Source organism: Coturnix japonica, chromosome 4 (assembly GCF_054131305.1).
Source record: "Coturnix japonica strain WE chromosome 4, WE-NBRP24, whole genome shotgun sequence".
Classification (NCBI taxonomy): domain Eukaryota; kingdom Metazoa; phylum Chordata; class Aves; order Galliformes; family Phasianidae; genus Coturnix; species Coturnix japonica.
Window position 1 is genome coordinate 89,330,739 of NC_140666.1, and position 144,179 is coordinate 89,474,917.

General features: G+C 45.4%; 2 protein-coding genes and 1 long non-coding RNA gene across 11 annotated transcripts in view; all 3 read right to left on the reverse strand.

The window, feature by feature from the left end:
- Positions 1–13,935: 13,935 nt before the first annotated feature.
- On the reverse strand, positions 13,936–63,752 carry LOC107314125 (uncharacterized). The gene is made up of 3 exons (XR_001555303.3): positions 63,599–63,752; positions 15,429–15,497; positions 13,936–14,063 (listed from the first exon to the last, which is right to left on the reverse strand). It is a non-coding gene; the product is annotated as an uncharacterized LOC107314125 (long non-coding RNA).
- An 8,837-nt stretch (positions 63,753–72,589) lies between these two features.
- Positions 72,590–97,875, reverse strand: ADAM33 (ADAM metallopeptidase domain 33). 3 transcript variants are annotated; one of them, XM_015862996.3, is made up of 24 exons: positions 97,742–97,875; positions 94,467–94,549; positions 88,950–89,026; positions 86,553–86,628; positions 86,163–86,239; positions 85,754–85,940; positions 85,404–85,469; positions 85,222–85,293; positions 84,636–84,802; positions 84,456–84,540; positions 83,702–83,844; positions 82,533–82,710; positions 82,160–82,249; positions 81,607–81,802; positions 80,758–80,866; positions 80,069–80,273; positions 78,924–79,001; positions 77,881–77,989; positions 77,509–77,659; positions 76,793–76,883; positions 76,179–76,424; positions 75,654–75,817; positions 74,869–74,886; positions 72,590–73,792 (listed from the first exon to the last, which is right to left on the reverse strand). In XM_015862996.3, the coding sequence occupies exons 2-24, from the start codon at positions 94,542–94,544 to the stop codon at positions 73,741–73,743; spliced, it is 2,715 nt and encodes a 904-aa protein (XP_015718482.2). In that variant the 5' UTR covers positions 94,545–94,549; positions 97,742–97,875; the 3' UTR covers positions 72,590–73,740. The 3 variants fall into 3 exon arrangements, with proteins under 3 accessions (XP_015718482.2, XP_015718481.2, XP_085403691.1); XM_015862995.3 differs by lacking the exon at positions 97,742–97,875 and adding an exon at positions 96,483–97,008; XM_085547565.1 differs by lacking the exons at positions 74,869–74,886; positions 97,742–97,875 and adding an exon at positions 96,483–97,008.
- A 4,338-nt stretch (positions 97,876–102,213) lies between these two features.
- ALMS1 (ALMS1 centrosome and basal body associated protein) overlaps positions 102,214–144,179 on the reverse strand; it is a 43,432-nt gene continuing 1,466 nt past the window's right edge. The window contains exons 2-19 of one of the 7 annotated variants that reach the window (XR_014946084.1): positions 143,351–143,485; positions 142,450–142,645; positions 136,250–136,367; positions 133,360–135,469; positions 130,730–130,889; positions 127,926–129,467; positions 126,908–127,038; positions 120,669–122,462; positions 119,325–119,432; positions 118,083–118,253; positions 114,760–115,937; positions 111,428–111,527; positions 109,754–110,010; positions 108,841–109,079; positions 108,047–108,230; positions 107,785–107,848; positions 105,040–105,139; positions 102,214–102,703 (exon numbers count right to left, since the gene is read on the reverse strand). Coding sequence is in view for 6 of the 7 variants with exons in the window: in XM_015862987.3 (XP_015718473.2) it covers positions 102,659–102,703; positions 105,040–105,139; positions 107,785–107,848; positions 108,047–108,230; positions 108,841–109,079; positions 109,831–110,010; positions 111,428–111,527; positions 114,760–115,937; positions 118,083–118,253; positions 119,325–119,435; positions 120,725–122,462; positions 126,908–127,038; positions 127,926–129,467; positions 130,730–130,889; positions 133,360–135,469; positions 136,250–136,367; positions 142,450–142,645; positions 143,351–143,485 (8,502 nt within the window). In the remaining variant the exon portion in view is untranslated. Of the gene's footprint in view, positions 102,704–105,039; positions 105,140–107,784; positions 107,849–108,046; positions 108,231–108,840; positions 109,080–109,753; positions 110,011–111,427; positions 111,528–114,759; positions 115,938–118,082; positions 118,254–119,324; positions 119,436–120,668; positions 122,463–126,907; positions 127,039–127,925; positions 129,468–130,729; positions 130,890–133,359; positions 135,470–136,249; positions 136,368–142,449; positions 142,646–143,350; positions 143,486–144,179 lie in introns of those variants that run through there. The other 6 variants (XM_015862991.3, XM_085547563.1, XM_015862988.3 and 3 more) reach the window with 6 other exon arrangements.

Here is a 144,179-nt window from a genome sequence, read left to right on the forward strand (position 1 = left end):
TAGAGGTCTTTTCCAACCTTAATGACTATATGGGTCTTTGAATCTAGGATGAGCCTTAGCCTCCATTAGCTAACCAAGACTTTCCCAGCCACCACCTGATGGAGTGGGACAGACATAGGCATGCTGCTGACCTTCTCTCTTCCTCCTTCTCCCATGCTCACACAATGGTTTGAATGGACAATGTTATTAATACCTGATGAGTTATAAACCTGTCGTGCACTTCTGATTCATTTCCATACAGATGTACACAAACACCATTACCAACATCCCACTCACAGCTACTTTCACCAAAGCTGCCTCCTCAGTTTTCATAGGACAACACTGAGCTGTGACATCACCTGGGATCTGTTAGTGATATATGCTTGTTGATAGGTGTAAAGCCGCTTGAATCCAAGTGGGATGAAAGAGTTTATTACTTGGGCTTACTGAGCTTGCATTCAGCTCACACAGAGTTTCATTAGGAAGTGTTATTCCTCAGTCAGCTCATCTCCATGCACCCATAGTACAAGCCAGCTGAATGGACTGAGAGAGCTTAAAGCCTCATCTTTCACCCTGTCTAATGGCTGGTGAGGAGGGGAAGGGGAAACAACAGAACCAGAGGCAAATGTCACCCAAAAGGGGTGGGAGATGCCACCACAAGAAGGCAGATTTAGATTGGATATAAAGATTTTTATGATAAGGGTGGTGAGCACTAGCAAAGATTGCCCAGAAAAGTGGTGATGCCCCATCCCTGGAGACACTGAAGGTCACTGGATGGGGCTCAGAGCACCTGATGGAGCTGTGGATATCTATGTTCATTGCAGGGAGTGGGATCAGATGACCTTTAGAGGTCCCTTCCAACTCCAGATTCTATGGGTATATGAAAATATCCTCTGCCCTTTAATAAAGCATCATGTCGCTTGTGAAAACAAGTCACATCCCACAGGGCAATGCATTCACTTCCTAAGCACTTGCCATGAGGTATCTCAGGTTTAAAAAACCTCTCTGGTTTGATTATTTATATGTATGTTGGCTAATTCTGAGTTCTGTGCTTGTACACAAAAAGCCTCAAGGAAAAAGTGGGTATGGACAGGTATTTCAGCTGCTCTCTGTGTTTTTTGCAGCCAACATGCACAGGGAGGAAAAACACCTCGGTGGAAATGAGCTGACAGAGATCACACCTCCAATGCATGATGTGTCTTGGGATCTTCATGGCTTGTAGAAATGTGCTGTGAGCTGCAGCTGCTGCTTCAGATAAATCTAAGACAAAAGCAGGTAAAACAACGTGAAAAGAAGCTTAAAAATAAATAAGACTGGGGATTTTCCCATAAGATTTATTTATGTAGAACTCTATGGAGGCATTAACTGGATTCTTCAGGGAGCAGTCCTTTGGTCCACCAGCCTTGCTGAAGACATCTGGTCTTTTTCCCATGCTCAAGGGTTGGAGGCATCCTCAAGTCCTGGAGGTAAAGCAGCATCTGGGATGTGGTGTATGCCCACAAATGAAGAGCAATCCCCTGGGTGCCTCTGACATCAGTGGAGCTGCCACCTGAGCAGGACCAGCACCCTGCCCCAGCCTGACAAGTTAACAGAGCTTGGCCAATCTGCACAGACACTTCAGACTTTCAGGACTGTGCGTCGCTTTATCCAGGTCACTTGCTTTTTAGGCTTGGCAGAGGCAGCTTTTCCTCTGCCCGCAAGCACCAGCTGTATTTGCAGTCATCTCCGGGGAGGAAAGCAAGAAGTTTTAAATCTCCTTTTTGCTTTCAGGGTCAGCAAAGTAAAACAGGTTCTCAAAAGTGCCCAGGAATTGGAAAAGGGTAAGTAAACCTGCCTTTAAGGGAGACAGCAGTCTGCCCATTTTGGTTCCAAAAGAGAAATTTCTCTGCTTTTTAGGTGTTTTTGGACAGAGGGACAAAAGCTCCCAATGGCTGGGAATGTATCCTGAATGTGATAGGGTAAGACACATATTTTTTCCTAAGAAGATAATGAAATCATTGGCCCAGGATCCTTTACTCTCAGCAGTCACAAGCAAGGTATGAACTGTGTGATTCAGCCCCAAGGGCGGGTCTGATCCTCAGCGGAGTTTTCTTTGATTATTGTATGTTTCCTTGAAATTGTGGGTAGTTACACCCAGTGTTTTTTGAAAGCTACATTGCCCCTTTCCATTATACAACAATGTGCCTGTAGAAGCCTTCACCAGCTCTTCATCTGCTGTCAGTTTTTCAAGAATGAGTAAATCAGCACATCTATGTCTCATAGGAGGAGACTGTCAGCCTTTAAACCTCCCTCAACAGAAGCAAGGGAGCTGAGATTAAATGGCAGGAGAAGTAAAGATTTGTGGCCCTTGCAACATCTATGCTTTATGGTCCACTGAGACAGAGACTCTTCACCATCCCACCTTCTATTAAACTCTTCCATTGACTTCTGTCACATTTTGTCTGGGATTGGTTAAGAATAAACATTTAGATCTCCAACAGCATGCTGAATAACATCTTTTCAAGACCTTCAAGATCATCTGCTCCAACCACCTACTTGCCACCAGTATTTCCCCACTGAACTGTGTCCCTTAGTACATGTAAGGTAGAATAATACAAAGATGGTAATAGATTTTCAAAAGGTTATTTATATAGAAAAACTCACCAATATGGATACCTTCAGTCCACTGGGAAACACTGAGGCAATCTCCACCAGGCTGAAAGATCCTTAGATATGCACTGCATATTTGCATTGATTGACTTTGACCAATGGGCTTTGACCAACTGATTTTTGGCTCAAAATTTGTCTCATGGATGTTGTATCAATTGGCTCTTGTAGGCGATCTGAAAATAGTTTACAGATACATTTGTATGTTTCCTATCATCAATTGGACCATCTGGAGTGTTCTGTGAAAATTCTGTGATGAGATTTCTATTTTTATCGTAGTTTCACTGTTGTCAACAGGCTGGCTACCTGTAAGGGAGTGTTGGAGCAAGAGAATGGACAAAAAAATTCTCTATTTTCACTACATTTTTTCCAAGTTTGGGATTTTTCTAGATATATTTTCCCTTCTTTTTTGACAAATCTGCAGAAAATTTAAGGAAAATGGATTTTTCTGTTTTTTGGCTGAGAGTGGAATTGTAGGGCTGGAGCTGATAAGAACTGTAACTGATGGATTTTGCATGGAAAAGGGGAGAGATAAGAGAAACATCCTTCCAGTCCACCCACTGTATGAAGTGAGTAAGGCAGAGTTCCCATGCCTACGAAGCCCCACCACCATCCACAAAGGTCTCTTATTATTTCCTCATTATCTTAAGACAAATTCTAACATCTTTCTTGCATACAAGGCCTCAATAATTTTGCTTTGGTGATTTTGCCAGCATGCTGATTTTGTAGGATTTGATGGGAGCCCAATGGCACATCTCTGAAGTTCTTCAGGAAATTGCTTCAGGTGGCTGGGAGCTCCCCTTTGAGGGTTTCTATTCCTCCAAGGTCCATAAATACTGCTGAGGCAAGGAGTAATTTGTAGCAGTCACCCGTTATAAATGGAGTGGGCTGACATAGAAGATGTTGCATGAAGGCAACAGGAATTGGGCTGGGAAGACAGGGATATGATGAGTGCTTCCATAGATACATGAAAAACTGGTCAGGATAATTCATACCTGTCTCATTTCAGTAAAACATCTGTTTGCTCTGATCTCCAACATTCAGAGATTGAATTCCTGTTCTTACCCTAAAAGAATTTGCTCCAGACCTCCACTATGTCAACTATAAAGCCCCAGATTAGTGTTTTTCTAAACACTTTGCCAAGAATGTTTCATGCTTCTGTATTATCTGGCTCCCTTTCAGCCAGAAATGCCATGTGAATAGCTCTTCTGATGATGCTGTATGTTATAGGCTTTATTCCTTTTCTTGAATTCAGTAAGGAAGCAAGGAGGAAACGCAGATCAGGGAAGAAAATGAAAGCAACGGAGTATCTCCAAAGCTCAAAACAAATAAAGGAATGTTTGGGTTTGAGTTCTGGGCATCCATTCAGGATGGCTCTAATTTTGTTTAGGCTGGGTGGCCCATTTCTGTGTTTGTTAGGATCACTACGCTAATGAAGGCTTAAAGAGAAATGCCGCGAGAACAAATGCTGGGAAAGTCTTTTATGCATCTAATGACACTTAATTTCCATAGTAAATGCCTAATGTTTAACGAGTATTTTATTCTTTCCCAATTTACATATTTATAGTTAACTTTTGTAGCTGCTCGTGAGTAATTAGCCGTCTGTTTAAAGGGAGCCTGTGAACCATACAACCACACACTCATTCCGCTGATGATAACAACAGAAAAATATATTTGGACTCCACTTTTAGGAAAATATTTGATTTTAGGTAATAGAAAGAAAGTCAGCAAAGAAGACCAAGGCATTGCGTGATAAATAAAACACAAGGAGGAAAAAAAATGGGACAAGATTAAGGGAATTCTTGTTATTGCCTTGATGAAAACCATAGACCATAACTTTTCTACCTGCTCTTAATGGTTGGAGTGATCAATTAAGAATGAAAATTAAGAGTTTAAAACAGGTATAAATAAGGTGCTTGGCAGAAATATTTGCTGAAACGCTCTCTGAAAGTTACTGCTGATAAACAACATTCAGGGAAAGTCTATGGCTCAGGATGGAACCAAGTTTCTAGGCAGATAGTCATTTGTTGTGCTGGTTCATAGCATTGCTACCAAACACAATTGGGTGTTTAACCTTTATGTTGAGAGCATAAACTCGTTAAGGTCTTCCTTTTCTCAAGAACTGCCTATGGCTGAAGACTGTGGAAAAGTGCAAATACAATTTATGTATACATTAAGTCTAGACGTGCACATATTCCAGGCACCCATCATCCGGCATAAGACCAATGAACCAGGTGTCTCTTAACTCCCACTAATCATCACTGATATAATCTGATGACAGTAACAGAAATCAGCATACAAGGTTGTGCTCCCCAGCAGTCTGAGTCAGTGTTTGTTTGTGCTTTAAACCCATGACATGGGTTGGTGTCATTGCATCTCTCGTGAAATAAATTGGGAGATCAGAGAGATTGGATTGGACACAACCATTCTTAAGGTATTTTGTCCGTGTGTCAGAGGAGAAAGGGCAGGAAAGAGTGCACTAACAGTCAATAGATCCCATGAAATATATTTGCTTTTCTTCTGATTTTCCCCTTGGCTGTCCCGTACAACCACTGCCATTTCTGCTGTTAACCACAGGATCTCCTTATTAAAGTGCTTAAATTACTCTGGCTGTTGGAAATCATTTTGTGCTTCCCAACACTCCTGGCTACTTTTAGCATGACAGCTTTTGTGCACTAGATCTGCTGCAGAGCAGAATTAAGTTAGCAAGAGCTTTTGTGCTCATTCCAGAAGGCTTTGATATTTCCACACGTTGTCCATAGCAATGCTACACTTCCATGCTCCATGGTCCCATCCCAACTTTCCCATGAGCGGAGTACACAAGTGTTCTGTTGTGACCCATCATCTCAACCCTGATCCTTCTGGAGCTGTAGGGACACCACACTGAGGAGGTGGAGGGCAGGACCTCAAAGTGGTAATGATGGATGGGAGGGAAGAAAACCTCATGAAAGGTCTCCATTCTTCTATGGGTCCTTCTTCCAGATTGTAAAATGTCAGGCTCTCATCTCAACTGCTGGACATGGCAGCAAAATAAATCAAAATGCATTGTGCTGCAGTTTCAAACCCTCAGTTACCCCACCCTGGGGCAGTTTAGGCAGCGGTGAGGCTATTAACACTGGAGGTCCACAAAGTGTTGGCATCTCCACATTTCAGCTGCTGGAAATCACAGCAAAAATACGCTCCAGATTCATCTAGCATTTGACCTAAATTCATCTGGCAGGGAGAATCAGCAGGACTTTTTCCAGTGACCTGCAGAACATTTTGTCTACTTCTTTCTGGCTTATGCTCTAAATGACTGAATTTTCAAATAAGACACGTTGAGTCTGCTATCAGGTTGGCTGAAGCAGGAAGGCACAGATTTAAGAGCACTGAGGTAGATGTATAACAGCACAAGGGAGAAGGAAGGGTGGGTGGAAGCAAACAGAATTATCAGGACATCATCTGGTGACTTATTGTCACCACTCATCCTCCCTCTGTGTGGGCACTGACCGTATGAGGACATCACCAGAAGCTGTTTTGAAATGAAGGCCATTCAAGATAGATCCATCTTCACATTAAGGTGAGTCTCATAGGGTCACGGGGAAGATCAAACCTCTTTTCCCATGGAGCTCCATATTGTAGCACAGCTCTGAGGAAGAAAAGGAGCATTTGCTGTGAAGCAGAAGAGCTCTTGGGAGTGACATTATGTCACTCACATTTCTCAAACTTTTTAGTTTGTTGCATTCCAGGGTCTTTATTGGAGGCACGAAGTTGGTGACTTTATAAACATCTAAAAAAGGAGAAGTTGAGGAAAGTACAAATGAGTTTCACCTCGGATCTAATGACTATAATTTTCTCTCATAACTGTAATTTCTGTAATTAATGGCTGCATTCTTCTATTGTTGCAGTATTTGGAGATGACATGAAATGAGCAAGTGTTTTTGTTTCAGTGACAAAAGAAGAAGGTTAGCTGGTTGAATGCTGATAGGAAATGCTTTGTAGGAGGAATAAGCGAGAAAGGACTGATAACAACTATTTTACTGGAAGGGAACTGCAGCAAGAGTAGTGATCTGATAGAATGCTGAAAGTCTCTTTATCCTCCATGGAGCTTGGCAGATTCAGCACCTGGATGGACTCCTTGGGACAACTACATCCATCACAATTTTGGGCATATCATGGGACTAATTCAAAAGGTCTTTTTCAAATCTTAGCTCTTCCCAAATCTCACACCTGATCATTTAACCTCTCTCCTTGGACACCATCCCATCAGTTCAGAGAATCCCTTCAGCTTCCTTGGAAGGTCCCCCAGAAAGGCTTGTGTTCTCCCTGAGGTTTGCATCACAACTTGGCCTATGGGAATCCCAGCATAGATGGGTTTTTTGTTTGTTTGTTAATTTGTTTGTTTTTCTCAAAAGAAACCTCCACCATAGTTTGGTAACGATAGTAAAGCAATAATCATCTCCATCGTGTGTGTCAGCTTCCTGGATTCCTACCCTGTGATGCAGAAGTTACACATCCCACGGCAATCAATGCTTTCTGAATGAAGTTATCTCGAATCACTTTCTGGTATCTGGTTGTGACCAAACAAAGAGGAATCTTTAGGATGCAGATGGCCTGGTGGCTCTGCTGGCATGAAACCTGCCTTTCTTCCTCACTTGTAGAGATCCGTGGTTACAAAACCTTAACGAGCAATCAGACCTTGCTGCCACACTATTCAAGTGGCTGTTAAGGTGAATGGCTGTACTGAAAAGAGTTACCTTCAGCATTCAGCCAGCTGGAGACTCATTCGATGTTTCCAATCTAAATTAACTTGTCTCTAAAGACCATCTCTCCAGTTTGTTTCTGAGGCTGGAGGGCAGGGAGGTAATGAAGTTCAGACTTCACCTGTAACCTTCCCAGATCTGAAAAATAAAACAAGGAAATCTTACATACACGATCCCACCCTGAGGCCATCAGCTCAAGGAAATCCCTCTGGGAAAACAATGCGATTTTCTGCATTTAAAACTCCTCATCTCACTGGGGAAGGTTAAGTTTCACCTTATGACGGTGATTTTTTACCCCCCTTTTCTTTGCCAAGTGATTTCTCTTTGTACATCCGTGGAGGGACTCAATGATCTTTAAGGTCTTTTCCAACCTGAGTGATTCTATGATTCTATGATCACCCTCCACTCATGCTTTGCCAGTGAGGGAGGATGTTGTTGACAGCGTCTCCTTTCCATTCCCATTCTGGGATGAGGGACTCAACTCATTGCTTTTTGTGCCTTCCATAGATGCTGCTTAAAACAGAACGCAGTCTTATACACTGCCAAACCGCACCTGTCAGAAAGGTTACAGAAGCCTGTCCAGATAGATATGCCTTGTTTTTGGCTCGCTCTTCCCCATCTCTTACTGCCATATGTTTGTTAGTTGCAGAACTGGGAAAGAGAAACATTAAGAGAAACTCTTTAAGCAAAAGAGGATTTGTTTTCCCAGTGCTCAGAGATGGCACTTGGGCAGTGACTAAGAAATCACATGTAAAGGGTTTTCCCATCTAAAAAATGGGTCCGTGGGTATTAAAAATTTAAATCCCTAAATAATAGTAATAATAATGGAAATTAGTCGTGAATTTTGTTATCTTCTGAAGATGGAGCAGCATTAATTCAGGAAGAGGGTACTGGCTTGCACTAGGGGAAATGTGGAGTGAGATGAGGGCTGTAAATATTCACCACATAGTTGGTTTATCTGTCAGTCTTCTCCACATTAAACAAATTCCTCTCCATTTTCCAGGGATGATTTTTCCCCTTGGGTTGTTGTGCTTGCAAGTCCAAGCCAGAGAATCATAGACTCATAAAGGCTGGAAAAGATATCTGATATCCCCAAACCCAACCCCAAAAAACCCATCCTTCTATGTACACTGACCACATCCCTCAGTGCCACATCTCCATGATCCTGAAACACCTGCAGGGATGATGACCCCAACACCTCCCTGGGCAGCCTGTGCCATTGCATTACTACTCTTCGGGAGGAATATTCAACCTGAGGGTGAAGAATATACTGAGGTCAGTCAGGTACTGCTTCCATTTGGCTTTCTTCTCCCCATTTCTCTTCGATATGACCCCAAGACCATGGCTGTGGTGAAACCTTATCCCACAGATAGATAGAGGTTAAGAGGTCAAATCTCAAACCATTTCCATGGCCACAAGATGACCGCAACTACAGCTTCCCATTGCAGAGAGGGGAGAATTAAAGCATGTGTTAGCTCAAGCTTTAAAAACAATTCCGCCATGATCAAAATGTGCTAAAAAATAAGAAAGACAGGGAAAAAAAAAAAGCCTTTAATTATGGGTTTGGGTTGCATCAAACCTGAAATAAATCCTTCTGCGTACTTGTTTTGGCTTTTTCTAAAAATAAAGACTAACAGAGGTCGATTTTGAACCATCACTTCAGACCTTAAAAAAAAAATAGAAGTATTTTGTTCTGCAACTGGCAATCAAAAAGCATTTCATCCCATCCAAAAATGAATAATAACAGGAAAAAAATAGACAAACAACCTTCCAAATTCTTTGTTTTGTGCTTATGTTTTGCTGAGTCCACTCAGAATGAACAAGCATTTCTGGTCAAGCTGAATAGATGTGATCATTTTCCCAGGGAGATAAAATATTATGCCGAATGTATGCATTTATTTATTATGCGTTTTAGCTGTAAATACAAACGCTGTTTTATGCCCACAAAATGCACAAGCTAACATTTAAAAAAATGTTTATATTAACACTGGAAGCTGGGCGTACTGCCTAGCAGAGAAAATAATGTCAATTACCCACACAAATAGCTTTCCAAATCTCTCAGAGCCTGCTTTCTGCATGAGCAGTTAGATTCATAGAAATTAGAGATGGGAAAAGATCTTATTAACGTATCTCATCTACCTCACTGCTAGTAGAGGTTTGTCCCCCATTGTGCATCTTTTAGGTAGGTTTGCCCATTCTTGATTTAAAATGATGAGGCCTGTAGGGTAACTCTTTATATAGGTACATACATATATATATTATATATGTCTGTATCTTCATTAGCAAGCAGAAATGTTGAAATTCTGCAGAGAAAAAGTGAGGTGGTTGTCACCCATATTAACCTGTAGTCAACATAGAGTCATAGAATAGCTTAGGTTGGAGAAGACCTTAAGGATCATCCAGTTCCAACCTCCCTCTGTGGTCTGGTTGCCAGTCACCAGATCAGGTTGCCCAGGATCTCATCCACGTTGGCCTTGAGTGTCTCCAAGGATGGGAACATGCAAGAGCTGAAAGCAGATGCTCCCCTGTGTTGAGTTTGGAGAAGTAATAGGCCCTGGAGATGATGTTTCTATCACTGCTTGTTGGCCTAGCAGCACTGAATGGACAGATTGAAATAGAAGCTTGATCACACTCCTTCTCTTCAAGCCTTTGCTCCCTCTCCACTGCTCCAGTATTGATAAAACAGTTTCATAGTGGGAGCCCCTCCATGTATCCAGTGGATTGATTTCTGGTATCATTCCCTTGCTGATACTCAGTCTAGAGCAAGGCATCTTGGCTCAGTTTACTTACTCTCACTGCTGTGTCTGTTGCTGGACCATTGCTTTCCACCTTGGACTAACTGCCACATCAGCAGCCCACAAACATGATAGTGCAGGTTGCAACACCTGAGCCCAAAATAAAGTCCAAGATGATGGTGCAAAACCCAGGGGTGTCCTTGTCCAAGCCCAGCTCAATGGGTGCTCAAGCAGAGAAGAAGGAAAGCACAATAAAGCTTTGTTTACCTGCCAGCTCTCTCCAAGATCTCAACAATCAGCTTTTTAATTTGATAGCAGATACATGCCTGTGGCTCATGTCCAGCCAAAACCACTTTGACAGTGAATCTCTGACATACTCTTTCTAAAGGTCACCATAAGTGAGCCGGGCTCCTTCTATCAACTTATCGGTTCTTTTCTTAAACCAGCTTAAAGAGAAACTTTCCATGGTGAATTACATCCTAACAGTATGTTATTCTGTGATAAGCACAATCCATGGGGCCCGAAATACTCTCTGCTCCAGAAATCACTGATAACAGTGTGCCTTTTTCTTTCGTGAGGCACAAAGTTATCTGCTGTCATTGTAATGCACCTTCTCCTCCATCCAAACACTAAGCACATAGGCGACTGCTGGGGCAAACAACATTTCCTCTCCGTGATTTCTAGTTTTGGCCAAAAAAAAATCAGCTAATTCACTTCTGTTCTTAGGCATAAGACTGTATTCTTCGAATCCCTTTTTGTTAATTCAGTCCTGATGAAGGTGGGCTGTGATAGAACAAGGGAGAATGGTATTATACTGGAACAGGTTGCCCAAGGAAGCTGTGGATGCCCCATCCCTGCAGGCATTCAAGGCCAGGCTGGATGTGGCTCTGGGCAGCCTGGGCTGCTGGTTGGTGACCCTGCACACAGCAGGGGGTTGGAACCAGATGATCATTGTGGTCATTTTCAACCCAGGCCATTCTGTGATTCTATGATTCTATGCTCTCCTTTGGTTGCACATTCCCCACTCCATGTCCTCCAAGTTCAGCACTCACACTCATTGCTTAAGGGTCACCTCTGCTGTCCAGCCGAACAGGTGTTGGGTCCATTCAGCACTTAAGAGCTGTAATCTCATGTGGGAATTAAACCTTGCTGGAAGCTGCTCCTCCCAGCTCCTCATTTTTGTGGCTGAAGACGTTGCCAAATTTGAACAATTCAATCTGAAATTTTTGACACAGCGGGATCCGTACCAGGCTGTGTGGTCTTGGAAAGCTTTAACCAGAAAGCATATTAGAGAACATTTGTGCTGTTAAAAATAAAATGGTAACAGCAGTGATCCTTCCCGCACAGTGTGGGCAGGGTCCCAGCCTGCTCTTACTGGAAAGGAGGGAACTGGATCGCTCCAGTACGAAGGGTGTGAAAATGTTTTGAAAACTGGATCTGCTCCTCAAAACATGAACTTTTCTTACCTTTCTCTCCCACTTCTGTTCCCCGGGCATGTCAGTGCCAGCCACAAATGACAGAACAGATTTCTGAGCTATAGAAAAGCCCCATAAGCACATTGCTAAGATAAGCACGATGGTGTCTCTTCCACCATCATGCTGTCGTGTCGCTCTCCAAAGGGAAAAGCAACCATCGCAGCCTCTCTCCGCTGCTACATCTGGGTCCCCACCAGCACCCTCATAAGAAATGGAGGTTGATAATGACAACTTCTGACTTCATTTATGTAGATGGACCATGTGCACATGATGATAGTGGGAGCTATTAGTAATAGGTGAACGGCTGGGCTGGATGATCTTTTAGGTCTTATCCAACCTTGGTGATTCTGTGATTCTATGATTCTATGATGTCATGATGCCATTTTCCTTATTGCTAGAAGCACTCCAGGGTACAGCCATGACCACATCTCATGCTTCAGGCAACCAGTTCTTTCCTCTTCCTAGATATCACACTTCTCACACAAGAGGGGCTTTGTACCTTCAGGTATAAGGGCATCCTGAAGTGCTTGTCCACACAGGAAGCTGTTTCATCCTAGAGATATAAAAACTGACCTGTTGTTCCCAGTCCAACCTCCAGACAGCTGCAAGCTGGGTTGAGTGCTAGTTTGAAGCCCTTCAATTGCAGTGTATATATGGCTGAAAATCAAACTGGGTAAAAGAGGTGTGTTCTGCTCCAGGATGGATCTCAAAAGAAGCAGTGGTATACCTTACAGGGGTGTAAATGGAGTCTTTTGCCAGCCTGCAAAGCCTGAAGCAAGCCTCCACAGAAATGAGAAATTACATGGCTCCAGGGAAGCAGTAACTTGACAGATCCCTCACGACTTCAACTCAAGCTTCCTCCTTCCCTGTCTTTCACAGAATCATAGAATCACAGAAGCATTAAGGTTGGAAAAGACCTCTAAGATCACCAAGTCCAATCCCAACCCACCCCCACCATGCCCACTGACCCAACAACAGCACTGGATTTTTATGAATGCAACAAGGGCAGGATTCTTCCCCTCACTGATCTGGCTGGACATAACTCAATCTACATTCAGTCCATAACACACACAGGTTATTGGAGGTATCAGCTGTTTCTTTCCATATCACCTCTCTCGTTGCCCTTCACACTTCTGTGGACTGCTGCTCCTATGTGGTCCTACATTACTCAGCCATGCACAGCACTACACCAGAAGGTCATAGCTGACCTTCACTCAGGGACATAACAGCTCCTGTCAAGTGAGTCAACCTTTGTTAAAGCTTTTGTTACCAAAATATTGTACAAAAGTGACTGACAGAAAGCTGGAATGCTTCCACTTTTGCAGCATGCTTCATCTCCTGCAGTCAGGGAGCATCCCTGGGGCCAAAGAATGGCTCACTCCCTAGGAACATTAATTCCTTGCCTTTATTGTAGACACTGATCCACCAGAATTTAGACAGTCCACTGGGAGAGTGGTGTGGGATCACCAAGGAACAGAACCTGTCTAGATGAGACAACTGTGGTGTATCCTGCCCCTGTCCTACATGCTGGGCACCACCATTGCCCACTCAGCAAGGATAATGTGTTCCTTTCTCAACGACTTGGCCTTGGCTTCATCATGATCCAGCTCTTTTGGAAATAAAAGCCTGAACAGCTCCAGTAGCTCAGTGCCAGAAATGAATATGGCATATATAATCCTAGGACCTCTTCCAATCCCAGGACCTCTCCTATCCCTGGAGGCACTCAAGGTCAGGCTGGACAGGGATCTGAGCACCTGACTGAGCTCCTGTTCATTGCAGGGAGTTGTACCAGATGACCTTTAATTGTCCCTTCCAACTAAAAAGATTCTATGATTCCAGTCTCCTCTTGTCAGTTCTCTGCTAGGAAACCTTGGGAAATCATTCCTTTCCTCTCCTCCTCCCAGCACCTGGCCTGACACAGAAAAACCATGGATGGTTTTTAGGCTTTTCTGTAGATAAAAAATGTGTCTCAGGGCCCTCAGAAATGCAGATGGACTTAGAGTGATGCCGAGAAATTCACCATATATAGATTCAAAGATTTACTCAGTGATGGGGTGGATGTTGCAACCAGCTGCCCTTAATTCAAAGCTGGCATTTCCTTTACATGGTCACTTCTCTCCTGCTGAGTGTCCTGCGTACTCCATGTCTATTTGATGCTTTGGCAAGACTGGAAAAGCAAACACGTCCCTCTTGATGTCATTTTTCCCTAGTGCTTCACTTGTTTAACATTGTTTGTGTTCCTCTCCAATTAATTCTGATCCCTCAGTTGGCTTCCCTTTTTAATTGTCTTCTATCTTTCTGATAACTTATAGCCTTGCTATAGCGACAGTAATTGATCAAGGAACTCAGGGATAGGTGTGTTTTTGAATAATTCATTTTATTGCTGCTCTTCATTTCTTATTCTCCTTCTGTACTGCTTCCCTGATGTAAGCCAGGAGTGAATTTTCTCATTTCCAACACACAACTTGCAGCCAAGTTTCACAGACCTGAAAAGGAAGATAATTAATAATAATAACAACAAAAACAACCAGAAGTGGTTAAGGATGAAACAGTAGCAGTCTGAAAGCAGATAGGTGATCATTAATACTAGCTAGCACTGAGAGCTGGTGTTATCCCATGGGCTGAACTAGAAGGTTGGTTCAAATGAAGATGCTCCATTGGACTCTGGAAGAGTCTTTATTAAAGCCTTCAAATTTTAGTGGTTTTATCCTTGACCTGCATAGTTGAGTTCAGGTTGATCCCTGAAACAACCATAAGATCTGGCTGGAGAAATTTGGGCCACCAAACAAGTATCTGCTTCAAGGCACTGAATCAGAATCACAAATACAGGGTCTCAGTCTGCAGACTTGACATGAGGTTTCACATAGTGGAAAGGATCTACTGACCTCCAACAACCTCATCCTTCTCCAGTGCATCATTATCCATCAAAACACCTTCTGAGTGTCTGCACTGATCTGCAAACCAGGAGGCCAACCTCCAGCATGGTACCATCAACCCACAAATGGAGTGAGATCCAGAAGACTTCTCTCTTCTAAGTACAATGCAGAATAAACAAGTCCACAGCTCCCTCCACATGCAATGCCTATAAAAGCTTTTCTGCAGCTGTGTCTGAGCATTGCTGGCCTCCCTTCTCCCTGCTTCTCCCTGAGATTGCTACTAACAGGGTTAATACATGGGTGGAAAAGAGCCTGGAAACATTTCGGAGGATATCGTAGGTACCTCTGTCTTTTATGGCTTCTATTATTACGCCCATTATTCTGCTCAAATGTGGTTATTGGTTCATTAGTATTTAAATCAGCTGATAATACACAGAGAGATATTTCTTCTGACACAGCCTATACAGCTGGTCTCTGTAGTGTGGAAGTTATAATAGTGCCAGCTGATGCCATTTATGTCAAACAAGCTTTGATTTTCAGCCTGCAGTTGTGACAGAGCAGGGCCGTGCAATTTGGTAAGCTTAGCATTTTGCCTCCACAAAGGGAGGATTACGGAGCTTGCAGAGGGTGGCAAAAATGAGACACCCAGCAGTTTGCTTTCTTTATGGCCAACATATCCCCACGGTAGTGTCATGGTAAGGACACGAGGGACGTGTTTTAAGGTGCTTTGATGGCTGTGTAGTCCTGGCTGGAGACGGAATGGAGGCAGGAGAATGGGAGAAGCTTTGGCCCACATGGAAAGATGAGGCATGAGGCAACGTGGGGAGGGCAGAAAGTGGGGAGCAAGAGAAAGATGGGAGTTGGGGAAGGATCAAAGCCAGTGTTGATCTCCCTCCCCATACCCATACCCTGCACTTAGACTTCTGTTTGGGCTGTTTGTAAGGAGAAATCAAAATAGCACAATTACAGCCTTACATTGTCCTTGGAGATCCTGCTGGTGATTTTACTTCCTTTTGTGCAGATTTGGGATCTCTCAGGCTTTTGCTTTGGAAAAAGAAAATAATAATAATAATAATAATAATAATAATAATAATAATATAAATTTAAGCTTAGTGTTCTCTCTGCGGCAGGTATATACAGACCTGGCTGGCTTCTTATTTGAGAGCTGAATACATCTGTGTATATTGGAGGCATGTGAATGTACAGATTAGGTGTTTAGCTTTGCATAATTCCATCCCTCTACCTACAGTTTAATGACAGCAGCCTTGTGTGGAAGACTGGGGCTCTGGACCTTGTGTGGGGGGACATCTCTTGTTGAGTGCTTCAACTCCTGATCATATTCATGGTGCTATTAAAGGAGTTCAGTCTTGCTCTCTTGTCTTTTTCTGGGGGGTTTACCTGGTGTCACATTGGCATTTGACCGAGGAACTCCAAAAACCCTGAGTCTCAACAACCCAAAATGCTAGAAAACACCCCAGAATTATAAACTCCATTTTGTCCTGGGTATTGTAAAGCCCTGTAAGAGCACCAGCTCATTTGCGCCCTCTGAAGCTGGTGGGACTAATTGGACTCATTGGGGCTCATGGGGCAATCAGGAATTGCCTTCAGCAGCCTTGTGTCTGTTGTGAAGACCACTCAAGATGATGAATCGCTTGGACACAAGACCTCAGGCATGCACCTCACTTGGTTGAGAAGCACTGTGTGACAGTGCTAAACAGAGCCTTAATTTTACCCAACTACTACCCCAAATATCATCTCTCATATACCTCACTAAGAGTTGCAGCACCTCTTCCTACACTATGCACAGGGCTCAGCATGAAAACTCAACGCCACCTCTGTGCTAGAGGAAGGTATCCTTACTCCCCACTGTCATTCCCCATGAGGTGTGTGTTGGTGGAGGTGTGTGTGTATGATGTGCATGCAAACACTCTAGGGAAGGGGCCAGGATCCCACTTGTTGCAGCTGTGGAACTCCCCATCTGCTTCTCCAGCTAATACATCTGCTTTGGTATTTATGTCACATTCCAGCCATTAGCTGCAAGCACTCTAACAGACTCCCTGAAAGAAGCACACATGTTTCCAGATGCCTCCTCCTCCAGCTGGGGAAAAGAGATGTGTACGTAGAGGTAATAGAAGAAAACTATATTTTCTCCAGTGGTGTGGCTCCATGAGGGAAAGCAAAACAGAGCAACAGCAAAAAATTCAAGCAAGAAAACAAACAAACCCTCTAACTCTCAGTGCATTTCTCCATTTCAGAACGCAACACCTCATCCATGCTCATCTACGCTCCATCCCTGCAGGCATTCAAGACCAGGCTGGATGTGGCTCTGGGCAGCCTGGTCTGCTGGTTGGCGACCCTGTACATAGCAGAGGCTTGAAACCAGATGTGGTCCTTTTCAACCCAGGCCACACTATGATTCTATGATTCTATGGTCTATCCTGGGACAGCAAAGGGTAACAGTGCGAATGGGCTCTCTCCTCCCAGAAAATACAGACAAAACTATTACTAAGCAAAAGAAAAAGGCCAATTTTTGTTGCTGCCATCAGAGCCTGGAGGCATCGTGAAATTCTCGGCCTTGACAGCAGTGTGCTGTGCCACTGTGGTCACAGAGACGCGTGCATGTCCTTGTTTTATTCTTTCAGGGAAGGCACACGTCACAACTAATTACAGCTGTGCTGGAAGAGGCAGTCTCCAGTCACCGAGTGTGCTTCTGGAAAGCATTTCCATACCAGGAAGGATGATCATCCTGCTGCCTCTGCAGAGAGGCCAAGAATGGTGCCAAGAGCTGAAACCAGTAGAGTAGCCTATGGATTTGCTGTAGGGCCTTACACTGGGTATGTCTGAGCATCTACCACAGGACACTGTTGCTTCTGATGAACCTTCTCAGTAGTTCCTACATGCAGTGAGGGAATTTTTTTTGCACAGATTTCTATTTTCACAGTACCTGGTGCATTCAGGTTGGATATCGAGACCTGGGGAGGTTCAGGTTGGATATTAGGAAAAAGCTCTTCTCCAAGGGGGGGGTGGGACCTGGAACTGGCTTCCCAGGGATGTGGTCATGGCACCAGGCTGATGGAATTCCAGAAGCATTTGGACAACACTATCATACATATGGTCTGACTTTGAGGTATTCCTCCATTGAGCCAGGAGGTGGACCCAGTGATCCTTATGGGTCCGTTCCAACCTGGGTTATTCTATGATTCCAATGCCATTCTGCAGGTATTAGATCCCAAGCGATTTTATATCCTGCTAGGGAATACGAGGATCACATCCCTACAAACTGGATGGGCCAGTCCCAAAATTACCATGCTGGACTGAATTGGCACTCCCTTAGAGAGCATCTCCTGCTTCTCCTTGATGTGATTTCAGACCCACCACGCAGTCTTTCTGGGACTATACCCTCTCTGCTGAAACTTATCAGCTCTCTGTGACTTTCTCATCCTCCTCCCTGCCAGAGGAGATCAAACCAGGCATGGAGCTAACAGAAACACTGATCAACATAGGGAATGCTGATATAGAAATGCCTCACCAGCTCCCATCACCTACCCATCTTTAGAGCATCCTCCCTGCACTGAGGAGAGAATGCATCCCAACCCTGGAGCTACAGAAAGATGGTACCAGCCTTGCACATTCAGCAGCTGTTTTTCCTGAGGCTGGAAGGCAGCTATCAGTCAAAATTAACACTGCATGAATTCCTGCAGTAAGGGTTTTTCACTGATGAAAAGTAACAGGATGGGGAAGAAGAAGGGAAGCAGCGTAGATGGAGAGAACAGACTCGTGCAGGGGGCAAGGAGGAAAGGGGATTTTCACCTCTCAGTGGAAATCTGCAATTTTAATGTTCCATGGTGGCTCTGATGCTGCCCCCTCTTTGCTGGGGCATTGCAAGGGACACACTGTCAGAAGATGATTGTTTCTGTATGTAGGATGAAAGGTAATGGGGCTTAAGTTGCTACAGGGGAGGCTCAGGTTGGATATTAGGAAGCATTTCTTCTCTAAAAGAGTGGTCAGGCACTGGAATGGGGTGCTCAGGGAATGGTGGAGTCACTGTCCCTGGAGGTGTCTCAGAGCAGTGGAGATGTGGCACTGAGGGACGTGGTCAGTGGGCACAGGGGGATGGGTTGTGGTTTGACTTGGGAATCTTAGAGGTCCTTCCCAACATTAGTAATTCTATGCTTCATCAAGTGGCCCTAGAAAAAGCAAGCAGGGTCCTGTGGGGAGGTGGTGATGTGAGAAGAATTGGCCTGGTTTCACTCCAATCTCCTGCAAAAACGTTCCTCACCTCCTTGCCATCACCAAAACAAGGATGTAGTAAGCACACTTGTCTCACTAAGTGCCAAGTGATGGCTGCAGCCATGGTGCTCTGCAGGGACAGTTATCTCTGGTGCATTGGTCTGCCCCCAAAAACCAGAACAACAAAATTCCTCTGTGTTCCATTCTTCAGAGTAATGCCTGAATCTGAATCCTTTTCTATCTTTCTTTCTTTTTATCCTTTTTAATCTGGTGATTTTTTTTTTCCTCTCTGAACACAGTAGAACATGTTCCCCCCTTCACTTCACTGCAGGATCTCAGCCGAGCATTTCAAAGCTCTTTCCTCTCCCTGGACAGAGCCTTAGCAAACAATATCAATGATCTAAGTTTCTCTGCAAAATGAAAGGAGGAACACACTCCCTGGTGCTCTTGTGTACGGTCTGAACGCGATCCCTGCAGAGAGGAGTTTGCAAATGAAATGTGACAAGTATTTCTCACGATTGCATCTCTTCCCTAATCACTTTTGGCTGCGTGAGGTGCAGCCACCCTTCTCCTTCCTGTAATTCCTGTTAGGATAGATGTGATCCCACTGTCATAGCATCAAATGGGGGTTTGGCCTCTTCTCTCAGGTAACAGTGATAGGGAAAGAGGTTATGGCCACAAGTTGGTCAAGTTGGATATTAGGAAGAATTTCTTTTCTGAAACAGTGGTCAGGCATTGGCATTGCTGCCCAGGGAGTGGTGAGGTCACCAGTCCTTTCATCTCCTGAGCTTGGAGTAGGCTAGAAGTATCTGGAGGGCTGAGGTGAAGGTCTGTGAAAATCAGATTTTCCCTGGCAAAATCTGAGTGTGATGGTGCTCAGTTTGTTGGTCCCTGCACAGGAAACACCACCCAGAAAGGTAAGACATTGCTGGGGGTTGGCTTCCATCATCGCCATATATCCCATCTCTTCCCTTTTCCCATAGGGCTCTTGTGCATGCTGTGATAAGCACATGTCAAATTCAATAACAGCAATTTGGATGAGCAAAATATATGGCTCAGAGGATGCTTTCCCCTCTCACCATGAGACTGGATGTGTGAAGGGACTTTCCTTTTTCCATGTATGGAAGCACTTTGGGTCACATGAAGGGTTGAATCCACAGACGCAGATCATTGAGCACTCCCCAGAGGAGCCCCATAGATGAATCCTTCTCTCCCTGCAACATGAATGATATGAATATGATTCTATGATGAATATGATTCTGTGATTGCATGAAGCAGCACTGCATCATTCAGAATGAAAAGGAAACACACACACACACACAAAACAATTCAGCAACCAGTTTTCAAGCTGGAAATCCATGCATTTTCCTAAGAAAGGCACGCAGTCCTCTTAATTCTTTCTAATTCTATTTGCACTGGTTCCTATGCTGTGGGAAATAAGCTGTTCCATTTTAATTGAGAGAATTGCAACAATAGCTTGTTTAAATGCATTTGGGATCCACCCAGAGCAAAATCCAAAGAATAGAACCAAATTAAAGATACAGTATTACCACTGCCCATCCCTCCAAAAAATGGTTCCAGGATGCACCGTAAGATATTACTTTTTGCTCTCATAGGAAAGGCTTCATTTTGTTACGTCCGCACCTCATTTCACTTGTAGAGCAATTACTGCACCTTGCTAATTTTTTTCTTAGACGGGCAGCACTGGAAAATCAAAAATCAAAACATTCCCTCTGACAAAGTTATTAACATTGAAATGCCGCGATTCTGCTGCAGCAGATTAATTCTAAAAAGCAATCTGAAAAAAAAAATAGAAGAGAAAAAAAAAAAGAAAATCTTATAAGTGGCTTTTGACCAAATGACTGGAAAATGAGTTCATTGAGAGTTTCACTCAAGCCAAATCTGCATTTTGCAGCATAATAAACTATTTGACCAAACATCATTTCATGGATAGAGTGGCCTCTCTGCTACATATCAATAGGAAGGCTTGAAGAAAGAGCATGCCCAGCTGGGTGCATCGTTAATGGGTCAATTTGTGGCTCATTTTCTGTTATCATACTGTATGGCAGACAAGCTTCTCCATGTTAACTGGGAACCCTGCAGAGACAATGGTTTTCAGTGGGTTTTATTACCCCACGGACATGAACTTGCCTTTACCTCCCGTTGCTCCAGGAAATCTGAACGCACACTGCTTGTTTTTTTGTTCTTCTCAAAGTGTGTAGTGGAGCTTTTAAGGGCGGTCAGCTGCTTTATCCTCATCTGCAACCTCCCTCAGCCTCATACCCAGCCCTACCCATGACCGTGACCATGACCATGACCATGACCAACTATGACCATGACCATGACCAACTGTGACCATGTAGCAGCACCCAAGATCCTCTATGAGACTGTCTCCTTCCTGCAAAGAGAGGCTGAAACATTTATGGCCACAAAAAGTTTTCCAGTGAAAGTGAGCTCACTTAAGTCTTGATGGACCTGGGAACTGGGAGCTAATTTACTCAAAGAGTCAATGAACTCATTTGCCAACAAGCAGGAGCCTTCGATTGCCTCTGTTCCTACAGAAAGATAAAGTGGATAAAGCAGTAAGTATTTACTCTTTTCTGTCTATATACACAACATATTTCTGTTGTGCTTCTTTTAACAGGGCTCTGTTCTAATTGCATTTGTTACCAATGTGAAACTTTAAGCTCAGCACCATCCTTATATCAGCACCATGTTTGTGATGTGCTGCATTTCTGGTCTAGTTTCTTAAATAACCCCTTCCTTTGACATGATCTCAGCCAAGGACCAGACAACCCTCCCAAAATGCTTTCATCTGGTGTCCCTTCTGAAGTCTCCCCAGAGCCAAACATGTTCACAGCTCCGCAGGATCCATAGGATCCTGATGACGTTTCATTAATGGAGCTCATCTACCCACGGATCCAATTTTGTCTGCTCATCAGTGCTGTTGGCGTGTCATGTGAACAGCATATGCCACAGCAGATGGCAGAGACTCAATTCCAGTGAGCAGCACTGGAGTGAAATCGCTCATCTGCTCTCCCCTGCTTTGGATGGGCCAGGGGTGTTACTGGAAGAGAGGTTTGAGTAGAAAGGAGAAGTGAAGGAAAAATAGCTGAGCTCAGTATCTCCATTGCCTGAACCCTGGCAATTCAGGTCTTTTATATTCCCTTACTCAGACTTATTACTCTACCTGCCAAATTAAAGACTCCCTGACTTTGACTTCTGCTTTAGAGCTGACATTTACCCATGGAAGCTGTGGATGCCCCATTCCTGGGGGTGCTCAAGACCAGGTTGGATGGGGCCCTAGGCAGCCTGATCTGGTGCTTGATTGATTTAGTGGTTGGCAACCCTGCCCGCAGCAATGGGTCGAAGCTAAATGTTCTTTGAGGTCTCTTCCAACCCAACACTGTCTATAATCTGATCATTTCAAGAGACATCCCAGCTTCTCTCCCTCTCCTACTTGCTGGCCAGGCTCAGTACCTATGGTTGATGTGGAATTTACTGTTGCTTTACACTGAAGTCCTACCCCAAGCACTGAAGGGAGCATATAAACAAGAGGGGGTATGACTATTTACAAGGGTGAATAGTGATAGGACAAGGGGCAATGGTTTTGAACTGAGACAGGGAAGGTTTAGGTTGGATCTTAGAAGGAAGTTTTTCACCCAGAGGGTGGTGACACACTGGAACAGGTTGCCCAAGGAGGCTGTGGATGCCCCATCCCTGCAGGCATTCAAGGCCAGGCTGGATGTGGCTCTGGGCAGCCTGGGCTGCTGGTTGGTGACCCTGCACATAATAGGGAGACTGGAACCAGATGATCACTGTGGTCCTTTTCAACCCAGGGTTTTCTGCTTTCCCAAGTGGATGAACTCCATTTGGAATAGACTTCCTTAAGAGAACCCTTCCCATAAGAACTGTCCAACCATGTCTTTATTAACGGGCTTGGTCAAGTTCCTACCCAACCCTACCCATGTGCCCCACTGCCAACAGCCACACATAGTACAGCATAAATCAGAAATACAGCCCATTTTCCACCATGTCTGGTGTGTCTACCTGCCACATGATGCTGATAGAGACTAGCTTGTGTCCTGAAAGCACTGGTCATTTGGACCATCCTTATTTTGCTAATTAGTTGGGTCAGTTAACTTGGGAACCCTCCTGAGTTCCCAATTAAAGCCTTAATCTCAGAAACTTTGGCACTGAGCAGAGATAATCCTGATTTTTCCTTCATGAGATTTCCCTCTAATCCCACTTGGCCATTCTTGACCCACACAGCCCCAGAATCTGCACCATTTCCCACACCCTACTTGGTACCCCATACATCAGTTGACATGTCATCCCACTGCAACAGCAAAGCAAAACATATCCCTTGAGTAAGACCAGCAGATAAACTTTTCTCTCCTTCCTGGGATTTGTAGATTAGTTCATTAACATTCTAAGCCAGGCTGGTCAAAGATTTGGATGGTGATCAGACAATGGTTCAACGCATTCAATTTACAATGCAATTACATTTTAATAAGTTGTGACCCTTGAGGCAGGACCTACCACCTGTCAGCTGAGATCCAGCAGGTGACCTCATCTCAACCACTAATAGATGCTCTGCAGCTGAGGAGTCGGCAGTGTAATAAAATATAACCTCTTGTAGTCTTCCAAACAGACCCTTACTGTCTGACCTCAGCAAATAGTGGGAACCAGATGCCTCAATTTCCCTGCAGGTTTAATTGGGGCCTTATTTCTGGCCTTACAGTGGTGCTGTAGAGAATTGGGAAGTCCTTTGGTTCCCTTCCCACTGGCCCAGCAGGGAGGTAAGATACTTCCAAGGAAGGGGAAGGTAAGCAAAAGCCAAGTGTTACATACACACATCTCCCACCATATGGAGTTGGGCTTAGAGCGGCTTCCAAAGCATTTCACCCAACCCTGACTGTAAGTAAAAGACTGGCTGCAACCATTTAATAAGAAAAAGAATAAAGATCCATCCATGACAAATTCCAGAGAGGGTCAAATTCCTTTAAGAGCATGAAATGAGAGGTTTTATGATCATACTGCCTTATTATACCCGGCACCCTGTACTGTCATGTGCATCTTAAGAACCAATTTACTATGTCTCTCCCTATTTCTCCTGCAATATTAGGAGCAAAACATCTTCTAAATGTCCTTTCACAACCATAGCAGTTGTGGGGTTTTTTTCAGTAAACATTTGCTTAGTAGCACTTGGAGACCCTGTCCTTGCTGAAGGGCCAAAGGATCCAAGCATCCACTGAGGATACAAGTGGATTTTGGTGGTACTTTACAGGGAATAAGGACTGAATTGCTAGTTTTCTTTGTGATAGAAGAGGGCAGACAGTCTCCTGAGCCATGCTGGCTGCAGGCAAGTGTTGGACAATGATTTTGCTTTATTTTTCTCAAGGGACATCAGTAAAACCTCTGGTTTAAATGAAGAGAGCCAGCTGCTCCTAAAAGACAATCATAACCTGGACAGAAATCTCCCACATTATTTGTCCAAGAATATGATTTTGAGGGAGTATTTTGGGTGGGGTTTTATTGGTTTAGTTTGCTTAAGCATACACATTAAATTTTCTGCTCTTTGAGCCAGGGGAGTTAACACCACTTGGAGGAATAACAACGGGGCTCAATCTGCTCACTGTGCTTCTGGTCATATAATCATAGCATCATTAAGGTCATTAAGTCCAAACATCAACCCATCCCCACCATGCCCATTAACTGTGTTTCTTCTAAGTGTGCTGCTTTCCATTGCTGCTATGCATTATTCTTCCCTCAATGTCTTCAGCTCATAGAGCTGAGCTGATTAGACACTGGAATCTGCTGTCAGAGCATCCCTGCTCTAATCTCTGGCTGTGGATGTGCAGAGGGCTGTTCCAATGGGCTCCAGGGGATTAAGCAGTGGAATGTGACAACAAGGTTTTCCTTTTCCAAACTCTGGAGGAAATGATAGGTCACCTGAAGTCAAACTGTTGTCCCAGGGCACTTCAGAGCAGCAAATTCAGTTCATCTGTGGATAAGCCTCAAAGTCAATGCTTGGAGAAGGACAGCAGAAAAAGCAAGAGACAGCAAGAGCAGCACTGGAGCAGCACTTTTCCTTGATGTGGGGACAGATGCTGTGTAGTGGAAGTGCATTTTTCCTCTTGGAATCTCTTTCACCTGGACAGAGACCTTCAAACAGCCCACAGCCACCTGACTATTCAGATTCAATTCATTTCTCTTTTCTATTCCCTCCCTTTGGCTACATTTTCTTGTTTTATCCCTCTCATCCTTATAGTTGAGTCCCCTTTTTCTTTCTTTTCTGCCTTATTTTCCAATTCACACTTACAAAGCCTTCCTTAGCAGAAAGGAAAGGGAGAGGGAAGACAACCCCATGGATACCATCCCTGTTCTTGATTTTCAGCCCTTCAGAAAAGAAGCAGGGATGGGGGAGAGGGGAAAGAACACACCACATTGAAAGCCCTGGCAATACGTTCCTGCAGCTTTCCTAAATGCCAGGGGAGTGTTATCTGGCCTTGCACACCAGGAATGAGAACTTGTGCCTTGTGAAGTGTAATGAGAACAGCGCCTAATGGAAAAATCATTTTCTCGTGGCATTTAATTAAATATGTAAATTTATGAACGACCCTGAAATCATCAAATGAAAAGGCAGAGCCGCATGAATTTTGATTTGATTTCCTCCATGGGCTTTCCCCTCATTCTCCACTATTCCCTGTATCCTTAACCAAAGAGGTGGCGCATGGGGAGGCAGAGTGACAGCCAGGCTGTCCTTGGGGTGTCCCCAGCAGTGATGCACACACACGGTGTTTTAATTCCCTGCACTTCAGCTGCTGGTCTAAGTGGATGGCAGATGGGGCTGTGCCAGTTACATCCATCTCCCTTTTGCATGGAGCATGGAGATACAAGTGATTCTTGGCATTGGCCTGGAGCTGGGTGATGTGGCAACATGTTCCTGGAGATGTCACCCATCCATAAACTCACACTTTATGTGGAGGACTGGTACTGCCTTGTGCCATCCATCCATTCCATTTTCAGAACTGGTGTGATCAGAAAGGTGGTTTTGTCAGGCAACCCATTTGGCCTTGATGGTTGGACCTGATGCTCTTGGAGGTCTTTCCCAACCCTAATGACTTTATGATTCTGTGGCTTTTTGAATCGCAGCTGACCAGACAGAATTCGAAGTTGCTTCAACCTTCCCATTTCCAGCAGGGCTTTTGTGTCTGACACATGGACTCCAGGATGTGGGGTGAACAGGTCCTGCTGATCCCAGCAAAGACTTTTTCTCAGAGCAAAACCACAACGAGGCCATGACAATCCATGTTTGTTTCTCACCTGGTATTTGTCAAGCAGCTGCAATTAGAACAACAGGTAACAGTGTTAGGCTGCTTTAGCTTTGGGGTAGAATGGGTCTTGAGGTTCAAAATCCTTCTTGATTTGACACCAGTAGAGGAGACAGGATGTGAGCACAACTCATGCAGTAAGTGATGCACATCACTGCCCACTTATGGCTCTTTGTGGGAGATGTTTGCCAGCTCCCCAGGTACGCAGCCAACTGTCTGGCTTATTTATACATCTGCCTGAAGTGGGAAGAAGAAAATCTATCATTAGTGTATGGGAGATGCGGGACACATTCATCCTGCTGAGATACTGCACTGATACACTTGGAAAACAGCAAGTGGAAAGGATGTCCATCATTTCAGCCTGCCCCTATTGCTGGTTCTCCAAAGAGAACAGGGACAGCTCCAGCTGTGCAAATGAAATTCAATAGACTTAATAACATTTTAGTGCGTGCTCTTAGCATCGAGGGTTGGGTGTTTTTTTTTCCCCCTTCTCAGTTTCCTTTTGATGATTATAAATGGAGGGGATGTCGTTTACTTGTACAGCTGCAAGGCCAGGTCTTCAGAGATGGCAGGGAGGATGAGGGAGATGATTTTATCAAGAACTTGAAAGAAGGCATAAAACATATGCAGGTGTGCTGATTTCCCAGACAGGTCTAATGAGCTAACAATCCAATCTATCAGCCTGTCTCAGTGGTGATAAAAGTCTTCATGGCTCCTGGGATGAAACTGCACTGCCCATCATCCCATCCCCAACACTGAACTGATTGAGTTATTACTGGAGGAGAGAGAAACCTGGTTATGAGCATCTGCCCTGAAGCTGCCAGTGGGAAGTGTCCATCTGAGGCTGTTACTTTCGTGTGGTCTTCCATAGAATCACAGTCATAGAGTCATAGAGGTCATAGAGTCACAGAACAGATGGGTTGGAAGGGACACCATAGCCCAACCAGCCCCACCCCTGTCATGGGCTGAGCACCCTCCACCAGCTCAGGATGTCCAAGGCCCCATCCATGGCTTTGGGCACCTCCATGGTTGGGGCACCTGCAATTCTCTGGGTAAAGAATTTTTTCATAGAGTCATGGAACAGTTTGGATTGGAAATGACCTTTAAGATCATCTAATTCCAACCTTTTGCTATAGGCAGGGGTGTCTCTCTCTTAAACTGAGTGTCTCTGCAGTTGTATCTGGAACACTAAGCTAGAAAAATTTTCTCTACCCTTCAGAAAACACTGATCTCCAAGCAAACATTTTCCCCTACACTGGGCTCTCAGAAAGTACATCATACTCATAGTTACACTCCCCTCCTCCAAATAGAATGTCTTCCCTCGGTCAGGCCCTCCTGCTGTTACTGCACTGTTCACTTTCATTCCAGAGCTCTTACTGTTCTGCTTGTTTGGAGAATTGCTGGATGCTGCCATCAGAGAAAGATGACACCCCAGATATCCCATGAACTCAGTGGAGAAACACTTTGGAAATGCAAGCAGCCAGCACAGCCTGCAAGGACCTTTAATAACTTTGCAGCCAGATCTCTGAATATCTCTAAGTTCAGCCCATGGCTCAGTTCGCAATGTCAGGTTCTATTCCCCACCTTGTTGCTCTCACATTTGGAAGACCCTTAACAAAATGCTTGGGGGAGCTGGGCCCTTAGAGCATGGGATGTATAGAGGTGGAGTGACTCCAGGTTTACCCTTAGGGTCAGACTTGTACCTGTTCTCATCCCTGCCTCCCTGTGAGATTGGGTTTGGTGCTGCACAAATGGCTCCATATGTTGGATTGCATCCTTAGCAGAATGGCCAAATTTATTGGCCATTGGCTGATTCATTGGCCAAATACTTCGGTGACCTACATACCATTGCCTGCACACAAGAAGGCGTACAGACACCTCCCATTTCATTCTGCCTTATTCATTCTTTTCTTTCACTCTCCAAAATTCCATCCTTGTATTTTCCCTCAGTTGTTCTTTAGTTGTTAGAGAAGTGTGAAGTGTAAGAAAGAACTGCTTAATGAGTGATTCTATGTCCCTAAGAGATATTGAAAAGACAAAGTGTGGAGCAGAGCAGGAATTGACAGCCCCAGCAGATGCTGGTACTTTGGTACCTACAGCAGGATGCTAAAACCAAGAAGGAGGTCTAAGAGGCACCAACACACCTCAAGAAGAAACCTTTGGAAGAGCAGCCACTGGTAGCTTGGTCAGAGCTGTAGAGGTGCATAGCAGGCACAGGCTGGGAAGGATGGGAGATATGAATGAGGAAAGTACATATGCAATGAAGTCCACCTCCCCAGATCTCCTCTGACAGACCTTCATCCATCTTCCTTTGGCCTTCAGAAGGAGTCTGTGCAAGAATGATACAACTGGGCCAAATCTTTTCCTCTTTCTTCTTTCTTCCAGCCACGTTAGGGCTGGCTTGGAGCTCCAGGCATGATGTGCTGAACAGCTGAAATCTGGTCCTTTCTTCCTCCTGGAATGGTATTCTCCTGCCTATGTGAAGCTTAGCTTAATGGCTACCAAATGTCCTAAAGGCTCCTCTAAAGACTTTTGGGAGCCTAAACTCCATCAAAACATCAAGGAAATAGGATACTGAACATCACAAATACAGTTTCCTAATTGCAGAAGGTGTCTGCTGCCACTGTCAACCCCTCTGCTTCCAAACCCGTTTTTGAAGCCATCCAACAACATGGGTTTCCTTATTTTGTAGCATGAGAACCAGTGGGATGAAAGTAGGAAAAACATATGTAAGTTTTTCTCCCTCTCCAAAAAAAAAACTCTCTCCGCTTCCAGCAAAAAGAAGGTGGCAGAGGGTTTCTAATTCTGAAGCTGTCAGCTCATTTGTTATTGTAGCAGCTGGAGCAAGCCAAAGCGACGATGATCTGGAAATTGGTGTACCTGTGCCAGCAGTTTTTATCTGCTAATAATATTTGTAATTGGGTGACTTCTATTAAGAAGGAGGGGGGATAAATCTTGCCTGGAGATTTTAACTCGGTCAAGTACCGAGCCATTTCTTTCATGCTTCTTTAATAATCCAGGACCGGCATCACAGATTTTGCTGTGTCTTCCATGAGTGGAATTGTCTAATGAAATCAGTGTTTGTCTGTCACTTGGACACACAGGCACTGACTTGCTCTTGCAGTGGCTGTTGTTATTCTCGTTGGTGCTCAGGCAGGACAGAGTCATACAATCAAAGGAGAACAGAGGTTGGAAAAGAGATCTCAGATCCCCAAGTCCAACCCCAAACCATCCCACCATACCCACTGACCATGTCTTTCATTGCCACATCTCCATGGTCCAACACTTCAAGGGATAGTGACCCCACCACTTCCCTGGGCAGCTGTGCCAATGTTTGACCACTCTCCGGGAGAATTAATTTTTCCAAATATCCAACCATCCCAAAGGTCACCAAAGGGAAGCCCAACCTCATCCATTGGCAGCAAAATGATTTTGTGGCCTTCTGTACTAATCCAAGTTTCTGGAGATGCTCAGAGGGAAAAGTTTTCTCTCTCTTTTTGTCAGGTTTGCTTTTTGTGGTCTTCTCACAGCCTTGCAAGTGACCTGTGGCACAGCAAGGTGTGGTGCAGGTGTATGAGATAGAGGAATTCACCCCTCTGTCTTCTAACTCTGCCTTTCAACTGCCTGCACTGGGCAGGTGAGCTCAGCTCAAAGGCCACAGCATCTTCTCTGCACCAAACACCAATGACTGTGGGAGGCCCAGGTTGCCATGCCCTGAGTTGCACTGTGATGGGAACAGGTCCAGCACTGCCCGAGCTGGGTCAGGGAGGAATCAAAGGGAGCTGTGCTAGTGGGGAGGTTGGTAGATACAAAATCCTCTCTTTGAAGAGTATATTTAGGACTCCAAGGATACCTGGTGTGCTGTTTCCTTGGCAACACAGCATCCTCTGCCCCCAAAGCTGAGGACTCACCCCACACACCTTCCTGAGCACTACACACAAGATGGAAGGGTGACCTTGTTCTTGTCTGACTCATGACAACCAGAGAGGTGCATGCATTGCCCAGACCTCAAACAGCAAATCTTACTGAAAAAAGAGAACGGCCACAGTACAACATAGGGGGTGGCTGCAGATTTTAATGGAGGAAGGAGATGTGGAAATCCCACATCCAAAGGGAGTGGATTTTCACCCTTTCTCTCCACACATGGGGCATTCACCACAACACTGGGCAACCCATGCCATTGCTCAGGGCTCACCTCCATCCTGACTCAGGTCTACTGCAGGCTGGAAGAGCCAGGCCACTTTACTTGGGCAAGCCCAAAGTCTCAGTGACTACACTGTCTTATCAGGCTCAGAGCACAGCAGAGGACTCTTTGCAACATCCTGAATCTCTTTTTGTTAAAGCTTTTGGGGCTATGTACTTGTTCTCTTCTCCTTAATGTAATTCTTCTTTTGAGGGAGCTGAATAAGGCTAGCAAACAAAAGGATTTCTTCCCAGCAATGAAATCAAGCTGACAACTGTAGGATGCAGCCTAACCCAGATGATGAAGCATCTAAATGGATAAAGGGTTTTGTTCTCTATACATTCCAGCCTGAAACTCAACCGTGTCTCCATCACAGGCAGATGGATGCTGTCAGGCTGTGTGGGATGCTGCTGGGATAGACGGACCATCAGGACTGGAGGGGAGGGGGCAGTTTCTCTGCTGATCCCTACCACTGTAGTGTGTCAGATCAGAAGATCTCAGACCAGATGATCTCCTCTGAGCCTGCTCTTCTCCAGTCTGAACAGTCCCAGTTCCCTCAACCTCTTCCCATAGGACTTGTGCTTCAGACCCTTCCCAGCTTTGTTGCCCTTCTTGGACACGATACAGGGCTACCATGACCTTCCCATCCAACAGTTTGCTTAGGGGCTGCTGCAGAGCTAGACACAAGAGGCTGTGGGTGAGACTCACATGGGCTAATTAAACACCAGACTTCTTTATCATCGCTTGTCGTTGGCAATGACGGCAGCTGCCTGCAATGGCATGGACTGGGTCAGTCTTAATTAGACACAAGATGAATAGATAACCTCGAGGGCCTTGGTGGATCCAAACAAGGCAAATCTTCCCCATCAAACCAAAGGCTGCCAGCTGAGATGTGCGCAAACTGGGGAAGGCAGAAGTGACATCAGAGGAGCAGGGAGGGAAGAAGAATTGCTTGTAAGAATTACGTCTTACAAACTCACTCTCTAAAAATGCAGATTTTGCCTGGGTGAAGCATTGTACATAACTAGAATATTTTCCACCTGGCAAGAGTATGGTGTACAGCCATCACAGCTATTTTGGAACTGAAGTGTGCAGCCTCTTTACACACACAGGAGGCACATGGAACTCCTTTCTCTCATACTTCACTCAACTTTTCCTATCATGTAGCCTCAGCCATGAGAAGCAATGAATGGCCCCACCATCCTGGGTGTCATAGGGCCAAATGGGAGCTCTGGAATGCTACGTGCTGCATGTAGAGAAGATAACAGGCCAAATTTCATCCCACAGTGCTAGACATGGGGCTGGTACCCACAGCTGATCCATGCTGGCACGCTGGCTAGCTTCTCTGCCTCCCAAACAAGCCTCAAGGACACAAGGAAGAATGGCTCAGCCTGTTCCTTAAGGGTGTTTTGGCAGCTGCTTGTCCTCAGGGCACTAAGGGTCCCTTTCTCCTCACTGGATTGCAATGAGCTCTGACTTCTGGATTGACAGGAAAGAATCATCATTTCTCCTTCAGCCAGAACAGCCCGAAATATCTGTGATGACTTTGTATCGCCCCAGGCTCCCTTGGGAACAGCAGTGAAGTTATTCACCCTGCCATCAGTAAATCTGCTGGCCAGAAGAGATAACACCCTGCAAGCAGTGTCCTCCAGACGCCCAGGGAGGAGAGCAGGAGACAGGATGCTTGTTGTGCTGTTTGATAACCCTGCTGCTGTCCCCACTAGAGCTGCACCAGCCCTCATTCTCCCCGCTGTATTGCTGATGAGTGAAATACCCCAAATGCCATTTTGCACACTGACCTCAAGGCCCTTAATGAACTTTTAGATGTCAAAATCTATTCCCTGAGCCACATTCCACCCAGTCTCTTGCAGCTATGCTTATACTGGTTTCTTATACAGATGAGGCCATGGGAACATCTTTCAGCCTGTTCAGTCCTCTGTGTGTGTGCCCCTGACATGATTTTGGGTTGTTCCAACTGAAAATCTCCCAGTCAAGGCTCTGGTATGACAGAGAAAACATAGAATCATAGAATATCCTGAGTTGGAAGGGATTTGTAAGGATCATTGAGTCCAAGCACCACAGACATCCTTAGTGACATCTCCTTTTCCATATGGAAGCGATGATTTTGATCTCCTTTCTAAAGCCATTTGAGATCCCCAGAATAAGGGATGCTTTATAAGAACAAGACCTTACAACACTTCTGCCTGTCACAGTTGCAAAGCAAAAGTACAGAATTAATAAAGGATTATAGCAAAGCAACAAGCTGGGTGGTCTTAGGAGAACTCTTAGGTCAACGGGGAATGGTATTAAACTGAGTCAGGGGAGGTTTAGATTGGATCTTAGGAGGAAGTTCTTCACACAGAGTGTGGTGATGCACAGAAACAGGTTGCCCAAGGAGGCTGTGGATGCCCCATCCCTGCAGGCATTCAAGGCCAGGCTGGATGTGGCTCTGGGCAGCCTGGGCTGCTGGTTGGTGACCCTGCACATAGCAGGGGGTTGAAACCAGATGATCCTTGTGGTCCTCTTCAACCCAGGCCATTCTATGAGAACCAGAGATGTGCCCAAAGCACACCAATTACAGCCCATGTAGTATCCAGTCCTGGTCAATTGATGCATTCAATGGGGAAAAGTATGGTGTGCTTTAAGTCAGATCAGAAGCCCATCTGGCTCAGCTTATTGCCTCCCATGGCTCCAACATGAGATGCTGTTCAGCAAGATATGTGAACCAGACCCTATTGATTAAGTTTTTTTTTTTTCCCATACTCCTCCCACACACCCATTTGTTCTGTTGGGGATGCTGATGGAACTCCCCTGATTACTCCCTCTAGTTTCTGTTCATGCTGTCCATGAAATGATCTAATCGCTGATGGGCTTGTGTGTGCCATAGTCTTGGCACATACCTGGGAAGGAATGTAAGGAATGAGATGAGGCTGAGGTTCTACCCTTCACCCCTTTAAACAAAGCCAGCAGCTCACCAAACACTGTGCTCTCTTCGTTGTCCAAGAGGCAAAACTATTCCCTGCACAAGCATCTGCAGGCTCCTGCTAGCCAGGACCCAGTTGAGCTGTGACACAGCATTTGAACACAGTATGTTCCACTCAAATCAATAGCTATTTCTTTCTTTATGTGACCTCACACCCCAGCCAGGCTCAACTGCTGCTTATGTATGATATACACTGCTTTCCATTTCAAATCACAGCCTTTGTAAGACCCATGGGAGGAGGAAGATGTGAATGCGAGACGGAAAAGTAGGAAACTCTGCAAGTTATTGGCTTCTAATTAGGCCTTCTCCAACCAGAAGACAAAGAGGGGTGGCAATTCCCATGGGCACATCCCCAACCTCTGACACAAAGCTTGGCTTCAAACCAGGCATCTCTCCCATCCCTCTTAGTATGCCCCACCAACTCCGAGTGCTATAAAAGCATCAGGAGATGATGGAGAACAGCTCATAAACCCAGGAACTCCCATCTTTGTCACCATCATATTCTTGCCATGTTGTCATTATTAATGCTATGAGTGGAAGCAAAACAGTGAAATCCTTCTCCAAGCCTTACTACTACCAAGAAGGGAGCAGCAAATTTTTGCACAAGCAGTCAGGAGCTATGGAGGTCAGGTGGGAAGTGCTGTATGTAATCAGACCCAGGATCCTTACAGGTTGTCATCCAGCTCTGAGAACATTCAGCTAGATACAGCTGAAAAAGCTGAAAGAGCCTTTTTTCTCTTCATGGACATTGTGTAGGCAAAAAGGACCTTGGGAGCAAAGCCTTCTGGAAACCTTCCTCCATCCCAACACTCCTGTCTTTACCTTGTAGCACAGGCACCCACAGGGCAATAACAGAGTCTGCTTCTCTACTCTCAGCTCCCAGAGCCGGGGACCCAACTCAAAGCAATTGAGGTATTCAAGTATTTAAGAGATTTTCTGCAAAGATTTTCACTTCAATTGACCTTTAAAAGGCAATCCTGTTGCTTTCATAGTTAAAGCTGACCAGTGGGGGACATTGTTAACATTTATTTTTCTGTTTTTAACTTGTTCCCCATCTTTTTCTTTTTTCTTTTTTCCAAAATTGCCAATTTAAATCTAGCCCCACCTGCATCAATAAGAGAAAAAATGTAGTAACTCAGGTCTTACTTCCTCCATGCATGTGCTCTTGGTCCAGCTTCTCTTCATCCTCTTTGTCTTGTATAACCATGAACACAGACTCCCCAGCCACTGATCCCTTTTCATTGAATAGAATCACAGAATTGGATTACAGTGATCCTTCTATCCTTCATCTTGAGATGAAGCCTCAATGGGGATGAGGGAGGATGCACACCAGCAAAACCAAGGCAAACCATAGGCTTGCCTAGTCTGGTGGCCAACAGCAGATGCCAAAGGAGGAACAGGAAAACCAACCAGCACAAAGTGAAAGTTTCCACATTACTCTTTCTGCTCTTTCTGCAGCTGTGCTTTCATTGAGGCTCCTAGATCTGATGGCTTTTTTCATGACCTCCATGGAACACCCTGACATCCACAGCATCCTACAGAAGCCATTGCTTTAGCTACCTGCTGTACAGGGCCAAATAGGTTGCATGTTTAGAAGCTGCCACTTGTTACATCCTGGTTTTCATCCTGTAAAAGACACTGCAGTATTATCCATCTCTGAGTGTATCCTGATTTTATAGACCATCCTCAGCATGTATTTGTGTGAATAGTCGTGCCTAAAAATGGGAGGAAACCACACCTGTCTTATAGCCCTAAAATGCTCTAAAACAGTTGCTCACATCCCACTGCTTTGTTTGCATCATACCTCTTCTAATGAATTAAGGCTTAAAAAGACTAAAAGGGCAGAAGTATTGCCACCAAGTAAATTACCTTATCTTCCCCAGCTGAGAACAGGGTAAAATGGGCACAGAGAACAGGTGAGCTGTGGAAAATCACACAAAAGGTCCATCGATTTCTCTTCTTTCTTCCCCCTCCCTCTTTCCCACCTCTCAGCTGGTGCCAAAAAGCAGATATGAGCTGCTGGGACTTCTAAGAGGATGAGTCACCTTCTTTCAAGCCCCTTTGACTTGACTTAAAAAATAAAAGTCAATGAGAGAAAAGCCTCAGCAAAGTGAAAACTAAAGTCAGTGAAAGAAAAGCCAGCAGAAAGTGAAAGCTGGAAGATCCGCTCACGCGGTGCAGAGGGGGAATTATTCGAGGAAGATCTGTTAATGGGAGCAGGGAAGGGAGATAGGTTTCTATTTTGTGGAGATGGGGTTTGAAATGTGTTTCTGCTCTAACCCTTGGTCAGCCTGGTGGGGTGAGGCATCCCCATAGCACCCTCCAACCCTCTTGCAGCTGAAAGCACAGGGCATGAACCAGGACCATGTACAGCTAGACCCTTCCTGACCAGAATGTGGGTGCTTCATGTGTGAGCAGAGTCAGGGAGAAGGATGGATAACTGGTGTCAGGTATGCAATGGGAAGCAGCCAGCCCAAACAAGGCACCCTTGCAAGTCAGTGAGAGCCCCGTGGATGAATGCCATGTGCCTCTGCTGCAAAGGTAAGACAGAGTCGAGGTGGCCAACAAACATTTAAGTCCTTCCATATAACAAGACGTATATGTCCTATTACCAGTTCTTCATGACTCTCATCTTTCTTGACAGCTGCCTAAAGGAGAGTGCTAGACACCACAGATCCTTGCTAAAAATCACCCACCTTCTGCAGTATCACTGATCTTGGAATCTTACATCCCAAGCTGGAAGGGACCCACAAAGGACCATCGAGTCCAAACAACTGATGGTCAGATCATGGCTCCTCATCCGTCACCCTTGGTTTCCTCATTGCCAGGGTTTGGCCCTAAATCTTCCAGGATTTAGTATGACTTTTTTACAGCACTCTTCAAGTCTCTTCATGTATACAAATGCTTGTGTCGTGATACAAACTTGACAGAGCTGTAGATGACCCTGTTCATGACAAGGGATTTGGACTAGATGACCTTTAATAGTTCCTTCTAACTCAAACCATTCTATGATTCCATGAATTTCAGCTATAGGATGCTGTGCCATTTCCACCACCTCCTGAAAGCTGCACCTCATTTGAGTTTGCCAGCTGTTCCATAGGCAAACCTGATGTCTTCCCTCCTTAGGCTGGGTGCAGCACCAGGGTTTCTGTACCATGTCCTGCCTATACTCTGCTGTAGTTATAGAATAGTTTAAGGATATCCACTCTAAATGAGGATAGGCACAGACATGCCAGCATTTTTGGTTGTGGATTTGGGAGTCTCTAATCCTTCTCCAAGACAGAGCACTGGATTCCCCACATAGGTAAAAGAAGGGGGTGGAATGATCAGATGGCCTCAGGGTCTGATCCCATCTCCTCAGTTAGACATCTAAATAAAATACACTGAATCAGTGCCTTAATCATGGTCTTCCTAGCAGTGCTCATTATCACAGCATCAGAGTATGTCACAACCCATTAATTAACTAATCTTTGCATCCTTTGAGTGCATTATCCCTACTCACAAATGGAGAGTTGAGGTTCAAAAATGCTTAAAATCAGAAGTTTCCAGGAATGCTCGGTGCTCTGTTTCATGCCTGACATAGATCACTTCCCACTGCAGGAAGAGTGCTAAAGGGCTCACAATGGAAGTGATGCCGCATTCTACTCTTTGTGGCACTAATTATTATATTCCCCAGCTCACAGAATCATTAAGGTAGGAGAAGACCTTGAAGATAAGCCAACCCACCCCCACCATGCCCACTGACCACATCCCTCAGTGCCACATCGCCATGGTTCTGGAGCAGACCCAGGGATGGTGACTCCACCACTTCCCTGGGCAGCCTGTTCCAAGGCAACACTATTCTTTTGGAGAAGAAATGTTTCCTAATATCCTACTCAAACCTCTCCTGGTGCAGCTTAAGGCCATTACTTCCCATCTTATTTGTACCCTTTTGTATGCTTCTTTCTGACCCTTTTTCCATCCACCTCTTTATGCATTAAGGGCCTTAGAAATGCAGTGTCAGGTTCCTGGTTGGTCCAAGTCCATCCATGTTCGTGGATGTGACATGTGAGTGACATGCTCATTCCAGCTGAGGAATTCCTCTTTGTAAGATGGCTTAGCTTCAATCCCAACACCTCTCCTCATCCTGTATCTGCCAAAGCCACTGATAAGTCCTATAGAGAATCATTGCCGTTGGCTGGGAAATGAGACCCACAACTTCTGGGTAACAGCAAAGCTGCTCCAAGCTGCCCCACTCATACTCACTACAGACCTGAGCATCAATTCCTCAGGTGAGTTTACACCCCACGAAGGTGGTGTTATCCAATAGCAATCATCAGCTGTATAGCTTCAATTGACTATGAAATGGAGAAATTCCCAAATGGGAGTGCAATCTGCAAAGCACTTTTTGATGGATGTTTAATGTGAATATTGACTATCTGGGCTTTTCTGCCTAATAGGTGGAGTGGATTTATGTGAAGGCTCATTGTTCAGCTTTCAGTGTCATAAAGCAGCTCTGTTTTGATTACGGTGATTTATTCTGCTCCGCTGCGCTGGCTGTAACAGCTTAAAACTGATTCAATTGCCTATTACCTTTCCCCCCCCCCCTTCCACCTCCCCAAACAATACAGCTGCATTGGGGACTTCATAGATTTTTCAGAAAAGCACAAAAAATCCATCACAATCATTTTGCTGGCCTGTGAGATTTGGGGACTAATTCCCACCTCAGATCCAATACCTGTGATCAGACAAGTATCTCTTCTTTAAGCTCAGCACAGCCCACCTCAGTACAAATGTCACCAGCAATAGAGCCTTTATCTGCTGCACCTGTGGTCAATTATCCTCTTCATTAGGAAAGAAGTAACACCTTTTCCTACTCTGATTTATCCAGCTCAAACTTCCATACACTGACTCTCGTTATACCAAAGATCCTCTGTCACCAATTTCTGCTCTTCTTGCAGGTGTTCATGTTTTGACATAAAGCCATTCCCTAATCCTATCTCTTTTGAGCTAAGTACAGCCACATCCAAAGTAGATCCCCAATCCTTTAGGCAAGTCTTGGCTCTTTGGACCCTCTCCTGTTAACTCGTAATCCCAAATTGGACACACTTTTCCCAAAGCCTTTACAAATTCTACCAAAGCAGAGGTGGTATAACCTCCTTTTTTTTCACAATTCACCTTCCTAAGGGCTTAAGTGCTTTAAATCCTTGAAACATATATGGTTTCTTCAATTTTTTTAAGTCTATTGGAGTGTGGGTCATTGGGGAGCAGTGTATTGTTGATTCAAGAGCACCACTTGTTTACTTAACGAGCCCAACCACAATGTGGGATATCAGCCTAAGGTTCCTGAAAGCAGGATGCAAACCTACATTCAGCCTGCTTTTGCACATCATCACATACAGACGTGCTTCACAGGTAGATTCCCCTCTTTAATTCTCAGTCCAGAAACAAACAGAAGTAAATAGATATATAGAATCATATAATGGTTTGAGTTGGAAGGGACCCTTAAAGCCCACCTAATCCAACTCCCTGCAATGAGCATGGACACCCACAGCTCCATCAGTGCTCAGAGCCCTGTCCAACATGACCTTGGGTGTCTCCAGACATGGGGCACCCACCTCCTCTCTGGACAACCTGTGCAATGTCTGTCCTGCATCTTCCATTTCCCAAAGCCCCACTCGGTCAGGACCCATTACCTCATCTCTACTGTTGCAGATAAGGGAGCTGGGACCTTCAAAAGCAATCTTCCCAAAGATAGAGCTATATCTCTCCTTAAGTTGCTAGACCTGGGAAAGAGAGTTTCAAAACTTGGCTCTGCCTCAGGCTGCTGATGTGATTTTAAGCAAGTTACATCATGCCAGAGATTTCAAAGAGCTCAGCTCCTGTTAGAAAACTGAAAAAAAAAAGAGCCAGATTTGTTCCTGACCACAAGGCTGTTGGCAACTCCCACTGTGACATGAGGAGCCAGATCTTCAAAAGAGCTGGTTGAAATCCAGCCTGATTCACCCCAGGGCTTCTCTTTCTTCCTCCAAGAGGAGAATGCTGCCTCAGATCATGGAAGTGTTCTGAGGCCAGACTCACTAATATCCATGGGCAGCCTTTCAGCAGAGGAAGAAAGGGCAGATAAGATTATTTGGCTGGACAGATGGAGTGATTTTCCACTTCTCTTTCACAGTCCACATAGAGATGGCTAAAGAATTTTGCTCTGAGCAAGAAACACTCCTCACTGCTGCAGCATCTTCCCTTATGGAATCTTCAGGAGCTTGGCAAAACTGTGACAAGAGCTCTCTTGCTTGCAGTCCCAGTGTCCAGCCCATCATGGCTTCCCCATCCAGTGCATCTGTGCCTTAACAACCCTCAGTGCATCTCTTCAAGGAACATCTCCAGTCTCCTTTTCCTATCAGCCAGGTCCATTATGGTGAGACCTGCCAAATGGAGGACCATCTCTTGCTTGTTGCAGACCCACTGTGGGCTGCCATCTCCATTAAAAACCATCATTTCAGGTTGGATATTAAGAAAAAATTAGTCTCATTGGAACAGGCTGCTCAGGGAAGTGGTGGAGTCACCATCCCTGGAGGTTTTCCAGAGCCATTGAGATGTGACACTGAGGGACGTGGCTATGGGCATATTGGGGATGGGCTGGGGTTTGACTTGGGGATCTTAGAGTTCTTTTCCAACCTTAATGATTCTATGCTCCCCTGGCCATCAGAATAGCATCCTGCAGCATGTTGAAACTGTTCCTATCACAGAACAGGAAGGGAAGAGAACAGGGCCTGTCGCAAGAGACAAAAAATGATCTTGTAATGTTCCAATTAAACTAAGCTCAGGGTTGATGGAAAACAATCAGAAATCACTCCGTTTCAAGGATACACTTTTGGATTGCGATTTTGCCAGTGAAGAGCTGCTTTAATGAATTCTTAAACAATTTCTGAAGAGCTCAAGAAGTTGATATACGCCTTGTAAACATGGCTTTTTATACACAGAGCAAGTACAGATACTCACAGTTCAGACTGCCTGACAGTTTGCACTGCAAGAGCTTATTTACAGAAACGAACAACTCTGTAAAGCTGAAACCAGATAGTCTAACATTTTCTAGGCAGGATGCTTTACCTCGGATTGACCTCATCTACAGAAATTGTTTCACTGTTTCCAAGTGCAGGGTTGAGGGGCTATCTACTGGTTTGCCTGTATACATCAGTTTGTGATAAGGAATTATCTTGGCTGGTCTCTCTGCATTAGGGACTCATTGGAAAAAGCAGTGTGTGATCAGAAGCCTGAGTTTACAGGCTGTTAGGGTTGATGGTCAGGCTGATGATCTTAGTGGCCTTATCAGACTTTAATAACTCTGTGATACTGTAACTCTGTATATTTTATGCATGGTGTCGGTGGGAATCAGATCACACAGCCCACCTCACAGGTAGCATTTCCCAGCATCATATTTTACAGCTTTATGTTATTATGGATGGCCCTTTGCTGGAAGCATTCAAGACCAGGCTGGATGGGGCTGTGAACAACCTGGTCTGGTAGGAGATGTCCCTGCCCATGGCAGGGGGTTGGAACTGGATAATCTCAATGGTTCCTTCCAACCCAAACCATTCTATGATTCATTGGTGGAACAAGCTTTAGTGAAAGGCGGTCAGTGCCCTGTGCCTGCCAGTGCTCAAGAGGCATTTGGATAATGGCCTCAATAATATGCTTTAACTTTATGTTGGTTCCGAAGTGGTTGAGCAGTTGGACTCAGTGATCTCTGTAGGTCCCTTTCAACTGAACCATTTTAATTTGGGGTGGAGCAGTAGAAGGGGAAAGCAATGGGTATATCATAGAATCATTTGAGATAGAAGAGACCCTTAAAGGCCATTTGGTCGCATAAATAGGTACACCCACAGCTCCATCAGTTGCTCAGAGCCCCATCATGCTTGACCTTGGGTGTCTGCAGGAACAGGGCAGCCACCCCCTCTCCTGGCAACCTCTACAGCACGTGTAAGCCCTGATGCTGATGGCATCATGACCTACAGGCACTGCTCTGCTCCTGACCTCTTAACATTACCTTTAAATTCAAAACCTGAGAGCTTTGTCTCGGCAAGCCTAAAGCACCTCGCTACCCTTGGCTCCCTTGCAGCATGCTGCAGGTCATAATTCAGGATGCCAGGTCTCAACCACATGCTGGGTCTTTCACAGTGAGCCAATGCATCCATTGGCAACCTGAGACAAGGAGCCTACAGATAGCCGTGCTGGCACTGCTGCTTGTCCCTCCCTGTTGAAGCAGCCTGCCAGCAGCTGATGCCCACGAGGCATTTCTTCTCCCTGCAGTTGGCCACCTCCATTTGTTGTGTCAAATTGTCATCATGCTGTTTTGATGGTGTTTTGTTTTCCTCGCCTGCCAGGTCCTAAACACCAGCCTAGTTTTGGTTGTTCTGTGCTGCCTGCATTCAAAAGCTTGGATGTGAAAGCCTCTGTTTTGGCTGCTGTTTCTGCTTTTCTGTCCCCACTCCCTGCTTTTTGACTCATTCTATCTTCCTGCAGTTTTGCCCACCAGCAGAAATACCTATTCTGATGAACAGGGACATAAGATTTACTCAGGTCTACCAAACATCCCTCCCGAGCACTCGATATCTTTCCACGCATGGCATCAATACCATAAGGTGCAAAGTGGAGAAGCAGGAGAGATTTCTAAAGGAAACATAGAATCATTAAGGTTGGAAAAGACCTCTACGATCCCAAAGTCCGACCCCACCATGCCAACTAACCATGATTCCAAGTGCCAAATCTCCACGTTTCTTAAATGCCTTCAGGAAAAAACACTCTAATCCATCTATATGAGGGTTTCCAGCTTTCAGCAGCCCGACTCTCCCTACCATGGGCACCTCCCATGTGAAGGCTGAGAGCCAGAATAACTCCTCTCAATGGACAAGAGTCATGAAATAGGGCATTCATAATGGGAACAGAGAGAAAAACTGCTCCTGTCAGAAACAATCCAATTGCCCCTCCTGTCTTCAGCAGCCAGATGCCAAACTAAAGGTCAGCACCCAGAATGAAGCCGCCAGAGATGCTTCACCACAAGGAATCACTCAGCAGTGATAAAGTTCTCAGCGAAGGAAAGCAGAAGACAGGATTGTGCAAGTAGATGTGGGTCGAGCAATGGTGGCCCTGAGACAGGCAAGATGAGGCCACAGCTGTGTCTGGCTACTGGGGAAGGGAGATGGCAATAGTAAGGGAGATGCTCTCTATGCAAGCTCCAAATATCCCCATAAGCTACTGAAGCAATATTAGGAGAATCCTGCAGGGCAGTTAGAACTAGATAACCTTAAAGGTCCTTTTCTACCCAAGCCATTATATTACTCCAGCCCAAACCATTGTATGACATCACGCTAGCCCTATCCTGTAGGCATTTTCTAGGCATCAGTTTCTGGCCATCCAGTGGACAGTGATAGGCAAGCTGTTTGGTTCAACCTAGAACACTTGTTCTCATCAGAGCAGCCAGCACTGACCCCCTCTTGTGCCCAAAACCTCCAGCCAAGACACCTACAGAGGACTCATTGTTACAGGGCAGCTTTGTTGGCTTGGAGAGATAGCTGAGGATTTTGGATGCTATTCAGAAGAAAGCTCATTCCTGGTAACACACATTACAGCTAATTCAGTGCTGCCTTTTCCAGTGAAGCACTTATAAAAACAGCCATGACAAAAGACATCCCAACCCAGCCATTTCAAAACCCTGCTCTCTCATTGCTATTAAATGAATGCCTGAGAGGTCTACCTTGTGTAAAGGAAAGAGAACACGGAGACCAGATCCTCAGGTGGTGTAAGAGGGCATCCCTCCAAGGGAATCAAATGGCTCTCACTGATTTTCAGCCCATCCAAATGTCTCTGAAACTCTGCAGTGAAGATTGCATTGCTATTGATCAGATACCAGCTATCACCAACGCAGGGAGAGATTTGTGCTTCTTGGGATGCAATAGAACAGGCTCCCAGACCCCGCTGAGAGAAACGGCAATTTAATAAGAGTTAAAACACGCTGTCCACCGAAAGGAAATGGAATAATCGTGCCCACTGTTGAGAAGCAGGACATGATTCCTACGGAGGAGATGTTGCTTTGTCAGAAGGGGATTAGCAGTCTGAATCCCAGTGCTCAGCTTTGGAGGAAGAGCTCCTACCTGTCACAAATCTCCCTGTACTGGGTACTGAGTCACTTAAAATAACATTCAGGCAGCAGCATCCACACCAATTTGCCTGATAAAGCCTTGATCTGAATCTTAATAGGAGCCGACAATTGTTGTCATCACGAGTTAGCAGCTCTGAGCTGCAGACGAGGACCTGCTGAAAGGACTGAGCTGCACCTCCTGGAGGGCTCCTTAAAGTGTTGGAAATAGGGACGAAAAATCAAGGGTCCCCAATCATCTCTAAGCAGGTAGTGTGTGAAGCTTGCCTATGGGGATGTGACTGGGCAAAGTCAGGAGACCTTCCCAACCACTTCTTTCCAGGACTGGTTTGGCATGGAAATAGTATTAGAGAAGGCTGGTGGCTGAATGTGAAATCTCTGCACTGGGGTGGTGGATGCAGGTGCAGCCTTCCAGCTCCATCACTGCCCATGGAGACAAAAAGAAAACACAAGGCAATGGGTTCAGCTCCTGCTCTGTAAATGAGCATCTCTCAGCATAATGAGGTATAACACTGATCTGTTAGTGTGCTCCTATCACCTCTCTTTCCATCTCACACCTCTCATAACTCCAGGTATTTACTGCAGACGTCCATTTGTCTCAAATCACTCTCCAGGTTGCAGTTCATCTTATTGCAGATAGACATTGGAAAGTAGGTCATATTAACCCGAATGTGGACAAATGGATCCCACCCTAAGTGACAACTTCTGTCATGTGCAATTCGCTCCTTTCTGTCACAAACAGAGTAAGTTTGAGCATTCAGCACAGTGTTATTCTGTAGGATTTGTTTAATTTCTCTTTTTTTTCCTTTGGCTGTCACTGGTTGGGCATTGGCACAGGCTTCACAGGGAGGTGGTGGGCTCACCATCCCTGGAGGTGTTCCACATTCATGCAGATGGCACTTAGGGATATGGTTAGTGGGCATGACAGGATGAGTTGGGCTTAAGCTTGGGGATCTTAGAGGTCTTTTCCAACCTTAAGAATCCTGTGATTCTATAGATGCTAAAAACAAGGGGCCAACAAAGTGTCTTTTCTTATATCCACAGGTCATGGTATGTAGACCACAAAACTGTGCTACTTCTTGATGACAAAAGGTCACCTCAGGTCTCAAGGACCTTACAGAGTCTTATAAGATCCACAATTCATCCAGATAGCATTGCTCCATATGGCTGATAAGTGAGGATAATGTTGGTAAAATCACTTTGGATAAGATGGGACCCTCTGGAAATCACCATCCTATGGGCCTGGCAGTGTCTTATCCAAGACCTGGACCACTTTGGTCTTACCAGTCCTTGCCTAGAAGTCCTATACTGATTTATCCTATACTTACTTATCAAGTAGTGCACCAGGATATAAGGAAAAAGCTGTTTACAATAAGGATGGAGAAGCATTGGTGTAGATTGCTCTGAGAGGTGGTGGGTGCTATGGAGAGGGGCCATGCAACTTCCCCAAGTGACAGGCAACCGTATTGTAAAGCAGTCGTACTTCTGTGCTCTGCAGAATAGGCAAAACGAATGGTAAAGATGCAGCAGTATTCCCTTCACTACCTTTAAAAGCATTTGGTGGCAAATATTCCTACCCCATTTGGTCCTCTGTTGGAAGATTAACAGCTTAAGTTTGCACGTGTGCCCCCCTCTGCCTCTCAGCCCTCCTCCTTTTCAGGACAAACACACCAATACATGGTATTGCTGCTTCATTTCCAAGCATTTTCCTGCCTGTGAATGCCAAAAAGTGACCAGCAAAGATTTAATAGCATTTGTGGGCAGGTCTTACAACAAACACCTAAACTGTCTTCACACTGTGCTTCAAAAGGCTTTCGGGGGTGGCACAGTGGGCTTTGCAAAGGCTACTTAAAAGCTTAGTGCTTATTACAGTATTACTGCAGTGATGGGTAACACCCACCTTTGCATCACAGCCTGGTCAGAAAACTTTCCAGTTTTGTTTTCTTTGTTCTGTGAATTGCACCCTGGAATCACTGATACTGCACAGGACACAGGCAGTATTGATCTTCAGGCTTTCCTTCCCATCACTTCCCCCAGCACTACTTCAAGTGCTCCTCTAATTACAGAAATAAGCTATTACAGCATGCGTCCTCGCACTGCGCAAACGAGATGCAATAATACTTCAAATCCCTTCTTCCTAAACCAATATATATGAAGTGTGCACAAGCAGCTCTAAAATAAGGATGAACCAAGCAAGCCACATCTGACCCTACACCTCTCCTATATCACCATTCTATTTTAGCAAGATCCAAGCACATGCTTCTTATCAGTCTGCTCTTCCTTGAGGTGCTTGAGGTCTAACTTTCCTCCACAAGTAGAAGAGTTTTTGCATGTTAGTCTTCGAGGGGGAAGAAAAGAAAGAACATAATCGTGCTGCTCCAGGAACTGGGACTTTCACTTTGAAAAGTGGGTCTTATAAGACTCACTCCATGCTTACCCTTTAGTTCTTGCCTGGCCAAGTTGGATGCTCACACTCAGTGCTTCCTCCCAGTGGCCGTGTCACACTCACTTATTTGTATCTTTCTGTCATTTTTACTTACGCTTCTAAATCAAATTAGGGGTATTGTGTTGGCTTCGATTTAGTTTTCAACCTTTGAGAATTGCTTGGCTGCTCTCTGCCCATGTGTTTCAACCCATTTGGATGGACTAATCTAAATTATTGCACCATGAGGGACTCGGTCTATGGGCAGAGAAGACATATTTGTCTAAAAAGCACTGAAATTACACCAAAATTGGCACCTGAGAGAGGGCAGTGAAATCAGTGTGGGGGGTTATCGGTACTTAGAGTAATAAGGAGGTATCAGCCCATGTTTCCATACAAAAGGACATGGACAGGCAGAGCTGCCACATACCAAGTCAAGAGGGGAGAAATGAGTTAGGGGGCAGAGAGATACCAAGATCTGAAATGCAATGGGGTCTGGGAGGATGAATCTGGGGACAGAGCAGGGTTAGGGAAAGGCAATCTGTGGGGGCTAGATGTTATATGGTTGTGTGGTGGGGCTGGGAACATGGCTGGGGCCATGGCAGGACCCATGTGATTATAGGGCTTCACATGGCCATATTAAGTGCTTGAGTTGTCCCCAGTGAGTGAGTGCAGAGGGACCATCTGAAAGGTGCTCTTCAAAAAGCTCTGGTCCAAAATAACCAGCAGCCTATGGTAAAAGCATGTAGCACCAGCAGCCTTCCCACCAGGGGGCTGATTTGAGCTGTAAATGGGCTTCAGCTGACCAGTTGGCCAGGTGAGCTGCTCCTATTCTGTTTTGGTAGTTGCATGCAAGGATGTTGAGAAACCTTGCAAGAAAATTGAAAACACAAGATGGAAATGTGTCCTCTTTGGCAGCTTTTTTTATATGCTGTACCATGAAGCTTGTAAAGGCTGGGGAAGACCCAGTTACCCCTGCTATTCTTAAAAGCAATCAGATTTTCTATGCTGCAAGGTTTTGATGGATGGATGGGGTGAGCTAAAATGAATATGGCACATGTTAAGAGGATTCAAAACCCTTGGCTGACGTCAGCTTGTGTCAGGAGGCAGGAAACATTTGCAAGGAAGATATGGTGCCTGAGGGATCATGTCTAACATGACACACATGGAAACCCCAAACCACACCAAAGAAATCTCCAGAAGAAACAAGACCCTCATTTTGCATGCACAGGGATGCCTAGATGATATGGTGAGAAGAACAAAAGCAGTCAGTAAACACACTGACACCATCTGAGGTGTAATCAGTACAGAGACTCATAGGGTGGTGTTGAAAATGGTGTGGGTTTTGGATGTGTAAATTAGGGATTTTGGAGGGAGAGGTCACAGTCCATGTCTGTCTATAGCAGTAGGGTCATCGTGACTGGGACACTGCATCTTGTTCTGGTATTTACCTTGAAAGCAAGAGAGGAATGATTGGAAAGTCTGAGTTAACCTGAGTGGACCCAGGAGTTCAAGTTGTTTTGTTATGAAAAAGGAAGGCCAAGAGGCGGCTGGAGCGCAGTCTGCCATTCCCCTCATTAAGCACAGAAAACTGGCATCCCTTGTCAGTCTGTCAGACAAAGAGATAACGAGGTCCTGAGGACAGATGTTAAGGAGAGAAAAAATCAAACGTGAAATTACGTCCGCTTGTCCTTTTACTTGGAAAGGTAAATAAAAATGGAACCACTTCTCAGTGGCTGTGCTGCCAAATAAGACTTTCCAACCGGTCCTAGGTGAGTTCTGTTCTTTTACCAACTCCTACTGTCATTCCAGTAAATAGGAAGTGGGCAGCTGACCTAATGAGACATATCCAAAGTCTACATATGAGCTGCAGAGCACCTTCCATGACCACTGCAGAACACACAAAAAGAGAGAGCTTCAGAAGTGCCTCCAAGGCAAGAAGATGCTTCAGCTACCTGGCAGCCCTTCTTTCTTTTGCAAGGTGGAAGATGATGGGATAGAAAGCCTTGCAAGACCCTTAAAGCTGCCTGTCCTCAATCCCCTTGTGCTTTCCCAAGAAGGAAGGAGGTCACCAAGATCCACTCTTCCCGACAGCAAGGGGGAACAAGCCAGGAGACTTCACAGGGCTCATTATAGCAAAGGAAAGCCCATTGTGCAGGGAGCAGATGCACAGAAATAACCAGTTGTAGACCTTTGCTCAGATGCTTTCCCATCTGAAAGCATGCCCTCCTGTGTCTGTGCTTAGCTACAATGGCAGTAATAGTGACAAAAAATGTATAGCTGAAAGAGGAAAAGTAAATACAGCCCCCCCTAAAATCAACAAGCCCTTAAATAGGTAATGGTAATTTCCAGATTAGTCTTAAATATTTAATTAGAATGAAGTGAGGAGGGAAAGATAAAACATTGACCTGATGTCCAGAGCAGCCACCTCTGCTGTTCCTGCCCAGTGCTGAGGACAAGAACAGGAAATTGGGAATTCCTAGAGTTCCTAGCCAGGATGTTTTTTACTGAGTTGATCTAAGAAGTAGGACAGGACTTACCTAGAGATGGATAAATGATGCACCAGAGGTGCCAGTCACTTATTGCCCATCCCAAGAGTCTAAGGAGCCATGATGTATGAGTTAGAGTCAGATGAGACAACCTGAAACCCAGGGCCTGGATATGATCTTTGTATCAACCCACAGATGGTGTGAGCCACTGCTCAATTCAAAACTCATCCACAGTCACACGTGGTCCTCACAGCAGCCATCAGTGTTCAGGAAAGGGTCACGATGAAATTTGGCAGCCCTGTGGCCAGCCATGCCCAGCCTACTTGCTATGACCCAAGCAGAGTGGAGTTCCTTCAATACCACTTGCTTTATAAACCGACAAAAAGCAAAGTCCAAGTTCTTCTAGGGGCATTTTTGGAAGACCATCATGAGCTCCCATCAGATCACAGTGGTTTGCCTTCTCATTAACACATCAGGCACCCCCAGAGAGTGTCATAAAAGCAATTTATTTTCTCTTCAAATGAACACAGGTCTGAATACTGGAATGAGATGTGGAGGTTGGGAGGGAGCGAGGGGTGTTGTCTGCAAGCAAATCCCCATTGGCTCTGGCTGTAACGTTGAATTGGGCTGCATCTGTCACATCTGATTAAAGCATGTTGTCCTTTTTTATCTCCCTGATCTAAGCTATGATTCTTCTGTTTTTATGTGACATTTCCTTGGCAATATAACTGCTTAGATTATATATTCAGAATGTTTCCGAAACCATAAAACATCCAGATTGCAAAGAGCACTTATCTGCACAGTTATGTTTTTGTTTGGATTTTCTTTTTTTTATTGTTTTTATTTTTTCTTGGCCCGTTTGTTATGTTTTGCTTTATGGGTTGTTATTTTGTAAAGTCACTTTTTTATTATTATTATTATTTATGTTATTTTACAAGTGTTGATGCTATTTGTAAAGAAGGCATGCGAGGCTTTTAATGTTTTTAACTCAGAACAAAGACACCCGTGCCATACTTGACTGAAAATGGGACTTCTGAGCTTAAAGACCACCGTTTCTCTTCTGTTGAACTAATGTGAAGGCAGGATGAATCCATTAAGCTTTTGGATCAACAAAAGATTAAGAGAAACAAGAATCTCACCCAAAATGGTCATATCTACAGTTCAGTTTTCTGGGAAGTGCCTGGACTGCATCACCACTTGTGCAATCCATGATTGCTGGCAATAGTGACAAAAACAGAAATTGGAAGTTGTTGCTTTTCAAGACATGATGCCTCCAAGACCTGTGAGTTACACAAGAGGTTGAATGGAGTGTCACAAGAATGAATATCCCAGATAATTCTCTCTCCAGTCGTGGGTATCTCTGCAAGTTTGAGTGCAAACATTGACAAACCAGACCCATCCAGAGCTAGAATCAAGCTTACTGAGTCCAGGAACAATTCATGTTGGGTATTTGTACACTACCTGCAAGAACTCAGCCACTGTGCTGATCCATTCAGACACACCTGGTTCCCTGATCATGACCCAGATGCACTATCTATTGAGAAGGCACAAGGAGGAGGCCAAGACTGAGACCTTTCTTACCTATCCCTCCAGCACAAAGAACCTATCCCTAGCTACTTCTACCTGAATAGATAGACTCCAGATTGCAACGGGATCTTAAAAACACTCTAGTCCACAACTTAGGAAACTAAGCTCCTCCAGTGTCATTGTGTTTTCTTACCTGGATGGCTACTTCCAGGCTTCTCTCTTCCTGTAACTTCACACACCCTACCCTACGAGGCCATGCTAGGTTCCTTGGCTAACTGGCCAGCATGGCTGGGATATAACGACTAGATCACTGTGAGCCGTGATCTGGAAAGCCTTTTCGTCCCATTAAAGTGTCTCATCTTTGTGCCCACATAATCCTTCCTCATTTTCACCCGTTATCAGAGGGGTCTGAAAGAATTCTGTTAAAAAACAACCTTGTCTGTGTGTATGTGCTCAGAAGATAAATAGAATCACTGGGACTGATTGACTAATAAACTCCTTTCTAGAGTCTGCTGATTATTCCTATGGAGGCAAAACCATGCTGATGAATTAGCAATGGATTATTAGAGTAGCCTTGTGTCCTGTCTGCAGGGCTAATTTTCCTGCTGAGGTAACGTGTGTTTACTCAGCCAAATATTCTAATGCCTTATCTTTGTCTTCTTGTTTGCAAGAAAATAATTCACATCTTCCTCACTGAACTCTGGTTGTGGACAGGGGAGTGATTGAAGGGCTCTGCTGTTTTGACAGACTGGAAGAAGAGGCTGTGTAAAGAATTGTTTCCCAGCTCAAACACAAGTCATCTATTAAATAAACTGACAAGATAGACAAACCATCTCACACAGAGCTCGAATTCAGGCTTTGGTTATTCTGTTTACCAAGGAGACCTTGAATGTGTAGGTCAGAATTGTCACCTGGAAACCTGATACACTGGTAAGAAAGCACAAAAGCACGAGGGCAGCTAACAGAGGTGCTGAGGTCATTGAGAAACTCATAACACGGCTGAGAGAACAAGGAACCACAGAGCAGGATTTGTATATAGGTGAGCCCTTGGGACCAACAGCATTAACATTATCTTCTGAGAACAGCAGGCTCCTACAAACACTTTGCACTTGTTCTTCAAGGACAATGAAGTTGGTGGCCCACTGGTAGGAAGCCATGTGTGGGCAGGATCAGAACAGCCACGGGCACAGGGAATGAGCTGAAGGTTTAGAATCGTAGAATCATAAAGGTTGGAAAAAACCTCTAAGATCATCAATTCCATCGACTCATCCCCTCCATGCCCATTAACCATGTCACTCGGTGCCACATCTCCATGGTTCTTGGAGACCTCCAGAGATTGTGGCTTGACCACTCTATGGGCAGCCTGTTCCAGTGCCTGACCACTCTTCCTGAATTTTTCCTAATATCCAACCTGAATTATTTGGCAGTGTACGATATCCTGGCAAAATCACAGAAAACAACAGTGCAAAACCCACAGCTGTCAAGTTCCTACTCACACATGGACTTGAAACAGAGTCTGCCCCAGAAAGAGCAGCCCCTTCTCCACTCTTGGGGATGAACAAGCCAGGGGAAATTCAAACAACTTCCACTGGAAAAACCCTTTTTCTGAGCAATGACTGACTCTGAGCTCACTGTACTGGAACTGTCTCATGGATATTGTGCATCATTCATACAGGAGTTTTTTTCCCATCCAACAAGGTTGTAAATCCCTGCTAAACCCTTTCCATTTCTCTTCTTGTGTTTCCAGAGCACACTGAAAGCTTCCAGGCTGCCTCTTAATCTTGTCATCAGTGTTGCATTGCTCCAATGCCATGTGGGAGCACCTGGGCCTAGCATCAGCCAAGCATTACATAGGACAGTGATGGGGCCAGACTCAATGGCTCAAATCAACTATGGCCTGACACATAACTGAATGCCAAATTCCTCCTTGGCATTTTCCTTCAGCCACATCTCTCAGATCTGGAGAAATATCCCCCAAAAGAGCAGAACTAACAAGAAGACAAATGATTGGGGATATGAAGAGCAGAACAGCTGTGTAACAGCAGCATGAATGGCCCATGGGCCACACTCCCATTCTGATTCTGGATCTACATGAACAGCCTGCGTGGTGGGAGCAGGGATTCAGGCTGCCCTAAGCACTGAGCCAGGGGGTGCACCCTGCCCTTGCTAACCCATGAACGCAACAGCATTTCAGCATTTGCATTTAGATGAGAGCAGCTATGAACCAAAATGGCCTTTTGTCACCACACAGCTGCTGCACACAGCTGATGCTTGAAGGAAAAAGTCCCTTCTGGCAGTTTCACATCAGGACCCTGCACAGTCCTTTGGTGTCTTCCTCCATTCATTTGTATACAGGGTGGAAATACCAGTGAGCGGCAAGACTTCCCTGTAGCATCTTCCCATTGGTCTCATCCCATCACTTCCACGCCTACTACCACTACACAAAGCACTGGAGTGAGAAATTCTGCTTACATACACATTAAGAAACCTGAACACGATCTGTGTGCTTGATTCAGCTTCCTAGAAGACACCAAGTAGAGAGCTATCCCTGTTCTCAGAGTACTATATGAGCTGAACCTCTGCTGGAGTGATTTTACCATCCATGGCGAATTCTGATTTATCCTCTGTGATGTCCAGAGGTTTCCAGCAAGATGTAGGATTTGTTATTTGTTTGGTTATCTATCCAGCTACCCACACCCCTACCTATACCTATCTGTACTTCTTTATCTATTTTCTGTCAACGTCTACATCTACATCTATGTCTACATCTATGCCTATGTCTATATCTATGTCTACCTATTTGTCTGTCTGTATCTATTTATCTACCTATCTATCTATTGCGAAATCAACCCTCACCAAAAAATACTGACTCACTGCAATTAAAGTGTCTTCTATTTTTTGCAGGAATACAATGTTTTGGGAGATGCCAATAACATCTAGGTATGTAGGAGCTCACACTGTCCTCTCTTGGAGTGGGAAATGGGGTCAAAGCTGAGCTATTAACACGGGTACTCTATAAGGCCTATGAATTCTGTGGGTTACAAAACCACAATAAAGATCTCATCTGAAAGTTGATGGTTTCAGATAAGTAAGTTCAGCTGAAATCCTTCTAAATACGAACACCTTCCTATTCTGGAAACTGAAATATTCGTAATGGAAGATTTCCTCTCTCTAAGAAGTGTCCCCCCTTGCAGAGGTACCATCTATTTGTTTACCAACCTTATTTTAGAACTAATATTAAACCAGCATTGCTCTCTTGGCAGGAATGTTTTTCCCCCTCAATGGTGAAATTGCATGTGAATTCTGAATTTTCCAGTTAATTGAGCAAGCAAAGCACTGGCAATGTAACAAGCCCCTGTAATGTACATATGCTCTATTCTACTTTTCCTCAGGGGCTCCATATTGATGTAGTCATAGGGAAAAGAGAGGACAAGAAGAGGGAGAAAAGGGGGAGGGGAGGGGAGGGGAGGGGAGGGGAGGGGAGGGGAGGGGAGGGGAGGGGAGGGGAGGGGAGGGGAGGGGAGGGGAGGGGAGGGGAGGGGAGGGGAGGGGAGGGGAGGGGAGGGGAGGGGAGGGGAGGGAAGGGAAGGGAAGGGAAGGGAAGGGAAGGGAAGGGAAGGGAAGGGAAGGGAAGGGAAGGGAAGGGAAGGGAAGGGAAGGGAAGGGAAGGGAAGGGAAGGGAAGGGAAGGGAAGGGAAGGGAAGGGAAGGGAAGGGAAGGGAAGGGAAGGGAAGGGAAGGGAAGGGAAGGGAAGGGAAGGGAAGGGAAGGGAAGGGAAGGGAAGGGAAGGGAAGGGAAGGGAAGGGAAGGGAAGGGAAGGGAAGGGAAGGGAAGGGAAGGGAAGGGGTACCTCTGAAACCCTTTCCAGCTCATTTTTTCTGCATCTTAAGGTTTATCTCAGGATCCCTCAAAAACAGAGATGCTTCTGTCCATGCGAGTTTTGAGGGGAAAAATCTGGTCAGTGAGGGAACACTTGCTCAAAGGCAAACACCAGGAAAATGGCCATTCTGGGATGGAAACTTCATCTTCCCCATGAAGCTGGATCAGGTTCAAGAGTTCAAGTGCAATCCTGGCATCCCCAGCTAGGGAAGGCATTCATGGCAATCATAGGGCTTGGACTCAAAATGGGATAACCCAGAAACCCCTGCCCAGTGCAAACAATCTTTTAGGCCACCCTACCACAGAGCCAACCCCATTCAAAGCAGGATACAACCCATCAACTCCAAGGCAAAGCATAATTGGGGGACAGCTCCTGGTGTAAAGCCCTGTGGCTCCAACAACACCCAGCAGCAGGAAGCCAGCAGGACAATGCCAACTTCCAGCCAGCAGGAAGCTGGACTCGTACCAAAACACGCATTAAATCCCCATTTGGGAGACAGGGTTTTACTTAACATGTGCTCCTCATTGGCACAGTTTGTTTTCTGTAGAAACAGGATCATCACTGAGAGCAGCAGATGTGTGAGGGCAGCACGCTCAGCGATGGGTCTGCCCCCAGCATTGCTTAAGCCCTTGGATTGAATGTAGCTCCATGTCTTACAGCGGGGTTCATGTTCTCTTCCAGGCTTGTATCTGAATTGCCAGTCAAAACATGAGTGAAGTGTGACTGCGCTCCTGGCATTAGTGCAGGAAATTCCTTCCCTTTCACAAAAAAGATTAATATAATATAATAAATAAATAGCATACATTTCCCTCTGCTTGGAGACAGGGGCTTTGCAGGATGAAAAGTCATCTGCCTTTACCAGGCTTGGGATGTCCTTACAACAGTGAAGGACCCAGCCCCTCCATTTTAATTTGAGTCTTAAGGCCCAAAGTTCTTATATAAATGCCTCTAGGGTTTTCAAAGCATTTCTTTATTTCTTTCCCTATCACCATTAGAAGCCAAAATTTTGGTCATTTCCAGGTCTCCCCAGCTCCATTCCTGCTTCACACTGGAGATGTGGCAAAGCAGCTCCGTTCCATTCCTTCACTACCTTCCTTCTTGGCCAACTCTCCATGGTACATCCTACTGCCTTTCACTCCTAGCTCTGATATTCCCATTATTTTCCCCTCTTCCCATGCAAGGGTTAAGAATAAATCACTTCCAAATCATTCTAGAAACCCTTTCAGGTGGGACCTCCTGCCAATGCCGGAACCTATTTGTATCCCACTGTTCCCAGCCATGTGGCAGGTGATTCTTAGTCACAACGCATTTGCTTTGCTCCTGCAGGACTGTCATCTAGTGTTTACTCCGGGACCACAGGAAAAGAAATTGCTGGTTGAAAACAGGGCTTGTACACAGGAACTACTCATTTACCGTCTTGCACAGGGTGTCATAATTTTATTAAAACTCAGACAGGCCTGACACCTTGGTGACAGAATATAATTTCCCTAACCGAACGCCTTGACACCAAAAATTAGGTTAAATCACATTATTTTAAAGGAGCAGATGGGGAACGCTAAACGTTTAGCCAGGGAAACACTGAGATTGCCATAGTCCATTACTGCCACAGCATGGCAGGGTACCTAATGGCCTCCATTAGCAGAAGCCACAGGTAGAGGTCCATCCCTGAGTGGTCGTGTTCCTTTGCAAAAAATAGCTTTCCTCCCCCCCAACCCCTCTCAAACACAGCAGGCCTGGAGCTGCTGTGGGAGATGGTCAGGTTTATAGTGAGGTTGTAAATATAAGAGAGTAGGGGTTAAAGTGTGACTCAGTGAGCGTCTCTCCACCTACAGCAGCCCTGCAGCAGGAGTCGAGGATGACTGCTTGGCTCCCTACACCTTCAGAAAGCTCCTGTTTGCCATCAGTAAGATCATCAAGGCCAACCTCAACCCATCACCACCATATCCGCCATGCCCACTGACCATGGCCCTATGAAGAAACTGAATATTGGGCTGTTTACAATGGCAGATGAGAAATATGGATTCCATTTTCTCTGCCCTGCCAGCTCTAGCTGGTGAAATAAAACATGGGAGGGATACCGAACCCCCTAAGAAAGAAGGCAATGACTATGACTACACCTCAATGGAAGGGATACCTGCTGGAGGCTTGCTGAGCATTTGGGATCTTTGGGTCTAATCATCTTAAACCACAACAGACTTTTGCAGAAGTAACCCTCAGAATTGCCCTTTCCTGAACTAGAGCCCATCAGTAGAGGTAAAGTTATGTCTTTTCAAAGCTAGTATTTGTCTCAGGGTGAAGGTTTTATACAGGGAAAAGGGAGATGCCAGTCTTGGCTTAGCAGAAGTGTGTGATCATATATCCTGGAGTCCATTGGTAGTGTCATGGACATGTCCCAGCAAAGGTCATACAGACAGAAAGTAAACCAAGCTTCATCCACATCTGGTAATGTCAAAGTACCCAAAGCTTCTGTTTCCTGCAGTGTCTCTGGAGAACTGGGCTCTCCTTGTGCCTGGTGACAGATTTAAAGATATATTCATGCAAACACAAAATTCTACCAGGTCAACAACAAGGCCACATTTCTATTCAGGAAGGTCCTGAGTTACCAGTAATGGGGAAAAAAAAAGTATGACTGGCTTGCCCTGATTTGAGGACCATGAAATGAGCCTTTAGCTGGCAATGGCAGAGAGGCACAGTCCTTGAGGAAGGCGATGGAGGAAGGCTCTCTGCCACCAGACCTACAGGTTTCTTTCTGAAGGCATAGCTGAGCTCCCCGTGTCTGCCTTCAGCACAGCTGCCCAAGCAAGGTCTGACCCAAATTACAGCTTAGCCTGAGAACCGCTGAGCATTAATAACCCAAGAAAGCTGCTGTGTTTGCCAAATCTACTTCATTTCTGCCTCGGAGCTGTCTTGCAATTGGCTCCAGTGATGGACACAGTGAAATCCATGTTGACATGTAACCCATGTCTCCCTCTGTAAAGCTCCCACAAGAAAAGCAAGATGTTGCACAAAGATCTCCCCGGTGCTGCTGGGCCTGAAACACTTCCAGGTGCTGGATGGAGGCATCAAAGCAGTCCACAGTTCCCCAAGTACACTGAAAGCCTGTATAGGAAAGCAAGTCTGCTACAACTCAGACCCGTCCAGTGGCATTTCCCTGAATGCTTTCCAATTGGCAGTTGTGCTTCTTGGATCATAGATTCCATATTCACCTAGTCATGACAACAGATAATGGAGTAAAATGGCTTCTTAGCGTCTTCCTGGACCCCCTCTCATTTCACATCCACAGCACCTCAGGGCTGCCAGCCCCATCCCTGGCCTGAAACACCATCAGCTTGAAGCCTCTGTAAATATGAAATAACCCAGAACACTGTGGGCAGTTTCTAGAAATGCAAACCTGAGTCCAAATTGGTGTAGATTGGACCATTTGTGCACACTCTGAGAGCAGAAATGCAGGGAGCATTTAAGGAACAGTTGGGGAGAAAGCAATCAAGAAGAATGCAACAGAAAAAGAAGGGGAAAAAAAATAAGATAAGTAGTTGTGATAAACACTTGGTGTACTGGAAACAGCAGTGGTTTAACAGGGAAGGGCCCCCCCCCAAGAGAGCAAACAGATGATGTTTTGAGATGGTGGAGGGTGGGAGGAGAGCAGCCTCCAAGGAAAAACACAGCAAAAAGGTCAAGATGGAGAAAGAGCCACAAAACAAGCAGAGAGAGCACAAAGCAATCCTTAATTAGAGGAGGAAAAAGAAATAATGTGCAACAAATTGCAGAGAGTGCTGGCAATTAGCAGCAAGGAATCCATTCCCTTCTGCACACAATAGACTCCAGATAAGAACATCCATTTCAGGATGTTTTGCTCAAGTATGGCTCGGAGCAAGAAGTCATACCCATGTGGGCATGCGTGCTGACACCGTCTATGCAAAAAAAGGAAAGATTTGTCATGAAAGGATGAGGGGAACCCAGACAAGACTGGAAAAATGAGGATATAGAAAAGCGAAAGGATATAAGAAAAGCATTCCTGATTGACAGTGCTCTAAGTCAGCTGAAACATTGGGTGTTTGAGACCAAATAACATCAGGCGCATCCTTCCTGAATGGACACTGCACTGGAGCTCATGGTAGGTGCCCCTAAGCCTGTTTTGGCATCTACAGCAGTGAGCTTCATTGCATTGAGTGATTCAGGATGATGCAGGATTAACTACCCATACTCCCACTGGAATTGATTCTGTAAATAACTTCAGCAAATGCTTTGTGCTAAACAAAAGTACAAACTGAAGGGACCAGTTCTTCACCCCAGTGGCTCTTGAACCAACCCAGCATACTTTTCTTGGATATAGAGCTCTCTCTATGTCTGTGACTCAGTGTGAGCACATTACCTCTGCTCCCCAGTACATCCTAATGCTGCCAAGATCAGCTCCTGATGGGTGGTATCTCTCTGAAGCAAAATAGCTCAATTGGTTTTGATTATGTTGCAAGGCATTGTTTTTTGTTCAAGTTTTCTGGAAGACTCCCAGCTCTATTAGTCATTCTGGCCTTCAATGGAAGGTGGAGATGATGGGATGGGTGTTTCTTCACTTCTTCATTAGAAAAAGGTTCTTCACCAGAGGGTGGTCGGGCATGGAACAGGGCTCCCCAGGGCAGCTGTTATGGCACCAAACTTGCCAAAGTTCAAGGAGCAATTTGGGCAACACTGTCAGAAATATGGATTTAATTTAGTGTGTTCCTGTGTGAAGCCAGGAGTTGGACTCAGTGACCCTTGTGGGTCCCTTCCAACTCAGGATGTTCTACGAGGCTGTGATTCTGTGATCTCCTGCCTAACAAAGGGATTGCCAAGTTACAGCTCTGGATCTAAACGTGGACAGGCAAGTACAGCTCACCCACTGCAGGTGGGATTTAACACATTGATTTCACTGCCCACGTGTAGATGTCTCCATATAGGTGGTCCATACATGCACTACATGCAACTGAGTGCCCACAGCAGAATTAGGACAGCCAGTCACCACTGAAGTGCCACACCACTGGACAGAGAGAGAAGTTTAAATTCAGGGAACAAGGGGCTCTGTAGACCTTCGGTGATTTAATAGGTGACCAAATACTTGTTGAATGTTTATGTACCTACCTATGGTGGCTGAAGGCCCAGCACTACTGGAGATGCCCATGGATGTCCCACCTACCCTCCATCTTCTACTCCAAAATGAGTCACATCTTATGTCCTATTTGATATCCTGGAGCAAAAGCCTTGGAAATCCTAAAGAGCCTGAATGGTGGGGTGTGCCTCTGACTTGGAGGATGGGGCAGAGAGGAATGGGAAGGTGGGAAGATGCAATGATAGAACAGGCTGGGTTGGTGGTACACAATTTACACCTGAGGATGGCAAAGGAATCTGGAGGCACTGATGTGCCATGGGTGTAATGGGGCTCTGGGTCTGAGAGGGAGATAAGAGATGGAGGAGTAGGCAGGCAGTCCTATATCCCAATGCCATCATCTCCAGGGTGGACATCAGTCTGACTTTTTTTTCCCCATAGACAGTCACAGAAAGTTTAATCTGTGAGATGAATGGTTGAAAATAAGGGTTGGGGAGTGAGGGGAAGGAAGGAAAAACAGAGTTTGGAACAGGAACTGGTGGGAGAACAGGCAGAAAAGGATGCCAGAGATGATAGAAAACATCCAAGCTCAGAAATGTGCCACAGGACAGGCTGAAACAATAGGGTTGTTGGGGCAGTTGTAGTTTATAAAGGGTAGGCAGCAAAAGGCTGTGGCTTTTTAACACAACAGAACTGACCTAAGGGGTCTGAACCTCTTCTGAAAATAAGCATAGACATATATACTGTTTGGGTCTTTTTCCTTCCAATTTTAAAGACCTTTTTCATTGGCTTCCAGCAGTGCAAGCACAAGCCAAGTACAACCTTCACTTCTTGCCATGCTGAAGCAAAACAAGCCAAACAAATCAAGAAGTCCCTTTGAAACTCATTGATTTGTGATAAAGCTGAGTAAAATATTTACCATAGGATTCCATCCCAGACAGAGGCAAAGGGAAACATGAGTGGAAAGAAGGGGCGAGGAGGTCTGTTTGGTAGAGCTGAACATGATTTCAGATACAGATATATCAGTGTTTGAAAAATAAACATCTCACTGCAATTTTGTTCTCGAGGGAAAGCTCTCCTATTCCATCTTTCCTTATTCTTGAGCTGGGAATTAATGAAATATCCAAGAAAGCTCCTGCATTTTAAATACAAATCTTAACGCCTTCGTCTTTCCAAAAGAAAAAACACCAACCAACCCTTCCAACAATTAAAATCAAGACAACTCAAGCCAAATTGAAGAGCACATCTTATTTTGTTTCTAAATTTCTTGGCCAAAAAAAAGAAAATCAACTCCTTGCATTTGAAGCTTAATTCTGCCTTTTGTATCAGAGTTATTCTGTGAAGACAAAGTGTTTGGGAACCTGAATTCTGTTAAACCAGCCCCGTGCTATAAGGAAATCATTCCCTCTGCACAGCTAGAGCTGCACGCTGACACTGAGAACATTTCATATATTAGATATTAGAAAATGAACCTCATGTGTGTGTCAGATATCTGGTTAACATGCGCCGTTCTGCCTCTTCTCTTGAATTTTCCAACTCCTCTATCAGAAATGCCATTCACTTCTCAGCTAAATATTTAATTCAGGAGCAAAGGATTCTCTTTTTTGAGGGGGGGGAGGGAGGATAAATGTCTGTCACTACCTCCTATCAGTAGTAATGAAAGTCATATGATGCAGCCTTCAGCATCACAGAGGTGAGCAGATTGTGGCTGTTGTTGATGGGTAACAAATTCTTTTGGGGAAGGAGCTGACACTGTGTTGATGGTGATCACCACCCAACTCCTGGATCCTCCCAGGACAGAGATGTCACTGGGACACACCAGCACCATGTTCCCATTTGCACCATCAGGTTGTATGAGTGCTGGGGCTGGTAGTGCAGAGTGGCTTACTCACCCTCACCCTCAGGACAGTCCTTCTCCAGCTCCAACATTCCTCACTCAGCTCTGGCCCATAAACTCTCATGCAGACAAGCTGGTTGTGACACCCAGCCATTTCATCATGGTTCTGTCCACTGTTTTCCACCACATCCCAGTGATGCCCAAGGAAAAATCAAGCCCCCAAACTTGCCTTACTTCCTAATAAAAAGAAACCCTAAACATGGCTCAAAATCACTGCCAAAGCCCCCAGCTCTGCTTGAAGCACTAAAGCACAAGCCACAGCACCAAGACAGAGCAGCAGACATGGTGCTTCTCATTTCCATTCCAATTTAGTCCAGCATCCTCAAGAAGCAAAGCCACGTGCAGGCACTGATAGTGGATTTCATACAAAGCAATCAGAACGCAATAATATTCTCCCCAGTAAACGTCCCGGCAAAAGCCTGGGAGACGTTGACATTATTTGCATCTTTATTGTTCCTGAGCAATAGAGCAACGATGTTGCCGTGTTTTGACTAAATAGACGAAGAGAGATGTTGTTTTGTTGCTTCTTTGAGTGTGGAAAGATTAAGCCCAATTACACATTCGCTCCATCTCCTCCCATTCACACATACAGATTCCTCTGCTGAAATTGCAGAACCGCCCTGCGAGTTATTTAAGGCAGGCATTAATGGAGAGTGAATATCATGGGCACGAAATGAAGGGGAATGCCACCCACTGAGCTGGATTATGATGATTTCTTATGGTTGGGTCGAGAGTGGAGGTGCTTGGGAAGTACACAGGAAGGTATGGCAAAAACTGGGGCTGGCACCTGGAGGATAAGCCTCCATCAGCAAACTTCCCGTGTTCTATTGCCAAATATGCTGCCTTCCATCCTAGATGGAACCACAGTGCTCTGGGGCAGACCAAACCCCCCTCTGCAATTACAATGAGCCTTACAATGCAAATCCCATCCTTTCTTCCTCCTTTTTCTGCTGTGAGTGTCCTCAGACAACCCAGACCACTGCCAGGGAGAAAATTACAATGTCATTTTGGCTGTCAGGATGCTGGCTTGGCATCAGCAAACGTCCAGAGGAGGAACAAGGAGGGCAAGAGGGAGAAGAGAAAGGCAAGCAAAGGTTTGTGCAGTAAAATGGGCACAGCTGGTGATGCAAAAAAGGAGTGGCAAGGAGCCAGCATGGGTTTTGCTCTCTGGCTTTTCCATCTGGAGATGGGAAAGAAGGAACCATTTCTTGAAGGTCTGGAGGAGGAAAAGTCCAGGTGGGGAGGCTGACCAAAGGCAGCCCATATTGACCAGGGAAAGGCAGCACCTGGACTTTGAAAGCTTCCTAAGAATGCTGTCCATACTTAAATTTAGGCTTGAAAGTTCTGGAAAGTGAAAATGGCAGAGCACTGCCACATTGCATTCCAGTCCTCCGGGCCATTTCCAGTCTTTCAGCCCACTGGGAAAGGGGCTTGGGGGCTTATTGGGCAGGGTGGTGAAGGGTTGCTGAGCATGTCATCCTCTTTATAATGAGAAATAACAGTTGGGTGGTGTTTATGGGGATGGCCTCGGCCTTGGGTCTTCCAAGAGCCTCCATCCATTGGGCTGGCAAGGAGCCTGGAATGGTGATGGCTGGATATAGCCCAGCTGGGATGAGCAAAATAAATCCTCCCATGGCAGAGGGGCAATTATGGGAGAGAGATATGCTACCCTGGAATAACTCACCCTGCAGGGTGGGAGAACTTAAAGAAGAGTGATGAGAAATCCAAGCAAGGAGTAAATGGGAATGGTAGCTGAAGCAGCCTTGGTGTGGCAGCTTTGACCCTCTACACCCCTGTTGCTTTGGGATGTTTTTGTCAGTCTTTTCAGGTGAAGCTCATGGCCAAGGGAAGAGCCTGCATCAGACCTGTGCACAGTTTCAACCGGGTTTTGAAGACAAGTGCAGCAGCAGGGTCTCCCACCATTGCCTTGCCATTGTATTCCATCCAGCAGTGAATTTCTAAGCATCTGTCCCATTTGACCCAGGGCACAGACACATGCTGCTACACAAGAGCTTTTTAAGTCCAAGCATAACAGCTCGTCTTCCCTTGAGAGATGTAAACAGTGGATGCTGCTAACAGCTCTTCCTGTATCTTAGCATTGTTAAGGACTAAAAGATGCCAGCGTTCTTAGGAAGCAAGAAAAACAACTTTATCCCTATAACCATTTCCCCATTAGGGAAACTGATTCACTGGCAGGGGTTTAGTGGGAATGGTGGGGATGGGATGATGACCAGCCCTGATGATCTTAGCAGTCTTTTACAACCTTAATGATTCAATGATTCTATGACTTGACTGGAGTTAGAAAGGCCAGGGGCAGTGCTGGCAGATCATCAATTTATCTACACACACTTGGGACTTGCACAGGTGCAAACTGCATTTGCACATTTCACGTGTTATCCCCAGGGAGCAATCTTGGCACCATACCCAAGGCTAGAATTGAGCCAGATGTGCTTACCCACCTATGACACGAAAGCTTTCAATGTTTTTTCCAACTCCACATGCTTGTTTGGAGACATGCATTTGGATTTGCACCCCTTGAGTTTGGATACCTTCCTCTTGGAAGCATTTCTTATCAGTAACAATGGCAAGGAGACCAGTGATATCTGTGCTGTGGTCCATGCAATCCAGCACGGTCAGACTTCAGCCATTCCCAAAGCAATAACCTTGGTGTGACAGCTCCCATAGGTAGTAACATATAGACATAGACACACCTGCTGGGGGGCTACAGCCCAGAAATGTCCCATATTTTTGTATACTTGTTTCACACAGTCATTGCTGCAGCTTCCTGACAACTAGGACAAACCCACCTTGCTTCAGGTATCTGATTATCAGTACTTCTGCTGAGAAATGTTATATTTAAAGCAACCACAAACCCATGGGTTGGGTGAAGACACTCTAGAAGAAAGCCCACCCCATGCACGAAAGCTTATTTCCTTCTGGTCCCCAGTGAGACACGGTAATAGAAGAACTCAGAGTTCTTACCCAGGGAAGTTGTGGATGTCCCATCTGTGGTGATGTTCAGAGTTGGGTTGGATGCAGTCCTGGGCAGCCTGGTCTGGTGCCTGACTTAGTGGTTGGTAACCCTGCTGATGGCAGGGGGGTTGGACTGGTTGTTCTTTGAGGACAGTTCCAACCCAAGCCCTTCGAAGATTCTATGACCTCATAACCACATCTGTGACTTCCAGACACATTTGCATCTCGGCAGGAACCAATGGGATTTATGTGTATCACGGCCTTCCTTTTCTGGCCAAAGCCAGGGCTTTTACAAAAGATTTTCTTCTAATTGGCTTTCAGCACGATGCCATCCAAAGCCCATTGGGCACTCTGGGGAAAGGACTGTGAAACTCTGGGCTCTTGCTGGATTTGAGCATCCAAGCTTATTGCCCCAGAGGACTGACTCTGCTCAGGTCTCAAAAATCTGACTTAGTTAACACCAGAAAGATCTTTCCTTGCTGAAACATGGCTTACATGGCAGCATTTGTGCTCTTCTCAATGGCATCAAGGATGGCGATTGTGGGGTAGGGGGGCAGGAAAAGCTCTATGATTAAGTGACTGAACTGAAAAAAGGCATTTTTGGACTTATCTGAAAGGTATACATTTCATTACTATTTTTTTTCTCTGTAAAATCATTTGAACAAAATAAGCCCATTTTGTTTACTTGGGAACTTATTTCCATTTAAAATAAACACATTTGTGTTTTAACTTGAAGCGAAGAAAGTGAAATACTGTTTGTAAGGGAGGTATTAAACTGTTTGAAGGGGGTGGAAACAAAGTTAAATTGAAGCTTTTCTTATCAAAATCATCTGGATTGGTTATTTGGACTCAAAGGATGAACCAAGATTGATAGAAAACCCCAGCATGTTGTAGTTGACATGAAAGTATTTCTTTCCAGGTAAAGAAATCCAGGTGAAAATGTTTCTCTGCATCCAGCAATGATTGTTTCAGGAGTAGAATTAGGATTTAAAGCTTGGGCCACACAGATTAATCCATTCCCCCCAAGCCCAGCCAAATCCGCTTTGAGAATGGCCAGGGTGGAAGAGGAGGGGGAAGAGACTGCTGCCTTCGTAGGCTTTGGCATCCACTTAGCTTGAAAATGAGAAAGAAAGCAACGTAAGACCAGGACAATTAGATCCTGGGCAGCACAGACCTTTCCAAAAATGAAAGACAGCAAGGGGAATTAATGGGCATAAATGCAACCCAGTAATTAATTGATAAATGGCATTAGAGACTTTTCTAAAGAGGAAGAGTCCAACGTGACTTATCTTCTCAAAGGCAGAAGACAATTTCTCCCTCCTTTCACCTTGCAGATAAGGACAGAGAGGAGGGATCTTTCCATTCTGAACCTTAAGAGGAATCTGGAAGTTGAAGACAAAGGAGAAAGAGCCCCATGTGATAGAACACAGCGGGCTGTTATTATTGACCGAACTATCGAGGCTGGAGGAGAGCAGTGTGCAATTATTCACCACTGAATAATTCCTCTCTCAAGGCTGGGAGCAAAATGGGAGGGGGAAAAAGCTGCAAAGGCAACAGGGTTATTCCTCATGGAGTTGCAGTGGGGTTGGTTGTGTTATCATAGAAAGGTCTGAGTTGAAAAGGACCACAATGATCATCTGGTTTCAACTCCCTGCTATGTGCAGTGTCGCTAACCACCAGACCAGGCTGCCCAGAGCCACATCCAGCCTGGCCTTGAATGCCTGCAGGGATGGGGCATCCACAGCCTCCTTCAATTGTTCCTCCAGTGAAAATCTTTCTGTACAAACCTTCTCTCCTTCTTCCTCAGGCAATGGGGCAGTGGGGTATTGGGGGCCACTTCTCTTTGCTACAGCTGCAGTTCCCCTGATAGCCCTTGTGCATATAAGATCACAGAATCATAGAATGGCTTGAGTTGGAAGGAACCCTTAAAGGTCATCTGGTCAAACTCCCATGCATTGAACAGGGACACCCATGGCTCCATCAGGTTGCATTGCTCCTTTGACCAAGCTGAAAGGTCTCATCTGTGCTACAAGATCCTCCACCAGCCCCTTCCCATCTAACCTGAAGCATCCACCTCCCCAAGACATCCTGCAAGCAACCACATCACCACAGTTCCCAACAGCACAGCGAGGATATTTTCAGGGCTGAATAAGCCTGAAAACTGAGACACTTCCCTCTTCCCCTGCTAGACACATCATTAACAATATGTTGAATCCCTAGGCGAGATTAGCTGATAGATGGAAACACACCAGTTTCAGTGCCAAAGTGTAGGCGTCTACACTCCTACGGCCACAGTCAAAGTAGACCAAAGACTCTCTTTCAGTTGCCTGAATTTAAACATCTTGTGCCCCAGAGAATGGAAGATGCTCTTTCCATGGGAGTAGGAAGATGATTGGGGAACAGTGCGGCCAGGCCAGACAGGTCATGAAGAAATAGACCAGAGCCAAATTATCCTGAACTGGAGCTGGCACCAGTGCACAGCTCTTCAATTTGCACAAAAGCCCTTGATTTCAGTATTTAAAGAGAGCTCATAAACAATCATAGAATCATAGAACATCCTGAGTTGGAATGGACTCATAAGGATCATGGAGCCCAACTCTAATAAGATGGAGACTGACTTTTAAAATCATAGTGGTAAGACAAAAGGGGGCCATCTTTTCTCTAGATGGGGTCGTGAGATAGCACAGTGCATGCTCCGGTCTTACTCCTACATGGACAATAAGATTCAGCTAGGATGTATTTCTTCTCTTGGGATCAGGAAGACCTGTTTCTCCAGCCCACAAACCATCCTCTGTTCCACTTGGTATAGTGCATTAAAGTCTATAGCTGGAAACCCCTGAAGTATTTATCTGATACCCCTACTCTTTGCAGAGCAGCTCCTCAGTCCCCACACCCACTGGGTGGCAGGCAGACAGAACAGTTCAGCAGCTATTCATTCTTGTCATGAAAATAGGTGCAATCTCCAGCCAACGTGCCAAGCCAATTCAGCTAAAACCTGCACAATTGCCCTGAGCTGAATCAATAGCCCCCAGCTTCATTGCTGGAACAGGTCACCAGCTTATCAAGGGAAAGCTGAAATCATTCATAGGATGCTTGTGGTTTCTCTGTCCTTGTGATGGCTTTCCTGAACTCTGTCCAAAGCAGAGACATGTCATTTAGATTCTATTAAAACAAAGCCTTCCATTAAAGGTGCACGTACACACGCGCAGGGAGAGAAGGAAGGAAGAGAAACGAAGGAGGGAGCTGGGTGTCCTTGAGGTCATGCAATCTAACAAATCACAGCGAAGCCATTAACACCACGAAATGACAGGAGGCAAAACAAGGCAGAATGTTAAGCGCCCAGTGCTACCAAATCCATCAGCTGCCCCCATTATTCTGATGGTGTGTCGGTGCAGTATATAATCATCAAAATTGGTATTCTGCTGCAAATCATCCCTCCTCGGCTTTCAGTCTGGGATGAGTTTTGCTGGTCATCAGGGATCAAGGAGAAAGCATGGAGCTCACTCATCAGAGTCATAAGACTTCAAGTGTGATGTAGTTTTGGAGGCTGGTGGCAGCAAAGCTTGTAGTGTGCTACATTTCCAAGGCTGCAGGGCGTCCTATATGAAACTCAAAATGAAACCTCATTTATGGGTCTTCTTCCTCCTGCATTAAGATCATGGAATCATAGAATCACAGAATCATTCAGATTGGAAAAGACCTCCAAGATCCCCAACCCCAACCCATCCCACCATGCCCACTGACCACATCCCTCAGTGCCACATCTCCATGGCTTTTAAACACATCCAAGGATGGTGACTCTCCCATTCCCTGGGCAGCTGTGCCAGTGCTTCACCACGCAAACCATCCTGAGTGTCACGGAGCTCTGCAGCACCAGAGGCACCTTGGGGTGGCTGCCAGTAACCCTGTGGTCATTCTCTGTCTCTCAAGTAGAGACCAACATTGCATACTCTACTTTAAACACCTCCAAAGGGAAGGCTGGCAAGACCCAGGTAGCAGAGTCCAGACCAAGTGTGATGCTATCGACATTCCACAAACAAAAGAGTCAGCAGGTATCAAAGCTTCCATCTAAGAGATGAAGGAGAATGAGCAGATAAGCTGATGGACACCCAGAAAAGACAAGTGTGCCACTTTCAGTTGTGTTTTCCCCATCTTCAAATCCAGCCACAAGCAATTCCCAGTGCACTGCAGGACATCTGAATGGGGCAGCATAATCAGCATCATTTGGGCAGCCTGATCCAGTGCCATATTTGGAGGCTGGCAGCCCTGCCTGTGGTGGGGAAGTGGAACTTAATGATCCCTGGGGTCCCTTCCAACCCAACCCATTCTGTGATTCTATGATCAGGATGACTGGGATAACCCAGTGTCAGCTCTGCAAGCTCTGCTGAAGATCCTGACCTCCCGCTGAAAATACAGCAGGGCTCAATTTAGCTGCACTCAAGGGCCCTTTCCCTAACAAGACAGATCAGAAAAGCCATTTCCCATACCAGAAAATGATGGCTTTTTTTTCCTGAAGTTGAGTGGAGGAAATTCTCCAGCCAATTGTTTTGTGGTGTTGGTTTTTTTTTTAAAGCTGTTGTTCAATTCACTCAGTGCCAAGGATTTCAAAGTGTGTCATCACTGATTTTCCTTTGTCATTAACTGCCAGGTTTTGGGGGGTGGCTCATAGCTGAGATGGAGGAAGATGGGAGGCAAAGCTGACTTGATTAACACCGTGTTTTGAAACCTTTCTGCATCTTGTTTAAATTGATTTTCTTCTGCTTCTATTCTAAAAGTGGAAGGGGAAAAAAAAAAAGAGCTCCATCCAAGGGAACATCAAAGGGTACGGAGTTATTTTCACTGCTGGTATAAAAACGAAGAACACGCAAAGACCAAACTGCATGAGCGATGCTAATAATGTGCCCAACAACAGAGCCCCACAGAGATGGACGTTAATACCTTGATTCAGACCTGAGATGCTTGCAATACAAAAGCCTCATGCCTGCAAAATCCTCCTAGGAAAGCCTCTGTGAGGAGACGGTGTGGTGGAAAAAGCATGCCAAGAACGATTTGAAACTCAAAGAATGACTGAAGCTGGTCTTGGAGTCAAAGCTTTTCTCTATGGAAAGAGCTGGGGGAGAAAATCCAACAAAATGAAGCAGGAGGGAGAAAAAAAAAACACTTGAAAAAGGAAGCTGTTATTTTTATGCCCAGGGGAAAATTAAGCTGTTTATCCATTGTGGCTCATTTTGGATTCACTAAGCAAAGCCAGCAGAATGGCTCAGTAGGTTGGACTGATGCCCTGGAGCATCTTGAGGACTACTTGGTGTTCAATCATATCCCAATGTCCAGGTGTCTCCTGGATAACACCTCTACTTGCTGTCCTGCATGTGTCTGACCTGACGCATGGTTATACATATGGCTGAAGACCTTTGGACAGCAGGAGTGGTCTTGATGGGGAGCTTGAGACCCCCCTATGCCAGCACCTCCATGGCAGATGCTGTTACACACCTCCTACAACAGGAAAAAACGATCTTAGCAGAATTTTGCTATAAAACCAGGGGTGTAAATCCACACCTTTCTAAAAATGAGTCCAAAGGCTGCACTGAGTTGATTCTTACTGGGGATGGAGACATGGTTATTCATAAAGTTCATCCTACAGTGCTATGATTTTCTTGTTCCCCCACTGATTGCAGGGATAACTGTCTTCTTGTGGTTAAAGGATATGTTGGCACCAGAAAATTCCTCATCTAGACATATAGAGGTACTTCTTAGACCAGTCTTTTCACATCAGTGTCATCTAAAATGCCCTAAGGACTCCCTTGTCTTTACCCATTCTCTTCTAACCACAGCCAAAAGGTTCAAGAAGGAACCATTCATGGCTGAAGAGATGAAGGTAAGGGTTCAAGAAGGGACTATCCATGTTTGATGTGATGAAAGTAAACGTTCAGGGAGAAACCACCATTAGTTTCAGAGATGAAGATCAAGGTTCCGGAAGGGACCATTCATGGCTGAATAGACGAATATGAAGGTTGAAAAAGTGATCGTCATGGGTTGAAGGGATGGAGCTAAAGGTTCAAGAAGGGACCATGGAAAGATGGAACAGATTCCTTTCCAGCCCAGTCCTGAAAGCTGTGTCTACACTGGTGAACTGAACAGTGGGTTGAACTAAAACTGCTGAACCCCCTGGCACACATTTGCCTTTCACACAGCCCTATATAATCCATGCATGGGTCACAGCCCACAAACTGGCTGATGGGCACTTTGTTCTACAGATAGGAGAAATTTAATAACACAGGTGAAGACAGCTTTGTGCCATTGGCCTCAGGACCTCCATAACACATTTGTTCCATGAGTGCAGACATGACCAAAGCTCTTTGCTCTGCAAAGCTTAGGGATCACGAAGTGCCTCATTCACTGGAGGCAGCTTAGGACAGAAACAGTAAACCTAATAAAGACCAAAACGATCCCTTTAGGAATACAGGACAGTCTTTCTCTATTGCTCCAAACATTGCTCAGGCTTGCACTGCTTCTTCATTTATTTCTCTGAGAAATGACTTGAAACAGACAGGGAAGCTGGTGAGAAGGAGCTGCACCCTGCTCTGACGCTGCTGACACAGAACTGCTCCGTCTCTAAGCTCACTTTGTACTTCATAGTGCTGGGACTTGAAAGACACTTCTTGAAGAAATACTTGGAAATTAGAGAGATAAGGCGTCAGCTTTAGTCAACACTTCAGTGTCAGCACTCAACGGGACCCCAGATTTTAGCATGTGTGTATATTATAAATCTATTTCTCTTTATATATATAGAAACGTTGAGGCAGTGAATTAAAATCAAGCTGTGCTCCACACTTTCATTTGTAATGGGGCCATTCTTGGCTCTAAGGAGGGAGTCATCAGCCCCGTGAATGGCAGGAAGGGATGGAGAGTGCAACAGTCTTCTGCCAAAGACAAATAAAGTGAAAGGAAAGGAATGGTTGCATTTCACAAATAAGGGGAACTGAGGCATGGAGAGAGGCAATAACTTGCACAAAGGCAAGGAGATGATCACCACTAGGGTGGTGGGTAGTTCAGGCACCCTGAATAAGCTGTAGATGCTCCTGCTCATTGCAGGGCAGTTGGACTAGATGGCCTTTAAAGGTCTAATTCAAACCATCCTGTATTTCTACAATACACCACCTCCAGGAGCAGAACACCCCTGAATTTGTTGATGAACTTAATGATCTAGGTGGTCTTTTCTAACCTTAATGATTCTATGATTCCAAATGAGCCCTATCAGATCAGCACAACTTTTATTCCCAGGATCATGACGTGCCTGTCATATCACTTGGATGTTTCATTCCAAGGAGGGCATCATGTCAATAGGAAGATGTTAAAATGTGCACCCATGTGCACATTCCTACACACCCTTTTCAGCCCTGCTTAGAGTGAAAGCATCCAGAAAGCCCATAGGCCCCTATTAATTTCATAGCTCGCCAGATCACAAACTCTCAGTTCTACTGTTTGCAGAGTGCCTGGTGTGTAGAGACCCCAGAAGAATTAACAAGGACGTTAACAAGGATGAGACCCAGCAAGAGGAGAGTAGTTGTGCAGGGGAAGAAGTGGCTTAGCCAAGTTAACCCAGCTCCATAGTGTAATGCATTGGCACAGCTGCCCAGGGAGGTGGTGGGGTCACCATCCTTAGAGGTATCCAAGAGCCATGAAGATGTGGCACTCGGGCAGTAGACACAGTGGGATGGGCTGAGGTTGGGCTTGGGGATCTGAGAGGTTTCTCTATAATTAATGCTTCTATGAATTCTACAATCTCAGTGTAGGAGGAAGAAAGCTCATAAATGAGACCAAAACTGAGGAAAACATTGGAAGGAAGATGCAAAAAAGGTGTTCCCCGAGTCCTCCATCCCTGGACAGTTGAAAAACAGTTTTCTTTTGCTTTTTTTCTTTTGCTTTCTGCTGCCATATTGCAATGAAAATGACGAACTTCATGCTCACCGTGTCAGCAGAGGAAGCTGATGCCCAGACTTCTAAAGGTTCTACGGATCATGGGGCTGGAGGAGAGAACCAGGAAGAAAAGCTGCTCTAAAAGCTCTCATCCCTGGAATATCCCAGTAACATTTAGACTGAAGGCTGAGCACACGGTTTCCTGGTCATCTGCTGCCACCTAGTGTCATCCCAACACCCCAAAACCCTCCTTGGATGCATTAATTCCTCTAAGCAGGACCTAAGTCCATCATCCCTTTGCACTCTCTGTGACCATCTCAAGTCAATCAGAGCTAGCAAACACATTGTCGTGCACCATCCCCAAGTTAAAATCCCCTCATATGGTTCTGCAGCAGTCTGCCTTGAGGAAAAGCCACTGCTGCCTGTTAAGGCATCTCCCAGGGAGACAAATGGTCTTTGAGAAGAGTAAAAACACCATTTGCTGCTGAGCAGAGCCCTGTGCTATCACAGCCTTGTAGGATCCCCGAGATCAGAAACTGAAGGTTCTATCAGTCACTTTCCAGCCCGAATAACTCAAATTTAGGCCCTGAATGTGCATGTCTTGCCTCTACAATGCTGGTGTACTTTGGGCAGCTGTAGAGGTTCAGATCCCCATTGCTCCCCACCTGCAAAAGGAGGAGACGAAGGGAGTGGGATGGCATTAAAAGCAAGACTCCAAGGCAAGGGGTACTGCACCAGTTCAATGCATTCATCCATGTGCTCACCCCAAAGGAAGGCAGTTTTCTGACTGTGCCGTTGACATCCCTCACTTTGTCATTAAGCTAAATGGTCAAGTAATTAAGAAAGTTTAGGCTGTCCCTAAACCATGAGCAAACGTGACACTGGTTGGACACATCCCATAAAGTTTAGTCCTTGGCACAGTGGGATCTAAGCCAGGTCAGTCGATGTGCTGGACCCAACAACCCCAGCTTTAAGCTAATGGAGGGGCTGTAGGAATGGCCGTTTGCAGTGGTATGGTGGGAGTTCTTGATGTCTAGAGGGTTGGGGAACTTCTGAGCAAGAAAACAGTCAGAGGAGCCAGGGGAAAGTACAAAACCATTGCTCCCATTACAGACCCTGACAGAGCCGCGCATCAAGTCATAGGAAAGTGGCACGGAATAGTTCTGTGCAAGTCAAGAGCACCTTTCATTTGAGGATTGTAAAGCCCTTTCAAGACACCAGTTCATTAAACCTCACAACATCCCTGTGAGGTAGGTATTACCCCCCATTGTACAGATGGGAGGAACTGAGGCACAGAGAGACGCAACGGCTTGGCCAAGGCCTTTGGGCAAGCCAACAGCACAGGCAGGAGGTCTTCCTGCTCTTGTTCCTGGCTTGTGGCTCCTTCCCACTTTGGACAGCAGTGATAGCAGCTCACAAACCACTTCTGGGCTTGCCCCATGAACGGGGAAAATATGTTTTTGAAGGGCTCCTGAGCCCCTTGAAAGCACCCTGGTAACCAGCTGTCACCAGCACTGCAGACATTGAACCATATCCCAGATGGCTTCTCCTTCCAGGTGCGGCCCCAGGATTGTCACTGTTTGTTCTTGTGCAATCAGGTAGGGGGGCCAGGAGAAGCCGGAGAACTTGGATCCTTCAGGATATGTCCCAGCACCAGATGGCACCGTCCAAACTGGCGACCATTTTTATCTCATGGCAAATGTCTCCCCGGAGACAATGCCCAGCATTGAACTCTGGTGGCATTGGGTGGTGGGGAATGTCACCATGACTGGAGGAGAAGGAGGAGGTAGCTAGAAGGATATTACACAGCTTTCGCTGTTGTCAGCATCTTCCATCAGCGTTGGATGTTCAGTTGACCCCAGGTCACCCCTAAGCAGCCCATGTGCAATGTCAATAAGAAATCAAAGCTGGGGGGGGATAAACTGGCAAAGAAATGATGCCAAGAGCTGTGGTGGAGTTTTCACCATGGTTACCCCACAGAGCAACCCTCAGTTATACCGTGGTACCAATTTCCCCTCTCCTCCCCCCACCACTCACTGTTTTGTGCTGAGCACTCATTCTTGTCTTATAAAAATAGTCCTCTGGTATCAAAAACAAAACAAAACAAAACAAAAAAAACTAAAAACAAAACCCCAACAAATAAAATGAGAGGAATAAAGACCCCTGTCGCCAGCAGCAGTGCAAATCAGGAGAGCCAGCTCAGGAAGGATGGGCTTAAGGTGTCCTTTGGTTTGTCACTTCTTCAAGGGGAAGGAGGTTGATTGGACTTTGATGGCCGGGACTGGCCTAGAGCAAGTAAAAAGAGAAAGGAAACAAGTCAGAGTGCAGAGAGACCAAACATCCACCATCACCATCACAGCCATCCTTCCACATGTCAGGAAGGAAAGATGAGCTGCTGTCTGTGAGACCAGAGGGGATCCAAGACTGTCCTGGTCATCAAAATCCTCTCTCAAAATACAATCCCAGGCTGTTTTGCTTTGAGGTGCTGGCCTTAGACATAACCTCAACACGTTGACAGGAGACAAAACCATGTGTTGGCACCAGGCAGTAAGCAATGGTAACACCTGGGAGCCCACCTGCTTTGGGAGAAATGTTCCCCAAGGGGTTCTCAGTTTCTCAAGAACAACCAAGGCGTTTTGTGCACTACCAGAGATGTCACCAAGCCAACTATTGTAAGATAGACCCCATAGTCCACCCTGAGAACTCATGACATTTCTCACATCAGCCAACCAGGAAGGATATTTCCCTATCCCTCTCCTAGTAGTACCTAGTAATGAATCAGAACTGGGACATGGTACATCCTGCTTCCCAGCACATCTGTCCCTGCCACTCTATGCTTCCTGAAGCTGGCATTGCATCAGAGTTGTATGGCTGAAAACAGCAAGGGCAAAACTGCTTTTCTTGGAGGGAGCCAGGTCTAGTTGCAGAGATGTGCCAAATCTTTCTCTTTTTGGATCAGAGAACAAGCTTATTTTATCTACTAGGAGAGACAATCTGTAGGGATTGAGTTACACTGAGAATTTTGGGGCATATTCAGCCTCCTTGTGGTGACAACCACAAAGGAACGAGAACCTAAAATAGTTTAAGAAGGTCAAAGCAGTAATTAGACCATCTGGAGATGAGGGTCAACTTTAGTTCAGCATGGTGTCTTCCCTCCATGGCTGGATAAGGCCCTGGCTGGCTACGAGGAGGGGATACAAAAGTTCCCACTGACCCATTTTCATTGAATTTAGCAGTATAGCATGAGTTGAAAGGAACTCATCTATGAGCTTCTGGGAAGGGAAACGTTTAAACTCCAGCTTGATGGGTCAAAACCCAGTGCAGTAGGTCCCCCTTATTCCTGCATGATGTCTGCAACTCACCTTTGAGGTGGCATCGGCCTGTAGGGAGGAAAGATGAAAGACAGCATCATTGTACATTTCTCCCCTGTCCCCCAGCAGCAAACCAGAAGCCCCCATGCTCCAGGATGCAAAGCCACATGCACCGACCAAAATATGGTACTTTCCTTCATCTATCAGGACCCTACAGGACAAAAAACTCAAATCCTGGTCACCATTGGCCAACCTTGACAAAACCCCTTGATGTCCTGCCAAATGGAGGCATGGCCACAGGTTCTGAGTGCCTGTGGGTGCACTGACTAACACACGGGTAGGCTTTTCTCCTGCACTATGGCCATGAGGTTGATGGTAGGGTCAACATTTGGGTAAATTCTTGGGTTGCAGTTGTTCCCCACATGGCAAGATTTGGGGTATCAACTAATTTCCTTCCTATTATTTGCATATTATTATTAGAAGCTGAGCACCAAAGCCATTTTCCAGGTTCTCTCAAACCTGGTGGGCTTCAAATTGCTCTTCAGCCCCAGCAGCAGGCACAGACCCCAGACACACCAGTCATACTGGGGAGGACTATGAGAATCATGGAATCATGGAATCATAGAACAGCTTGTGTTGGAAGGGCCCCACCTGTCATGGGCAGAGTTACCATGAAATGCAGGCCGTGATGTAGATGAGGGAACAAAAAGCAAGCCAGAGCATACCATGTTGATATTTAGGATGTCCCAAAGAAATATGACCCACGAGACTCCTGCTCTGTCTGCCTGCATGGCCCCAGTGTGGTGAGAAGTAGCTCAACTCCTCCCTCAACTTACTTGGATGGCCTCGTAGAATGGCTCACAGCACTTGTACCAAAGGCCTTGAAGTTGGTAGGAGGGACCGTGACCAGCAGGGTCTGTCCATGTGCAGGAGGCAGCTCTTTGGCCAGAAAAGGACATCCAGGCAGTGGCCGACGTGGTGGCTGGTGCTTTGGGCCTACCTGAAATCACAAAATGTGTAAGGAGAGACCAACATCTTTAGGGAAGCCTCCAGTGACGTCTTAGAACCCTTATTCTCCTTTTGAAGAGCTGAGATCATAGAATCACAGAATAGCCCAAGTTGGAAGGGACCCACAAGGATCATCATGTCCAAGTCCTTGTTGCATATTTCAAAGCATACAACAGTACCCAAAGTACCCTAAAATATTCTCAGCATCTACTGAGCTTCCTTCAGCACCGCAACTGATTCATCTCTTAGGATGCCACAACAGCTCCCTTAATTATGTCCACCCCAACAGAGCCACAGGTAGCCAAAAATGGGGAATTCTGGCAGGGGAAGATCAGCCAGCCAACTCAACTCACCACTGGGGTCCTCACAGGGCTGGAGGGAAGAGGTTTCTTAGGAGGAGGCAGTTTTGCTTGAGAGACGACGGTTTTGGTGGGGACCATGGGAGACTTGCTGACTGGAGGAGGAGGCCTGGCAGGTTTGGGGTCTCTTGGACGTGGAGGGATGGAGTGAGGAGGTGGACGAAAGGGATGGACAACATTGACAGGTTGGAAGCCAGGTTGGCGAGCACAAGCCTTGGGGGGAAACGCAGCCCGCGCTGCCTGCAGAGATGAGGAAAGGAAAAACTTAAGTGCATTTTCCTAGGGAAACAGAATCTGTTCTTGGCTTGGGTGATCCCAAGAAATGCAGCTACCACCAGCAGAAGTGTCTGCCTGGAGAACCAGTGTGAAGCCATCACTCTGCTATGGGGATGGGGCCAATTCCCTGCAGAGTATCCTAGAAGTCACTGAGATCTTTTGGGGCACACAGAGCTCAGAAGATCCATTTTTATCAGGGATGAATAATGCTGCCTGAGAGCTCACACCGTAAAGACAAGGAAAAACACCAGCTGGCCCCATTGCTAGAGGGAAATACACACAATATCATGACAAGGAAAGAAAACAGATCTGGATGGTGGGATGTTACTTACTTTGTTATCATGGCTGGAGGTGGAAATGTTCCGTAAGGTGAAAGCAGCTTTGGAATGGCCACTGGTTGCCTTCCGACCAAAGGCTGTGTTCCTGCCCAGGATCACAAACACAAATCACAGAGAGCAAAATAAAGCAACCATCTTTGCATCAGCTGCCTCCCAAAAGGCTGCACATCAGCAAGGTCCTGTCTTTGGGAACAGACAGGGAAATGCCTGGCAGGGCTTGGTGGGCAGGGACAACAAGTCAATCTTGAGTAATGGCATTTATGAAATCACAAGCCATATAAAAAGACACATGCCTGGCTCTGGGTTTTTTTCTCAATGCTTGCAGGGGCTCTGAGGTTTCTATGTGTGCCTGTGCTGGGATTGGAAATAATGAATACCCAAATTCTGTGTTCATTTAGAGCCCTTCCAGCTCTTGCAGCCTGCTAGGAGCAGATGGCAAGAGAGATCCTTGGTACCAGGCTGCCTTCATCATCACTCTCTAGGGTCATCCCCTCCAACAGATCATTCCTCTCATCTGCTTGGGAAAGAGTTCAAAGCCTCAGACTGTCCCCACAAAGAGCTCATCTCAAAGCAGTCCTAGATCTCACTGAAGCTGGTGCTGTGCTTCCTCTCTCACCCATCCTACCAGGCTGGCTGCTTTCAGTTTCAGGTCTAACTGGGTTTCAGGTCTAACTGGGTCCCCAAGAGAGAAGAAATTTCATATCACTCACCTGTACGTCTCCCGGCTCCTCCTCCTCACCTCCTTGATCCACTTATTCAGAAGCGAGTTCTCCCTCCGGTACCAGAAGTAAATGCTCCCCACAAGGGCCGGGAGAAAGAGCAGGAAGATGAGCAGAATTGTTACCAAGATGGCTTCATGATCTGTCAGGGAAAGCACAAAGATTAGTGTGGGGGCAGAAAAGTCATCAGCCTCTGCGTTTGCTTTGGTAGGGGCCAAATCCAGAGCGTGGCTCTGCTTGGTCTTAAGGACACAGCATAGTGGGCATGGTGACAATGGGCTGACGGTTGGACTGGATGATCTCAGTGGCCTTTTCCAATCTCAAGGATCCCATCACCACCCCAGTGCTCCAGCCTGGACTCACTGTCATGCTGCACGGGGCCGCTGTCCACGCTGCCTCCCAAGCCCGGCTTCTCACAGTATGGAGGAGCCCAACCTGCATTGCAGTGGCAGTTCTTGTTGCTGTTGCAAACCTGTGGAGAGAGAAAGAGGGCTGGAGACCAACAGGTATGGATGAAAAAGAAGATCCATAGGACAGGGCTGTAATCAGGTGCCAATGGCAGGAATCTGGGCTGAAGGAGCTTAACCCTGCTACCATTCACCCCTTGGACATCATTTGGATCATGCCAACGTTGCCCTCAAACCTGTGATTGCAATGTACAGACATATTTTCCTGCTGGCAGTACTTTTTCCTCCTCTTTGTTGTATAAACCTTGCAGAGAGGCATCTCCTAACTTCAGTTTTCACGCCGCTTGACTAGTTAAGCAGAATGGCCTTAATGCTCTGTGCTAAGCCAGAACTTCGTTCAACATCTTCCCCTTGGGGCATGTCCCCTCAACTCACAGCATTTCTGAAGCAGGGAATCCAAACCAGGAGCCTTAACTACGCTGAGCATTGAGTGCTTTACCTATTACCTCTCTCTACATAACCCAGCAGCACTTTGTTCATTGTTCCCTTACCTGACAAAGCCATGGTCTAAGCAGTCCTTGTCTGCAGGTGTCTTTAAACTTTGAACAATAGCGGCTTTCTATTCTATATTTCTTCTATTTTCTATGTTTCTTCTATTTGCTAAACAATTTCCCTGCATTTCTGCAGTCCCAGTTGAGTTTCTGGTCATTGCTTTGCTCTCAGAGGGAACAGACACCTGCTCTGAGCTCTGCACGCTCTCCAGTTCAAACCGTACCCTGATCCAAATTTTGCAGATGGTCATTACATCAAGAATGATTTTCTCCCTCTAACTTGGACATAGATAAGCAAAGACCTCAGCTCGGTCTCACCCATAGCTGACATCCAATTTAAGAGTTATGAAAAGCAGATGCCCACTGTGTTGCAAGACTCATCCCAGCGGGAGATGACTTGGTTTTGCGTAAGGATCTGAGCTGCTGTAGGTCTCAGATGGAAACTCACCCCGTGGCCGTTGCACCTGGAAACGCACTTTTCCAGCTCAAAAAGGGAGGCATTTTGGCACCGGCGGTCTTTGCAAACCTGATAGAAAGACAAGAGAAAAGGTTAGGAAAGGCTGAAGAGATGGAACACAGTGATATTTTGGCTTCAAAGACAGGAGTTTTCCGGGAAGACACTGAACACAGACAATGCAAGCTGGTTGTCTCATTGTCCCAAGTGAATGTATTTCACTCCAGCTTTCAGCACAGCCCAGGAATCTCCAACAATTCCCAATCCCATACAGCTCAGTAGAGCCACATTCCACCACTGCCACCTCCCTCCCTGACAGCCCACCAGATGGAGAAGGCACTTCCCATTCAGCCCTAAAGGCTGGCACCAGCCAAAAAAGCCAATGCTGGATTTCAAAAGCAGACATCCTTTCTCATAAAAATGTCAACATTTTGGCCTTCCATCACAAAGTGGGTTGAATATTTCACAAGGAAAATGCCAAACAGTGAAAGCTGTATCACTTCAGCCAGCTCTGTCTGGCATGCATCCCTGCTATCATGCTGTCTACCACGCTTCTGCCCATTCTAAGCTGCACTAACCCTGTGTAAAATACCTGGAGATGCAGGCACTGCAAAACAGACTTGTGCTCAGATACCAGCACATTTCTTTATCTATCCAAACAGGTATTTTGATTCCTAACAGTTTTCCCATTGGAAACCAGTTAGTCATTAAGCCCTTCATTAAGCCCTAGGGTATGAATCTCTTGCTGGTATTGCTCTATTTTTCATTAAACATGAAAATTTAACATGAAGGCCAAAGAGAAGAGGACTTGATGGCCTACAAATAAACAGCTGGTGATGTGTGGTCAGAGGTCAGGCCGGACAGGGCTCTGAGCACCTGATGGAGCTGTGGGTGTTCCTGTTCATTACAGGGGAGTTGGAACAGATGAATTTTAAAGGTCTTTTCCAACTCAAGCTGTTCTAAGAGTTGTGATATCACAGTTGAGGTATCATCAGGGCAATGCCTGTAAATGTGGTGGAAAACATTGATGGTGGCCTAGTTATCACATAGAGAATTGTCATTGTTCACAATGGAGATGGGGCAAGAACCAAGGAGTTGACTTCCCCAAGAAGACCCCAACCCTAAGAAGAAGCACTCACCATTCCATCTCCACATTTTGTCCCCGTCATCACCAGCCCAGGGTCGGACAGGTCTTCTTCATCATCCTTGGCAGTGTACATGTAGGTGCCCCGGCACTTCACCTCTCTCCCATTGAAGCGGATGGTAGTGTCAATGGAGACAGTGTTGGTCCCCTGGGGCTTCTTGGCCGAGCTCTGGCACTGGATCTTGCCACACATGGCATCTCTAGGAGCAAGGCAGAGCCAAGATGAAGGCAGGTGAAGGCTGGCTTATCCTTGCTGCCTCATTGCCCCATCCCACTGCCTGCTAGCTCACCTCTCTGAACTTATGGCCATGGGAGGCTATGATAGAAGATGTTCAGAAAGGCTTAGATCAGCCATGGAGAGCACAAAAAGATGCTGAAGTGAACAGGCAGAGGGTCCTCTCTAACGTCACTGCCTAACTAGGAATACTGGAGAGTAAACATTCCCTAGAAAGCCTCTCCTGTAGATACTGTTCTTGATTTTTCCTTTGGGTTGGGCTGGGTGGTGACTCATGGTAAGAGACCTCACAGTAAAGATGGAACTAAGCCCAGGAAGGACCTGGTGGCTTCCTCTGGCCCAAAACAGTGATGTTGAAGGTGGGACACAGCCCTGCCAGCCCCATTGTAGGGATGGGCAGTGGGACCTACAGGTGATGGAGTACCTGCACACATCAGTGCTTCACCCACCTCTTGTCACACTTCACGTAGCGCCCTTGGCTGTCTTTGCCACAGTTGCCATAGGTGTTGCCAGCCATGTTCACATCCTGGAAACAGGCAGCTGGGGCTGGCCAGGCTCCTGACGGGGGGAAAAAAAGGTCCTTTATAATCAGCAGGATGGGAAAAGCGGGGAGAAACACCAACATTGCAACTAATGGATGGATGCTCATGGCGAGAACAGCTTGGAGAAGGCTCCAAGGTGGGTGTTGGGTCAAGGACAAGACAAGAAGGATGGAGGTCCCTTTGCTCTGGGGTCTTGCAGAAGATGTTGGTTGTGTGGGAAGGTTTTCTTCCCTTTGTGCCTGCTGCAGCTCTTCTGGCCCTGGGGCTGGCAGTGCACTGTGTGAATGCTGATAGGGAGCTGCACCCTATTAGGATGGATGCTATGGGATAGGAGCAAGGTGTCAAGGATGTTGGAATGGGGAGCAGAGTGTGCAAAGGGGTGAGGTGCAGCCCAATGAAGCACAGTGGCTACACGAGCTGCATGTAATGTATGGGCTATATGCACTATGGGGACCATATTCAGTGGGGCGATGGTTGGACCTGATGATCTTAGAGGTCTTTTGCACCTTAATAATTCTAAGATGGGCAGGATCAGGCACTTGTGATGTGTAAGAGCAGCATGCTCTGCCCTCCACACCAGCCCCATGGGCACTAACCCAACCCTGGGTAGAAACACAAACACCTTCCACTCATTACACCCTTCCCCTGTGGGCAGGGGGCTCAAGGACTCCACTGAGACACAACACAGAGACCCAGCAAGGCTCCTGCTCCAATAAGGGGCCATGAGGATGCCTGTGGGATAGGACTGAGGCTCACCTGGTCCCCAGAGCTGGACACACTGTTGGTGGTGGGTCATGCACATGCCGTTGTTGCAGTATGCCTCCCCATAAGCACAGGAAGAGCCATCCAGCAGATACACATTGGCTGGGCAGTAGGGTGAGGCACCTGTGCAGTATTCAGGGAGGTCACAGGATCCTGCTGCTTCCCTGCAGATGGTCCCAGCCACCTTCAGCTGCAACAGGAGGAGAGAGAATCATCAGCACCCAAAAGCAGCAAATGGGATCAGCTCAGATGGATGCTATTTTCTGGCACAGCATGGGGCCATAAAGCAGCTATAATGTCCCCTCTAGGACTGTAAAGTGCTTTGAGTTATAAAGCCAGATTTTGGGGCTAGACTCCAGCCACAAAGCAGAGACTCCCTCTAAGACATGGTTTTCATGCATATCTTATGCATATTTCTGCATAACCCTCATCATTTGATAACCAGGAGGGCTGAACCTGAGGACATGCAGAGTGTGAGTCTTATGGGGACCATGTCTCAGTGCTTGGTTCAAGGTGGGCCTCGGGTGGAGGGCAGAGTGGGAATTACCCTGCAGTTCTGGCAGCAGTCACCATGGGCACACTGAGCTCCGATCTTCAGCGTGCAGTTGTGTGCATTGCAGCATGGGTTGGTGCACTCCTGTACACAGAGAAGATGATGATGTAGAATTATAGACAGCAACAATGCTCAACGAGTTTATCCCTTCCCCCTTCCCATCACTGCTCTCATAGAATCATAGAGTGCCTTGGGTTGGAAGGGACCTTAAAGCCCATCCAGTTCCCACCAGATCAGTCTCTTCTCCACCCCTCACATCACATTTGGGACAGCATCCCAAACCCTCACCCTTTGCAAAGACTCCTCTCCATACTGCAACCTCCAGCAAAGCTGAGATACAACCCCCATCCCCACCCCAGCATCATACCTCCACCTCCCCACAGTCACAATCCTCTCCATCTTCCAGAAAGCCATTGCCACATTTCCGTCCCACCACCAGGTCCTTAGTGTCAGGCAGGTTGAAGAGACACATGCCACCTCCCTTCTGGAAGTAGCTCTCCAGCTGCCTCTTGCTGCAGGAGCTGAAGACACGTGGGAAGGGGTGTCTGCATGGGAGACAGATGGGGAAGGGTGGTTACCAGGGCAAGTGGGGCCAGGAGAAGTTGGAAAACCAGACAGGACTGGGAAGTAAGGACAAGCAGCAGACACCATCAGCCATATGCATCCACATCACCATCTCTCCCACCCCAACCTGTGCTGATAACCCAGACATTAAACCAGGGCACACCATGCTGAACCCAAATCTTTTGGAGAATGGCTGATACAGACAAAAACCTTTCAAAAACTGAAAGCAAAAGAAAGAAAAAGGAATGGAGACGAAGATTCACAAGGGCTGAACAGCAATAGAGGTGGGAAGTTAGTGCACGTGTGGTCATTTCTTGAGCAGCCCAAGTGTCCTTCCCCATAAGGAGCTTGGCAGAAGGTGGTGATTTCCTACACCAGCTCTGAGAATCACAGAATGAATTGAGCTGGAAGGGACCTTTAAAGGCCATCTAGTCCAATCCCCTTGCAATGAAACTGGGACATCTACAGAACAGTTCTTCTGTTATTTTGCATAAGTTTCTAGTGCTTTGTGGGAGGTGCACTGAGAAGGAGGAAGCAGAGCACAGGATGTAGGCATAGGAGACACGCTCTGCTCATTTCAGGGCTGTTTTCATTTCCTCATATTGCTGACAATCAGTTCTTTGCATATCAGCACATCTCATTTCTGACACAAAGCAAAGATTTGTGGGGGAACTTTGGGGTAAATCTCATGGGCTACAGGAAAAAACCTTTAAGTCCATGTAAGAGAAGCCAGTAAATATACCCATAAGCTGGTACATGAACACACAAACAGGGACAGGCTGCAGACAGTCAAAAAACATCCTTCCTGCCCATGTGGGGAAAAACATTTTAGCACAAACCGCAGGAAGAAATGTGGCAGGAAGGTGCGGTCAGCCCGGAGAGCTCTGCGTGTGAGCTGCAGAGTGTAGGAGAACAAATGGCTGACATGTTCCTGCTGTTCCCCCCATCTCCATCCCTGTCCCTGCCACTTACCCAGTGGCCGCTGCCATGACACAGCCTCCTTGTTCCGGGGTGGCCTCCACGCAGCAGCCTTGGCTGTCATGGCTCATGCCAAAGTTGTGGCCAATCTCATGGGCCATGGTGGCTGCTGCTCCAATGGGATGCTCCGAGTGGTCCTGCCAAGGAGAAGGGGCTGCATCAGCTCTGGGGTGCAAAGAGGGGTGGCCCCTACATCAGTGTAGGGTGGCAGCTGTGTCCCAAGTGAAGAGAGTCTATGGGAGAGGTGGGATTTTGTCTCCTAAAAGCCCACCAAGGGACTTTTGGGAAGGTCTTTTACTGGAACAAATCACTGCAAAAAAGGGGCATGGAAGGGCACATCCCAAAAAACAAGAATCTGTGTGCCCACACACCCTGCCCAGGGACCACAGGATCATCAGGGCCATCATCACCCCATTAGGAAAAAAGATCATCTATGGTGGAGATGGCCCTGCCAAACCAGAGGGCACAAGCAGATGGTACTTAAGATGAAGGACAGAAGCAATGAAGGACACCCCAATACTTCTGCTGGGACCATACACAGGGCACAAAAACTTTAAACCTTCCCTTTTTCAGCTTTCTTAGGACTTGGGAAACATCTGAGAGGGCACCCAGCATCATTGGTTGATCCCAGGACCAAATCCAGGTGGCTGGTCTTCCAAGCCCACAAACAACCCCATTAGGATTGGGTGACAATGGGGTCCTCAGCCCAGGGGAAGGCTGGCAATGGGGACCTTCATGCTTCCCTTACCACGCTGACTCCTCCGGAGTTGTCTGCACTGCACATCCCCTCCAGTGGGGCCATGCCAATGGTTGTCCCCCGGAATGTCTTCCCACTGCTCACCAGAAAGAACAGAAGGGTAATTAGTGAACCCAATTGGATCAATCAGCAGTATGGAGACCTGGTGCCCCACCATCCCCTGGTGCTCACGTCAGCAGCTGCGCGTTGTCGTGCTTCTTTCGAGCCCTCAGAGCCTTCTTCCACTGCAGGAAGGCCCAGAGCGTGGCGTTGGCATCGCTGGTGACAGTGCACTGGTCCCTCTCTGTCCACACTTCCAGGCCAATCAAGGCCACCTTGATGTTCAGTGACCTGTAGAACTGCAGAGAGGGGACAGGGATAAACATCTGCTGCAGACCTACCATCCCTACCATGATGTTCCAGCCAGTGGGTCTCCGTGCTTTCCTTCTGGTTGGTTGATTTAGGGATACATTTATCCTAAATCCACCAGCACACATGAGCTCTATCACCAACGCTTTCAGGGTGACACAATCCCATCCACCATGTGACAGCACTGCCTCCACTTAGGCTTGGAGAACCACAACACTATATCAATGCCAGCTTTGATCCTGGCCTCTGAAAGTCCACCATCGCTGGTGCTTGGTAATGCATTTCCCATCCTGTATTTACAACCATCACCTAAACTCCTAGTTCCAGTGGCATGGGGACAGACCCCTTGAGCTCAGGAACTTCTGACACAGTGGGAGTGACAGAGGTGGTGATAAGGGACCGGCGTTACCTTGTCCACATAGTTGGCAATCTCCACGATTCGCTGCTTGGTGAGGCCCAAGTTGAGGTTCTGGTTCCTGAACTGCAAAGAAAAGAGGATGGGGAAAAGTCAGCAGAGCAAAAGCAGAGATGGACACTGAGCGGGATGCTGGCTTTTCTGCCAGAGCAGATTCCTGCCCCTGCAACACTCACCAGTGTGTGGTCAGCTACGATGAAGAGCTCCATGTACTTCATGGTCCTCCAGGCATCTCTCTTTACCTGCAAGACAGAGGGCAAGGCTTAGAGGAGTGAAGAAGCCAAAGTGCATCACATGTTCCTATATCAGCCCAGGAAGGACGGTCAAGAGGGGAAAGTGAGGCACAAGGAAGCACGGACAATTTGCATGGCCATATCATGTCCCATTCTGTCAAAGTCTCAGCCCACATGTCCTAGGGCTTCACTTTGAGGTCTCCTGCCCACCCAAGACACCAGGTAAGGATGCAGACAACCCCACTCCCAGCTCCCTGCCCCACCATAAACAAAGGACCCAGAGCTGGTTGTACCCGATGGTCCACTGCCTGGAAGAGCCGGGTGATGTCACCAATGGTGTTCCCAAAGTCATCGCCGTGGGCACAGGTACCACCAGGGATGTGCAGGTGCTCTGCTCGGTGGATGAGGTGGTGGTTCATCCCGGGCATCCCCACGGGGTGCAGGTAGTAGGTATCATTGCTGCTCACCACAATCAAGCCCCTGGTGATGGAGAACAGACCCAAATATCTCCTGTAGCTCCTTCAGTGCTCACCCAACCCCTGTTAAAATCCCACAGACTTTCCACACCTCAGCTTAAGTACCCAGCTGGGCAGAGAGATGAATGCAGCCCCATGAGCTCATACATCCCTAGTATTAAAACCTCAGGCAGGACATGCATCATTTCCATTCAGAACCCCCCAAAATCTCCCACATGCTCCATACCGCATTCCTGAGCAGGTGCTGAGGACGACCCAGGAGCTCCGGTAGCCCCGTACGTGCCCATGGTAATGGCAGTGGTCCTGGGGAGAAAGACAACAAAGAACATAGTTAGAAGCCATCACACAGAGCCAGCCAGATATAAATGCCATTTGTTTGTCCCCAAAAAGCCACCCACTTCATGTTTCCCAGCAAGCAGAGCTCATTTGGACCAGGGAAAAGGAGGGATGGAGCCAGCTCTGGAGGTTCAGCTTGAGCAGGACTCCATGTGCCAAATGGGTGACAAATCAGGGACAGGGAATTGGCATGGGGAAGGGACAGAGATACTCAGAGCTCATCCTTGGGGCACCCCAAAAACACTGTCCCCCCTTCTTCTGAGATGAATGATGTGCCCACCGTGTGGTTGGGGGTCACCGTCACAGGCTGCCCATCTGTGGTGTAGTGTGTCTCAGTGTAGCCTGGTGCCAGCAGCCTGCAGAGAGAGCAGAGCAGTGAGGAACCCAAAGGTGCTCCAGGGATGTGCTGACCCTCTGGGGACCCGTGGTCAGTGGGGACACAGTGTCACAGAGGGTCCATAGGGACAGGATGGTTCCTCTGTTGCCTCACCCCAGGAGATGTGAGTGGGGGATCTGAAGTCTCCAGGTCCCCTTCTGTAGCTCACCAGGGTTGGGGTCACCATCAAGGATGGAATGATGACTTCCCCACAAGGATCAAGCCCACCTGATAAGTCTCCCTTTGCCCCCATCGCAGTGAAGCAACAACCTCTAAACCCACCATCAAGCCAAAGCCCTAAAGGGAGAGCATCAGCTTGAAGAAGATGGGGTCAGACCCATCCTTGGGATCCAGACTCATAGCATGGCAGGTTTAGGGTCTCCAACCCTACTACCTCTATCCATCCACTTCAGCTTACTCATGGCACAATGAGCGTGATGCTCTTGACGCAACACCATACCAACATCACACCAGCATGTCCCAAAAAAGCAGAGCTGTTCATAGAATCATAGAAGGTTGGAAAACACCTTTAATATCAAGTCCGACAGCCCATCCCCAACCTTGCCCACATCCCTCAGTGCCACATCTCCATGGTTCCTCAACACCTCCAGGGACAGTGACCCCACCAGCTCTCCAGGCATCCTGTTCCGATGCATTAATTCTCCTTCTGAGAATAAGGTTTTATTTCCTAAGAGCTGATGTTGAGAACTCTCAGACTGTTCTTAGCAAAGCCTGTCCCCACAGCTGCCGGCTGTCTCTCACCCAAGCCAGCGGTGACACAGCCCTGTGCTGACAAATTGCTTCCTGCTGCCGGGCAAGAAGAGCCAGAGCTCAGCCCACATCCCATATGCCTGTGTACAAGAGGGAAAGCAGCAGAGATGTGTCCTGCCCAGACTCTGGGGTGATGGGCACTGAGTCCACCGGGGGCTCAGCCAGCTGCAGGGCTGGGCTCACCCCTACTGACCCTCTGGTTTTATTCTATAGAGGGAAACGCTGCCAGCAGACAGCCCAGAACAGCACTGGGCCTCCCCGCCTCTTGGTTTCTATTTTGTGACTGGTTTGGTTCCAAAAATATTGCTGTGGGCACACTCCTGGCATCCAAATCCACATCCCTGAGAGCAGACGCCACTACAGCAAAGGATTGTGATGGAAGCTCAGATTGGGTCCTGGAAGGGGTACAATAGGGATGGGGTCGGGGATGGGCTCGGCTGAGGACCTTCACACAGTGCCTGGGGGCTGAGGGAGGTGGGAGATTTGAGCTTATCCCCAGTTTGGGATATAGCAAGTTCTATCATGGTAGCATCCCACTGGGATGTCCTCTGCAGGGTAGGGCAAGGGAAAAGAAAGCAAGGAGATGGGGCTCCTCCTTCACAAGGGAAGGTCTTGTTGGAAGAGACCATGAGGAATGGTTTGGAGGCCAACCACCACTCCCAGCACCACAGCAGAGAAGATCTGGGGTATGGCACAGCCTGGATAGCTGAGGTTGCCTGTTGGCTGGCACAAGACAACAGCTCGAACAGCTCATGGCTGAAGTGGCCCCCCCAGCAGATGCAAGTACTAAGCACAGCCAACCTTGAGTGCCATATGAATAGATTTTAGGGCCATAGACGCTCTTGGATACACTGGATGGTCCTGGGTGCTGTTGGTGCCATTGAGTACCTCAAACTGTCTTGGGCACCATGCATGGTCACCCTCAGAGCAATTCAATATATCCAATTCAACACTTCCCTGCAAACACAGCACCATCTCCAGCTGATGAGGTCTTAGCCCTCTCAGTGTCTTCCAGAAGAAGTATGGCCATTAGAAGAAATGAAAACATCTCTGAACCTGACAGGAATATCAGGATAGGCTTTGCATATTAGCATGCAACCCACACAGATGGAAGAAAGCAGAAGCAGAACTGGACCTTTAAGGATGGGCTTCCTGCATGACACCATACTCTGCTTGACCACAAGGCCACCCAGCACCAGGAGAAACCCCAAAACACAACAGAATAAACACCACAAGGTCTCCAAGGCTCATCTTGAAGCTGCTTGATCCACCAACACCGGACCAACAGGAGAGCAACCCAGGTTTCCAAACATCCTCCACACAACCAAGATGCCACCAAAGACCCCACAGCACCAGCCCTAAAGCAAGGCTGCAGAACCATCCCATTGGATTTCTCCATCCTTCACCCACACTGTCCTGCACCATGGCATTGTCCAGCCCTTTTCTTGTATGATGCAGGCATGAGCCATGGAAAATATTATCCCAACATCCTGCAGCAGCACCCCTTCCTCAACCAGTCCCCACACTTACTGGTTCCTCTCCAGCACCAGTATGAGCTCTCTGCCCTCAGCCATCACAGCCACCTCTGCCTGAGCCGGCGCTGGCACCTGCAGAGAAAGCAAAGGAGGAATAGGGTTAGGACAGACAGACCCAAGATGCCCCCTGTCTTCCTCTGTGTTACTGTAGGACCTACTGAAAACCATGGAGGGAACAAAAGAGGTGGGTATAAGGAGGTGCCCAGTGCTGGGCCAGGGGTAGCTGGCATCTTTGTGCCATGACCACAGGAATAAATAGCAACCATCCGGGCAGTGGTAATGGCACTGATAAAAATACCCAGGGACAGCGGGAGGAAGCGATTGACTCAGCTTCCCCAGGATGCTGGTGGCTTTACTCAATCCCTCACTTTGGAGGGAGACTAATGGGAACTGGTTTCCTCACCGTGCACACGCATCCACGCCAACACAATTGGTTTGTGCACAACGGGGTGTGACACAGCCCAAGAGTGAGACCTGGTGCTGATGTCCCCTCCCTGGCTCCAGTGCTGGGAGCATGAAAAGTATCCCTGGTGTCACCTGGCAGTGCTTGGTGTCTCTGCATCCAACCACAGGTTGGGTTCCTTTGAGGTTGGGATGTCGGCACCATGGCACAGAGGTGGCAGGAGGTGACGTGGTTGGTGGGGCAGCAGGAGAGCACAGAAAGGCAGGGCTGGGACACAGGTTGAAAGTGGCACCAAGACACATTTCCCCATAGGATGGGGATTGGAGATATCTCGTAAGACCATCCAAACCAGCCCAAGTAGCCCATGTGGCTCATACTGGGATGCAACCTCACAACCTTGGGCTGCCACTCCAAATCCAAGATGCACGAGACCAGCAGAACAGAGGGGTCCCTTCCCACCTCCATCCCCTCCCTCTAGGTCCAATCCCCCCACCCAATCCTTACCCATCCATGATGTGCTGCTGACCCCCCTCCTCCTGCCCAACCACAGCTGTGTTGGGATGGGGTCGGTGGCTGCCACGCTGCAAAGGTTTTCCCAGCTAGGAAGATAAATGGGAGAGGAAGGAGCCATCCCGGCAGCGCTGCGGACTCACTGCTCCAAACATCACGCGTTTTTCACCAGGAATGCGAAGGGGTGGGGGTGATTTTCCCATAAAGGGCTGAACTGAAGCCCAAATCCTCCCTCCTGGCCCTATGGCGGAACGTCACACTTCATGCACCCCGGTGGCCCACAGCCCCAGGGATGTTCTTAGGGACAGCATCACTATGAAGCATTTCAGGATGTGGGGCACACTGGGTTTGTGGTGTGTTTTCTGGGGGGGAGGGCAGGAGCTCCCCAAATTGAGCTGCTCATATTGCCCAGGGTGGGGGAGGATGGTTTGGGATAGGATGGGATAAGGATGGGGAGATGTTGGCCCCACAGCGCCATGAGGATGCAGTGATGGAGTGCTGATGGTTGAGCCCCCCCCAGATGCCATCTCCCCAGCTCCAAAAAAGGAGCCCAGACGCAGCCCTTTAAAAACATAATAAACCAAAAGAAGCAGAGAGAAAAGGTAAAGCCAAGGTCCCCGCCAACCCCAGCACAGCCACAACAAGGGGCCCTGTGCCACGCGGGAAGAGGAGGAGGAGGAGGAGGAAGCCGGGGCCGAAGGCTCCTCTCCTCCACCGATGGTGGGAACGGGCTGTATTTTTAGAACATGATCTTATACAAACATCTCTCTCTGGCCAAACATGGTCTGCGCATTTTTCTTGCTATTTCCCTGCTTTTCCCCCGCCTCCCCGTATTTCCAGGCTCTTTCTCCCACCCCTGAGCCCTCTCCTCCTCCTCCTCCTCTTCCCCAAGCCTTGGTTTTGAATTCCCCAGCAATTACTCCCTGCTTTGACTCTGGGGCCTTCATGGCAAAACGTTTGTCCCCGAGCTGCTGCCTTAAAGGGACACGTGTTTTAAGGCAGCATTCATGCTTGCAGCCCCTGCGCTACCACTGAAGGCAGGAAAATAGATCACTGCCAATAGGGTCAGCACTCAGACCCTGCAAGGGGCTGTCCCTCCCCGTGCCTCAAGTTTCCCCCACAGAGATGGGGAGAAGGGCATGATCCCGGATAGACCCCTGCAGAAATAAACAGCAGTCCTTAAGGAAAAGGTGGGAAAGGAGTGCAACTCATGCTGGGCAGAATTCAAATAACCCAGCTGTAAGGCCAGGAAAGGTGATGATGTGTTTTGTGTTAATTAAGCACCAGTAATTTTGCCCTGAGCCCAAGCAAAGAGCCGGCTGGCTCCCTAAGAGCTGCTGGATGTGGCTTTGTGCACCAGGAATAGGAATGGATCAGTATCAACCTGGGCTCATCAAGCTCCAACACCAACCCAGTCTGTCCCCACCCCAGTCTTCAGCACCATCCCCAGCTCCAGCTTTATTCCAGTCTCCAGCACCATCCCCAGCTCCAGCACTATCCCAAACTCCAGCACCACTCCCATTCTCCAACACTGTCCCAGATATCCAGCACCATCCTGCCTGACCCAAACACCACCATTTGCCTCCAGGACCCACAGCTCCCCATTGCATGCTGCAGGAGCAGCCAGACCGTGTATTAGTGGCCCCACTCCAGCACATCCCACATATCCAGTCCCAGTATGAGCTGTGCTGGGAGAGCAGCCGGGATGAACCCGCCCTGGCGAGGAGCCCACGGGGCAGAGCTTGGCTCCAGTTTTCTCTTTCAATCCACTGATCAGAAAAAACCACAGCAATGTGTGCAGAGAAGCTGAGGCCGAGAGGGTTGTGTTGTTATTTGATCTTTGTCTCTCCATGGCTCCAAGTCCCACAAGCCCTGATGTCCTGGGTAAGCCCATGCAAATCTGGATGCAGAGAGGAGGAAGGGAAGATGGGTTCTCATCTCACCGCAGGGATGTGGATGCTCCGCAGAGAATACAGTGATGGGTTTTGCAGCTGAGCTCCCAGCCGGAGCATCACTGCAGAGCCAGGTCTTCCCCAGGCTCAGGCACAGCTGGAGCTGAGCAACAGAGTTTGGGTTTCAAGAGTTCCCCATCACCCAAACATGCAGCAGAGCGCAGCCCAGTGCACACCAGGATGGAAATCCAAGGCCTCCAGGGCAATCCTCTGCCTCCAGCTGTTCAATGGAAGAGCATCCTGGCAGCAGCCAGCTCTTGGAGAACCAGGAGAACCCATCCCATGGATATAAGAGGCAGCATTTGGGTTGTTTCAAAGCAAATCCGGCTCAGAAGCTGCATTCTGGCTTGGTCTGCCCTGCCACATGTTGCAAAGGGAAAAGGGTTTCCCTGCAGGAAACAGATTGCAAGAGTGGGTGACAGCACCTGGGCAGGGGTTGGGTGGTCCCACTCCTCCCTTCCTGCTCCTCCCAGCGCTGGTGATGCTTCCCAGGCACATGGGAACAAGTGATTGCAAAGGGAAAAGAAATCAGCAGCCCAGGCAGCACGACCGTCCTGTTGGCCATCGCATTGATGAGGACAGGATCCCTCCACCAATTCACTAACAAGGGAGCTGTTTGCAATCAAGGTCCCCATGACCTCTTTCTGGCCTCTCCCAAATCACTTCCACGTGTGCCAGGAGCCACAGAGCCTGTGGGATTTCAGCCCTAACAAACAGGATCCCGCATGCCCAGTGCATTGCAGGGCCATCAAGGCCACCTCATTGAGCCAGGAGGAGCATCACTGGGAAGAGGAGACACCATGGTGTCCCCTGGGTGCTTCCCAGGATGGGAAAGTGGCATGGGTCACCCTGCAGCATCCTCCCTGCTGCTACCACTATGCTTAAACCCGCTGCTAAGAGCTTGAACCCCTTGTTTCACAATGGAAACCCTTAATTTGGTGCTGGAACCTATTCCTTCATGCTGGAACACATTGATTTGCACTTGAGCTCATTGTTTCATGCTGGAACCCATTGATTTGCACTTGAGCCCATTGCTTCATGCTGGAACCCAACACTCTGTGCTTGATCCCTATTGCTTTGGGCTTGAACCCTTCGTTCCATGCCAGAACCCAACCTTTTGTGCCAGAACCCAATGTTTTACACCTTCAGGAGGCAGACATGGGTCCAACCACATTGGGCTTCATGCTCACAGCCCAGCTGCACTCACAACCCCAAGCTATTTAGCCCACATCTTAACACAGCACATCCCAGCTTGTGGGCACAAGCCCCAAATCCTGATGCCTTAAAACCTCTCATTACTAAGATGCATCTTCTCCTCCTCCCCCTCCTGCTTCCCCCCAGGGCCTCAGGCCATACAGGAGCATTTGCAGACCCCAAAAACAGCCGTGTGGGGACAAACAGCTCCTTTGTGCAGCAGGAAGGGCGATAGGGCAGCCACACGTGTCACATCCGCACCAAGCCAATGTGACTATTTCCAGCACCTTTGCTGGAAGGGCAGGAGCAGACAGGGTAGAATGGATTAAAAATAAGCACTCAGTGGTGGTTTGAGGACAAAAGGGCTGGGTTGGAGATGAGAGGTTATAGCAACGCCTCGGGTCTTGATGAGCAAGCAGGATCCTCCTCACCCCTGCCCCGTTCTTTGGTTCCTCCAGCAATTCCCCTGCAAACCGCCCCTCTGCTGGCTTGCAGCCCCTCCCCACATCCCCGCTGAACAGCAGCTCCTTGTTTCAGGCTGTCTGGAAGCAGAACAGATGCCAGGAAGCACCAGGTCTTTCCCCACTGCCCCTTCCTCAGCCCCACAGCCAACGGGGATGCATTGAACCCCCACATCCCGCAGCAATCTGGGGCAGCAAGAGCATAAATAAACCACCTGCCTCTAAAATGCCCTCTGAACTAAATATAGACCCAGGATGGCTTCTCATAGACTGGGACCCAACCATGCTGTCCCCAGCAGGATGAGATGTGTGAGGTTGGGCACAGCACAGCTATTCTGGCTGCAGGAGAAATGTGATTCCCAACAGCAGCTGCTGTGCGAGCGATGCTACCCGGAAAGTGAAAGGCACCAACCAGGAGATCCCATATGGAAACAGCTCAGGTGGTTTCCAAGCTGCATCCTCAGATCCCATCGCCATCATAGATGCCACCAGAGGAGGTCACTTCCCATCACTGTGTCCTCAAACTGCAGCAGTTTCCCTCTATCACCTAGTAGGGATTGGAGGTGTGGATGGAGGGGACAATGTGCCAGCCAGCAGTGAGCCTTAGGGAGTAATATCCCACCCAGCACACAGCTATTGGACATCAGGGAGACAGAGCCAGGCAGCAGGATCAGCTTGGAGCCCATCGGCAGCACTGCTGTGCTGGGTGGGTGCCAAAGTGCTGGCACAGGGAGCATTGAGATGCCGGGCCTCCTCCTTGGGGACATCCAGAGTCTGCCTGGATGTGGTGCTTCAGTCTGTGCCAGCCTGGGATCCAGCTGCCCAGTATTTAATTAATCCTCTGTTAAAGCCTCCAGTTTCATCACCAAACTCATGGATGCCATAAATTGGGCGCTCCAACACACGCCCTGCATCCGAACCCTGGCATCACACAACCCAACCATGCAGTGGGGAGGGCAGAAGCCATCCGTGTCCTCCATCCATGTCCTTACCGTGTCATCCAGGCTGACGGCTCGTCGGCTGCGACCCCCAAGGAGCCAGTGTGGTGTCACCTCCTCTCCCTGGGACATCGGCCCTGGTTGAAGAGAAGAGATGGTGAGCACCTTGGGGAGCTCCCATGGCCTCGTGTTGCACCAAAGGAGGGTCAGGTTGGATATTAGGAGATATTTCTCCTCCAAAAGAGCAGTTGGGCACTGCAATGGGCTGCCCAGGTGGAGTCACTGTCCCTGGAGGCATCCCATAATTGTGGGGATGTGGCACTGAGAAACATGGTCAGTGGGCACGGTGGGATGGGATGGATCTGGGGAACTCTGAGGTCTTTTCCAACCTTAATGATTCGCCCAGCTATGGGGAGCTCAGAGAGCTGGGGAGCCCCCACAGCACAACCCAGCATCAGGAGCTCCCCCAAAGAAATAGGGCTAGGAGGCTCCTTGGGTTTGCAAGGTTGGCCACCAATACAAAACCACAACTCCAAGGAGCAGCTCTACCCTCCCCAGCCCCAAAAATGCACCAAATCTCCCAAAATCACCATAAAAAAACCCACCCTATCTTGGGCCGTATCCAACACATCCCAGCAGCTGCGATACCATAACCCTCCCCAATAAAGGGCAAAGGGAGTGGAAAGAAGGGGCTGATGGTGTGGTCACTGCATACATTTGCAATCCAATACGTCTGGATTGGGGTTGGGGAAGGATGGTGTTAATGAGACAGAAAAAGAGGACAAGAAAAGGAGTTGAGGGTGGGAGCAGCCCCAGCACGGAGCAGCCTGGCGGTATCACCCGGTGGCATTTAATCAGCTCTCATTACACGTAGCGTTTAATCAGATTCCAGGAATAACTGCAGATAAGGCAGTGGCACACTCCCTTGTCCTCTAAGAAAGGGGAGAACGGGGCCTCCAACCGCAGCCATAAATACATGGAAACTGAGGCACATCGCGCTCCGTGACATTCAGCACCCACCCAACGCAAAGAAACAAGGAAAGAAAACATAACAGCTCTTCTCCCCCCAACAACGGGGCTGAGAGCAGAGAGCAGAGAGCTCTGTTTGTCCATAGATTGTGCTGGGAATGGCAGAGCCCCAAAGAACGAGCAAGGGCCTGAAAATCCAACTCAAACAAACGGGAGCGCAAAGCAAAGCAAAGCAAAGCAGAGCAAAGCAAAGCAAAGCAAAGCAAAGCAGAGCAAAGCAGAGCAGAGGGGCATCCCCACCCCTTTCTCTTGCTATGTTATTTTCCTGGAAAACACTGCCTGCCCTTTTTTGGGAGCTCTGCTGGTTGGGATGGATTCATCCCTGCAGCGCTCAGTGTTTCAGATGGGGATTTAGGTTGAGTACGATGTGAGTTTCAGGCTCCCATCGCGCACTCGGAGCTGCTGGAAGCGCAAAGTCCAGCAAAGCACAGAGAACAATAATAAGAGAAGTTTTGCTTTCAGCTCCATGGAGGGGCTGCAGGCAAAAAGGAGGGTGCAAAACATCAACCCAAAGGGGCTAAAGGAGGTTTATGAAAACGCTGGAAAGCTTCAGGGGGTTAAAAACAACACCCGTATTTCTTCAGTAGTTAAAAAAAGGCCAAGTTTTGCCCCAAGTTTTGTTTTGGGGAGCTGAGACGGCTGCGGGGCCTGAGGGATCCCTGCTGTGGGGTGAAGAGGGTCTTCATGGGGGTCCCATAGGGGGGCCGGGAGCCATTCCTCCTCCTCTCGGGGTTGGGCGGCCGCTCGCAGCTCCCTGCTCCCGATCGGACCATATAGAGGCATCGGCAGCACCCGGCGACCTCTGCAAGGCTGGGGACGGGACAGGGGGTCCCATAGAAATAGGGGCAGCTCGGAGGACCCCCTCACAGCACAGCTGTGGGACCAGCAGGAGGAACCGTGCCCCATGCAGCCTCAACACCACCACCAAAGCCCGCACCACCCCAACACAATCTGGGGTCCCCCCCATCCGCACGATGTTACCCCAAAACCGAGGGGTAACACCCCCTCCCCACCACCCCCTTAATCCCAAACCCCCCTTACCTCGTGTCCCAGCAGCACCCCCGTGCCCGGGGAGCAGCAGCAGCCCCAGCAGCAAGACTCGGTCCCCAAAAATGACAGCGAAGCCCCTCCGTTTATGGGGCACACGGGGGGCCAACCTTTCCATGCTCGCCATCCCCGGGGCTGTCACAGCCTCTGCTCCCCGCTGCCGGCCCTCCCTTCCCTCTTATGCTCTCGGGTTCCCTCCCCTCCGTCCCGCTTCCCCCTACCAGCCCCATTCACGCTCCCCTCCGTCCTAATGGACGGAGCCCCCTTTTCCCAGGCACCCGGCTGCGTCCTGGGCTGGGCGGCCGCGGGGAGGGGGCTGGCATTGTTCGCCTTTATTTATGGCTGTGTTTCTTGGCTGAGCGTGGCGGACTAATGGAAACCAGACGGGAGGGAAGGCTGCTCACAAGCTCTTCCCCCCCTTCCAACCTCCCCCCCTTGCTCCCGTTCAACCAGGACGTCCCAGCAGAGCCACAGCAGCAGCTGCCCCTCGCCGACCCCATAGAAAAACCAGGAGGAAAGGGGAGAACGCAATAAAATAACCCCTTTTACCACCACCCCCCCATCCTCACCCCATAGGGGGAGATAGCACAGAGACCCATCTGCTGTCCTCAGTGTGCTTACGGTTGTTATGAATGACCATTAATACTATGATATATCTTTTTACCCTATGGTTTGCTGGGCTATATGGGGTTGGGGGGGGACACATGGGGACGGATGCAGCCCACGCACCCAAACTGAAGCACTTCCGCTGCTCTGCAATCCGCCTCCATCCCTCCCCTCCTCCCCCAAGGGGCTCAGAGCAAGGATTCATTAATAGCAACTCAAACCCTAATAATAATATTGATTAAGCCTAATAGCCAATCAAAAGTTTCTTCCTATTAATGGGGACAGCTGCAAGCACACGTGTCCAATAGGTCCCAGGGGCCCCTTCTTGAGGTGGGAGACGAGGGGACAGGGAAATCTATTGGGGTTTCCCAGCACAAATGGGGAACCCAATAGCCCTGTTAGATCCTCCCGTGCTCTGACGTGTGCTGAGGTTCTGCAGTGGGGTGGCCAGATGGGAACATCTGGATGCTGTGAGGCTGCCTCAGCTCAGCAGCACCTTGGAAGCTCCCCAGATGCTCACACGTGGCATTTTGGGGGGTGAGGAGGTGCCATTTAGCAAAGCCTTGCACTCATCATAAGCCGTCCCAAGCATCTCTCTGGGCTCAGTCCCATAAAGCCATCCCTAAAGCCTGAAGGTGGACTCTTACCAAAGGCTTCCCACGGCAGCCCTGCTCACTTCCCAGAGACATGAAGCACATCCAGAGTGATTCACACGTGAAGCATCTGCCCAAAGAAATGCTCTAACATATAGTCATGGTGAAGTCATATCTGTTCAGTGTTTTTCTTCCTCATTCCTCCATTCTTCCAGCAGAAATCTCCCTGCCTCTCATCAGCACCAGAGCCCATCTGCCCTGCACAAGACTTAGGATCATAATGGCCTTGGGTTATCCAGAGCTGCTCATAAAAAGCCTTTTTGTGCACAGGGACAGGCGTCCTTCCCCCTGCACGCAGCCACAATCACTTGATATCTCTGCTGACAAAAGCCTATAGAAGCCAGGGCACCAAGCAGGGCTGCAGCTGGGTCAGGCCAGCAAAGCAGCTGAGGCTGCATGCGGGGATTTCTGTATCCCAGCCTAAGCCAAGAGCAGCACGTGTGGAAGCTCACTCATAGCCGTGGCATTAAGGCAGAGAACACTCCTTGGTGTTCCTTCCTGCCCACCTGGCATTCATTCTTCATAGCCAAAGGAAGCAACCAGCACATTGAGTTGGGCACAAGAGCTGCCCAGGCACTTACATGGTCTTCTACCACTGTTGGATCAATATAAACATCTTTGCTATTGAGCCTGCTAAGGATCCTCCTGCAAAGGATAAGGACTGCTGTAATGGAATAAAGCAGCTCTACATCAATCAGAAAAATCTACACCTCGATAGATCTAATAAAGGTCTCCTTCTATCTGATTCCTCGTGTCCAAACCAAAGACCAAATACATAGTTGGAGAAGAAGTCAGAGTCTGTCCATTCCTTTGCATCAAGACGACGAGTTCAAAGTAGCTTTAAAACAGCCATAACAAGACCAGGGTGCAGCTGATGGGCACAGAAATACAATAGGTCTGTTGAGGAAGAAAACCTCCTTCCCTATTAAGTCCCCTTACAACTGTCCTCATCACCGCAGAATTTGAGTGCCTTCCAGAAGCTTATTAATCAACGCAGCGTTCATTTGTCATGCAGAGGTCGTTCACCCTCCCACAGGGTCTAATTTGGCCCAGAGAACTCCGTTTATGTGCTGATGTAGGGAGAAAAATATTAGGAAAAGTCTGACTTTCAAGCCATGATTGTGTGAAAAGAGTCCTCCCTGTTTACCACAGCTCTGTTCCTTAAGATAGTGATGAGCGTGTCCAATGAGTTCATGCTATACGCACGTAGAGCCATCCAGCTGGTGAGCTAATAGATGCTGCATAAAGGAAGCAATACGTTCAAACCTTCTTTATTGCGTTGAAGTTTGGTCCAGACTAACGAACAGGCAGCCAGGATGCACTATTCCTTTTAATTAGGAATCTCATTTCAAGTGAATTATAAGTCCGGATGCTTTAATGGGTAAATGGAAGCAGCCAGCTCACCCGTGTGCAAATCTCTCTTCAGTTTCTTCCTCTTCAAAGTCCATTGCGTTGTCCTACAAGAGATCACACAACCACTATCAAATTGAGCACCAATAGTGTAGACAGACAGAGAAGGAAACCATCCTCCATGACCCAACTACATGCACCAGGCCATAAGGATGGCGTTTACAACACAAAATGTAGAACTCATGGAAACGAGGACAAGAGGAGAAACTGAAAGTGTTTTGGGAGAGCAAAGAGGCCTCATGTTTTACAAGTGGCATCTTTCAAAGCACAAGGGTGCTTTCTGCAGCCTTTCCCCCGCTGTTTCCTTGCCTCTGCCACCTGAGCACACATCCAGCCTTTCTTCTCTAGGTCAGTTTGGTGAGGGTACATCCACCAGTGCCAAACATCAGCCATTATGTTAAATCAGTGATGAACATGGTAAATATGAAGGATGACAGTACGAGATCAAAGCTGCTTTCGGTTTCTGGAGACAACTCAAAAGACAACCATGCTGCTTTTACCTCCCTTTGTGAGATAGCAGTTGTGATAAGGGGACTGTTGGTATGACTCAAACGCGTACTTGGCACCAACATAGTAACTGCTGGATGGGGTGGGTATGGCAAACGCTGATCAAAGACTATTTCTGATTAACTCAAAACCAAAGCCTGCACCTCCAAGGTTCTAAAGAACATAGTTCTGTCCACTTGAACTTCTACAGCTTCTCAGAATTTACCCTAAATGTCTTTGTGTAGCAGCGGATTAAGAAGAGATGACTCCACTCTGGAAGCAGCACAAGACAAGCATGATACCCTGAGTTTCTGGAAAGAAGTTTTCCCATTTTGGAACCGATGACTCCAAACTGTCAACAGCTTCTTTCCACAGATCTGTAAACATTGGATGCCTCTCATCCAGCACGAGTTTTATCTGACCTGATGACAACAAGGAGTTGAAAGTGGAACGGACGTGAGTCATCTTTACTAGAACCCATCACCAAGAAGCCATGAGAAGGACAGAGGATGGTGCAGCCCGAGGACTGAGCAGACTCGGCTCTTCGAACCTTATTGTAGACTTCATTTTCTGTCTGTAGAAATGGCAGCTTCTCCCAGGTTTCACTGGAATTCCAGGTGCTTTCACTTCTGCAAAGCATAGAGCACATTTCCATTACAGTACTCCAGAAGGAGCATTAACACTGTGCAGCCCAAGAAAATGCAATCTGAAAACTGCTTATATACTGAAGCGTGTCTGAGTAGGAGATTTTAACAGAAGGAACCACCTCTCCCCAAGCAAAAATGGTACAACGGTGGTTCCTCATTATTGACAAATGAGGAAACAGCTCTTTCTCACTGCAGCTGCCATGCTGCAAAACTCTTAACACAGTGTACAGCATGAGGGTGGCCATTGGGTTACTTTGGCAGTGGTTTGCTTGTTGTTTGTAAGCTTTTACAATGCAGAAAACACAAGGAGCGCTACTCCAACCTGTTGGAATGGATCACCCTCCACCTTTCTTTGATTTATATTTGATGGTTGACCTCTATGCTTTTGTTGAGGGAGCAACACGCTGGCACTCCACAGACGTATAAATAACTACCAGCTGTGTTATCCAAATGCAAGACGACTTCTTGAGGCAGCAGTAGTGCCCATAGAGTGTTTTCTTCCCCGTCAGCTGAAAGTTTAAAGCGTGTTTAAGAAGCTAAGTGGCTTTAAATGAGCATACAACAGTGAGGCAGCATCTCTCGTGACTATCACAACTGCATTTCTTATAACAGGGAAAAAGCCTATTCATATGTAAATCGGGGAATCACAGGACAAGCTTTATACCAGCTATTTTAGCATCTTCTGCTTCAGCAGCTTACAAAGCCAACCCTGGAAAGAGCACACAAAAACAAAGCAGCTTGCATCCAAACTGCATCCAAAGAAAAGGCTGTGGAGGGAGCAAATAGGTTAAAAACCAAAAAGCAGATTTGGAAAACTGGAAAGGTGTAAGGATACAAGTCATTCTCAAAGCTCATTTATCACAGCTACACAACACTATTATTTCCCATACCACATTTTTAACTGCAGGGTTCTAAGACCAGGCCAGTCACACCCTTCCAACTGATTTGCTTTTATGGTGGTTGGTTTTTCGCATGTTATTCTAAGCACACCCAGACATACTCTCAGACATTTATTTCCTTCTGTTAGAATAAAACAGCTGCTTTAACAGCCTGTGCTACCACCAGCACAGACCACAGCTTGAAAAATAATGATGCCAAATCTCCGACTGCTGTAATTTAGTGGGGTGTGCTGACCTTCAAGGGAATCGCATTATTTCCCATCATTTTAAGATTTAATTCATTATATCCCTATGTGAACTCCAGGGGTTACTGGCCAAGGCCACTGCTGGATGGCTCAGCCAGGGGTGAAACAAGAAGTTCTGGTGAAACAAGAAGTTCTACGTGATTTGTAGGGGACACGATGGGTCAAACCATCTCAGTTGTGTTCACTCTATGCAGAAATTTACTCTTGCAGTTATTCCTCAAACTAAATTGCTGTGAAGATATTTAAGTACATAAAACCGCGAGGTATGAAAATAGGAAACCGCTGTTTGCAGGCACAGGTGAGCAGAAGACACCCCAGGTGCCTTTTCCTGTTTGTACATCACATTAACTCTTTTGTGATGCAAAATGAAGCGAAACTGAGACTTCAGGCCTACCACCAAGAACCACAACCTTCATTTTTCACCTTCTACCACTGTGATGCTCACAAAGTGCATAACCAAGTAACCCAGTGTGTGCATATTCACAGGAGGGTAGGGCACAATACCCTCCCCCCAGGCAAGCCTTCAAAACACCCAACATGATTAAAACAAAAACCTCAGATTAGATTCTCCTGGTTAACACAGCAAGATAGCAAACCAAGCAAAAAGTAAAGTCATGACTCCTTGAGGTACTAAAAACATCCAGCTTAAATAGGTGTCATAGAGATGCACAGTAAGTTCTTATGTTCTTGGCTGGGCAGAGCAGGGGTGGCTGCAGCCTGGATTCTGTAGCTGTCCTCACAAAGAACATCTAAGGCACACTTCATGATTGCTACAACAGTTGTTACAAATGGTTTCATTGTTTATTTATGGTTTGAGGGTTGGGGTTTCTTTTTCCAGTACAAAAATCTTATAAATAAGTTGGCTACATCGAGATAGGAAATTAAAAAAATAAAAATAAATCCCTGTTAAAAACTATTTAAAATATATATAAAATCACTATTTCAATCACATAATTATAAATATGTTATCAGCCAAGTGCTGCCCAAAACTATATTTACTTTGAAAGTTCACAACACCACTACACACATGTATTTAAAATCCTGTCATCTGCACTGATCCTTCATATCTTTATAAATATGGCAAGATTGTATTAGTACAAGAAGACATAACTGAATTCCACAAAGCATATGTTGCACAATATTTGCTGCCTTATCTACTTCACATCAACCTCTCTGCAAGTTCGCTAAGCACGGCAGGCCTTTATTTGAAAGAGGAGATCCTTATCAGTTCCATGGTACCTTCCTCCCCAAGACACGGTTGGTGATTTTCTGTAAGACAAGAAGTGGCACAGATCAGTATCAGCCCTCTAAAAATCACAAGCACAAACGTAGTGCTGATAAGAGCTCTGAACAGAATGCATCAGCAAGTAATACAGGGCTAAGGAACGACTCTTTGCATGTCTTTGGACAGCTAAAGCATCCTTGCTGTTTCCCACTTAGCAGTATGGAAAACACAGGGTCATCCCTGTGCTGTCTGCTGTGGAAGTGGTCAGAAACAAACCTGAAGTGCTGGGAAGCACCTTGACATTAGCTGATGGATGTAACACCATGGAACAATGCCCTCTAGTGCTGCAAACACCAGAGGTTTATATCTCCTAGAAGAAGTAGACACGCTCACGAAAGAAGAACTATCAGTATATTGAAGATGTCTCAGTGCTCCTTGGTCATAATCACACAAGATGTTAGAGCACTTTGGAGAAGCACTAATGCTGATTGTTCATCCCTGGCAGTACATAGCATACATCTATTAACTAGAGTATACTGTATGCTAATACTGTATATATACATATGTATTTAAACATATAGAAAGCAAAGCAGCTGATATGGGTCTCAGTGTGGAATCTGTCCCCACAACCACACCACGAAGCCTCTGAGCATTCCTTTCAGCTCTCAATCCGCTCTGCAATCTAAACAGCAAACCCAGCTGGCAATGAGATGCTACCTACCCTCTTTGCTCCACTTCCAGGAAGCAGCTATAAGACAAAGCAGAACCCTAAAGTGGTGCTGACAAGAGGGAAAACGTAGCCAAGGGGATGAAAAACAAACACTCAAAAAATACCACAGTGTAGCAACCAAGTGCAATTCAGTCTTTTAAGTCTAGAAACATAGGCTTATCTTTTGAGGCAGTGACACCTCGTGGTTCCTATCTTGCATTGCCTCTAAAGGAAAAGGCCCATTCACACACAGAGGAAAAAAAAACTCTATCTGCTAAAAGGAAATACTCAATGGAATTGAGAATGGAAAGAGATGTGCTGCCTCCAGGGAGCGGTGTGTCCCACATAACAGCAGTTGTTGCTCACACTGGAAACCCAAAGCTTTGTTTTCTCCCTGAGAAACTGCTGTGCACGTTTCCCTTTCAAAGTACTGACAGGTGGTAACTGTACCTCTAAATACTGGTGTAATGATTTCATTGGCAAGTGATTCTTTAGCAAGTATTTGTCCATATCCATACAGATGAGTGTGTGTAGATGTTTAAATCACCTCTTCCTTTCCCAAATATTACACATCCTTAATCTGTGAGCCCTGGATGACCCGCAGGAACAGCATGCACCTGGTACTGCTTGCTAATCCCATCCTCAGAGCCAGCTGGGCTGCAACCCATGGTTTCCTCTGGACTTGATGATCTTCGAGGTCTTTTCCAACCTGGGTAATTCTATGATTCTATGTCTGCTCTTTTATCATCAGTGACGATGCCCCAGAGCCATGTTATATCATAGCCAATATGTAATGAATTTAGGATGTAAGTACACATCATCATTATAACAAAGAGTTCAGCCACAGCTGCTGGGAGGAGAGAGTAAGCACTTGGTAACTGAGCAAAAACTTGTGCAGCAGTCTAAGTTAGCCCCATGTTCTCAGCTGTTCTGTTCCTGCTCCCTATATTAACATTTATGGTTAACCTTCTGAGCTGCCAGATCTGGAGTGGCTGTGGCATGAGTACACCGTACCCCCAGTGAAGACATCCAATGGATGGATCCTGGAGCCCTCCCCTCACCTTTGGGCTGCTGTTGGTTGTATGGTGAGATTCTACCACAGGAAAACAACCTGCTGGTTAAGTGTTTGTGGTTCAAAGGCAGTCACACCCATACTGAGATAACAGCTCCTTGCCAGCCAGCCACAGCTGATCCCAGGCCCATCAGTGCCAGCACAGCAGCACTAAGCTATCAGCCAAACAAATGCTTCATGGTGAAACCCACAGCCCCCAGAGCTAACAAATCACTATCAGTTCTGCCAATTCTTCACTGCAGACAGATTAAAAATGACAACTCGGGGCTGTATTAAGCACAGCTGCAAAGTTCACTATTAATACTGCAGGCTAAAGCCATCCACAGCAAGAGTGCCCATGAGTTAAACAGCAGCCTTCAACTCAAAGAGCTCTCTGTGAAATACCATTAAACATGCTGCCTTGTTCTGCCATCACAACACTGTATGTGGCCTTTTCTGTGTGCTTCCCACTTGGGCCCATGCCTCCTTGTTATTTCTCCCTACACACACATAGGAGTGTGCAAAAACCACAATGTTAGTATAACACTAATGGCCTCAAGGCAAAAAAAAAAAGCAGTATCCTAACATGTTTGAATATGATACCTGACCAGAACACCCACCATTTTGTACAGCTGTGCCTTCAGGCGGTTTGAGTTGTACTCAGCTTTTCTTTTTTCTTCTTCTCGTTTCTTCTGCACCTCTGGCAGCTGCTCATAGATCCTGGGTGTAAATAGACAGATAGAAACAGTGACTTGGAGGGAATGAACTTAAAAGATAATAAAAAACACCTTCCTCTTATTTTTCCTTTATGTTCTGTTAAAGTCTACATCAGCCACATCAAAGGAAAACTTGTTTAGGGGGTTTACTAACATCATACATATGGAAAATGTGGAATATCCAGCAGTTGGGATACCAGAAATTCCCACATCCCACAACACTGATCTCTTACACGTAGCACCCTCCTTAAAAGCAGTATTTGTAACACTGGAATGACCATACAGCTGATCTGATCACTCAGCTGCAAAAGGTAGTTGTAGCATCAGTGCAGAACAGCCTCATTGCTGTGAGGGTATACAGACTGAATAGCACACTTATCCATTAATAGCAACACGTCAGTGACGAGTGTAACTCGAATTCAGTTGTTCAGGCATCTTATCTGCCTTGTCTAAGTCAATGCTTTATCTTCTCCCCTGCTGAACTACTCCCACAGCAGAGACAAACAGCAAGGGATGCTCTGGAATCAAAATAAAGGTGGCTGGTGCTCCTTGCAGAGTCAGAGTGCTACTCTAGGCTGTTTTTACACACTGTCACCTAAAGAAGGGGCTTAAGAGCTATAATGGAATAGCAGCGCTGACATTGCCTCCCTTAAATCTTCCATTAAGATCACAGGGCTCAATTCATGTCAGTGGTTGCCAAGGACCATAAAGCTTCAAAGAAAAGATTACAGCCTATACTGGAGGTGGATCTGAACCATGTTCAAAAACTCCAGTCTCATTATACTTAAAGATAGATACTATAACACTCCCCTTATAAAACAGTGACTTGATAATCAGCAAATAGGAGAAGGAAAGAGAAAGACCCTGTTACAACACTGCTAGGGTGTCCTCTGAGAGCCTGCTTCATTCTTACGTCAATATGAGAACAGCTTTCCATAATTACTGCTCACTTGGAGTATTTTAAACACATCTGTGCCTTCAACTCTTATTATCTGAAAGCGCCTTCACACATTCCATTTTGAACACTGCAAATGAAATGAGCCCACCAGCCAGGAGAGAGGAGGGAGGGGTATCTTTGACAGCCGTGTTGGTCCCAACTCCAGCAGAAATATATGTAGTTTTTCAGACTGGCATGAACAGTGTCAGTTGGCACTGAGCTACTATTTAGGCAGTACGACTTGAGTGTCACTTCCATGTTTCAAAGGACAGAATAGAAGCTAGCAGGAAAACAAACTAACAGGAAGGTGTCAGACAACACAGTTAAATACGCAGCATCAAGAAAAGCAAAGAATCGAATCCAAATATTGATCAGAAAACATGAAGTAAATCACATTTGGATGCTTGTTTTCCCATCTCTGACATCTTTCTGTAGGGCAGCAGAGGCTGACAGGTCTATGGAAGTACTGCTGGAGGGGGGAAATGGGTATTTGGAATTTTACTTTACTACTATATCACCCTTCTCTAAAAGCTTTCACCATCCCAGGACGCCCCTCAGTGAAACATCAAGGTTTACCACTCACTGATTCATCCCACCATTGAGATATTTAAAGCAAGAAGCGGACAAGTTTTAGCATTATGGGTCGATTAATTGAAAATAGTTTTCTTTAGCTCTAGCTAATTTACCATGAGAAATTCCATTTATACCCTTGCAGAGAAAAAGCAAAAGCTTCTGTACTCATTACAGGTAGGGATTTCAGAAGAATGGTAAGGAATAAATTACTTCTCAGATCCAACTGAGAGCTGGAGTATGACAGCAGTAAGAACAAATAAGTGCCACCAAGTGTGACTGCCTGAATCAGTCTCCATAGAAATCCTGCTCATTTGGGTATTATGAATTCAAGTGTTTCTGAAAATAGTTGAGTTCAGACACATCGACCACAAGGTCCAAGTGACCTGAATCCAAACCCTTCCATTTCAACTCAAACATGGATGTGTGTTCCTCAGGGAGCTGGCATATTTACCACTTCTGCCACCTCTTTATCAGTGCCCTAAAAATACTGTTAAATGTCAAAGACCATTCAAATAAAACACCTTTTTTTTCCTCCCAGAATATACAAAACAGGGTTTACTTTATATATTGTGTATTCCAATGGATAGTTTGGAGAATGACTGTGCCATTTAGGTTGGAATGGACCTCTGGAGGTCATTTAGTCCAACCTCTCTGCTCAAAACAGGACTAATTTCAAGGCTAGATTGAGTTGCTCAGGCCTCATCCTGTCAACCTGTATTTCCAAGGATTGAAATATTCCCATTTCTGTGGATCCCTGGTCCAGCATTTCATCACCCTCTTTGAGAGAAACATATTTCCTCATCTCTCTCCTTAATGGAACACGCTACTACTGCTGCTTACCCCATCACCATGTTCAAAACCACACAGTCCAGGGTCCAGCACTCTACATTTCATCTCCTTTTGGGATCCAGTACTTGGAAATCTGTAGCATTTGGACCACAGATACTGCAGCAGGACACATAAATTTCTTTCAAAGCAGTTTAACTTCTAGGTTTCTATAAATAGGTGTTTTCTGACACTGATAAAGTGCCTATTTCTTGCACTGTAAAAGCTGATTTACCCCCAAACCGTCCCCCCCACCCTCTTTTCTTCCCCAGATGCAATTCATCCCGCTTTCCTACTCATTTACTCAACCTTACCGTTTAGATCTTTGAACCATTTCACTCTTTGGAATCGCTCTTCTCTTTTCTTTCATCAGATAACCTAAATGGATGAGAAAACAGTGAGTAGGTCTGTTTACCATAAAGAATACTGTTGCATCAACCTTAGCCCTTCATGGACTTCTGGATCTTTATAGACAACATAAACGTAATTTAAAGTTATTAAAAAATACACACATTCCTTAGAATGGGGGAATAAATGTATTTCTATAGAACATCAGGAGAAGAAACACAGAGGTACCTCTATCGTCCAGCAGGTGATTTGCATTCCTGTAACCCTTTCTTTTCTCTAGAGGATTAAAAAGCTCTTCTTGTTCAGACTGCAGTTCACTCTGCATTCTCCTCTCCTCCATTACAAGCTTCAGGTGCTTCACACGTTCACCAGAGCGGAAGATGAAATCAGGGCGATGCAGTGCAAGAGCTTCCTAAGATGAGATGACAAAACAAAATGTGAAGTGGCCAGACAGACTCCCTGCAATTGGAATAATCAAAACAGGAGAACAGGAATAGATGCAATTGAATTTAAAGGAACCTCTAAAGTGCACCTAAATAGAAACTACCCATTTAATTTCACTTGTTACGGATAATTGTTACACAAATATTTATGTACACTAAATATCTGTGGAAAAATACAGATGTATAGTGGCAATATTTGATTTGATCTGCAGCGTACACTATATATGTATATGGATGAATATACATGCATACACTGCTTGCACTGCATGAGTTAAAGCCCATTTTAACCCTGCACTATGTACATCATACTATTATTTCTGCATGGAAGCAAGAGTGAGTTGACATTACCTCTCCTATATTCTCTCTACATAGCTCTATTCAAACAGATTACTATACTAAATATAGTATATATATAGTAAAGCCAGATTGCCAAGAGCAAATGAGGCTGATGACCTCTCTTTGGTTGGGTTCTAGTAAATACAAAGTAGTGGGGGAAAAAGAAGAAAGAAAGGGAATAAAAATGTGCTTCCACAAGATTCAGCATTAGTGCTGACGTCAGAGATCCCAGCATGTCTTTACCTGCAGCGTAAGCTTCACAAATGGCCGGGTGGGCCTGGTCTCAGCATCTCTTTCTGCAGGTTGAGTCATTTTGCTGCACTGCTGCTCCTGAAAGTTCTTCTCTCTTAGAGGCTCTCTCCAGGGCTTTGTGGTGGTGAATGGCTCAAACCAGGATGAACCAGGACCAGGGATGGAATTGGAACAGTTTTCTTTCCTAGATTCAAACTTCAAATCCTCTGCTTGGACAAACCATGAAATCCCTGTTGAAGAGACCACAGAATACAATGAAGATAATTAAACAATACATATGCCCCTCTTCCATCCTCACCTATAGCCCTTCACACCCAAGGTCTCAGCCAACACAATCCATGCCTAACACTGCAATAAATACTCACTTCAGTTACTGCACTGATTTCAGTGTAACTTGTTAGCAGACACCTTAGGTGGTTTCAAAGAATTCCTTTGCCAGGTGTCAGTAAACCAGCAAGCCTCTAGGCAATGCACAAAATGGCTCCCTTACATGCACACTCCTCTCTTTTTAGAAGGAATAGTTATCAGCAATAATATTGTCCAGCTGAAGCACTGTATACAAATTACAGCATCTGGTTACTCAGAACTTGACAGAACCTTTTATACTTTGAAAATCAAAACTAAGCATCTCCCTAATTCCTATCTTATTCATATTTCCTTGCCTTTTCATCACCTTTGTTGGTAAAGTTACTTCAATCAGCCTGGTTGAAAATGGCATCAAAATAGACTATCAGAAAGCTCACTTGGAATAGAAAGCTTCCCTGTTTAAAATCCACTCATTAAAAGCAGAATAAAAACTGACAGAGACTAATTTGTGCTCTAGCTAATCCTCCTCACACATCTTGAGGATTGCTGTTAAGACGTAGAGCTTCTCTACTCTGCAGAAAGTATATTTTGGACTGACCTTGTGGTAAATGCAGTCTGCTCCTTTTTCTGTCCTTTTCTCCATGAAAAAATTGCCTGGCTGTCCCTTCTGCTTACCCTTCCTTCCTGCTGCCTGGTGATCTGTGACCGTACCATCTGACTCTCCAAAAATACCATGGACACGATGCCAGGGATCCCGCAGCCGCTGATTTGGCTGGATAGGTCTTGGGGTAGGAAAAGTCACACCGAAGTCTCGAGTGTTTCTCTTTGTTGCACCATTCACAATCTCCAAGTCTCCTGTAGTTTAAAATGAAGCAGTAATATCGATGAGCCAAGGTTAACTGTATGAGTTTCAATAAGGCCAAGTATCAGGTTCTGCATTTTGGTCACAATAACTTCAGGCAACCCTAAAGGCTTGAGGAGGAGTGGCTGTAAAGCTGCCTGATGGAAAGGGACCTTGGTGTACTGATGGACAGTAGGCTGAATATGAGCCAGCAGTGTGCCCATGTGACCAAGAAGGCCAATGGCATCCTGGCTTGTATCAGGAATGGTGGGGTGAGCAGGACTAGGGAGATCATCCTGCCCCTGTACTTGGCACTGATGAGGCCTCATCTTGAGTTCTCTATTCAGTTTTGGGAACCTCAGTACAGAAAGGACATTAACCACAGAAAGGTTAATAAGCACTGGAATGGGCTGCCCAGGGAGGTGGTTGAGTCACGATCCCTGGATTTGTTTAAAAACCATTTGGATGTGGTGCTCAGGGACGTGATTTAGCAGAGGACTGTTAGTTAGGGGTAGCACAGTCAGGTTGTGGTTGGACTTGGTGATCTTTGAGGTCTTTTCCAACCTGAGCAATTCTATGATTCTACTCTAAAGCAGCTACAAGTACTTGAGCAGCAACGCCACAGTGCAGAGGGAGGCCTTCAATTTCCACTTCAAAGCTCAAGTGTTGCCTTCTTTACCTCTTTTCAAAAGGCAAAATCTTCTATATTTACACTTTAAGTTTAGGGCAAATCTACAGCTACTTAAGATTGTTACTATATGTTAGTCCAAGTAAAATTGAAGAGGTGTAAACTTAGTCCCTCAGGTAAAATGCTGAGTGTGTGTGTATGTGTGTGTATATAGGGGGGTGGGAGCCAAACTAACTATACTCCCTGCTGGGGACCTCAGCAGAGACCTGAAAAACCAACTTCCAACCTATTGCTGAAAGACACAGTGGCAGGAATAAATACAGCTTTACATTCAGGCCAAGAGAGATACAGCTTTTTCTGGACCTGAATTCAAACTGCACCAGATCAGGATGAGCTTATATTTTAAATAGGATATAACATCCAAAATATTACTAAGAGGAATATGGAACACTGCAGTTGGGAGCCTTCTGAAATAGCATATGCCCACAAAATACATTCTGTGAGCAACAGATGTCTGGCAGAGAAAACAATATAATTAAAAAAATACAGTTATTCCACCTTTACAGTTTAAATGGATAAGTTCAGGTTAATAAAGCATAGCAGTGAGAAAGCTGGCCACTAGCTAAGCAGGCCGAGAAAGGGCTCGTTTGAATTAGAACATAACACCTTTCTCTATAATATTTGAAGTACGCTGCACACTCATCCCAACCATGAGAAACCTACACCAGATGTTGGCAAATGATTTCCAAGGAGATAAGAAGAAGCCAATGCACAAACAATCAGTTTGGAACCCAACAACTCACCTGCTTGGATACCTTTGTTTAACATCCGTGAGCGTCGCTTGTTACTGAGAGCTGAGCTTGGTCCCCAGGAACCACTGCTTGTCAAAGCTGGATCCAATGCCTTCAAGAGGGGAAGAAAGAACAAACATGCAGAAGAACACACTCAAACATCTGAAAACATAAATGAAATTAGCTGAATGTGGATTTAAACAGCTAGAATTTGCTGTACCTTGAGACTAGTGTTATTTACAAGGTTTAACACAGGTTGATCACTGTCACTTATTGCTGTACCACGTAACAGTCAGCCTTCATTTCATCCTCATGCACCGACATACTTCCAGCACCCTGTTCCAGTAAGAAGAGTGCATGGTGCCTGTAGGCAAGACTTTACTCGTGATCACACTCTGTACACGGCTGGGCATCCTCCAGTTCTCTCATCCAAAGCTCAAGGATAAGTGTGACATATCAAGACAACCCCTTTTTGCTACAGCAAGATCTGTTGGCTGTACTTTCAGGACAGATCACAAAGTGCAAAGTGGGAAGAAGGAGAGAAAAACCATCTGAACTGAATCCTACATTCCTACCCTCTGAAATCAGAAGCCTTTAAAGGTTGTGGGACTGCTGCAGGGACAAGCTGTCTTGGAAAAGCAACATGCTGCTTTGCAAATTCACTGCGAACTCCAGTTCTGCAACACTGGAGTGAAAAAGCCAAATCCTTTTGAAGCACGACAAGTTCTCTCACCCTTATAATCCTCAGCACATCCAAGGCAGAGAAAACCAAGCCCAAGGAAAACAAGAGGCATGGGGCTCATAGTAAGAGCATGGCTTAGGCAAGATGCCACTTTCACGTCTTCAATGTTCATACAAAAGGAGTTTTAAGAGGATGATTTTCACCCAGAGGGTGGTGATGCACTGGAACAGGTTGCCCAAGGAGGCTGTGGATGCCCCATCCCTGCAGGCATTCAAGGCCAGGCTGGATGTGGCTCTGGGCAGCCTGGGCTGCTGGTTGGTGACCCTGCACAAACCAGATGATCATTGTGGTCCTTTTCAACCCAGGCCATTCTGTGATTCTATGATTCCAGCCATGAAGACGGTAAGCAGCAGGATTTTGATATAATAAATTAACTTCCAGTTGATGATGTTGTAATTTTACAGACATTTCAAACGGATTGCACGATGTAATGCATCTCGTCTCCGAGCTTCTTCATTTCTATAAAGCACCGAGAACGTTAATGCTTTATTAACAGCAATTAACTGACAGAGTTTCCCCAGGCTTCGAGCCCAGCGGTGCAGCACAGACCAATCCCTGCAACTCTGCTGAATTTCATTTTTAATTATGAAACAGATTTCCCTTCTTTTTTTTTTTTTTTCCTTGCTCCTAGCAATTAGTTTCCTATTAGTAACTCATAGCGCCAGCCACAATGGAAATGAGCAGAGGCTTTTTAATTACCTTTTTATTGATCCTCTGCTATCACCACTTGAACGCAATGCACAGTTTCAACGTTTAAAGGAGGTGATTTTTACTCTCACACACGCTGACAAGAGCTGGTTTTTTAGCTTCATAAAACTATTCCAGCTCTGATAGAGCACACCAGACAGACAAAGGAGATATGCATCTCCCTTCAGAGAACAGATCTCAATTAGCACTCAAAAGGGGAAGACACTATAAAGTTAAGAATGAGATAACCCATTTACATGCACATGCATATCAGAAATAAATATAAGCAGCAGTTTGGTACTGAATACTGACGTGCATGTTGCTATTTGGACTAGAAAACACAGTGCAGTGCTTTCAAAGCCCTTCAGCAGCTATATAGCACAACCTTTAGCTTTGTACCTGCTACCAGATGGCAGCTCGAAGACTGCTTTAGAAATAAACAGAAACTGGAAGAGAGAAAAACCTTCTGGGATGGGTTCAGCATCTATAAATAAAAAAAGCAAGCTGCAATCGAGTTTGCCAGAAGCAGAGCTGACAATAGGCTCCCCCCCCAAAAAAAATGAGAACTTGTCTGAAATATCTGTACAGTAGTGTCTCTGGGAATAGGGCTCCTGCTATAAATAAATTATCTGAACCACAGATACATGAAACCAAAAATTATCTGGATTCCTGCAGCCTATCACTGAATCTACCTACGCTTGGATTTTAAAACAAGGTTTGTGTTTTGCCATTGATTTTGTCTCATCCTTACTTGAGGTGGGTCACTTCTCTTTATACACATCAGCAGATCGTGGAATCATAAAACGGCCTGGATTGAAAAGGATCACAATGTTCATCTGGTTTCCAACCCCCTGCTAATGTGAAGGGTCACCAACCAGCAGACCAGGCTGCCCAGAGCCACATCCAGCCTGGCCTTGAATGCCTCCAAGCATGATAAAAGATATCACTTTCTAAAAGCCATATGGGCTCAATGCAACCTCAAGGTCTGGGAACAACGAGCTTTAATTCTCATTTAAGAATGACTGGAACCCGTCATCTCATGGGTGATTTTAGCAGCCAAAGACTAGAGGCTGCTTTTATGGTCCAAACAGACGCTGAACAAATAGCCTTAATACACATAATGCAATAAAATCATCTTTGAAACAATTCCTAGCCATGAAAAATTCTGTTTTCCCTCAGACTTGACACAACAGTTTTAGCTGTTGGTGTACAGAAACACTAACTTCTTTCAGTGAAATCTTTTACTAACAACAAGGAAGCATGTAAATAAGAGGGGGAACAGCTGTTTACAAGGGTGGATAGTGATAGGACAAGGGGGAATGGTTTTAAACTGAGACATGGGAGGTTTAGTTGGATCTCAGGAGAAGTTTTGCAGCCAGAAGGTGGTGACACACTGGAACAGGTTGCCCAAGGAGGTTGTGGATGCCCCATCCCTGCAGGCATTCCAAGGAACCTCAGACATTCAAGTGACCCCTGCACATAGCAGGAGGGTTGAAACCAGATGATCATTGTGATCCTTTTCAACCCAGACCATTCTGTGATTCTATGAAGAACCCCTTTCAGGAGACTAGCATTCATTTCCTCTAAGGGGCCATGGAAAAACCCAACCAAAGTCTTCTTCCCTCAGCTCTGAAACAGTTTTATGGCAGAGCTTTTGTCTAGAATGCTCAGGGCGAAGGCTTTAATTTGATATGCTTAAAACTGCCAAAAGTTTTAGTGGATAATCTTGGTGATAAGTGGACAGTTGGACTGGATGACCTTAGAGGTCTTTTCTAACCTCGTATGGTAGAATCATAGAATCACCAAGCGACATTTATGGGAAATTTTAAGTGCTTCTCCAAACAACAAACCTTTTTACTGTACAGTTTAATAGCAGTTGTGGGGATGTGTCACAATTGCCTTTTAGTATACATACCTGGGTCTCTTTCTCTTTCCTGTGTCTCTCAGAAGTAACCTTTGGATGTTTCACATCCCTCACTCTGCTGTCTTCCTCATCCCACTTTTCGGAGCGGCTTTTCTGCTGGCGGATGGTACAATAGAGCTGGGAGAGTCTCGGTGACAGCTGCACCCTTCTGTGCCCAAAAGCCCTGACCAATCTGGCAGTGTCAATGGTGGAAACAGAACTGCTCACCTCAGTCTGAGTCGTAGTTTCTATATCTGTTTGTGTTACTGCATCTGATTCTGAGATGACAGAACTGACAGTGGTGCAGAGATCTTTACTAAGCCTTCTCTCTGAGCAAGTGTCACTAGAAGTGTCCAAATACTGCTGGTGCTCTGAAATTTCATGCGTGTGGATGGTAACTTTCTCTTCTGACCTATTTTTCCTAAGCTCAACAAAGCTTCTTTCATGACAGTTGATACGTGGCCTCTCTTTAACACGTGCAGCATGAGGCTCCAAGGTACTTTCAGCCACGCTCTTCTCCAGCAGTCTTCTTTTCTCCTGCTCTTTCACCTCATCTGTTTCTTCAGAAGCATTCCTTTCTGCTTTTGCTGATATCAGTGTATACCTAATGGGGTTCTGAAGGACCCTGGCCAATCGATCGAGGCGCTCAACAAGGGTCAGCTCACCTTTATGCCGGAATTCATGCTGCTGGTACCTCTTCTGGCGCTCCAAAAACTTAACCCAGAGTTCATCTAAGCTACCAGCAGAATGGGTTCTGTGTCTCGGGGGCAGGTCTTTGACCACATTCTCACGAAGGTGACTTGTTTGGCTATAAGCTGCCATTTGTTCTGCTTCTCTTCCACCTGGCTGAAGCAACTCCTCTCTTGGTGCTTCATTATTCAAAGATGTATCAACGTTTAGATCCTCATTCTTGCTATAATCTGCTTCTGCAGTAAGCGGGAAGAACTCACGTTTGTCATCTTTCCTATGGTGTGCAGAGAAAAACCGTCTATGTCGATGTGCCTTCTTCCAATTCCGAACAGCAGTGCTGGAAGAAATCCCAGTGTGTCCCACACCAGAAGAGTCCTCTGAGGGCTCACTGTGGGACAAGAGGTATTTCTCACGCATGGATACAGGATGATGGAGGTAGAACTGTGCAGACTTGAAGCCTGAGTGAGTGGTGTTCACCGACTTTAAATGATGACTGCCTTCTACAAGAGAAGAAAACCCTTTAGTTTTGGTCCTCTACAGGGAAGCATGAAGCAAACAGCAATTCTTAAACAGGGTCATTTTCACCCTAACACTCCCATTCTTAAAACAGAACCAACTTTACTATCATTTGCTAGAAGGAATCCAAGAGAATGTCATATCCAGCTCAGTCTGAAAGGATGATAAATTTATTTATCCAGATCAAAATTTCGTTAAAGCCATTATTTATATTCATGGAAACTCAAGACAAGCAACCACAACTCAGCGTGCTTCTCAGATAAATACCCAGGATGAACAAGTGCTACCAAATGCCTAAGCATTATTTCTTAATTCAGAGAAACACAACATACGAGACAACCAATACCATCTCATCCTCTACAGCTCTGGAAACTTCTCTGATAGAATACCAAGACCTAGTTCTGCTTTGCTTTCAAGCTCAGTTAACACATTATAGCTTCAAGTAGTGATGAACTCAGAATATGCTGTTACCTGAAATTACAGAGGATGACATGCAGAAACCCAATTATAAACCCATTTTAAAAGATATACATTAAGCATGCATGCGGTACATACTAGCAGAGAAGCACTCCGAGCCAATTTTAAAGCCATTTGCTATAAACTCTAAAAGCCATATTTTATTAGAAGACATTTCACGTTATGTCCTTAGTACAATGGGAGTTGTATAATGATCTAAAAAGAAAGTAGGAACAATAGTTGCTAGTGCCAGAATAACTTCTCAAGTTCCTCTGCTTCCAGCAATGTTATTTCATGCCATTTTAGCCATGCACGCAGTTTAAAGCTGCGTTATAAAGTACTAACAGCTTTAATTCAAATTGTAAAAGTTAATACAAAATAGAACAGCCCATTTACTAACGGTAACGTCAGTGATTAGGCAATGGTGAACTGTCAGCAAATGCATGTCAAGCTCCATTACTGGCATAAATCTCACCCAAATTACTTTTTCCCTCACTACCATTTCTAAATCCTCCTCTTCTACCCCCAAACATTTGCTTGTTGTTTTCAGCAATCTTTTCTTGTTTTACTCCTCCTGTGATTGGAGCAAAAACACTGAACTGGAACCCAAGTCGTCTTCTGTTTATTTAGCTTTGCCATGGAGTCAGCAAGAGTCCCATAGCCAAGCTTCATCCTGCCTTACATGGGCAATAGCACGCCAGACCCAACCACATTAACTCTGAAATCAGAGGACTTTGCCTTTGCATACAACACTGTGCACAATGAGCACCTTCCCTTATAACTCACAGCTATATCTAAGGAGGGATAGCAAAAAAATGTGATTTTCTTTTTATAGCTCCTTTTGTCCAGGAAGGAGACACAATCCACAAACACAACAAAAAACCCCTCAACCCAACTCACAAATGGCAAAACTCAAAAACCACTGGATGAGATTGAGTACAAAAGGAGTGTTCAACAGGATTAACTCTAGTTACTATCGTGAGACACCACATTAAATCATCGTTTAGCTCAGTGTAATTTCATTCTGTCAGTGTTCCAACAACGTGAGATTGCCTTCAAGTAGTCTGCTAAAGTATCAACTCTGACCTTCATCCCTCAGGAGCACCATCCAACAAGGTTAATGGAGGAAAGGAAGAAAGAGATAGTCAAATCCAATTAAAACTGAGTTAAATACAATTGTTACAGAGATACTTGAGGGGTTGGACTCGATCTCTAGAGGTCCCTTCCAACCCCTACAATTCTGTGATTCTGTGTTACATCACTATCTTGTGATGTCACAGAGTATCTGTGTGATGGAACAAAACTCCTATCCAATACACAGATTCACTCCAAGAGCTTTTATTTACCAAGAAATTTCTCTTGTTTTCTACATGTGCATCTTAGAATAGAGTCACTAAGGTTGGAAAAGACCTAAAAGATCATCCAGTCCAACCGTTCACCTATTACCAATAGCTCCCACTAAACCATGTCCCTCAATACAATATCCAGTCGCTCCTTGAACACCCCCAGGGTTGGTGACTCCACCACCTCCCTGGGCAGTCCATTCCAGTGCCTCTTTTCCATATTCAGCACTTGAGAGTGCCAGCATAAGACCAAAAATCACAGATCCTAAAACGCAGCTTTTTTGCTCTTATTAATTTCACATGTATGAAAAGGCACATTAGAAAAGCTACCTGGGGCCCCTTCCTGTGCTATCATTTGCTCTTCAGCCCAGGCAAGCTTGGGCTTAGCCCTCTTACAGTAGACTCCTTCCTTATGCTTGATAGCTGTACTGTCTGGAGCGTTATCATCCTGCATACCAAGCACATTTGCTGGAAGCCCTGAGGGAAGAGCATCGTGTGGTCCTGCAGGAAAAAAAAAGAGGGCAATAATTAAAAGTAAAAAGAGGAAACAGGAAAAATAGAGACAGAAATTATACAGCAAAAATGTCTGAAAGAAAGCCTGTTACACAAGTATCAGTGCAGCATTTTCGCTGACTGATGTAAATGTGTATTTTCTGAGCCTTGAATAGCAAAGGAGAACAACTACAAGACAAGAGTAGGTCTGCATAACCTCTAAACAAGAACTCAAGACAGCAGCAGCAGAGTTCTCTGAGTACTGCTGTCTCCTAAACGTTAGAAACCTAAAATGGCCCCTAACTGATTTATCATTCTTGTCAACACCACCTGGTTACAAACAGCAGACTTCACTTAATTTCCTTCAGCTGCTACTCAGAGCTGCGAATCCAAGCTGCAGCAGGGAGCTTAAAAACAACTACATATTTATTTTAATTCCACTGTGCATTTTCTAGAACCTTGCACCATCTCATACGCATGTAGGATTTTTATAGCCAGCATCTTACGTTCTACAAAACAACAGACTCGCATCACGTTTCTTTCTCTCCTTTAAACCATGTTGCAAGAGAAACACTGCAAAGAGGTAATGAGCAGAGGCATATAGTCACAAGCACAACCTCTTGCTACAACAGCTAACCTGTACACCTACCATTGCTGCTGCTGCACCAACCTATTTCCCTGAAGGGTGTCTGACAGTAACTAAACAGCTTTGTATGTCAAAAAGCTCTGCCTGAAAACAATGCAGGTCCTGTAAGGCTTATGCAATGTGGTCATTACATATAGAACAGGACTAAGAAACAAGAGGTAAAGCAGAAATTGATTTATCCCAGCCGATTCTTTTTGTCACTAAATGAAAAGTGCTTCTTACAGGGAGATGTGTGGATGGGGGAAAGAGGCGAGTTGCATTTTAAACCACAATTACAAAGTACATTGTTTATAGAAGCTGTTTCTACAGTAGAATCTCCTAACACAAAGAACAGAAATTCAGTACTGAGGAAGTGATTATTGGAAATAAACCACAGCCATTGCTTCACGTTTAGGAAACCTAAGGTAAGTAAGTGCTTGAGTGAGAGCTCTCACCGCTGTTTTCTGTTCCAAGAAGAGAAATTTTGGCTCCTGCTTTTAGATAAGGAACATAATACATCTCAGTACTTCCAGAAGGTTTATATGGCAGCAGTAATGGCTGACCTGCTGGGATGGAAAGCAAAGCAATTAACAGAAGTCAGGATTTAATCCTTTAATGCAACTGATGGTGAAACCAACAAAAAAGGAATGGAATCGTTCACAGCAGTAAATCTGGAGAAACAGCATATTCTTCAGGAAAACAAACTGCAATTGATAAAGACTGACTGCTAATTAGATTGGCAAAGTAGCTTACTTGCAACTCAGATGCCCACATAGCCTCCACTGACCCACACTTAATGCAATCATTTTAAATGAATATGGATATCTGGCTCTCAAGTCAATAAATACAGCGTGTCATGAGAACATCAGCAAATGCTTGGACCATAATATTAGCTGACTTCTGACAGAGAAGAAAATGAGTGATGGAATAGCTGACACATTTGTGTATTCTGATGTAATTAAGTAATTAGTTCTCAACTCATTATCTAAAACACCTTGAGTATAGAGAAAGAAATCCTGGATTACAGAGAAAAATGTATCTACATGCATTAGTACTACACAACATCAACATGGAAAGAACACTGGAACATCCAAATTCAACTCTTTGAAAGGGTAGATAATAGCAGGACAAGGGGAAATGGTTTTAAGTGGAAGGATGGAAGATTTAGGTTGGATATCAGGGGGAAGGTCTTTACTGTGAGAGTGGTGAGGTGCTGGAATAGCTGCCCAGAGAGGCTGTGGATGCCCCATCCATCCCTGGAGGTGTTTAAGGCCAGGTTGGATGGGGCCCTGAGCAGCCTGGGCTGGTATTAAATGTGGAGGTTGGTGGCCCAGCTTGAGGTGCCTTCCAACCTCAGCCATTCTATGATTCTATGATTCCTATCTCTCCAGCAACAGACTTTAAAATCCCTGCACATTCTCTTTTGTTCTAATATTTTATTCTAAAGTAGCAGGGCTCACCCTTCCCTCTTCGCTTTCATACATACTTTGATTAGAGAGCAGATCAGTAATCAGACACATCCCTTGGTAATCTGTAAGCACTGAACCGAATCAGTCATCTAACACTATAAAAGCCATATAACTTTCCTGATCCATGCTCATCCACAACAGATTCAGTTCCAGATTAAGTTGAAATGAACCACAATCAAACAGATACAGCCTCCTGCAAATAAGAATGCAAATCTCAAGGCTTTCATAAGAACCTGAAATAGCAATGTTAAAACTATCACAAGTATGTAACTTCCACAAAATGTTTGGATTTGTTTGTTTGTATGGTTGGTTTTTAGTACCCATCAATACCTCACAGTTTAACAGATGGAAGATGACATAGGAATACAAGACACTGATTTGCTCACCACCCTGCCTTGGGAAAGAGGAAGTCCTGTTAAGACACGAAGTTGTATTTTGGGGAAATTCTTTTGCTTTCTGGGTTGAAGACTGATGGGCAGAGCTTTCAATGTCTTGTGAATTAACATAGATCTCTGCTGAAAAAGTTGTTTTCCCAGGGCTTTCTGTTGTTATCTGAGTGGTAGCGTCAGAAGTGCTTTTCCTACTCTTTGCAGGATCTGTGCAGTTGCAGATATTCTTCAGGCTACGACCCTCTGAACTCACAGCCTGCGGTTTCTCGCTGCCATGCAAAGGCAGCTCTTGCCCTGCTGTGCTTGGAACAGAGTAAAACACTGAGCAGGGGTCTGCTGAAGGCACTGGGAAAGATGAGCATCTCTGATCTTCTGGAATAAGGTCAGCAGTGGGTAATTTAGGAACAGCTTCTAATAAAGTTTCTGGTGTTTTTAAAGGCACTGGTTGAGAATTAACTTCAAGTTTATCCCCCAAACTCATCCTGTTTTCAGTATTCAAGTCCCTGTGCAGCTCTGAGTTATTACATTTTGGGGAAAGAGTGATGTGGACACAAGACAGCGCTTTCTTAATGGGTGATGAAGGAGACACAGTGCATAAAATCTCATCTGGAGATGAATGCTGAGATGCACCAATTTGCTCTCCAGTATCTTCTTTTTGAATGAGAGGCACTGCATCAGAAGGACATTTCTCTTCTTCCAGCAGCTTACCATGGTCCTTTGGCAAATCAGTCTGTATAGCTGGATCAGAACCTTCTAAGCTCTCACGCAATTGGACATGGCTGGTAGGGCTGCTTTTCTCCTTCTGATAAGAGCTTATAGAACGAGGCTCATGAAGCCCCTTCATACTTTGACTAAATCTTCTCTCGCAGTCAAGCCCCAGGAGTCTGGCACTATGCCTGCCCAATTCAGTCACATCTTGAGATGAAGCATCAAGATTTTTTGCACTAAGGGTCTGTCTCTCATCAGCATAGACGGTTACAGACTCCCGATCTGACAAAAAGTCTGTTTCTTGATCAGCTCCAGCTCTGTTACCATCAGAGACATCACAAAACCTGTCTTTGTCAGCAGTAAATGCAATTTCATTAGATCGTGAGCCAGCGAGAGCTGGACTTGAAAGAGGACAGGTCTCAGATCTCTCCCAATGCTGTTTGTCATGGCTCTGTTCCTCAGCAGTAGCTGAATCTATCTCCAAAGGCATTATCCCATCAAGATCATCTCCACTAGAAAAGCCATTGTGTACCACGGAAGATAACGGTGATTGAAAACGCTTTCGGGATGAGAAGGTGATAGATGTAATTTGCTTAGACATCTCTTCAGAGCACTTTGGAAAAGACAGCTTCTTCTGTGCTGGTGAAGGGACTTTTCCTGTTAGTGCACCAGAAGCAGCTGCAGAGCTCATCACACGTGTGTCCTGCTGCTTTTGCAATGGCAGCTGAAGGCCAACACAGTCAGAATGGCTACTTGCAATGGCCTGATGTTGGCTGCAGGCAGGAGGTTCAGCAGTACTTAAGGATTTCAGCTGGGTATTCTTCAGTAGACATCTATCTGAAAGTTCAGCTCTATACAATGGCACAACGCGTTGCAAGCTTGGCATTAAAAGCTCCTTAGTCTTGAAGGCTTGTGTTTGGCTGTCAGAACGAAATCTCTTGTCACTTGAAGCTTTGGAATGCTCTTTGTCTGCTTCTTGATTATAGCTATACACAGAAGCAGCCTCTGAACTGTAACTCCGTGTACCCTGAAAAACACAGAAGATCACATATAGGTTACACAGACAACTTTCTGTTCTCACCAAAGTTAGAATCTCAAAATTCAAAGACAGAATAGAGCTACCAGGAATCAAAAGTCTGTATTACAAATGAGCACACATTTCTTCTTGCATTCATTTCTTAATGCAACTAGCATTATGTACTAGCAAATTAGAAATCAGTCACTTTTGTTTACCACTGAGTGATGCTGACAAGTACCTACAGCCTAATTAGCCTAACAGATAAAGAACCTTCTGGTTTTGCAACCTATAAAGCTGAGTTATAGATGTTGTTTTTTTATTGTGTCAAAGCATTCTACCTGTGGACCTGCTTCATACACAGCTGGACTCTTAGAATAAGCCCAGTTCATAAAACACCAGGAATAACAACTGCCTTACAAATGCATATTTGTTCACTGTGTTAAAATGGATTTAGAGACACACACGCATATATTTCAATGATCACACTTTTAATTAAAATAACATATCAATTAGCTACACGTTTACAGAAACATCTAGGTTAGAAGAGACTGGAAGTCTCCAGTCCAACCTCCTGCTCTAAATAAGGCTACATTCAGCATTGGAACTGGATGCTGAGGGACTTATCATTCAGATTTAATGGAGCTCTAAGGAGAGAGGTTTTATACACAACTTTACCTGCAGCCTTCACATTCCTGATGGAAGGCAACCCTTCATAACTCCATGGAAAAACCTACATAATGCAGAACCCCACATACTTGCTTCCAGTCACAAGGAACCAAACTATGATGCTAAATGCTGGCAACCTCCAAGAAATCAGTTTGCATGCTAACAAACTCAGGTTTGGAGTAGAGCCCAACTCCATGCAATCAAAGCATTGTGCTGTGACATTTTAAGGTGACAGGAACAGGCCTGGATGTGACATTTTGCTGTGCCCTATCACAATACAAAACTGTGCTTTATGTAAAGGTTTCCTCTCAAATTGTTCAACTCTAGCATTCGTGAACTAGAACTAAAGTGAAAGGAATTCTGTTATATGGGAACATGAGGGAAGAAAAGAAAGGTGCTCTTTAGAAAGCATGAGAATATTTAATTAGAAAAGCTTTACTTCTCCCTAATTGCTATATTTCTCTTTTCCTGTAAAATAAGCATGCCAATTTCCTTTTCAGGCAAGAACTGTAATAGAACTTTCTATTTTTTACCACCACCACTTGCTGCTGACAACTAAAATATGATTTAAAATAATCAGACCCTTTATTTGCCTATATTTATTTGCCTACGATAAGGCAAGTGATGCCTTGTAAAACCTCACCCAGTTTCAGGTGCAAATCGTTTTCATACTCCCATCAGAACAGACACAAACATACATTACCTGCTCATGGTCACTCAAGAAGCTGAAGCTAATAATTCACTTTTGTTCTAACTTCTTCCTTTGTTTTCTTGCCCACCTTCATTAACCATCTGCAGCACAATCTCCAGTTGTCATTGCTTTATATTCTCCTCTACCTCAAAGCCCACTGCCACCAACATCATCAACAGTCTATTGAATCAAGTAAACCAAACTAAACGTAGGCTATGGTTTCACAGCAGAATCAGATAAAAAAACAGAAACAAAAACCACACCCTACTTCTGCTATACTTCTCGCATGGTATTGTCTCTCAGCTACCTGTTAATGAGGCAGACAGTTGTGTTGTATTACTGGCACTGCAGCTAAGAGGAGAATTCCCAGGGTATGCTTCTCAGTTACAGCCTCTGCTCTCAAAGGAACCTGTGCTGCTTTCTGGTACCTCAAAATGAAATCTGATTTCTCTGCATCTTCTTAAAGAAGTATGTTAGCTTATTTGAGTCCCTGTATTTCTTGTAGCTGACAATGAGTAACCATAGAAGCGTGCAAGGACAAAGAGCAGGTCTGTGTCAGGGCAGGAGTTCTCCCTGGACAATCTCTTCCCTAAACCACATTCAACTGCCTGAACGCAGCAACTCCTACTACCAAAAGCAACAGAAGTTGCGATAAACTCATCTTCCCAAGCCTTTCACATGTTTTATTGTGCTCCTTATGTGTCATCTTTCCAAAAAAGATTTGTTTGGCATATGATCCACAAGAGAACACGGTGCAAATTTAGAGCTACAACTCAGTGAACTTCCTGAAAAAAAATGAAATAAAAGTAAGTACAAGGAGTGGAAAAATACAGTATATGGTGGAAGAATACAGTATCCAAAGGGAGAACACTTAGGTAAAACAAGGGAGAGCCACTTGACATCCATATCAATACAGGTAGAGTTAAAGGATTCTTAATTTAGAGGGACAAAAAGAACAGTGTTGGTGTGTTGAAGGCTCACTCATCCAGCAGCATCTCCAATGCCCTCAGTGCAAACTGAGGGCCTCAAACTTACACATAAGGTGCAGGAAGAGGGTTAGACTGGAAGGACAATGCTCCTTTAACAGAATGGAGGTTCCATTTGGCTACAGAAATAGAAATTACTCATCCAACAGTAATCTCTCCATAGGCAGCTCTCTGTGTCCATCACAGTACTGTAAAGATAAGCTTATAAAGAGCCATCAGAATATCCTACGTGCCACATCTCCAGACAGTCCAAAATGTAACACTTCTTAGGCCCCTTCGTATATGCAGTGAATGTGATGCTCTCCCAAAGAAGCCCAATGCACTGCACTCTCCCTTTCCTTGAGCAGCCAGTTACAAATCAACACAAAATGGAGTCAGTACAAAGCTTAGGAAAAAGGCTTTATGTCACAAGTTCCGTGTTTGCCATCCATCCCTAAGCATCCCTGTCAAGTTTTAATGGTCAATATACAGGCAGAACAGCATGAGTAGTTCTCACCTAGTGTAAAATGGGAGAGCTATACAATCAATAGGACTCCTCCACAACAGTGTTTGTCAGTTTTACAGGAGAGAAAGCAAAGCAAGCAATTCAGATTTTGAGTTACAGCCGTGAGCACTGCTTGCTATCCGAAATGCATCCTTCAAAAGCAAATGTTGTTTTTGTGTTCCTGTTCGGGGGCAGTATTTGGTGCATGTTTAGAGCCTGCCTATGTGCATATGTCCCAATCACCTCTCCGAAACACTCTGCTCAACCAGAACTTGAGAAATCACAGCACTTTCTTTTTAGAGCATCTGTTATTTAACACATCAGAAGTGACAAATAGCTATCGAGCAGACACTCAACTACCCCAAAAGTACGAAGGAACAAGGTTTGAAGAACTCCAAGCTGTCCTGCTCTTTCCTTGCGCTTTATTTTTATAGGCAAGCTTCATGAGTTTCCTGCTAGAAACAATAAAACATCATGGTGGTAGATTACATGAATTGTCGCCTGTAGAACTGCAAAGCAGAGCCTAAACTTCCTGAAAGGAACATTCATCATAAGCCTGTATCAGAAGCACTAAATAAAGATGATGATCTGACAAAGGAATTGTTCACATGAATGCTAGGAACACTTTGCCTTTCAGAGTCTCTAAAGTTTAGGAAAAGGAAAGCATCCTTTTATATTCCTTGTTTTGTTCAAGTCAATGCATTGTCAGCTCCGCTCTAAATTCAGCAGAACAGCTTCCACTCAATTTATAGTAGATTATTTGGTCAGCAATCAAAACTGGCTGCATTTATTCCAGCTAAATAGTTTTCTTTTCAACAATCTATTTTTTGCAGTGACACTGTTATGCTCGGAGGAAAAAATACACTCATATCTAATCTAGCGTAACAAAAAAAGAGCTACCTTCATTCTGCAAATTCAAAACTACTTTGGATTTCAAATTAAAGCCACTGTAAAAACACTTCCAAGATCAAAGCAGAAAGCACTGCAGTCGACCTAAAGTGATTTCTTGAAGGCTTGGTTTGCAAAAAACAACATTCATTTTGTCTTATTCTGAATTTGGATAAAACAACACACAGCCAACATGGAGTCCAATAGGTAGAATTGCCCCAACCTTCTTTTTAATTATCCAGTCTCTCCTCCACTAACTCAGGGTTCTCTATGCTGCATAACATGAATAGATCATCCACCCCCTTTTCATTTTATACGAAGTGTTTTACAGTCAGGGTAGCAAAGCACTGGAACAGATTGCTAAGAGAAAGGCTGGGTGTCCCATCCCTGGAGACATTCAAGGTCAGGCTGGATGGGGCTCTGAGCACCCAATGGAGCTGCAGACAACCTTGCTCCCTGCAGGCGAGTTGGACTAGATGGCTTTTAAAGGTCCCATCCAACTCAAACCATTCTATGATTCTACTTCATACAGGATCCTAAAACACAGATAGGAACTCACTGATCCAAGCCCTAAGAAGAAACAAGTTCACCCACTAAATGGTGCTCTCAATAGTTCGCATTTCACTCCCTACCCATCCACCTTTAAAAACACTGCAAGAATATAATTCATCACTGTAACCTGAAAGACTTCACCACTTAAATACTCTTCTCCAGAGCAGCTGGTTTCTCTCCCTTCTACCTTGGCTTGTCCAGATTTCTTGGCACTCAGAAGCAGTTCAGCCTTTATTTCCTCTATCCTTTGTCGGTCCTCTTCATTCAAGTCCAACACAGCTTCCTGAGATCGGCTGGCCAGCTTTAGTTTCACCCATGCTACACACAAAAACATCAAAACAGAAAGCAGATTGCTTTTCATCTTATAATTTAAAATTCAAAAGCATGCTATGCGTTTCTAATAGCCATGACAAGGATCAGTAATCAAAGAGCAGTTTCAATATACAAAATACACTACTGGACAGACTAACCAAGAACATGATTTGAAAATGGAACTTTTGAGCATTTATTGGTAAAGATGGGTCAAGGAACCACTGCCTGGTTCTGATATCTTTACAGTCCTTGACTCAAACCAATGCTTTCTCACACAATCACTTCCCAGCCACTTAACTTAGCACGTTTCTAAGAGCTATGTGGACAAAACCACAGTATCAACATTGACAAGAGAAGAAGGTATTCAAATTGGTAAAGTCAAACACTATCCCATTCTATTATCATAGAATCACAGAATGGCCTGGGGTGAAAAGGACCACAAGGATCATCTGGTTTCAACCCCCTGCTGTGTGCAGGGTCACCAACCAGCAGCCCAGGCTGCCCAGAGCCACATCCAGCCTGGCCTTGAATGCCTGCAGGGATGGGGCATCCACAGCCTCCTTGGGCAACATGTTCCAGTGTGTCACCACCCTCTGGGTGAAAAACTTCTCCTGAGATCCAACCTAAACTGAGACAGGGGAAGTTTAAAACCATTCCCAATTATCCTCCATAGAAAAAGACATTGAGACTTGTCCCACTAAAGCTTCTTATCAACAACATATCGCAATATAAAGACCTTTCAAGACAGTGGAACAGACTCAGATGGCATCAGAGATTCTCCTATGACCACCATATTCCTTCATTACAAAGGCATTTCAAAGCCACCTCTTAAACGTACATTGAAGGGTTGCCATTCTGATACGTTTGCTAAAACACAGCTGAGCTGTTATTACCTCGTGCTTTCCACTCCTCTTCATTGGCACTCTTCAGAACTGGCACTGCAGGCATCAGAGGTGACCCATTCCTCAGAAGGCTTTTGACACGGGCAGCCAAAGAGTCTGCACTGCTACTGCCATCACTCTCTTGAACGCCTCCTGCTTTGCTTCCAGCTGCACTTGGTTTTGACAACACACTCTGGAAGCCTCCTGGGGCATCAGTGGTGCTGCCTAAAGTCTCTGAAGGATCCCTCAGAAGGTTTTTGACACGGGCAGCTAGTGAATCCCCACTGCTACTGCCGTCACTGTCCTGCATGCCTCCTGCTTTGCTTCCAGCTGCACTTGTTTTTGACATCATGCTTTGGAAGCCTCCTGAGATATCAGCAGTGTTGCCTAGAGATATGAAAGGATTCCCCAGAAGGTTTTTGACATGGGCAGCTAACGAATCTCCACTGCTACTGCCACTGATTTCTCGTATGCCTCCTGCCGTGTTTACAGCAACATCAGCTTTAGATAACTTGTTCTGGAAGCTTCTTGGGACATCGATGACACTTCCTCGAGGCTCTGATGGAGAAGGTTTCTCTAACTCTGAAGGTCCTTTGGAGCTGAGTTCACTATTTGCATTGCTTTGAGCAACAGCCACAACAGCAGGTAGGTTTCTGTCTGTAGTTATGCTGCTACAGCCTTCTGGCTCAGACCTTCCTACAGATTTTCCTGTCCTAAAGTCTCTGGTCATCTCCACACCTTCACGACTGCACAAGCCGACATCAAAAGAACGTTCCCATTTTAAATCATCTTTGCAAGAATCCATAGGCTTTGTTATTGATCCCTCTTGGATACTTCTTTGGCTCATACTCTCAGCCCGTGACACGACCTTCTGAAACTGAGGGATGCTGTCTTTCACTAACTTGGAATCCTTGGTGTCATCCTTCTTTTCAATCTGCACTGGGGAAGATTCAGTTTCTCTAGAAGATGCATTGGAAAAGACAGGGTCACGCCATCTGCCAGCTATGCTCTCTGCCTCTGCTAGAAGTTTACGGATTTCTTGCAATGCACCAGATCCAAGCAGACAATCACTTTCTTGACCCTTATTTTTCTCACTCTCTGCACTTGAAGTCTGTGACCCTCTCTCCTTTTCATCTGTAACTCCGGCCAAAGAACTGGCAGTCCATCCCCATGAGCTGCCACTCACATCCTTTGATTCCTTTTTAGCTAGCAGACCCTGAACACTTTTTGCTACAAGCACGGGGCTCTCTCTGTTAGAATGGCAATCAGGTGGAACAGTCTGCAGGTGCTGGCTTGGCTCAGCCAGTTTGGAGACAGCGGAACATTCTGTCTCTCGTTGTGTGGAAAGAGGAGAAGTTACCTCTACTTTGTGGCATGACATAGTGCACTGACTCACGGGTTTTGCTCCAAAAGGTAGTGAGAAGCGGGAAGAGAGTTCTCCGGGTGAAAAAGTATCAGAATCAGTTTCTGAATTCATTGGAATAGAAATACTGGCAGTGGAAGTGTCAGAGTTGAAACTCGTTTGTACAACGTCAACTGCTGCCAGCAATTCACCTACAAAGAAACAGAAGATTCTTGTAAGTTGGAAGCTCTGGGATATAGTCACATCAGTAAAGACTGTTTGCTTGAACCAAAGGGCTTGTGGAGGAAAGGAACAATTACAGTTATTGGAACAACACTTCCATGAGAACAGTCTACTGAAAGAAAGCTGTTGGACCATGATAAATACCAAAGACTACAGAACTGGACTTTAATAACCTGCTGTTAAATAAATGGTGACCATAGATATTAAACGTTCTTAGCTGTGACATAATGAAATGAGCTTAAGTGCAAACAGTGTTCTTAAATCCATGCAGGCATGCTCACAACAGTGAACAGCCAGCTCCAAACAACCACCTGCTATTTTGCTTGTTTCAAACACTACTTTGTTTCATGTCCCAGTCACTGACATTTTTAAGTGCATTCAGTAGCCCAGACAATCCTGAACCTATTGTCAGGTTGTTTCAGTTGCCAAATCTCTGCTTAAAGAAGGAAACAATAATAACAGAAAATAAGTAAGCCCAACAGGCTTAAGAAAGATGAATTTAATCACTTCTGATCAGAAAGATGGGTCAACACAGGGTATTTGAAAAGTCACTGCTGTTTAAAGGGCTAGACAGGCATTTGTTGTAAAGAGGCTGCAGGTCTTTTATTCCCCACTGAATACAAGATGCAAATGCCAAACAATATGCCAAGGAATATGTACATTTTAAGCACTTGCAATACACATTTTAATGACATAGTACATGGGCATGCTACAGAAGCACATCTTAACCTTAGCTTTTCTTCATACAGAAACAAGTCAACACTTAAGTTGGCATGGCAAGAGGTCCTGTTAAAAAGTGCAACAGTGGAGCATGTCGCTGCCATTCATAAATTACCTCCATACCACCTGATGATCCTGGTGTATTCAATAAGTGCAAGGGACAGACTCTTTGTTAACAGGTTATAATATTCATAGTCATGGAATCACAGAATGGCCTGGGTTGAAAAGGATCACAATGATCAACTGGTTTCAACCCCGTGTTATGTGCAGGGTCGCCAACCCAGAGCCCAGAGCCACATCCAGCCTGGCCTTGAATGCCTGCAGGGATGGGGCATCCACAGCCTCCTTTGGGCAACCTGCTCCAGTGTGTCACCACCCTCTGTGTGAAAGGAGAAGGAACGCATAACAAATCATAGGAGAAGAAACAGACTTGACACTGCCAGGCCAAGAACAATCTCAGAGGTATGTGCTCACAAAGATTTGCACATCACAAGGACTCCCTTCCCTGTACCTTGTGGCTGCTGAATGGTCCTTGTCAGCGTGTCAGTGGAATCCTTCAGTGTTCTGAGGTCTGAAGGGGAAAATTCAACTTCCCTAATTGGTCCTCGGGGCACAAAAGGAGTCAGTATAGTTCCAGGCGACTGGTCGATGCCAAGGTTGCGTAGGTAGATCTGGCAAAACAAAACACATTCATTGTATTCTTAGAGAATGACAATCAATTCTGAAGTCGTATATGTTTTGCCCATCAACAGAATAGTTTGGTTGGAAGGGATCTTTGAAGACCAAGTCCAACTGCCTGACCACTTCCAGAACAACCAAAATTTAGGGTATATCACTGAGGCCATTATCCAAATGCCTCTCGAGCACTGAGAGAAATCAGGCACCACCAGCCTTTCTAGGAAGGTCGTTCCAGCATCTGACCACCTTCACCTTAAGAAATGTTTCTTAGTATCAAGTATGGACCTCCTTAATCTCAGTGCTGCCCTCTGCTATTCCCACACGTCCTGTAATTGGTACCCAAAGAGACTTGGATCAGCCCTAGAACTGAGCCCTTGGGAGCACCACATGCCAGATGCAGCCTAATTCCCTGTAACACTTTGACCTCTGCCATTCAGTCAGTTCATCACCCAGTATTGCATGAACCCATTCATCTCACAGCTGGACAATTGGTCCAGAAGGATGCTGTGAGGGACAGCATCAAAGGCCTTACTTAAATCCAGAAAGATTACACTCTGTATTCTTTCACCCACCAAGCAAGTGACCTTTTCATAGAAGGAGAATAAATCACCAAGGCAAGACTTTTCCTTCATGAACCCATGCTGACTATGCCTGATAATAGCTTTGTCCTTTAAATGCCATTCAATACCCTCAGGACAATCTTCTCCATAACTTTTCCAGGTAGAGGTTACACAAAGAGGCCTGCAGTTTCCTGGACCTTCTCTCATAACCTTGTTGTAGATGGGTACAACACTGGCCAGACTCCATTCAGTGGGGACAGCCCAGACTCTCAAGATCTTTGGTAAATGGTTGAGGGGGTCTAACATTCCCTAAGGCCCTCAGAGCTCTGGGGTGAATCCCATCAGGCCCTCAGGACTTAATCACATATCTCTGAACTCCATACAGCAACATTGATAGATCTTAGCCAACTATTTCCTATGATTTTTTTTTAACTAAACCCACATATATAAGCTTTCCATATGTGACCTAATCTCTTTTACCTCAGCAGTGGTTTATGAGAAGAGAACTCCTCAAAACTAGGGCTGGAGAAAACCCCTCAGTATATTCATTATAAAAAGAAGGTAAAAGACGATCATTACATTTCATCCATGCTACTTTAAAATATCCTTATCACAATATTTCCATTTTCTTCAATGCTTATTTTCTGAGACAACTCAGAGGAGAGTGCTTCTAAAACACAGTTCCAAAGATCTAATGATTACAGGAGTCATCTTGTGAGACGAGCAGCCACTTACTCAGAAGATAATTACATGTTTATCATCAATATCAATCTGCATTTGATTTTCTCCAACACTCAATGGCTATTAGTGTAGTTCACATGGCTGCCACAATCTGCCCTCTGTTCTCATCAAATATCCTGAAATGGGGAAAGGAAGAAGGAAATCTGCACTGGGCACATAAAATAGAAGGGAGATAATGCACACACAGAAGCTTTGAATACCCTTCAAGAGCAGCATGAAAGAATCAGGAACTTACATCTTAGGTACTGGAACAAAGTGAACAAGCAAGAGTATTTATAGGAAAAAGGCAATTTAATTTGTCAACGAGCTCTGTGTTGGTTTTGCTATTATTGCAGATCTGTGGGCGTGTGAAGTTCAGCTCCCTCTTGTGCAGCCTAACATTTCCTTAGTCAGCATTTGAGTCTCAGCTTTGTGTTTGGATAATTATATCCTGATCATATGAAAGAAGCTGGAAGATTAGAAATGGCTTCTCGATGCTCTGCTAAAAGAGCTGTAAGCATCTTACTTACAAGTCCTTGTATTAAATGGATTTCACTTATCACTAATGCTGTGCCCTGTTCTTTTCTTGGGTCCTTTATTTTCCACCATCATTAGCCACCCATCTATATGTTCCTGCATTCTGTTACTATGACACCATCACTCATACCTTGAGGAAAAAGTATATAAAGATATATATATATATATACACACGCACACATTCTCTTTCTTATGCCTGACCCTTTATTTTCCCATATTCAACATTACCTGGAAGTTATTTTGCTCAACTGAACAACAGTCATGGGTGAGGTTCATCAGTAGTGCAAACCAGTATAAAACCCATTTAACTTAGTGATGGAGACCATATAAGAACAGTAGGGGAAAAAGACTGAGATGACTCCGACATTAAAAAATTAGATCTGAAAAAGGATCCTAAGATTTATTAGGCATTCGTGAATGATATCAATTAGTATTTCTGAAAGACTGACCATTGCATTACAGGTTCCCAACATGATTGAGCATCAGAAACTAAATATAAGAGTGACAGTCTCAACTCAGACAACCCACCCTGTAGCACCAGGATTACCTACTGCCCTGCTTACTCTAAGGTAGCTGAGTGTATTCAGATCTCCTCTTAATCAGAGACAAAATAGGACTTACAGGTTCTTCTCAGAAATCAACTTACCGGGATCCTTTCTTCAATATTAAGCTCTTCTTTCTCTGGAGTCTCCAAAACTGTGGTTGCTCTGACAGAGATGATGTTGTCACCTTCTGCACCGGTGAAGAAGTGCCTGGTAACCACTGAGGAACACCCTGGGGAGCCCAAGGCCCCAGAACAAGCAGGAAGATTTGGATTATCTGGGGAAATATCAGCAAAATTGTCCTTTCTGACACGACCAACATCTAAGTTATGAGACAGTCTTTGATTTTCAAGACCATCACATTTTTTCTGGGCATCAGTTGAAGAGCTTCCATCCTCTTTGATGAGGTGAGCACATCTTTCACTGGAAACGAAAGCATTTGGATATGAGCTTTGCCCCATACTGTTACCTTCAGCACCTTTATCAACAGACCCAGAGGCAACCTCAGTTGTAAGCTTGTGCATCAAGGAGCCTCCTGAGCTATTTTCAGGCACTCCTGAAACATTACTTTCTAGAGGCTGCATTGCTTCATTAACAGGTTGAACAACATCAGCCTGGGAGTTGTCCTTTCTTACAACATTCACTGAGTTGTCAGACTGAGATCTAGTAAGAGGGTGGAAACGCTCTGAGCTTTTATTATGAAAATGAATATTTTCCAAGGAATGCTTCTCTCCAGAAGGAACAGCAACGTAATCTTTAGGGTTTCTGCTGCTATTCTGCATTGAAAAAATATTGTTTGCAGAAATGGCAACTGCACTGTAGGCTTTCTTTCTATGTGAAATTACATTCTGGTTACATGAAGCCAGAGCATCAGACGTATTCTCTGGCTGGCTCATATTCCAAGTGTCCACCTTCTCCATGAAATTAAGTGATGGGAGTGACTGAATTCTCCCAGTGTGAGGATATTTTAGTTTTAAGGAGTCAAAGCGTTTGCTGTTTTCTTTTTGGGCACACTGGAGAGAACATTGCTTCTCAACAGATGTAGGTGTACTGGTAGTTGAGTTCCCACAATTGTCTTCATTTAAGCATAAAGGAGAGGCTTGACCATCTGATTTGACCACATGAGCACCCAGTTCTGTCTTGACATTTTTGTTTAAAAGTACCCCTGGAGTAGACTGATAGTTTGGATGGGAGAAGTGTCTAAAGAACGAGCCATCATCTACAATGAAATTAAGTGAAGGGGAAATGCCTGTAACTTTATGTCCCCTCTCTATGGAAACATCTGAAATAGTTAATTCAGCCTTGTGAACTCCAGGCTCTACTTCCACTTGGGCATTCCCACTGCAGGAAGGAGGAGATTCCACGTTGGTCATGACTAGTTGTTTAGGGGCACTATCACCGGTGCTTGGCACAATTGGGCTCAACTCCTGTTCTCTCAAACCTTGCTTCTCCAGGAAAGCTCCCCGGAGTTCATTAGTAACAGCTACAAACTTCATGCTTCCAAAGCCATTCAAATCAACTTGGCACTCCTTGGACTCTCCAGTTATTTCTGAAGTCTTTGCAGAAAACACACCCCGTGCACCTGAATTTTTACAACTGCTTTTCTTCAAATCATCAGATAATGTCTTAGAAGAACCAAGCTCAGGAGCTCCTTCTTTTTCCATCCTCTCTGGATGTCTCAGGCACCCTTCTGACTCACTCCCAGCCATCTTTACCCTTTCTATTTGCATTTCTCTTTCACTTTTTCCTGAATTCTTTGTCAGGGCTGTTTTACAAGAGGAGTTTTCAGAAGACGAGAACTCATCATGCCCCGATAACTCTTTTTCTTTCTCTGAAAGCTCAAAAACTGGAGTCAGCACATTGTTGTCACAAGTGAAACGTTCATCTTCTACAGATGAAGCAAGTGCAGCTTCCATCTGGTTCATTCCTTTGTCACCCATCTGGGGGATCAGTGCCTTCTCATTAGTACCAGTCTTGCAGTCTTCACTTGCCTCCTTGTTCGTAAGTAGTTGTTCAGAAAAACGAGAGGCTTGCTGAGACAAATAGTTGGCATCACAAGGTTCTGTCTGCCCAAATGAAAGGGGATGCTGGGACAAGGAACAGCTGCCATTGGGAGCATCAGACGGCGTTTCAACATCTGTCAACCAGGCTGCTCCTGGGATGTGCAAAGGATCTGAATGCTGCTCAGAAGCACCAGAAACATCAGGGACTCCTCTATAAGAAAAGAGAACAGTAAGTACATTTCTGATGATGTCTTTTATCCCCCCATTTCAACACTTGTATTTTCTACTTTAGGGTAAGAGGTTAAAAGAGGACTTAATCCAAACACTTAGGGTTTAGTAACATGCGCATAAATGCAACCTCTAAAAAGGGGGAAAAGAATGTCTCAATAATATTAAACAACTCTACTGACTACAAAATAAAGTACATGATATTGTACTTTATATTCAATAAATCAAGTATTTTAAATCACACGTTACTCTAATACATCCAAAGCACATACAGAATAAATCATTTAGATCCAACCCCTCTGGCACAGGCAGGGACACCTTCCAGTAGGTGAGGTTGAGCAAAGTCCCAACCAGCCTGGCCTTAAATACTTCCAGATAGAGAGTATAAAATACGTGCATACCTGTAAATGCACTGATTACTATTTGAAATACAACTTGGATCAGATTTTTGTCCCCAGAATTCAATCAATTTTATTTCACAATCTAAAGAGATGTTTGAAAGGGCAGAGTTCTTCATCTGCTTTTTTTTTTCAGGTACATTACAATGAAGAGTTCACGAGGTCTGTTCAAATTCTTCTGTAGGCAAAGTAAAGCAAAGAATTCTAACAAATTCTTCCCTCTACCAAAAGGAAAATATAAAAGAAATCACATCTTTGTCCTATTTCTGTCACTGTCAAATGGTAATTACGAAAGGAAGGACAAATTATGGACATCCAGGAAAAGAAGTTGCATTCTGCCATGACAACAGGTAACTTCATCCTACCTTAAATGAATGAAATCCCTTTCTGATTGCTGGAAAAGCGTCTCATCCAAAATCCTTTGGCCTGGTGTTGAATACGTCAGCAAAGGAAGACAGGGAGTGAATTGACTGTCCTGAATATCTGTTACAAATAATAACAACACAGTAGTAAGTTTGTAAGGCAATCCCTCTTTAAACTGACATGGCAACTAACACAGCTTTCAAACCCAGATGTATGTCAACTACGCAGTGACAAGACCCCACCACTCACTCTGCCGAAGCTTTATTTCCTTATGTTTGAAATTCAGTTTTCTAACCTACCCAACTCAGGTTTCTTCTTACCAATCTGAAAGCACTGCATGGTGTTGACATCTCAAACTCACCCTCTTATCCTTCAATTTATCTTTGTCCCAACCTCTGTTCTCTTCCAGTCATTAGTCAGCACCTCCCCTAGTGATTTCCACACTAGGGCTTCCACCCAGATCACCATTCATTCCATCAACAAAGCACTGATGTCTTCTCCAGTCACCGTAAGTTTTCATTACAGCAAAGGTTGTACAGTTTCCCTTAGAGTTTAAAGATGCAAGTAATAGCAAAATTTAGTCATCACTGTGATATTAGTTCCACTGTTTACTAGTGTAGGAGTAAGTTTGAGTTTCTATTGTGCGTTTCTTTGAGCTACTTGGCATATTTAACCTTTTTAATTCCATACTTAGAAAAACAAAAGGAAATGCTTTATACCACAAAAAGAAAACCAGCTACAAGCTCGTATCTGATAGATGGAAATGACTACACACGTTCTGATAAATGTTAAACACTTACTTACAGTACTGCTGTAAGCAAACACACGTTTTTAAGCTAATGAGCAACATGTCATCAAGAGTCTGAATTTCAGGACCATAGTTCTCATTGATTTAAATTAGGTTCTTTAGTTTTCAGGCATCACAAACAAACTATACTCTGCATCACTGACTGAAGTGTAATCACATCAGATTAGAGCCATTACACACAAAGAATCAACTTCAACATTACGTCAGCTTTATCCTGAGGCTTTCCACACAGCCTATTACATCACCTGATGAGTGGTATCCAACCACAAGATGACCTTTCTGATTCACTTGTAACTTAATATTGCCAATTAACATTTTTAATTACTTGAGAATATTACATGGCAGGAGCACAACTATCAGAGTAGAAATCATTCTGTATCACCCAGCAATGCCCTACTTCCCATCCCATCAGTTGATATAATAATAATAGATGCTACACAGTTACAAAGACTCCCTTCTATCCCAGCAGCTGGCTGCACCACATGGCAGGCCTAATGTCTCCTAAAGGAAGCCAAACTTATACCTTAGCATCTATAGTACAGATGGCACAATGCATTACTCACCACTCCACTGCACTTTCATCTTAAGTATTTGCAATACCAAACAGATAGGAAATGTAAGATAAGCAGTCTGCTTTTTCAGGGAACAGAATGATATGCATCTGAATATTAAGAAGTAGTGCTACATCTGAGCAACCCTACAAAAGGAAGTGTTTAGAACAGGCTCTGATGTAGCACCAGTGCAAAACAGGGTGAAAAAATCATAACGTGTATGGTAACGTTATCAAAAGTAGTTAAAACAGAAAGAAAGAACAAAAAGAAGGAGAAGAAAATACTGACAGCACCAGCGTAAGAGAAGCAGGATCCAAGGGCAAAAGGAACAAGGTCAGCGATGCTTCATTTACAACAGCGTCAGGGCTGCAATCAGCAGCGTGGCCACATTTCCAACACTGATCTGTATTTGTGATTTCAGTCACAGTTTGAATCATGGTTTAAAAAGACTGATTTAATCTACTGTGATTTGTAACATTTATTTCAAGCTTAGAGAAAACAGAGGCTTGCTTTCAGTTGCTGATACAGGCTTAGAATCCAATGCATTCTGCACAGTAGATCTCACATTCCCAAACACTAATTGGGAATACACAGTTAACAAGTGTTTGATTAAATACATTGCAATGTTCCCTACATATTTACTCAAGTAATTATTTTTTGTTTCTATTACACTTAAATATCCTGAATCAAAATAAATGCTACGGTTTGTCTATTAAGCAAGTTGGAAGCCAAACTCCCTTAGCTGTATTAAATGCACTTTTTTCCTCCCAAACCTTGTTTTGCATTTAAAACGATATTACCGAACAAAGGAAATAGTAATTGCAGTTATTGAATTAGACTTGTCATCTCACATCATGATACGCTTCGTGTTCTCGGAACTGGCAACTTACTTTTATTCATACAATGGAAGAAGCTTTCCTCCATTTTCAGCTTAACTTCTTCGCTTTGAATGAGAAATTGTTTTCAAGCTCAAACTGAGAATCAGCAGTGCTTAAAGAGAAAAGCCTTCTGCACCATACAGCCTGGGGGTGCTGCCTTTGTAAATGAAGAGACAAAAAGACGAGGGAGGGAACTGAAAAATAACTGGGGGGAAAAAAAAGATGTCAACTGCTGTCAAAAAACAGATCCTGCCAAACAATTTATTAACGCATCTACACGCTCTGATAAAATAGATGCGTGTGTACATGAAGTCACAACATTTGGCTGAGAAATCAGTGCTTTGAGGATATACTTGATCCAAATTCAGTATCACTTGTTATTTGCACTATGAAAATGAGCTTTGAACTGATGAGAAATGATACAGCATTCCCCTCACAATGATACATAGAAAATCCTCACTATACAAGTGACTGGCCTCCAGAAATCCATGTTCTTACAAAGCAAGCAGATGAGGCAGTTGTTTGCTAAGCAATGGGCAACACAATACACTGTTTAGTGTATTCAAGGAGAGCAACCTATTCACATCTTGTATGTGAGTACAGAAGATCAGAACTTTGGTCATCGGGAGCATTTCAGACAATATATAACAGCAGTCCAACATAAAACCCTGAAGCTATGCAAACTCAGATGACAAATAAGATGCCCCTGAGTGCATCAAAATGCTCCTACATTGTTGGCTCTGTACGAGAACACAAGGCAGTTTAGATAGAGCATTCATAGCTTCAGCATTTATATTCAACAGCACGAGTATTGATTCAATTCTCTCCTCCTTCCATACTCATCTTCCTTCACAACACCTGAACAGGAGCCCCAAAGTTCTCCAACACCACTTAAAGCAGCAGAACTACAGTAAAAGAAAGCCCCAATCACTCCATATCAGCCTAATGATGTGTTTCCCTACTATTTTTCCTTCCCCCTCCCTTGAACAGACAGCAAAACTTCAAGCCAAATGTAATGTTAGAGTTAGAAATGGAGATGGTAGCATTTCAATCCCAACAGCGAGCTGATCTGATTGCACTGATTCACACAGCTACAGGATGAAGCAGAAAGGGTACAGCAGGAACAAACGATGCAAAGCAAGGCTCTTCCTTTTCAGAAGCAGCCTTCAGCTGACTAAATATAACCACAACTGCACCCTAAGCCTAGAGCTTCCACTTCAGTCTTGCTTCCCTGATTTCAAAGAGGGCTCTGGCTTTGCCCTGTAGCAGAGATGTGCCTTTGGCTGTCAGACCATCCTTTCCCCAGAGCTTCCCCATCACGGGAGCAGTGGTGAGCAGTGACTTGAAGCAACAGCTGATTGACAAGAAGGGAAGAAAAAGGGAACAGAAAAAAGAAAAAGGAGGAAAAAGGAGTAGTTGAGATTCACTGCAGTCACATCCTTGGTGGAAACCCTCTCCTCCAGCCTGACCCCTGCACAACCTGTAGAACCACCCTCACTGACTCAACAGCTGACATTAAACAGGGGCTTCAAAACAGACATTTAATGCAGTGCAACTCCATCCACGTCAAATGTTTTACCTTCTACAGTTTGTTTTTAACCTTTCCCAATCTTACAGCACACAGAGCCTAATGCTTTCAGTCGCTTTCTTCCTTCTAGAGGGAAAAAAAAGATCGCTGCTATCATATTTTGGATGCTTACGATGATCGAGGGGCTCATTACATTCAGCCATAACCCAGGTTTTGCAGGCAGAGAAGCAGGTGCTTGATGCTTAAAGCAGCGAGTGACGTCAGTACAACACTCTTTGAGGATCTTGTGTCAAAACAGTAATTCTTCCTGCTGTCGCTCTGAAGGTCAAAAGCTTCCTCACAGTTGAATTGAGTGAACGAGCAAAGCTGGGCACGCTACTTTATCTTACAGCCTGCTGACAATTCTGAATGCCAGAGTCAAACTGCCATTTGTGGAAGATAGGAAAAAGGGAAAGCAAAACAAAAACAGAACCTTCTTGGCTTTGTCAATCTGTTCCACGATGCAGCAGGAGCAATTTCAACACAACCGTCATTCTTATTTTTTTCTTCCTACCACCAAAATGGGGATTCAAAACACTTTCCAAACAAAGGAATAGATTAGCATTATAGCATAGTGATATTCATGCAGAACCCATAAGGCCTGTAGGAGCCACTTAGTAGGCTATTTCCCCCAAGGCAACTCCAAAACCATCCCCTTAAGCAGCTGTGTAACTTCAGAACAAAGAGCAGCATGAGCACAAGCAGGTAGAGGAAGAGTGAACTGCAAGCTGAACTCATCATTAACTGGAAGAAACAGAGGCTTATCTTAAAATATCACAGGCAATCATGCTGTTTGCCTATAATTATTTTGTTTGTTCCTGAAAAGAACAGCCCAATGGTGCAGTGAAACCAGCCTTATATATATATACAGCAATTTCAGTGAAAAGTGAGTCACAAATATAACATAATGGGTGTGGTAACACTTGGTCTTGCAATGATCCTCTAAGGGAAATCAATACAAAGAGAAACACTTCAGATTTAGTAACTCGTTCAGAAATGAGTTTTCAGAAGTGTATGCAAGTATGTGCATAAAAGAAGTCTTGATGGGGTACCAGGCAAGAAAAGAACTAACACTGAATAGCATAACTTTAGGCCTAAATGCAACACCTTTATTGCAACCAATGGACAATAAGCGTGGCTGAGGGACTGGTGGGCAAAGGCTTAATATGGTAACTTGGATGTAAGGAAGCAGAAATGCAATCATAGAATTCATAGAATGGCCTGGGTTGAAGAGGACCACAAGGATCATCTGGTTTCAACCCCCTGCCATGTGCAGGGTCACCAACCAGCAGCCCAGGCTGCCCAGAGCCACATCCAGCCTGGCCTTGAATGCCTGCAGGGATGGGGCATCCACAGCCTCCTTGGGCAACCTGTTCCAGTTGGCCGTGCTGTATTTAAATGCAGTTTGATCCCAAAATACGGTTTGTCCTCTTGGCTGTTAGGAATGCTGCTGTCACCAGCCTTCCCAGCTCCCTTTCTGCTGAGCTGCTCTCCAGTCACTTCTCTCCCCAATACTTAATAAGTCAACTGCCAGAGCTGAAGGTTGAAGATTAAAAAAAACTAAATATTAATAAATAAAGGCAATGGAGAAAAATAGATCCAATCAAAGTTGGCTCCACTTCCAGGATTAATTGTTTTTTCTTGCTGGCGACAGATGCATTTGTTATGATTAATAGCAATCAATGGGGGGAAAAAAAATCAACATCTCCTTTCTGCCATTTTGAGGATAATTACAAAATACTACAATAAATCAGTTGTGTTGTGGTATTCTTTGTGTCTTAAGATGCAGAGAGTGATGCTGTGATACTAACAGAAGTCTTATAAGATTTGCCAGTAACAGAGGATTAAACGTCACAGAAGTAGAATTAAATGGAATATTCTGACTCCACAGGGATGAAAATGAACATAATCCAGAATGGATGAGAGCAAAACCTTTAAACTTTGGTACTCTCAAATCAATCTTTAACTAAATCGCAGTGATTAGACGTGAAGGAAAGCAACAGAAAGGCTTATCTTTCCCAGTTAGAACTAGAAAGTGTTTCTGATAGCAACATAAACTGTACCCAAACACAAGTGTTAGTAATTAGGTCCACCAAGAGAACATTAAGTACTATAATAAGTAAAAAAAGTAGTCTGTGGCCACTGAAATATCATCTATCTGAGCACACCTTTCAGAAAGGAGTGTACAGTGCCTTGAATACATGAGGAAGGGGTACAAGCTATCTCAGTCTGAAGATGTGATTTGACAACAACGTTATATAGAATGCATTTTGTCAACAACAGTTCTCAAAATAAGAAGACAAATCCAGGCTGGAGACTGCTTATAAAGAAGAGTAAAATCCTAATCACTGAGCAGATTTAAATGGAAGTGAGAAGGGAAATGCCACGTTGAACATACCCAGCAGCAAGCCATGCACTGTATCTTCAGGATGCTGCATCCTTGATGTTTCTGCTGAAGGCAACACTCCTTCCTCCAGTGTAGGGAACTCAGACAGGTCATTCCTATCAGAAGCCAGGCCAAGCGTTGTCTCTGAGGCAGCAGTTAAACGGCTGGCATCCACCTCTGCTGGAAGCTGATACCATGAGTCAATTTCCTAAGAATAGACAGGGAGATAAAACGTGCACTGGCATTAGGAAGAAAGTTTTGTAAGATGCACTTGCAAGGAAATAAAACTTAAGCTGCAAAGTAGCAAAACTGTTGCTTCTAAGTTACACTTCCTATGCAAATACTCAGTTCTTAAAATGATGTAAAAGAAGTACAATGTACTCATGAACTGCTCAAGTCTGTTGTCAGTTCTTACCACCTACTGCTCACCAGCCTTCCATCTACTGTCAGAAACTGAGCTTTCTCTCTCTCCAAATCCTATAAATGCAGAAAATGTTTCCAAACCAAAATCACAGAATGGTTTGGGTTGGAAGGGACCTCAAGGGTCATCAAGCCCCATAAGTAACCTTTTAAACCCCATAAGTAACCTTCAGCCACAACTCATAGAAGCACAACCCAAATACCTGAAGCTTTTTCCTCATACCCAGTCTAAGTCTCCCCTCTTCGATCTGGAAACCATCTCCCTATTTATCAAGGAAGATGTGGATACCCCATCCATAGAGGGGGTCAAAACCAGGCTGGATGTGGCTCTGGGCAGCCTGGTCTGCTGGTTGGTGACCCTGCACAGAGAAGGGGGTTGGAACCAGGTGATCATTGTGGTCCTTTTCAACCCAGGCCATTCTATGATCCACAATCTCCTCATTTCCAATGCTGCAACCTTCAGCCACAACTCATAGAAGCACAACACAAATACCTGATGAGCAGCCGTTCTCTGACGTATTGCTTCTCCCAGGGAGATCCCACTGGTAGCTGAGACCAGGGTCTCACTGCTGCTCTGGCTTAAGGATTCCTCTCTCCAGCTGCGGCGTGGCGGAGTTGTTGCAATAGGCTGAAAGAAAAATGCACGTTTTTAATGCAAAACATAATTTCTGGGTACGTATACAGTGTCCAACACTGTCTCAAACGGTTTCTCTGCACACACAACAGTTTGCTCAGGCTCTGTGACAAAGCTAAAGGCAATAATTGCAGCCTGCATCCATACCTTCAGTCACTACAGCACTGCACTCCCCCCTAGTTTTTCTTCTTCACGCTAATCAAGTCATTAAAAGAAGTGGCACTGAAGTGCACACGACAGCAGCTCTGAATTCAAAACAATCCAGCAGCTATTCCATAATTTAATTGAGGTTGAATATTGAAAATTTGATTTCAAATGGCAAATTTTATTAATTCAGATGGAGATTAATAGCATCAGGTAGGGGACCCATACTATGCCAAAAAGAAATAGGTACTGATTTTATTTAGCTATGCTGAGCATAACTAATTAACTGAGTGTTTTAGACAACCGGTCTATTATTTCTGTGCAGCACATTTCGGACTCTCTAATGGGCAAAGAAACTTTGCAAGGCACAGCTTAAAGAATCCTCACAATTAAAAACAGTCTTCACTGATTAAAAAGTAGTACAAACAATAGGTAGCAGCACTGCGTTGCTTACAGTTCCTTCTCATTCTTACAGCTTAACACCTTTCACAAGTTCCATAATGTCTTTAAACAACCATAAACTGGGAAGGTAGGGCCTCCGTTC

What these genes read in the sequence shown, in the direction of transcription:
- ADAM33 (XM_015862995.3), bottom strand. Translation starts at nt 96,615, where the DNA reads ATGGCGAGCATGGAAAGGTTGGCCCCCCGTGTGCCCCATAAACGGAGG. An exon ending in GGGTGCTGCTGGGACACGAG is followed by an intron (nt 94,550 to 96,482) that starts GTAAGGGGGGTT and finishes CTCTTCAACCAG; the next exon opens with GGCCGATGTCCCAGGGAGAG. An exon ending in ACTGCTGCCAGAACTGCAGG is followed by an intron (nt 81,803 to 82,159) that starts GTAATTCCCACT and finishes CTCCTGTTGCAG; the next exon opens with CTGAAGGTGGCTGGGACCAT.